At 38.7% G+C, this 144179-nt stretch overlaps 1 protein-coding gene across 2 annotated transcripts; it reads right to left on the reverse strand.

Moving 5' to 3' along the window:
- Positions 1-9203: 9203 nt before the first annotated feature.
- Positions 9204-98899, reverse strand: EIF2B3 (eukaryotic translation initiation factor 2B subunit gamma). Of its 2 annotated transcripts, none has more exons than XM_053693555.1 (12): positions 98849-98899; positions 96120-96274; positions 95456-95601; positions 93814-93973; positions 92794-92905; positions 81514-81603; positions 74935-75059; positions 52545-52735; positions 51530-51607; positions 38932-39080; positions 19765-19868; positions 9204-11199 (listed from the first exon to the last, which is right to left on the reverse strand). In XM_053693555.1, exons 2-12 carry the CDS (start codon positions 96271-96273, stop codon positions 11147-11149), a joined length of 1362 nt encoding a protein of 453 aa, XP_053549530.1. In that variant the 5' UTR covers position 96274; positions 98849-98899; the 3' UTR covers positions 9204-11146. The 2 variants fall into 2 exon arrangements, with proteins under 2 accessions (XP_053549530.1, XP_053549529.1); XM_053693554.1 differs by lacking the exon at positions 98849-98899 and adding an exon at positions 98586-98721.
- Positions 98900-144179: the final 45280 nt, after the last annotated feature.

The raw sequence follows: 144179 nt of genomic DNA on the forward strand, positions 1-144179 counted from the left end.
CTGCCCCCTCATATATAAATATGTCATTAGTACAGTGCACTAACTGCCCCCTCATATATAAATATGTCATTAGTACAGTGCACTAACTGCCCACTCATATATAAATATGTCATTAGTACAGTGCACTAACTGCCCCCTCATATATAAATATGTAATTAGTACAGTGCACTAACTGCCCCCTCATATATAAATATGTCATTAGTACAGTGCAATAACTGCCCCCTCATATATAAATATGTAATTAGTACAGTGCACTAACTGCCCCTCATATATAAATATGTAATTAGTACAGTGCACTAACTGCCCCCTCATATATAAATATGTAATTAGTACAGTGCACTAACTGCCCCCTCATATATAAATATGTAATTAGTACAGTGCACTAACTGCCCCCTCATATATAAATATGTAATTAGTACAGTGCACTAACTGCCCCCTCATATATAAATATGTAATTAGTACAGTGCACTAACTGCCCCCTCATATATAAATATGTCATTAGTACAGTGCACTAACTGCCCCATCATATATAAATATGTAATTAGTACAGTGCACTAACTGCCCCTCATATATAAATATGTAATTAGTACAGTGCACTAACTGCCCCCTCATATATAAATATGTAATTAGTACAGTGCACTAACTGCCCCCTCATATATAAATATGTAATTAGTACAGTGCAATAACTGCCCCCTCATATATAAATATGTCATTAGTACAGTGCACTAACTGCCCCATCATATATAAATATGTAATTAGTACAGTGCACTAACTGCCCCTCATATATAAATATGTAATTAGTACAGTGCACTAACTGCCCCCTCATATATAAATATGTAATTAGTACAGTGCACTAACTGCCCCCTCATATATATGTCATTAGTACAGTGCAATAACTGCCCCCTCATATATAAATATGTAATTGGAACAGCGCAAACAAAATGTTCTGAGAAGTGTTACCATTTAATTTACATCTGGCTTCTGATTGGCTTATCTCAGGATCCTGCTAGAATGTTTAATCGATTCTGGGAATAGAAATTTTCTTGGCTTTTCTGTTTTGTTTCTAAAGCAAATCAGGACTAGAGCTTACTACATACAATAGAGCACATTACACACAGGGTTATGGCTCGTGCCCTAGACTTCCCTAATGTATTGCTCAGGGACATCAAACAGTGCAATTCAACCATTTTAAAGGGACGTGTTAATCAGCATTTTTTATCCCTGATGCAACTGTAAGAGGAGACTGAATAACAGCATTATACGTATAGAACACAAGACACGTGCACACTCTTAAGACTACCTCAGTATGCTTTCATTGAAAGGAGCTTGATACCAAAAGAAAGATGTAAATGTGATGACAAAAGTAAATTTGAAAGTTTTATTTTTTCTTTACGTTGTGCACTTTATGTAAATCATTAAAAAACAATTCACTTAGATGTGCTGGAAAACAGGTGCCGCATGCCTGCCACGAAGCACTCCAGGCCACTGCCTACTTTGCATAGTGGATAATCTTTGCTGTGATCAAATTGTCTGATTTGTATATTATTTTTTTCTAGCAAATAAATGGACACAAAATGTAAATCGTTCTTTAATGAGACAGTCAACACCAGAATTTAGTTGTTTAAAGAGATAGCTAATCCCTTTATTACCCATTCTACAATTTAGCATAACGAGCACTGTTATATTAATATACTTTTTACCTCTGTGATTACCTTGTATCTAAGCATCTTCTGACCGCCCCCTGATCACATGACATTTTATTTATTATCTATTGATTTGCATTGTAGCCAATTAGTGCAGTGTCTGCCACAACCCACGGGTGTGCTCACAATGTTATCTATATGGTTTACCTGAACTAGCTCTCCCCTGTTGTGAAAAGCAAATACAAAAGCATGTGATTAGAGGTGGCCTTCAATGGCTTAGAAATTATCATATGAGCCTTTCTAGGTTTAGCTTTCAACTAAGAATACCAAGAGAACAAAGCAAAATTGGTGATAAAAGTAAATTGGAAAGTTGTTTAAAATTGCATGCCCTATTTGAAACATTTTGGACTTGACTGTCCCTTTAAAGTCATTGCTTCAAATTTTAATTTCCACTTTTGTGCCCGTTTAAATACTGTTTTTTTTGCAAATTCTCTTTTAACAAATGCCACCCCACCCAGTGTCATGTGATGTCACCACAAGGCAAGTGACAAATGTACTGAACATCGGGAGAGTGTGGCAGGTGGTGCACAATGTATGTCACATGCCAGACTTCAAAATACACATAGAAAGTGAGAAATATGGCAGCAACTCTTAAGTAGCATTAAAATGTCATTATTCCTAACATAATTTATTTTTCTAGCCAACTGTGCTAAATTTAGCAGCTACAAGGACTAAACTCTGAGAATCATGAAAATGTTGTGTTCTTTAAGTGACCTTAAACACTGAGATTATAAAATGTATAATGTATTTGCAGTAAAAACAAAACCTTTGCAATATACGTTATTTATTTTTCCCCTTTTCATGTAATTTAAGTCTAAAAGTTGTTCCCCCCCCCCATTCTGAGGATTGGAAGTGCACATGCCCGATTTCACTTGCATAACCATGCTACATATATCTTCCTAATTTGCCTCAGCAGGGTTGATATGATAAGGAATTACAAAATAGCGGAGATTTTGCTAACAAACAGTGGCTAGCTGTGTTAAGTCCAGAAACGATTACAGAGTGGCTTCTCCAAATAAGGCAAGTGCAGCAAACAAGATGTTAATTCATTCACAAATATTGGAAGACTGCAGAAAAATCTTGTGATTACATAATGTTGAGTGTTCCTTTAAAGCAGGGATGGGGAACCTTGGCCCTCCAGATGTTTCAGAACTACATTTCCCATGATGCTCAACTGGACTTCAGAGTGCCAAAATTGCATGTTCTATCTGAATCGCGAAATAATAAAATTGGGTTTCATATCCCTTTAAATGCACATAGGTGAATCACATCTTAGAATAGAAACATATTTTCAATACACATGTATTGGAAAAAATGCTTCTAGTAAAATATATCACTGTTTTCTCTGCACGCGCAGCATAGCTAGATATTCTCAGTGCAGCAGCATTTTATATAATGCAGCTGCTCAGAGCACCAGTGGGGCTTGTATCATATCAGCAATTAACAAATTGAGTCATTACCAGATGGTACAAGCGCCTTAGGCTCTTTGAACAAGTGCTGTGTTTGAAATGCTGGTGCACTGTGCATACTTAAATACACTTTTGAAACAGCTATAGCTTTTACTAGAAGCGTTTTTGCTAATACATTTATATTGCAAAAAATGCTTCTTCTCAAAACTGAAATCCATCCATTTAATTTTTTTTAATGGAATGTCCCTTTCAAACGTGTGTATGTGCCAATATATTAATAATCTGCTCTGCATCCTGCTGATATTATCACTGCTCAGTGAGCGCTAATGAATATATAGTGCTTATGACAACAATTGTGTATACAAAAGCAGTCAGGGATCAATTATGAGAGTTTATAGAGCTGGTTGCACATCCCATCGGCAAAAAAGGGTTAAACGACAAAGTCGTGCCACCCAGGATTAGTTCTAATAATGTATTACGTCCTTCCTTTGTCACTCTGATGAATGGCCCTTTAAGATTTTTTTTTTTAGGTCTTTTGTTAATGCATTTTTTTTTTTAATAGAAGAATAGAGAGGAGGGAGAGCGGAGGGGGAAGCAGGTGGCAAGACAGTCTATTTGGGCTGCCGACAATCTTTTATTAGTTCCAGCAGAGAAATGTGCCAGTAGGGGAATTTTCTTTAAAAAGTTACAAAATAATCCGGGCAATGTTTGCTAACAAGGAACAGATATAATCTTCTTACCAGCTAGCGCCCACCCCTTGCAAGCTCCGCTCATAGGTAGAACCACATCCTAAATACACATTATATGTAACAGCATCTGCGCGCCCTCGCAGGCAGCAGTGATTATTTATTGTCATTTACGTTTTCATGAGTATTGAAATAGACACACGGTACAACAACACTAAAAGTAACTGATATGTAAACTAAAGATAACCGATTCTAAGGTGGCTGCAACACATGCCTTCTAATAATTAATAAACAAGTAAACACAGATATTATGATGTTAAATAAAAAAGCAGCAAATCAGTATCAAAGCAACATGCAGAACCCCTATATAGATGGGGGGGGGAGATACGCAATTAGAAAAAAAAAGTTAATTTGAAACCAAAACTCTGTCCTTTTCACGATTCTGGGTCTTCCTATAATAAGTTGCTATTTTAAAGGGATATGAAACCCCAAGAAATTATTTTGTGATTCAGACAGAACATATTTATAAAAAGTTTCCAATTTACTTCTATTATCAAATTTGCTTTATTCCTGTTATATTAATTGTTGAACAGATACCTAGGTAGGCATCTGGTGCTCTACATGGCAGGAACTAGTGCTGCCACCCAGTGCTCTTGCAAATGGATAACATTCTAGCAAAACTGCTGCCATATAGTGCTCCAGAAATGGGCCGGCTCCTAAGCTTATGTCCCTGCTTTTCAACAAAAGATACCAGGAGAACAAAGACACATTGATAATAGAAGTAAATTAGAAAGTTGTTCTAGAGATTGTTCATAAAAAAACATTACCAAGTACAATGGTATTAAAATACTGAAACAGCAGATCTCTTATTCAATCTGTTCCTCCAGCAGTTTCCTATCCAAGGCAAATGTCCTGATGCTGAAATTTAACCAGGGACTGTCCTAACCCATACATTATAACACTGTGGCCCCACCCATCTCTTTTTTCTGTTGGTCATTATTGTTAAAACATATTTTTGCTCCCCCTTCCAGACAATCACTGCCAAAATAACTGCATGCTGTATCTGAATCGTTAAAATATATTTTTGACTTAATTGTCCCTTTAAAGGCACAATTCATCCAAAGTGATGGATAAGTGGTCACTACAATTGTGGGAGATCCAAGGTGGAAAAAGGCCAAAGCAAAAGATAAAGTTAATAATGTAAAACAAGTATTATATTCATTGCACGCATAAGACCCCTCATTAGACATAGATACATTTTATGGTGCGTTTTGCACTCCAGTATGTGCATTCTCGAGAAATGTGCAAAACAAGTCCAGCACCTGTGTGCCTTCTGCACAACCACCAAAAAGCAACTGTAATACATCAAAAAGGTAGCAGCACTCCCTTATTCAATCTCAATATCTTTATTAGGTTCAAAAATGTTCACAGAAAACACATTTCGGCCAATGGCCCTTAATCATGTTGTTGATGCATGATTAAGGGCTGTTGTGGAATAGTACCTTCTTTGAATGTTTTTTGGAATTAATAAAGATATGAAGCCTGAATAAGGGAGTGCTCCTACCTTTTTTTTATTTATTTCACAACAAATGTGTCAAGAAATTGATGCACACTATGGATTTGTTTTAATGGTAACAAATACATGATGAACTTTTTTCTGTTGCCTTGGGCTTTTTAGATGTTATGCAGTTCTAGTGAGCATTTATTCTCAGGTTGGATGGTGAATTAACATCAGCTTGGATCGGGACTGAAGGCAGCCAATGTGAAGGAGGCTTGAGGAATCTAAGACCAATACAGCAAAGGCCCACTCTGCCCATGACTTCTGTATTCATCAAATGTGCAATACTATGCAATATAATTGGCATTATTTGTACAAGTAGCACAGGCTTACACAGACCTACACACACACATCTCATAGATGACAGAAATTAGCCAAATGAAGCTTTTCCTGAACCTTACACAGAGGAAGGTATTGGAGAAGTGCTGGCAAAAACCTCCTTTGTCTTAAAGGGACAGTCTACTCCAGAATTTTCATTGTTTAAAAAGATAAATAATCCCTTTATTACCCATTCCCCAGTTTTGCATAACCAATACGGTTATATTAATATACTATTTTACCTCTGTGATTACATTGTATCTAAGCCTCTGCAGACTGACCACTTATTTCAGTTCTTTTGACAGGCTTGCATTATAGCTAATCAGTGCTGACTCCATGGGAGTGAGCTCAATGTTATCTATACAGCACACATGAAATAGAGCTGCCCAGCAGTAAAAATCTGTCAAAATGCACTGAGATAAGAGGCGGCCTTCAAGGGCTTAGAAATTAGCATATGAGCCTACATAGCTTTCAACAAAGAATACCAAGAAAACTGAGCAAATCTGATGATAAAAGTAAATTGGAAAGTTGTTTAGAATTGCATGTCCTATCTGAATCATGAAAGTTTAATTTTGACTAGACTGTCTCTTTAAAGGGACAATATATACTTTGTAATTACTATATAATAGTGAGCTTGTTGCAATTGTTTTTCAACAGTTAAACTCTACCCACTATTTACCTTATTTGGAGGAGCCAATCTGGGCTTGAGTCTGGAGACAAGGCCAGTCATGGTCATGATGCTATAAAAAAAATTGCTGTTACCAGTTAAATCAGTTTAGGGAATTATATGTAGCATGGTTAGCCTTGACAATTGAGCAGGATATTTTTTAAGTTCTGAGAATTAGAAAATCCATACTTTTCAGAGCTAAATTACACAAAATTATTAAGGTGTTTACTGTCTCTTTAAATTGTTTGTTTATCTGCTGCTTTCAAGAGGAGGCATTTTAATATGCATTATTTTTATTGTTTTAAATAGGTCTCTGTCCTAAAATATAAACATTTTTGTCCTTATGCTTTTCCAGCATATCACTTGCTTATAAGTCAAGAAGTTTCTATCACAGTTATGTGCTCCCTTTTACATAAAAAATACAAACTTTTATTCATAATGTATATAATGCATTTGTTGAGTTAAATGTCCCTTTTACAAAACATGTATATAATCATTTAATCTAGAGAATGATTTTACTAAATACATTTTCAGGAACTTCTGTTTGCCTTTTTCGCTGGTCAGTAGTTCTACCCTTTTTCTTTCAGACATCAGAGCAGTTTTTTGCAGGTAGCTGTAATTAGAACTAAATCAACAAGTGAATTATCATGCTCACACTTCACACAGCTGCACAGTCAAGAAATCTCTAAGATGGAAAAACAAGGGTGTGACCATCAGATGGACGGAAAGCTAGTGAGCCAGGAACCACATACACATTTCATACTGTAAGCAACAGCCAGGTATAATTATTATTTCAGATGATTTATAGGTAGGCAAGCAATGAGGATAACAAGATTGTAACAGCAGATCAGGGTGGTCATGTCAGTTCATAGACCACCAGCAAGACCTCCCATTGAGTAATGTGTACAGTGCTGGAGACCCTCTTGCCCTAGAAATGTAAATAGAGACAGTAAAACTAAATTTGTCCATGGTCTCCAGTAAGGGGGGGGGGGGGGACATAGACTCAGGCCAATTCTGGACCTTTGCTGCCTTATTAAATATGAAATGTAGAATTTTTTTCAGTAATTTGTGGAATTCTAGTGAATACTTTAAGTGTACTTTACTAGGTAAGCTTCCTTATTGTATCCTTTTAAATCTATAAAAGGAACATTATAGTGAGAAAATGTCATGTTCTGATTTGAAAGAGAATGCGATTTTAGCACTAGCGACCCTGCAACCCAAAAAAGGGGTTAAACACTGATACAGTACAGCTTGGGAGCCACAGAGAACTGCTGGTTCATAGCAGAAACTAGTGATAACATAATCAGCAGCGGTGGTCAGTGGTCACACACATAGTTAAAGTCCTGCTTTAGAATACAGCCTATGTACAAGTAGATCATAGTGACATAACTACCATCCTACAAGTCTAGGGATCCCTGTATTAATATACTTGTGTGATTTATATATAATCTGGATTGATCAGAACACATCTTATAACACACAGCAAGAATCATGGACAGACTAGATTAGTTGAGGGGTTCTGATCAGCAGTCAAGCTCCATGTTTTATCATTTGACCGATTCCTCTCCACTTCTCAGCGACAATGAACAAATAAACTGCCACAGGACGCTCATCCCATAGTTTTAATCTGGCACAGACCACCCACACTCACTGTATTACTCTACCTTACTTAAAAACACTGACAAATATTAACACAACTCACTGCTTCCTTGCCAGAGGGGATCCCAGATGTGTTATTGCAATAATGAAGATAAATAAGTGCATTTGCACCTTGGCGGATTTCTAAAGGTGCATGTCATAGGAGATCAATATACAAACATAGGAAATAAAACACACACACAATAAATGAACAATTAGGTTGCCCTCTGTCCTGTCTTTTTTCCCCTCCTGTTCCCTGCACCCTCCCAATTTGTAACTCGTTGGGTGGTCTCCCCCCCCCCCCACCTTTTCTTCCTCAAACACAATTAACCATTTAAACCTAACAGAAAGCACTGATTACATTGTGTCATCCCTTGGAGGAAGTGGGGGAGGAGGCAGATAGCGAGAGACAGAGGAGGGGGCCTGAGTGATAGAGATGAGAGAGGGTGTGAGAGAGGTGACAGGCAAACAAGAGAACAGAGCTTCCGTTTAACCAAAACAATAATGCAGCGAGAGGAAAAGTAAAAGATACGTTCAAAATTACCTGTCTCATCTGTTACTTCAAACTGCACGTTTTCTTAAGATTTGAGAAATTGGGGTATATTTATTAATGTGCGAGTGGACATGATACGAGCATACGCTCTCTGCATTTATCATTGCACCAGCAGTTCTTGTGAACTGCTGGCGCAATGCCGCCCCCTAGCAGGAGGTGTTAATCAACCCGATCATATTCGATCGGGTTGATTTCTGTCTGCGGCCTTAGAGCAGGCGCACAAGTTATGGCGCAGCGGTCTTCTGTTTCTGGCGAGCCGGGAGATAAATCGGCCCCATTGTTTCTCCTTTTCATGAAAGTATACTGAAGTAGGACCAAGATGGGCACCCGCCCAGGGCCCCACACTTTCAGGGGTGAGAGTATGAGAAGGTGCAATGTATATCCTGTATTTTGTTTGTGAAGAAGTGTTTATATATATACTGTTATTCTTATATATAGGTAACAGGGGTGGGCCATACAGGGTGCAGGGCATACAGGGGAAGGCGAAAAATAGCGCTGGGCTGTGGGGTCCCGCAAATTTGACCTACCCAGGGCCCCGCAAATGCTAAAGGTGCCCTTGCCCAAGAGCATGCATGTGTCTAAAGATTATATGGCAGCAATATGCCTACCTGAATATGCTCATATGGAAAGGAACTGTGTTTCAGCAGAGAAGACTGAGAGATAGAGGTAGATTTGATAACCAAAGGAAATAAAACTTTTATTTTTTTATTTCATGCTCTATGCAAATCATGGAAGTTTGATGTTGATGTTCACGCCCCTTTAAGAAATGTAGAATTCTTGCAGAATGCATCAGTGGAATCAGGGCAAGATCATTAATATTTTTGTCTTTAATATAATGGCAGCAAATCTATAAAACATATTCTTGCTTAAAGGGGCACTCAAGTCAAAATTAAACTTTCATGATTCAGATAGAGCAGCAATGTTAAACAACTTTCCAATTTACTTCCATTAACCAACTGTGCACAGTCTTTTTATATTTACACTTTTTGAGTCACCAGCTCCTACTGAGCATGTGCAAGAATTCACAGAATATACGTATATGCATTTGTGATTGGCTGATGGTTGTCACATGATACAGGAGTGGAAATAGACATACTACTCATCTGAAATTTAGACTAAGTGCTTACCATTGTCTTTTTAGTGTGCATTTGGTTATTATACAAATCTACAGGCCGAGAAGTATTGAATACAAGTTTATATTCTATGCGTTGTGTGTTTATCAAAAAAACAAGATCAAATCCTAAAAAACTATCAGCCAGGAATGGATTCTGCACAAATACATGATACCCAAATACTCTGTTCTCTCTAAAAGAAAATGCTTCTTTGGATTTTTTTTTCTTTCTTTAGTTGATCTTCTTGTGAATAAAACAGATTTTTCTATGGGAACTGTCCATATCAGCCAATGAGAAGAGTACAAGGACTTAGTTTTACACAAACATGCAATTTTGTTTAGTTTCACTTAAAGGGACAGGAATCCCACAATTTTTGTTTCATGATTCAGATAGCGCATGCAATTTTAAACAGCTTTCTAATTTACTTCTGTTACTAAATTTTCTTCGTTCTTTTGTATCATTTTGTTAAAAAGCAGCAGGGATGTAAACTCAGGAACATGCATGTGTCTGGAGCACTATATAGCAGCAGTAACAGAAAAAAAATGAGTAGCATGTCCATTCCAATATGAAAAATTAACATTTACCTGATGCTTATAGGATTTTAACATGCTTTTAAACATTTTTTTGTTGGTTCAATTTAAAATAAAGGATTTTTTTTTTAAATTTACTTCTGTTATCTAATTTGCTTAGTTCTCTTGGCATCCTTTATTGAAAAACACGCATTATTGGCTTACTGATGCGTTTACATAGCCCCCGGTAGTGCATTGCTGTTCCTTCAACAAAGGATACCAGGAAATTGAAGTAAAATTGATAATAGAAGTAAAGTTTCATGTAAATGAGTTAAGGATTTAAAGGGAAATATGTAAATCTAATCACAGAAGTATTTATGTTATATTTCTCTTATATTACACGATTTATCTAAACCATGAAAGTTTCTTTAAAGGGACACTGTACACTAGATTTTTCTTTGCATAAATGTTTCGTAGTTTATGTAACAATGTACAGTTTTGCTTATTTTTTAATAACATTGTGCTGATTTTCAGACTCCTGACCAAGCCCCCAAGTGTCAGATGTATACGTACGTTTACAGATTACTGCATCTCCTGTTTCTGCTGGATTTTTAGATTAGTATCTTTGCATATTCTTCTTTATAGTAGTGTCTATTACATGCAGTTATTGGAAGATTGGTGTATACTGTCCCTTACACGTCCCATCAAACTGTCACTAATCTCATAAACTGAGATCAGTTATATACCATTTTATTGCACAGTTATACTCTCTGCAGTCACACACAAAGTAATAACTAGTAATCAGTTACTTCCCTAAGGGTACAATGGATGTATATTGAAATACAATAAATAAAAATAGTTTGATTTCATTTATGCCCCCCCAGCAACACCTTTGTTTAATTCCTTTTACTGCCACATAGGCCTTTATTCATATATAAATAGGACAGGCAGCGTCTGGGGACACACGGTGTGCAAGCATCTACTCCAGTAATCTCAGATCTCCATCAGTTGCTCGGTCCCCATGATGATTTCGTTGACCCGTTTTGCTGTAGATAAAAGAGACTGCAAGTTACAACACCACTCAGAGGCCAGCACTAGGAGCACGTCATGTGACTTGCACAAGTATAGCGCTAGCAGAACAGCCTTAAAGTGTCAGTAAACCTCAAAAATAATGTTATATAATTCTGCACATTATATTAGCCTTATCTTTATAAAACCTAATATTCCCTTTGATTTTTTTTAAAAAATGACTGTTTTTCTGAGCGGGTTTGTTTTTATAACACAGCGCATCGGGCCAGCTGTCTAGTCACAGCCCGGCCCGACCGCGGGAATATTAGGTTTTAGAAAGATAAGGCTAATATAATGTTATATAATTCTGCACTATGTGCAGAATTATATAACATTATTTTTGAGGTTTACTGTCCCTTTAAGGACTCATAAAGAGAAGATTAAAAAAAAAGATCAAAAATTACTTTTTTTCCCTGTCTGTAAGTCACAATCTTCTCTGCCTGTGTCTGTTTTTTTTTTTGTGTGTTCTAAAATGCAAATAATAGTCTATATTTATTTAAAACAACAGAAATTGCCTATCTGATTACAGTACTGCATTATCTTTCTGATCTATGTATACAAAAGTATGATATAAAACTACCTTTATATATTGTATAAGCTGCATTATGACAAGTAAATATTGCCTAAATGACATAAGATATTGTTGTTTGCACTTTGTCCCATCCCCTCTACAAATTGCTCTATTTTACAGATGCAAATATTCCAAAATTCAGACTATTCTGAAAACATTTTCCGGTCCCAAGCAGTTTAGATAAAGGGTTTTCTACCTCTATTGATATTCTCTCTCTTTACATTTCTTTGATACCATTGAGCAATCTGACTCTATGGATGAGCTGTGCACAAACATGCATCAGTACAGTACTGTTATCAGAAAGGTAATATCTGTTGTTTTAAATAAATATAAACTATTATTTGCATTTTAGAACACAAAAACAAAATCAAAGACACAGACAGGCAGGGAAAAAGTCATTTTTGATCATTTTATTTTTTGAAAAAACAAATTATGCTTACTTGATCATTTTCTTTTCTTCTGACGGGAAGAGTCCACAGCTGCATTCATTACTTTTGGGAATACAGAACCTGGCCACCAGGAGGAGGCAAAGACACCCCAGCCAAAGGCTTAAATACCTCCCCCACTTCCCTCATCCCCCAGTCATTCTGCCAAGGGAACAAGGAACAGTAGGTGAAATATCAGGGTGAAAAAATGTTCCAGAAGAACAAAAAATTACAGCCGCCTCATAGATAAAAACACGGGCGGGAACTGTGGACTCCCATCAGAAGAAAAGAGAATTATCAGGTAAGCATAATTTATGTTTTTCTTCTTAAACGGGAAGAGTCCACAGCTGCATTCATTACTTTTGGGAAAACAATACCCAAGCTAGAGGACACTGAAAGCAAACAACGGGTGGGTACAAAAATGCGGCCCCTTCGAAAAGGCACCACAGCCTGAAATTACCCGACACCCTATAAAAATATAGACGACACGGGTGAAAACCAGAAGCCCAGGTAACTGCACAGTAGTTACACCGCCAGCAAAGCGAACTAGAGACCACTCAGTCCCAGAGTCTGTCGAGACCAAACAGCCTCCGAGGAGTCAGCCCCGCGGGTCACGACCAGTGTTCCCTCTAAGGCCAGTTTTGTGTGCGGCCCAGCAGTGAAACAGTTAATTAGCTAACCACACCCTGCAATTAGCAAACACTGCACAATGCAGATGGCAAGGTATGGTTCTCTTCTTAACTGTTTCACTGCTGGGCTGCACACAAAACTGTCCTTAGAGGGAACACTGGTCACGACTCCCATGAAGGTACCCAGCCATAAGCCAAGGACCGCTATCTGCCCCCAAAAAGGAGAACAGATTGCCAGGAAAAATCCAAAGGATCATTCCACATGGCTCAACAACATAGAACCACCCAAGGTTGTCTTACGATAGTAGCACCCAGGGAGACGAACTCCCTAGAAACACAAGGACCCAATAAATATAGAAGAGAAAGGAAGGGTCAACGAGGAGCAAAGCCCCCAAGTAGACCTCTGACCACTACTACAAACGGCATGCTACCGCGATTCAGGATAGGCATTGTGCACGGGTATGAGACCCCCTACACTGCTGTCTTCCCCAAAAAATGAGCACTTCTCCAGGAAAGAGGGCCCTCAGACCAACCCACATATATCAGAATCCAACATTTAGCACGAGTCCCATCAGGGTTCAAACCCTCAGCCTCCCGCGGCAGGAACGGTGCCAGACACTACATTGCATCTTCCTTTCCAGGATTATGAAAACGTAAGAAGGGAAAGACCGTTACAAGGCAGGAAAAACAAGGACCCACAGGTCACCCTATAAAACTGCTTTAGACAATGATATGTGTAGGACTTGCATTATGAAGAGTACATAGCCATAGCTAAATTTGAACTCTTGACCTTCAGCTTTCAGGAAACAAAGTTTACCCCTAAGCCATCGTGGGACACAATTAGATACTAAGGTAACTCCGAAGCAGGAGAACCCAACCCCCGCTCTAGAAGAGAATGGGTAAAACCACCCTACCATAGAGGCGAGAGCCCTCGGCCATATCGCCAACCCAGTTGAAAAACACCTGGAGTCTACAGGAACATCAAATGCGTCAGCAGACCAGTAGGGACCCGTCAGAAAGACCTAGAGCCTAAGACCGAACCGTCCACACCCATCTAGGGAGAGACATGGACCTAGGCCAGGGAGCTCGAAAAACAGAATCGATCAAAAAGATCTAACTTCCAGAGGAACCCTAAGCTGCCTCTTATGATTAGGAGCACACCATCTAAAGTCTGTAGACTTGGCGATCTAGCAACAGCCTCAAACCCAAGAGTCTGAAAGAGCTCCTGAACAGTTTAAGAATTCGGCACTCAGTGCACTTGGATCGCAAGGAAATCTTGTAGACAAGCGTTAACACGTGTTACACACACTAGCAAGGCAGCACCAATACCCGAAGATGAATGAGAACCCTAGACCTTGCTTGCCATCCCAAAGAGGTAGACGTAAGGCACCCTCCACGAAGCCCTAACAGAACATCGAGGATAAATGGTCAACTATCTGACCCCAGAAGGGCGACCGTCTGTAACCGACCTCGACTCTTCACTGATAAGCCCCAAGGCTAGAGTTGCACAAGGACACAAGGACGCAGAAACACGTCGAGACCGTGGTTAGACCAAGGGTAAAATATGGAAGAGTCAACAGTCAGAGATCCTTGTAGGATCGATCTTCCAAAAAGAAACCTCTATAACAGGGTAAAAGCTTGGGCCTCGCAGTTCCACACAGAAGACAGGGAACCCCTGCACACCACCTCTTAGAGTAACGAAACTTTGAGCAGAGGAAGGAGGACATGCCCGCACTTCCAAACCAGATGATCCACCCAAGGCGGGAAGGAAGGAGACCACCATAAGAAAATGTTTAATAGGCTAAAGAGTCAGCATCCGAAAGAACTTCGAGTGAAGCTGCAAATAGTTTGCCACTCCATACACCAGACCACATGGGTCACTCACATCTCCCAACTCCAAAGGAATGGAATTACGGTTCTGAGTCCCCAGGGAAGAACCATGATGATGTCTGCAAAAAACAGAACCGTATCCCAGGCAAGTAGCCCGAAACAGCCGACCATAGATCGGTACTTACAACCTTACAGTCAGAGGGGTTTTATTTAAACAGCAGGCCTTACACTTTGATAGGATCCAAGCCCGGAGTTCATAGCAATAGGCCAAGTGACATTCAGAATCCGACAGGATTAAATAAGCACCACAAGAGTGACATGAACCCAGGTAACAGTCGAAAAGCGTCTGACCAGCCTGCCTGGTATAAGGACACTCCAGAACTGCCCATGGTCCAAGAACATTTGACCAAAAGGATCGATAAATGAACTAGAAAACATAATTCTATTATTCAAAAGTGCGCAACTTGCAAAGAAGTGCCCACGCGACCACAAAATGCCAAGTATCGGTTCCAGAGAAGAACGCTCTCAAAAATGAGACATGAGCTTAAGAAAAAAACAAATTAAACACATCCATCCGGATTGAAAATAAAATGAAGGCAGCACCCATCGGGTGAACGCCCAAAGTGAATGAGAACGCCAACGGGACCAGCAGCCCAATTCACCCAAGCTCAGAACTGGAACGGAAACATAAAGAAAAAATAAAAACGGAGACGTTAAGGAGATTGGCTTCATCCCCAAACGTCATCCCAATTTGCCATCCAGCATCTAAGGCCTCGGATCCCTCGGCCCACTCGGACTGGGATCCTCCAACATTGCCAAAACATGTCTTAAAAGAAAATGAAGACGTGCCAGCCTATAACGGAAGGCAAATCCCTTGCTGGATCAACAAAGGACCCTGCCCCGAGGTTGGGGCCCCTGAAGTCTCAGAGGCCAGCGCTTCCCCAGAAGGCCGTACTGAATCAGGCGATTGCACGCCCGACGGCCATGGTTAGCAGAACACGGACAGTATCTTAGAAATATTTTACTTGGGAGATATAAATGAGTCAACGCCATAAAAATGGTCATGCGGAACCGTGCCGTAACCTCTGGAGGAAACAAGCCACCCTCTGGAGAAGGAGCAAAGGCCATAGGGACACCTGCTTGCGTAGATGAAAAAGGGTCTGGGGCATGCGCCTCATGGAAACCTCTGAGGCGGATGGCTCAACGCACTCTAATCTCCCTGATTCGGGAGAAGAGCGCACTCTACAACGGCAATCAGAACATAACTGATGGGCATTGATTACCCAGGCCATTTCATATTCATTACAAGATGCATTCTCCGTATCGGAGACATCCATGTCTAACATATCAGAATACTCCATAATTTTAGGATTACCAAAATGACAAAAACTAACTGGCACCCTTTTTACATCCCTAATGGCTGGAGCACTAACCACCTCCTGTGAACCAGACAACTCACAAGCCAGACTCTCTCTGTCGTACACAGTCAGCATACGGAAGTGAGAAACAACGTAACCGCACCTGTCACGAGGTGCACTGTGCCAGTCACCAAAAAGGGCGCGCAATCTCGAGAGATTGCGTCACCGAGAAAAGGCTATTATGTTCTGAAAGGCAGAGAGCATAGGTATTGCTACACATTAGCAGATAGAACCACATAACAAACATGATTAAAGTCCCCCCTGTCCAATAACCCCCTCAGGAGATATTAACCCATGATTCCTTATTAAGATAAAAGGAGTCCCACTGGGAGTCTATCTTCTTTCGTTATTACATTACATTCACATGTAGAAATAAAATGAAACTATCTTACCAGAATCTGCACCGTGGAACAGGAACATGGCCCTTCAAGTGTGACAGATAGTAGCCTCAATTCTGACATGGACTTGAGTGAATAAAGGTAGGCAGCGAAACTCGCCAACGCCAATTACCAAGGAGCTGTCATTATGAGTCGGAATGGGTTCGCAGGAAAACTCTCCCTGCATCTCCGGACTTTCATCCATGCTCTCACTGAGAAGCTGATAGGATTACTTAAAACTCCAGTCCCATTGCGAAGAGTACTACCCTCCATGAGAGACTCTCGGACGTCTGACACTTCTCTGCCAACCTCCTGTGACGAAAGGCAAAGAATGACTGGGGGATGAGGGAAGCGGGGGAGGTATTTAAGCCTTTGGCTGGGGTGTCTTTGCCTCCTCCTGGTGGCCAGGTTCTGTATTCCCAAAAGTAATGAATGCAGCTGTGGACTCTTCCCGTTTAAGAAGAAAATATTAATTAAAAGTTTGAATTTCACACACACATATCATATATATATATATATAAATATATATACACACACATATAAACACAGATATATATGCACACACACTCATTATATATATACAAATACACACACATAAACACATACATATATATATGCACACACACTTAATCAGCTAACAAGTACTCTGAGACTTTACAGTTTGCTCTGGGGATAGCTACCTGTAATAATTAGATGGGCACCCAGTTTACTCTGAAAGTGTTGCCAGGGACATAAAATATGTATCCAATCCACTTTGAGAGTGCAGCCCTCTTCCAGGATTATATACATACGTATTGTATGTATATCTATCTATCTTACTATCTATCCTTTTATCAGCATTTTGTGTTGCAGATAGGGCACAGCGCAGTGCAGCGTTGCATTTCACAGACATGCTTTAATTTAGAGGGGCATAGAAATTAGAAATTCACATCAACCCCTTCAGAACTGTGAATTTTAGAGAAACACTTGCCCAAGATACATGAGAATTTTTAGCATGTTTGCTATCACTTTATTCAAACAGAAATAAAGCCTTGTTGTTTTTTTTATTTACTAAACATTTTTTTAGTAGACAACCCAAAGGTATTGATCTAGGACCATTTCGATATTTGTCATGCCACCGTTTCACCGATCATATTAAAAAAAAAAAAAACTTTTTCATAAACTTTGGGTTTCTCACTGAAATTATTTACACACAACTACTGCAGTCAAAAGACAAATGGTTGTAAATGCTTCTCTGGGTTTCCCTTTGTTCAGAGTTAGCAGACATACATGACTTTTTGATAATTAGAAGGCTGCTAATTGCAGCTGAGCACCACACTTCTGAAATCAGTGAAGGGGTTAATTTTTTGGCTGCTAAGGGGAATAGTAAGATACTCTAGGTATTACCCTACCACCTTAGAAATTGTGTAAACTGGTTACTGTCAGCTGCCTGCCAGTAACCAGTTTACACAATTTCCTTTATTTATTTATTTATTTTATTAGTAAAAGAAAAAGTGTCTGTAGTGTAGTGACCCCCCTCGCCCTCCCCATCTCCCCCAGTCCAAGCGATCATGCTGCAAGGCCTCCTCTCCCCTTTAAAAATCCCCCTTCTACCATGTAGCAGATACCTCCCTACCTGTAAAATATTTTCTGCTGTGTAGCAGTTCTGCCCCTTCCTCCGACGATGGTGGGGTCGCCCCCCCGACACCCTCCTTCCCTCACACACGACCCACGGCACCACCACAAGCCTATGCGGACAGGGACTGAATGATCAATTCTCCCTTACCATATGAAGACAGATGCCATCTGCCGCTATCTGCAGTCTTGACTGTCAGAGCTGACAGTCGGGACCGCAGCATAAGGGAGAAGGTTGAATGTAGGTACTACATCAGCAGGGCACACTGACATAGTACCTATATCCATTTAGTTTAAGGGATTTTTTAACGTGATATAAAATACTTTTAAGAAGACATATTTAAAGTTTTTTAAAGACATCCTATAGAGCTTTCCAGCGCAAAACTGCACTCCACTTGTAATACCAGGGCACGCAAATGTGCGGTGGTATTTGAGGTCAAGCGCAATGCGAACACGATTGCATGGAAGAGTTGCACTCAATAGAGCGCACTTCCATAGGCTCCAATGTGCTGGGTTTTTTTCTAACACCCGACATCCGTCAACTTTAACCCTCTTTTAAAGAAGAAAAAGATTACAATATTTCTTTATCATCATACAAGAATGTGCTACACATAAGCAGCTTGCTGTGCTACACAGAACCAGCAAAGGTGCTTCCAATACATCATCTGTCACTCACAGTTTCATACCATTTCCCTCTGTTACACTCTCTTTTTTCAGTCTTTACTGGAGAATAATAATTGGTCACTGATAGTCTTGCCATATCTATATTCCTGACTCTCCCTGTGTAATTTTACAAATGGCATGACAGATCATGATATCACAAATTGTATGTTCCGTTGCCGCTACACCTGTATTAGCACATTGGCTGAACATGAGCCCAGTGAGATTACAGAGATGAGGCTCAGAGGTGGTCTTTCAATGCGGCTAGAAAAGCCGCCGGACTTCACACAAATCTTCAGACACAATAATACAAGGCTGTGTTTACATGATAGCTTACAATGACAAAGAACTTAGGTATAGCTGAGATGCAGTCATGCAGACACCTCTGGAACCGAGACAAAGGTAAGTTATCTATGGTTAGATCCTGTAACCTATCAAGTGTCAGAGCTCACCAACATTTGACACAAGCAGGGGGAGATCACCTGGGTGGTTTATGCATTTGTTTTACTTAGACAATTTAGTCAAATGTATTTCAGATTTGTATGTTGAAAAGAGGGAAACCCTGAAATGTCACATCTTAATAATAAATGTAAATATATTTATAAATACACACACATTTCTTTTTCATGGCATGTCCCTCTCCGCTAGTAAAGCAGTGGCAATTATCCTTATCAACTAGTGAGGATTAGTAGGGAATAGCCAAATGATACGGTAGTGTATTTTTAACTTAAATATTTAACATTTTTGAAGCATAAAAATATTTTCGACATGTGCAAACGCTCCTTTTTCATATGCATGATTGAAAATGATTCTATAATGTTATTTTTACATAGAGATTGCAATGTTAAATCTCATTTCTGAGAATTTCTAGATACTGCAAAAGCAGTTCCTGGCACCTTCCAGTAGTCCTGAGGTTTGTGGGTTGCATGGCTAGGTATGCTACCTGGTTGGTTCTGAAAAGGACACTAACTCTTGTCTGAGCTTTTGGTGTATTTTGCTTTATTTATTAGGACACTCACCTTTGCTGTTAATACGTAGGCCATGCCCCAATAAGCAGTCCTTGATTTCTGCCCCACTCTCTATTACAGCATTGTTACAGATCAGACTGCCCTGGAGGTTGCAGCTACAATGGAAAGGACAAGACAATAGAAAAATCATAAGGCACATAAATTGACTCTATAGAACATAAAAAAGAAAGCAAAATGTAACTTTTGTCTAATTAGTTAATAATATGGCCAAGACGTCAATAAACCATGCAGCTTCTTGTAAGTAAAAGATATATATGTGGCAGATTAACGTGTAGCTATATGTGTATATATGTATGTGTGTGTGTGTGTGTATATATATATATATATATATATATATATATATATATATATATATATATATAAAATCTGAGTTTTTTTATTATTTCTGTTTGTTATTTATCAGCTTAGAGAGTTCGTCAGTTTATTTTTAACACAGCTCAAGGTACATTCTACTTTTTTAAATCAGGTGAATAATCTTTTAGAAAAAAAAAAAATCCAAATCACAGAATAGATATTTTCCGGTTTCCACTACAGCGCGAGTACAATAAGATTATAGAAGAGGTTAAACCACCGGCTGACAGAGAAGGCTGCAACACATCTAAATAGAATATTGTACCTCTTGCTGGTAATCAAAGAGTTAAGTAAAATAAAAAATATCTCCAGTTCTGGAAATTGAACTTGTAAAAAAAAAAAGAAAGAAGAAGGATTGCAGATCACTGACACAAAAATTACTGCTTGATCTGACAGTAACGATGATAAATATGTAAGAAGGAAACATAAGGGTCATTCTGGTAGGAAAAATACTTTTAAATGTTACATGTAGGCAATAATTATCTTCCCTAAGAGCATTGTGGGCATTGTGAGGGTGTGGTGAGGACAGAGATCTTTTGGATATATGGGGGGGGCTCTGTGTATGTGTGTGTCCTTGCTGGAGGGGGGAGAGTGAAAGACCATGGAATAGGGAAAGAAAAGAGGAATTGTAAGCACAGTAAGATGCTGGGAGGAGAGGAAGGGGGAGAGAGAAGATTACACAGATCTACATGTTAAGACAGCCGGACCACCTAAAGAGAACAGAATGAAACACCTCTGGTATCAGCACGGGCCTGCCCCCCTTTGCCCCAAAGTACACACGTCGTGTAAACAAAGTAATCTCCCAGTGCACAAGGCACGGACCCCCAAGTGATCTGGGAGGTCAGAGAAAGCTGAGAATGGAATAGTGAAGAACAATAAAGGAACCGCAGGGTGGTAAAAAGTATCAGTAAATACATAATATCTGCATGAGCAGTGCACGTGTAACTGGTTATATAGATACATTCTACTGCACAGATCACCACTAATAAACAGTATCCGTATGTACATAATATCTACATGACCAGTGCACGTGTAACTGCTTATATAGATAAATACTACTGAACAGATCACTATTAATAAACACAGTATCAGTATATACATAATATCTACATGATCAGTGCACGTGTAACTGCTTATATAAATACTGTTTATTAATGATGATCTGTACAGTAGTATGTATCTATATAAACAGTTACACGTGCACTGGTCACGTAGATATTATGTATATACTGATACCGTTTATATGTTTATAAATAGTGATCTGTTCAGTAGTATGTATCTATATAAGCAGTTACACGTGCACTGGTCATGTAGATATTACGTATATACTGATACTGTTTACATGTTTATGAATAGTGATCTGTTTAGAAGTATGTATCTATATAAGCAGTTACACGTGCACTGATTATGTAGATATTGTGTACATACTGATACTGTTTATATTAATAGTGATCTGTGCAGTAGTATATATCTATATAAGCAGTTACACGTGCACTGATCATGTAGATATTATGTATATACTGATACTGTTTATTAATAGTGATCTGTGCAGTAGTATGTATCTATATAAGCAGTTACACGTGCACTGGTCATGTAGATATTATGTATATACTGATACTGTTTATAAATAGTGATCTGTGCAGTAGTATGTATCTATATAAGCAGTTACACGTGCACTGATCATGTAGATATTATGTGCATACTGATACTGTTTATTAATAGTGATCTGTGCAGTAGTATGTATCTATATAAGCAGTTACACGTGCACTGATCATGTAGATATTATGTACATACTGATACTGTGTTTATTAATAGTGATCTGTGCAGTAGTATGTATCTATATAAGCAGTTACACGTGCACTGATCATGTAGATATTATGTGCATACTGATACTGTGTTTATTAATAGTGATCTGTGCAGTAGTATGTATCTATATATGCAGTTACACGTGCACTGATCATGTAGATATTATGTATATACTGATACTGTTTATTAATAGTGATCTGTACAGTAGTATGTATCTATATAAGCAGTTACACGTGCACTGATCATGTAGATATTATGTATATACTGATACTGTTTATTAATAATAATCTGTGCAGTAGTATGTATCTATATAAGCAGTTACACGTGCACTGATCATGTAGATATTATGTATATACTGATACTGTTTATTAATAGTGATCTGTGCAGTAGTATGTATCTATATAAGCAGTTACACGTGCACTGATCATGTAGATATTATGTGCATACTGATACTGTTTATTAATAGTGATCTGTGCAGTAGTATGTATCTATATAACCAGTTACACGTGCACTGCTCATGCAGATATTATGTATTTACTGATACTGTGTTTATTAATAGTGATCTGTGCAGTAGTATGTATCTATATAAGCAGTTACACGTGCACTGATCATGTAGATATTATGTGCATACTGATACGGTTTATTAATGATGATCTGTGCATTAATATGTATCAGTATGTACATAATATCTACATAATCAGTGCACGTGTAACTGCTTATATAGATACATACTACTGAACAGATCACCACTAATAAACAGTATCAGTATGTACAAAATATTTACATGATCAGTGCACGTGTAACTGGTTATATAGATACATACTACTGCACAGATCACTATTAATAAACAGTATCAGTATGCACATAATATCTACATGACCAGTGCACGTGTAACTGCTTATATAGATAAATACTACTGCACAGATCACTATTAATAAACAGTATCAGTATATACATAATATCTACATGACCAGTGCACGTGTAACTGCTTATATAGATACATACTACTGCACAGATCACTATTAATAAACACAGTATCAGTATATACATAATATCTACATGATCAGTGCACGTGTAACTGCTTATATAGATACATACTACTGTACAGATCACTATTAATAAACACAGTATCAGTATATACATAATATCTACATGATCAGTGCACGTGTAACTGCTTATATAGATACATACTACTGTACAGATCACTATTAATAAACAGTATCAGTATATACATAATATCTACATGATCAGTGCACGTGTAACTGCTTATATAGATACATACTACTGCACAGATCACTATTAATAAACAGTATCAGTATGTACATAATATCTACATGATCAGTGCACGTGTAACTGCTTATATAGATACATACTACTGCACAGATCACTATTAATAAACAGTATCAGTATGTACATAATATCTACATGATCAGTGCACGTGTAACTGCTTATATAGATACATACTACTGCACAGATCACTATTAATAAACAGTATCAGTATATACATAATATCTACATGATCAGTGCACGTGTAACTGCTTATATAGATACATACTACTGCACAGATCACTATTAATAAACAGTATCAGTATGCACATAATATCTACATGATCAGTGCACGTGTAACTGCATATATAGATACATACTACTGTACAGATCACTATTTATAAACAGTATCAGTATGCACATAATATCTACATGATTAGTGCACGTGTAACTGCTTATATAGATACATACTACTGCACAGATCACTATTAATAAACAGCATCAGTATGCACATAATATCTACATGATCAGTGCACGTGTAACTGCTTATATAGATACATACTACTGCACAGATCACTATTAATAAACACAGTATCAGTATATACATAATATCTACATGATCAGTGCACGTGTAACTGCTTATATAGATACATACTACTGTACAGATCACTATTAATAAACAGCATCAGTATGCACATAATATCTACATGATCAGTGCACGTGTAACTGCTTATATAGATACATACTACTGCACAGATCACTATTAATAAACACAGTATCAGTATATACATAATATCTACATGATCAGTGCACGTGTAACTGCTTATATAGATACATACTACTGAACAGATCACTATTTATAAACATATAAACAGTATCAGTATGTACAAAATATCTACATGATCAGTGCACGTGTAACTGCTTATATAGATACATACTACTGCACAGATCACTATTAATAAACAGTATCAGTATATACATAATATCTACATGATCAGTGCACGTGTAACTGCTTATATAGATACATACTACTGTACAGATCACTATTAATAAACACAGTATCAGTATATACATAATATCTACATGATCAGTGCACGTGTAACTGCTTATATAGATACATACTACTGAACAGATCACTATTTATAAACATATAAACAGTATCAGTATGTACAAAATATCTACATGATCAGTGCACGTGTAACTGCTTATATAGATACATACTACTGCACAGATCACCACTAATAAACAGTATCCGTATGTACATAATATCTACATGATCAGTGCACGTGTAACTGCTTATATAGATACATACTACTGCACAGATCACTATTAATAAACAGTATCAGTATATACATAATATCTACATGATCAGTGCACGTGTAACTGCTTATATAGATACATACTACTGTACAGATCACTATTAATAAACACAGTATCAGTATATACATAATATCTACATGATCAGTGCACGTGTAACTGCTTATATAGATACATACTACTGTACAGATCACTATTAATAAACAGTATCAGTATATACATAATATCTACATGATCAGTGCACGTGTAACTGCTTATATAGATACATACTACTGCACAGATCACTATTAATAAACAGTATCAGTATATACATAATATCTACATGATCAGTGCACGTGTAACTGCTTATATAGATACATACTACTGCACAGATCACTATTAATAAACAGTATCAGTATATACATAATATCTACATGATCAGTGCACGTGTAACTGCTTATATAGATACATACTACTGAACAGATTACTATTTATAAACATATAAACAGTATCAGTATATACATAATATTTACATGACCAGTGCACGTGTAACTGCTTATATAGATACATACTACTGTACAGATCACTATTAATAAACAGTATCAGTATGCACATAATATCTACATGATCAGTGCACGTGTAACTGGTTATATAGATACATACTACTGCACAGATCACTATTAATAAACAGTATCAGTATGTACATAATATCTACATGATCAGTGCACGTGTAACTGCAAATATAGATACATACTACTGCACAGATCACTATTAATAAACAGTATCAGTATATACATAATATCTATATGATCAGTGCACGTGTAACTGCTTATATAGATATATACTACTGCACAGATCACTATTAATAAACACAGTATCAGTATATACATAATATCTACATGACCAGTGCACGTGTAACTGCTTATATAGATACATACTACTGCACAGATCACTATTAATAAACAGTATCAGTATATACATAATATCTACATGATCAGTGCGCGTGTAACTGCTTATATAGATACATACTACTGTACAGATCACTATTAATAAACACAGTATCAGTATGTACATAATATCTACATGATCAGTGCACGTGTAACTGCTTATATAGATACATACTACTGTACAGATCACTATTAATAAACAGTATCAGTATGCACATAATATCTATATGACCAGTGCACGTGTAACTGCTTATATAGATACATACTACTGTACAGATCACTATTAATAAACAGTATCAGTATGTACATAATATCTACATGATCAGTGCACGTGTTACTGCTTATATAGATACATACTACTGCACAGATCACTATTAATAAACAGTATCAGTATATACATAATATCTACATAATCAGTGCACGTGTAACTGCTTATATAGATACATACTACTGCACAGATCATTATTAATAAACACAGTATCAGTATATACATAATATCTACATGATCAGTGCACGTGTAACTGCTTATATAGATACATACTACTGCACAGATCACTATTAATAAACAGTATCAGTATATACATAATATCTACATGATCAGTGCACGTGTAACTGCTTATATAGATACATACTACTGTACAGATCACTATTAATAAACAGTATCAGTATATACATAATATCTACATGATCAGTGCACGTGTAACTGCTTATATAGATACATACTACTGTACAGATCACTATTAATAAACAGTATCAGTATATACATAATATCTACATGATCAGTGCACGTGTAACTGCTTATATAGATACATACTACTGCACAGATCACTATTAATAAACAGTATCAGTATATACATAATATCTACATGATCAGTGCACGTGTTACTGCTTATATAGATACATACTACTGAACAGATTACTATTTATAAACATATAAACAGTATCAGTATATACATAATATTTACATGACCAGTGCACGTGTAACTGCTTATATAGATACATACTACTGTACAGATCACTATTAATAAACAGTATCAGTATGTACATAATATCTACATGATCAGTGCACGTGTAACTGCAAATATAGATACATACTACTGCACAGATCACTATTAATAAACAGTATCAGTATGTACATAATATCTACATGACCAGTGCACGTGTAACTGCTTATATAGATACATACTACTGTACAGATCACTATTAATAAACAGTATCAGTATGCACATAATATCTACATGACCAGTGCACGTGTAACTGCTTATATAGATACATACTACTGCACAGATCACTATTAATAAACAGCATCAGTATATACATAATATCTACATGATCAGTGCACGTGTAACTGCTTATATAGATACATACTACTGTACAGATCACTATTAATAAACAGTATCAGTATGCACATAATATCTACATGACCAGTGCACGTGTAACTGCTTATATAGATACATACTACTGCACAGATCACTATTAATAAACAGCATCAGTATATACATAATATCTACATGATCAGTGCACGTGTAACTGCTTATATAGATACATACTACTGCACAGATCACTATTAATAAACACAGTATCAGTATGCACATAATATCTATATGACCAGTGCACGTGTAACTGCTTATATAGATACATACTACTGTACAGATCACTATTAATAAACAGTATCAGTATGTACATAATATCTACATGATCAGTGCACGTGTTACTGCTTATATAGATACATACTACTGCACAGATCACTATTAATAAACAGTATCAGTATATACATAATATCTACATAATCAGTGCACGTGTAACTGCTTATATAGATACATACTACTGCACAGATCATTATTAATAAACACAGTATCAGTATATACATAATATCTACATGACCAGTGCACGTGTAACTGCTTATATAGATACATACTACTGTACAGATCACTATTAATAAACAGTATCAGTATGCACATATCTACATGACCAGTGCACGTGTAACTGCTTATATAGATACATACTACTGTACAGATCACTATTAATAAACAGTATCAGTATGCACATAATATCTACATGATCAGTGCACGTGTAACTGCTTATATAGATACATACTACTGCACAGATCACCAATTATAAACAGCATCAGTATGCACATAATATCTACATGATCAGTGCACGTGTAACTGCTTATATAGATACATACTACTGCACAGATCACTATTAATAAACACAGTATCAGTATATACATAATATCTACATGACCAGTGCACGTGTAACTGCTTATATAGATACATACTACTGTACAGATCACTATTAATAAACAGTATCAGTATATACATAATATCTACATGATCAGTGCACGTGTAACTGCTTATATAGATACATACTACTGTACAGATCACTATTAATAAACAGTATCAGTATATACATAATATCTATATGATTAGTGCACGTGTAACTGCTTATAAAGATAAATACTACTGCACAGATCACTATTAATAAACACAGTATCAGTATATACATAATATCTACATGATCAGTGCACGTGTAACTGCTTATATAGATACATACTACTGCACAGATCACTATTAATAAACAGTATCAGTATGTACATAATATCTACATAATCAGTGCACGTGTAACTGCTTATATAGATACATACTACTGTACAGATCACCACTAATAAACAGCATCAGTATGCACATAATATCTACATGATCAGTGCACGTGTAACTGCTTATATAGATACATACTACTGTACAGATCACTATTAATAAACAGTATCAGTATATACATAATATCTACATGATCAGTGCACGTGTAACTGCTTATAAAGATAAATACTACTGCACAGATTATTATTAATAAACAGTATCAGTATATACATAATATCTACATGACCAGTGCACGTGTAACTGTTTATATAGATACATACTACTGTACAGATCACTATTAATAAACAGTATCAGTATGTACATAATATCTACATGACCAGTGCACGTGTAACTGCTTATATAGATACATACTACTGTACAGATCACTATTAATAAACAGTATCAGTATGCACATAATATCTACATGATCAGTGCACGTGTAACTGCTTATATAGATACATACTACTGTACAGATCACTATTAATAAACAGCATCAGTATGCACATAATATCTACATGATCAGTGCACGTGTAACTGCTTATATAGATACATACTACTGCACAGATCACTATTAATAAACAGTATCAGTATATACATAATATCTACATGATCAGTGCACGTGTAACTGCTTATATAGATACATACTACTGAACAGATCACTATTTATAAACATATAAACAGTATCAGTATGTACAAAATATTTACATGATCAGTGCACGTGTAACTGCTTATATAGATACATACTACTGCACAGATCACCACTAATAAACAGTATCCGTATGTACATAATATCTACATGATCAGTGCACGTGTAACTGCTTATATAGATACATACTACTGCACAGATCACTATTAATAAACAGTATCAGTATATACATAATATCTACATGATCAGTGCACGTGTAACTGCTTATATAGATACATACTACTGTACAGATCACTATTAATAAACACAGTATCAGTATATACATAATATCTACATGATCAGTGCACGTGTAACTGCTTATATAGATACATACTACTGTACAGATCACTATTAATAAACAGTATCAGTATATACATAATATCTACATGATCAGTGCACGTGTAACTGCTTATATAGATACATACTACTGCACAGATCACTATTAATAAACAGTATCAGTATATACATAATATCTACATGATCAGTGCACGTGTAACTGCTTATATAGATACATACTACTGAACAGATCACTATTTATAAACATATAAACAGTATCAGTATATACATAATATTTACATGACCAGTGCACGTGTAACTGCTTATATAGATACATACTACTGTACAGATCACTATTAATAAACAGTATCAGTATGCACATAATATCTACATGATCAGTGCACGTGTAACTGGTTATATAGATACATACTACTGCACAGATCACTATTAATAAACAGTATCAGTATGTACATAATATCTACATGATCAGTGCACGTGTAACTGCAAATATAGATACATACTACTGCACAGATCACTATTAATAAACAGTATCAGTATGCACATAATATCTACATGATCAGTGCACGTGTAACTGCTTATATAGATACATACTACTGCACAGATCACTAGTTATAAACAGTATCCGTATGTACATAATATCTACATGATCAGTGCACGTGTTACTGCTTATATAGATACATACTACTGCACAGATCACTATTAATAAACAGTATCAGTATATACATAATATCTACATAATCAGTGCACGTGTAACTGCTTATATAGATACATACTACTGCACAGATCATTATTAATAAACACAGTATCAGTATATACATAATATCTACATGACCAGTGCACGTGTAACTGCTTATATAGATACATACTACTGTACAGATCACTATTAATAAACAGTATCAGTATGCACATATCTACATGACCAGTGCACGTGTAACTGCTTATATAGATACATACTACTGCACAGATCACTATTAATAAACAGTATCAGTATATACATAATATCTACATGATCAGTGCACGTGTAACTGCTTATATAGATACATACTACTGTACAGATCACTATTAATAAACAGTATCAGTATATACATAATATCTATATGATTAGTGCACGTGTAACTGCTTATATAGATACATACTACTGTACAGATCACTATTAATAAACAGTATCAGTATATACATAATATCTACATGATCAGTGCACGTGTAACTGCTTATATAGATACATACTACTGTACAGATCACTATTAATAAACAGTATCAGTATATACATAATATCTATATGATTAGTGCACGTGTAACTGCTTATATAGATACATACTACTGTACAGATCACTATTAATAAACAGTATCAGTATATACATAATATCTACATGATCAGTGCACGTGTAACTGCTTATATAGATACATACTACTGTACAGATCACTATTAATAAACAGTATCAGTATATACATAATATCTACATGATCAGTGCACGTGTAACTGCTTATATAGATATATACTACTGCACAGATCACTATTAATATAAACAGTATCAGTATGTACACAATATCTACATGATCAGTGCACGTGTAACTGCTTATATAGATACATACTACTGTACAGATCACTATTAATAAACAGTATCAGTATATACATAATATCTACATGATCAGTGCACGTGTAACTGCTTATATAGATATATACTACTGCACAGATCACTATTAATAAACAGTATCAGTATATACATAATATCTGCATGATCAGTGCACGTGTAACTGCTTATATAGATACATACTACTGCACAGATCACTATTAATATAAACAGTATCCGTATGTACACAATATCTACATGATCAGTGCACGTGTAACTGCTTATATAGATACATACTACTGTACAGATCACTATTAATAAACAGTATCAGTATATACATAATATCTACATGATCAGTGCACGTGTAACTGCTTATATAGATACATACTACTGTACAGATCACTATTAATAAACAGTATCAGTATATACATAATATCTACATGATCAGTGCACGTGTAACTGCTTATATAGATATATACTACTGCACAGATCACTATTAATAAACAGTATCAGTATATACATAATATCTACATGATCAGTGCACGTGTAACTGCTTATATAGATATATACTACTGCACAGATCACTATTAATAAACACAGTATCAGTATATACATAATATCTACATGACCAGTGCACGTGTAACTGCTTATATAGATACATACTACTGTACAGATCACTATTAATAAACAGTATCAGTATATACATAATATCTACATGATCAGTGCACGTGTAACTGCTTATATAGATACATACTACTGCACAGATCACTATTAATAAACAGTATCAGTATATACATAATATCTACATGATCAGTGCACGTGTAACTGCTTATATAGATACATACTACTGCACAGATCACTATTAATAAACAGTATCAGTATATACATAATATCTACATGATCAGTGCACGTGTAACTGCTTATATAGATACATACTACTGTACAGATCACTATTAATAAACAGTATCAGTATATACATAATATCTACATGATCAGTGCACGTGTAACTGCTTATATAGATATATACTACTGCACAGATCACTATTAATAAACAGTATCAGTATATACATAATATCTACATGATCAGTGCACGTGTAACTGCTTATATAGATATATACTACTGCACAGATCACTATTAATAAACACAGTATCAGTATATACATAATATCTACATGACCAGTGCACGTGTAACTGCTTATATAGATACATACTACTGTACAGATCACTATTAATAAACAGTATCAGTATATACATAATATCTACATGATCAGTGCACGTGTAACTGCTTATATAGATACATACTACTGCACAGATCACTATTAATAAACAGTATCAGTATATACATAATATCTACATGATCAGTGCACGTGTAACTGCTTATATAGATACATACTACTGCACAGATCACTATTAATAAACAGTATCAGTATATACATAATATCTACATGATCAGTGCACGTGTAACTGGTTATATAGATACATACTACTGCACAGATCACTATTAATAAACAGTATCAGTATGCACATAATATCTACATGATCAGTGCACGTGTAACTGCTTATATAGATACATACTACTGCACAGATCACTATTAATAAACACAGTATCAGTATGTACATAATATCTACATGATCAGTGCACGTGTAACTGCTTATATAGATACATACTACTGTACAGATCACTATTAATAAACACAGTATCAGTATATACATAATATCTACATGATCAGTGCACGTGTAACTGCTTATATAGATACATACTACTGCACAGATCAGTATTAATAAACAGTATCAGTATATACATAATATCTACATGATCAGTGCACGTGTAACTGCTTATAAAGATAAATACTACTGCACAGATCACTATTAATAAACACAGTATCAGTATATACATAATATCTACATGACCAGTGCACGTGTAACTGCTTATAAAGATACATACTACTGCACAGATCACTATTAATAAACAGTATCAGTATGCACATAATATCTACATGATCAGTGCATGTGTAACTGCTTATATAGATATATACTACTGCACAGATCACTATTAATAAACACAGTATCAGTATGTACATAATATCTACATGATCAGTGCACGTGTAACTGCTTATATAGATACATACTACTGTACAGATCACTATTAATAAACACAGTATCAGTATATACATAATATCTACATGATCAGTGCACGTGTAACTGCTTATATAGATACATACTACTGTACAGATCACTATTAATAAACAGTATCAGTATATACATAATATCTACATGATCAGTGCACGTGTAACTGCTTATATAGATACATACTACTGTACAGATCACTATTAATAAACACAGTATCAGTATATACATAATATCTACATGATCAGTGCACGTGTAACTGCTTATATAGATACATACTACTGTACAGATCACTATTAATAAACAGTATCAGTATATACATAATATCTACATGATCAGTGCACGTGTAACTGCTTATATAGATACATACTACTGCACAGATCACTATTAATAAACACAGTATCAGTATATACATAATATCTACATGATCAGTGCACGTGTAACTGCTTATATAGATACATACTACTGTACAGATCACTATTAATAAACAGTATCAGTATATACATAAAATCTATATGACCAGTGCACGTGTAACTGCTTATAAAGATACATACTACTGTACAGATCACTATTAATAAACAGTATCAGTATATACATAATATCTACATGACCAGTGCACGTGTAACTGCTTATAAAGATAAATACTACTGCACAGATCACTATTAATTAATTAACACAGTACAGAAGAGACAAATACACATACTGAAGACCTTTACTATAAGGTATTGCATGCAAGGTGTTACATACAGAAGTGGCTATTTATGTGCATATAACACCGTAATTAAAGGGAGTGGTGCTGTTGCATTTGTACTGTATGGAGGATGAGCAGAAGGAACTTGCACACTACAGGAAGAAATCTGACAGCCGAGTGCTGTGCTCACTATTCTGCTAATTCTGCTGCACGTTCATCATACATAAAGATTGTGGCTGATGTTAATAGCCCTATATATCATATACAGTGACAACAGCTCTCCAAAAAATGATTTACAGAAAATAAATGAAATGAGCGCTGGATGCACAGACAGAAAACATAAAATACAGGAATGACAGAAGGACAAATAAGCAGATCCCATCACAAGCCAAAAATAAATCTAAAGATCAAACACAGAGGGGTTCAAATGGTCAAATGAGGAAACAAGCAACTTCTTATTGCGGATAATAAACATGTTAGCTGTATTTAAATAAAATGTTTTATGGATCCATTTATTTGCTGTAGCTGTGTAGAAGGACTTATAAATTATAACTGCCATAGAGTGAAAGGGTTACGTTTGGTAACTGCTGTGATTTGCATGGAGCGGAGAATTCTGTCATCCCACATCTAAAAGGGAGACACTGTGCCACCTGGTGGTGGGAGATGATACTTTCTGAGTAGCTTGGGAGACATATACATGACCCACAACCATTCATAGACAGTAGCCAGTTATCAGCACCTGCATATTCAGAAGCAGAAAACAACCCCAATGAACATGCATAGAGCTTTAAAGGTGAAAAGGCAGAGTGCCCAAAACACTCTCTGAAGACATATAATAATAATAAAAAGGTACAGATGCAGATAGCAGCACTCTAACACCTGGAGAAGCCAAGCACACCCCAAACAAGTAAAGGATAAGAGAAGTGGAGATCTCTCCCATGTGCTCCTCCCTCTAGCACAGATGTGCTCTCTCCCTTCTACTCTACATGCAGAGAAAGAGTGCTCCCCCATGCAGAGAATCAGAGCGCTCCCCAAACCAAAAGACACATAGGAAGAGTACTCTCCCCCTGAGTATTTAGACATAGACTAGTGCTCCCCAACCCAAAATACACAGAAGAAGAGTACTCTCCCCCTGAGTATAAAGACATAGACTAGTGCTCCCCAACCCAAAATACACAGAAGAAGAGTACTCTACCCCTGAGTATAGAGACATAGACTAGTGCTCCCCAACCCAAAATCCACAGAAGAAGAGTACTCTCACCCAGAGTATAGAGACATAGACTAGTGCTCCTCAACCCAAAATACACAGAAGAAGAGTACTCTCCCCCTGAGTATAGAGACATAGACTAGTGCTCCCCAACCCAAAATATACAGAAGAAGAGTACTCTCACCCAGAGTATAGAGATGTAGACTAGTGCTCCCCAACCCAAAATACACAGAAGAAGAGTACTCTCACCCAGAGTATAGAGACATAGACTAGTGCTCCCCAACCCAAAATACACAGAAGAAGAGTACTCTCACCCTGAGTATAGAGACATAGACTAGTGCTCCCCAACCCAAAATACACAGAAGAAGAGTACTCTCACCCAGAGTATAGAGACATAGACTAGTGCTCCTCAACCCAAAATACACAGAAGAAGAGTACTCTCATCCAGAGTATAGAGACATAGACTAGTACTCCCCAACCCAAAATACACAGAAGAAGAGTACTCTCACCCAGAGTATAGAGATGTAGACTAGTGCTCCCCAACCCAAATACATAGAAGAAGAGTACTCTCACCCCAAGTATAGAGATGTAAACTAGTGCTCCCCAACACAAAATACACAGAAGAAGAGTACTTTCACCCAGAGTATAGAGACATAGACTAGTGCTCCCCAACCCAAAATACACAGAAGAAGAGTACTCTCACCCAGAGTATAGAGACATAGACTAGTGCTCCCCAACTCAAAAGATACAGAAAGAGTACTCTCCCCCAGTATAGAAACGTAGACTGCTCCACAACCTAACATACACAGAAAGAGTACTCTCCCCCCAGAATAGAGAAGTAGAGTGCTCCCCAATCCAAAAGATACAGAAAGAGTACTCTCCCCCCAGTAAAGAGACGTAGACTTGTGCTCCCCAACCCATAAGTAGAGTGCTCCCCAACCCAAAAGATACAGAAGAAGAGTACTCTCCCCCAGTATAGAGAAGTAGAGTGCTCCGCAAACCAAAAGAGACAAAAGAAGAGTACTCTCCCCCCAGTATAGAGAAGTACAGTGCTCCCCAACCCAAACAAGACAGAAGAAGAGTACTCCCCCCAGTATAGAGAAGTTGAGTGTTCACTAACCCAAAAGAGACAGAAGAAGAGTACTCTCCCCCCAGTATTGAAAAGTAGAGTGCTCCCCAAACCAAAAAAGAGACAGTAGAAGAGTACTCCCCCCCCCTCAGTATAGAGAAGTAGAGTGCTCCCCATACCAAACAAGACAGAAAAAAGTACTCCCCACCCAGTATAGAGAAGTTGAGTGCTCCCCAACTAAAAAGAGAGAGAAGAAGAGTACTATCCCCCTATTATAGAGAAGTAGAGTGCTCCCCAACCCAAAAGAGACAGAGGAAGAGTACTCTCACCCAAGTATAGAGAAGAAGAGTGCTCCCCAACCCAGAAGAGACAGAAGAAGTGGAGATCTCTCCCATGTGCTCCTCCCTCTAGCACAGATGTGCTCTCTCCCTTCTACTCTATATGCAGAGAAAGAGTGCTCCCCCCATGCAGAGAATCAGAGAGCTCCCCAACCCAAAAGACACAGAAGAGTATTCTCCCCCCGAGTATAGAGACGTAGACCAGTGCTCCCCAACAAAAAAGATACAGAAAGAGTACATTCTCCCCAGTATAGAAAAGTAGAGTGCTCCCCAACCTAACATACACAGAAAGAGTATGCTCCCCACAGAATAGAGAAGTAGAGTGCTCCCCAACCCAAAAGCTACAGAAAGAGTACTCTCACCCCAGTATAGAGGTAGACTTGTGCTCCCCAACCCAAAAGAGACAGAAGAAGAGTAGTCCCCCCACAGTATTGAGAAGTGGAGTGCTCCCCAACCCAAAAGATACAGAAGAGTACTCCCCTTCCAGTATAGAGAAGTAGAGTGCCCCCAACCCAAAAGAGACAGTAGAGTACTCTCCCCCCAGTATAGAGAAGTAGAGTGCTCCACAAACCAAAAGAGACAGAAGAAGAGTACTCTCCCCCAGTATAGAGAAGTACAGTGCTCCCCAAACCAAAAGAGACAGAAGAAGAGTACTCTTCCTCCCGTATAGAGAAGTACAGTTCTCCCCAACCCAAACAAGACAGAAGAGTACCCCCCAGTATAGAGAAGTTGAGTGCTCCCCAACCCAAAAGAGACAGAAGAAGAGTACTCTCCCCCCCAGTATTGAGAAGTAGAGTGCTCCCCAACCCAAAAGAGACAGAAGAAGAGTACTCACCCCCAGAATAGAGAAGTAGAGTGCTCCCCAACCCAAAAGACAAAGAAGAGTACCCCCCCAGTATAGAGAAGTAGAGTGCTCCCCAACCCAAAAGAGACAGAAGAAGAGTACTCTCCCCCCAGTATAGTGGGGGGACAGTACTCTTCATCTGTGTCTTTTGGATTGGGTAGCACTAGTCTACTTTGCTATACTGGGGGAAGAGTACTCTCCCCCCAGTATAGCAAAGTAGACTAGTGCTACCCAATCCAAAAGACACAGATGAAGAGTACTGTCCCCCCACTATACTGGGGGGAGAGTACTCTTCTTCTGTCTCTTTTGGGTTGGGGAGCACTCTACTTCTCTACTGGGGGAGAGTACTCATCGTCTGTCTCTTTTGGGTTGGGGAGCACTCTACTTATGGGTTGGGGAGCACAAGTCTACGTCTCTTTACTGGGGGGAGAGTACTCTTTCTGTATCTTTTGGATTGGGGAGCACTCTACTTCTCTATTCTGGGGGGAGAGTACTCTTTCTGTGTATGTTAGGTTGTGGAGCAGTCTACGTTTCTATACTGGGGGAGAGTACTCTTTCTGTATCTTTTGAGTTGGGGAGCACTAGTCTATGTCTCTATAGTACAGTGCTCCACCAACCCAAAAGAGACAGAAAAGTACTCCCCCTCCCCAGTATTGAGAAGTAGAGTGCTCCCCAAACCAAAAGAGAAAGAAGATGAGTACTCTCCCCCAGTAGAGAAGTAGAGTGCTCCCCAACCCAAAAGAGACAGAAGAAGAGTACTCTCCCCCCAGTATAGAGAAGTAGAGTGCTCCCCAACTCAGAATAGACAGAAGAGTACTCTCCCCCCAGAATAGAGAAGCAGAGTGCTCCCCAACCCAGAATAGACAAAAGCGTACTCTCCCCCCAGTATAGAGAAGTAGAGTGCTCCCCAACCAAAAGACAAAGAAGAGTACCCCCCCCGTATAGAGAAGTAGAGTGCTCCCCAACCCAAGACACAGAAGAGTACTCCCTCCCCCCAGTATAGAGAAGTAGAGTGCTCCCCAACCCAAAAGAGACAGAAGAAGAGTACTCTACCCCCAGTATAGATAGTAAACTAGTGCTCACCAACCCAAAAGACACAGATGAAGAGTACTCTTCCCCCTAGTATAGAGAATTAGAGAGCTCCCTAACCCAAAAGACACAGAAGAGTACTCTCCCCCCCAGTATAGAGAAGTACAGTGCTCCCCAACCCAAAAGAGACAGAAGAAGAGTACTCTCCCCCCCCCCAGTGTAGAAAAGTAGACTAGTGCTCCCCAACCCAAAAGACACAGAAGAGACAAAGGAAGAGTACTCTCCCCCCAGTGTAGAGAAGTATACTAGTGCTCCCCAACCCAAAAGACACAGAAGAGTACGTATGTTACATGCATATATATATATGTTACATGCATGTATGTATTTATGTATGTCTATATATATTACATGCGTGTATATATGTATTTATGTACCTGTATAAAAAAGTGAGGTTGAAACCTACAATGAAAGCAGACGTTAAGAGCCTACTCTGTAGAGTTAACCAGTCAGATTTGGGTCACAGCAATTTTGCTCACGCATATGTTAGAGACTTAATACTGCCACAATTTCATGTAAAAAACGATACCACCGGCACAACATGTTATACTTCAGAGGGTGTTAAAGTAGGGTTGTTGGTAACAGCTACAGGGTTAAACTCTTGCATTCCTGAGATAGCTAAATATCTACGCATTACAGTACTCTATGTCATCCAAATAGTTAACATGACATATTTACATATATATTAGTGGTGCAAAGAGCGGGGGGTTATAGGCCATGGCTTTACCATCATAAACCTACATTCATTGTGGTAATGCTGCAGCAGTATTAGAGATGCTATGGATGATAAACTCATACACGAAAACACAAAAACTGCTCTTGTCTAACGCTATGTTCCTATTCTTTGTAAAGGCCAAATACCTAACCCAAAGCACAAGTCTATTGACTAATAATCTAGACACAAGCTCCCCCCCTGAATACAGTATCAGGGTACCTACCCCTCGTGCACAGTAACGCCATTCATGATGATGCAATTTGTAATCTTGACTCTGTCTTTGATGCAGCAGCTGGATCCCAACAAGGAATGTTTAACAGAAGTCTTCTCTCCAACCTGCGTCCCTTGTCCAATCATACTGTCTGGACCCACCTAGACCAAAATAAGTTAGTGTTACCTATTATCATTAAAGGGACAGTCTACCTGAAAATGTTTATTGTTTAAAACAATAGATAATCCCTTTATTACCCATTCCCCAGTTTTGCATAACCAACACCGTTATATTAATATTCTTTTTACCTCTGTGATTACCTTGTATCTAAGCCTCTGCAGATTGCCCCCTTATTTCAGTTTTTTTGACAGACTTGCATTTTAGCCAATCAGTGCTGAGTGCTAGGTATTTCCACAGGAGTGAGCACAGTGTTATTTATATGGCACACATGAACTAACGCTGTCTAGCTGTAAAAAGCTGTGAAAATGCACTGAGATAAGAGGCAGTCTTCAACGGCTTAGAAATCAGTTTATAAGCCTACCTAGGTTTAGCTTTCAGCAAAGAATACCAAGAGAACAAAGCAAATTTGCATGTCCTATCTGAATCATGAAAAACAGAATTTATGTTTACCTGATAAATTTCTTTCTCCAACGGTGTGTCCGGTCCACGGCGTCATCCTTACTTGTGGGATATTCTCCTCCCCAACAGGAAATGGCAAAGAGCCCAGCAAAGCTGGTCACATGATCCCTCCTAGGCTCCGCCTACCCCAGTCATTCGACCGACGTTAAGGAGGAATAATAGCATAGGAGAAACCATATGGTACCGTGGTGACTGTAGTTAAAGAAAATAAATTATCAGACCTGATTAAAAAACCAGGGCGGGCCGTGGACCGGACACACCGTTGGAGAAAGAAATTTATCAGGTAAACATAAATTCTGTTTTCTCCAACATAGGTGTGTCCGGTCCACGGCGTCATCCTTACTTGTGGGAACCAATACCAAAGCTTTAGGACACGGATGAAGGGAGGGAGCAAATCAGGTCACCTAAATGGAAGGCACCACGGCTTGCAAAACCTTTCTCCCAAAAATAGCCTCAGAAGAAGCAAAAGTATCAAACTTGTAAAATTTGGTAAAAGTGTGCAGTGAAGACCAAGTCGCTGCCCTACATATCTGATCAACAGAAGCCTCGTTCTTGAAGGCCCATGTGGAAGCCACAGCCCTAGTGGAATGAGCTGTGATTCTTTCGGGAGGCTGCCGTCCGGCAGTCTCGTAAGCCAATCTGATGATGCTTTTAATCCAAAAAGAGAGAGAGGTAGAAGTTGCTTTTTGACCTCTCCTTTTACCTGAATAAACAACAAACAAGGAAGATGTTTGTCTAAAATCCTTTGTAGCATCTAAATAGAATTTTAGAGCGCGAACAACATCCAAATTGTGCAACAAGCGTTCCTTCTTTGAAACTGGTTTCGGACACAGAGAAGGTACGATAATCTCCTGGTTAATGTTTTTGTTAGAAACAACTTTTGGAAGAAAACCAGGTTTAGTACGTAAAACCACCTTATCTGCATGGAACACCAGATAAGGAGGAGAACACTGCAGAGCAGATAATTCTGAAACTCTTCTAGCAGAAGAAATTGCAACTAAAAACAAAACTTTCCAAGATAATAACTTAATATCAACGGAATGTAAGGGTTCAAACGGAACCCCCTGAAGAACTGAAAGAACTAAATTGAGACTCCAAGGAGGAGTCAAAGGTTTGTAAACAGGCTTGATTCTAACCAGAGCCTGAACAAAGGCTTGAACATCTGGCACAGCTGCCAGTTTTTTGTGAAGTAACACCGACAAGGCAGAAATCTGTCCCTTCAGGGAACTTGCCGATAATCCTTTTTCCAATCCTTCTTGAAGGAAGGATAGAATCCTAGGAATCTTAACCTTGTCCCAAGGGAATCCTTTAGATTCACACCAACAGATATATTTTTTCCAAATTTTGTGGTAAATCTTTCTAGTTACAGGCTTTCTGGCCTGAACAAGAGTATCGATAACAGAATCTGAGAAACCTCGCTTCGATAAAATCAAGCGTTCAATCTCCAAGCAGTCAGCTGGAGTGAAACCAGATTCGGATGTTCGAACGGACCCTGAACAAGAAGGTCTCGTCTCAAAGGTAGCTTCCAAGGTGGAGCCGATGACATATTCACCAGATCTGCATACCAAGTCCTGCGTGGCCACGCAGGAGCTATCAAGATCACCGACGCCCTCTCCTGATTGATCCTGGCTACCAGCCTGGGGATGAGAGGAAACGGCGGGAACACATAAGCTAGTTTGAAGGTCCAAGGTGCTACTAGTGCATCCACTAGAGCCGCCTTGGGATCCCTGGATCTGGACCCGTAGCAAGGAACTTTGAAGTTCTGACGAGAGGCCATCAGATCCATGTCTGGAATGCCCCATCGTTGAGTGACTTGGGCAAAGATTTCCGGATGGAGTTCCCACTCCCCCGGATGCAATGTCTGACGACTCAGAAAATCCGCTTCCCAATTTTCCACTCCCGGGATGTGGATAGCAGACAGGTGGCAGGAGTGAGACTCCGCCCATAGAATAATCTTGGTCACTTCTTCCATCGCTAGGGAACTCCTTGTTCCCCCCTGATGGTTGATGTACGCAACAGTCGTCATGTTGTCTGATTGAAACCGTATGAACTTGGTCCTCGCTAGCTGAGGCCAAGCCTTGAGAGCATTGAATATCGCTCTCAGTTCCAGAATATTTATCGGTAGAAGAGATTCTTCCCGAGACCAAAGACCCTGAGCTTTCAGGGATCCCCAGACCGCGCCCCAGCCCATCAGACTGGCGTCGGTCGTGACAATGACCCACTCTGGTCTGCGGAATGTCATCCCTCGTGACAGGTTGTCCAGGGACAGCCACCAACGGAGTGAGTCTCTGGTCCTCTGATTTACTTGTATCTTTGGAGACAAGTCTGTATAGTCCCCATTCCACTGACTGAGCATGCACAGTTGTAATGGTCTTAGATGAATGCGCGCAAAAGGAACTATGTCCATTGCCGCTACCATCAACCCGATCACTTCCATGCACTGAGCTACGGAAGGAAGAGGAACGGAATGAAGTATTCGACAAGAGTCCAGAAGTTTTGTCTTTCTGGCCTCTGTTAGAAAAATCCTCATTTCTGAGGAGTCTATAATTGTTCCCAAGAAGGGAACCCTTGTTGACGGGGATAGAGAACTCTTTTCCACGTTCACTTTCCAGCCGTGCGATCTGAGAAAGGCCAGGACGATGTCCGTGTGAGCCTTTGCTCGAGGGAGGGACGACGCTTGAATCAGAATGTCGTCCAGGTAAGGTACTACTGCAATGCCCCTTGGTCTTAGCACCGCTAGAAGGGACCCTAGTACCTTTGTGAAAATCCTTGGAGCAGTGGCTAATCCGAAAGGAAGCGCCACGAACTGGTAATGTTTGTCCAGGAATGCAAACCTTAGGAACCGATGATGTTCCTTGTGGATAGGAATATGTAGATACGCATCCTTTAAATCCACCGTGGTCATGAATTGACCTTCCTGGATGGAAGGAAGGATAGTTCGAATGGTTTCCATCTTGAACGATGGGACCTTGAGAAATTTGTTTAAGATCTTGAGATCTAGGATTGGTCTGAACGTTCCCTCTTTTTTGGGAACTATGAACAGATTGGAGTAGAACCCCATCCCTTGTTCTCTCAATGGAACAGGATGAATCACTCCCATTTTTAACAGGTCTTCTACACAATGTAAGAACGCCTGTCTTTTTATGTGGTCTGAAGACAACTGAGACCTGTGGAACCTCCCCCTTGGGGGAAGTCCCTTGAATTCCAGAAGATAACCCTGGGAGACTATTTCTAGCGCCCAAGGATCCAGAACATCTCTTGCCCAAGCCTGAGCGAAGAGAGAGAGTCTGCCCCCCACCAGATCCGGTCCCGGATCGGGGGCCGATATTTCATGCTGTCTTGGTAGCAGTGGCAGGTTTCTTGGCCTGCTTTCCCTTGTTCCAGCCTTGCATTGGTCTCCAAGCTGGCTTGGCCTGAGAAGTATTACCCTCTTGCTTAGAGGACGTAGCACCTTGGGCTGGTCCGTTTTTACGAAAGGGACGAAAATTAGGTCTATTTTTTGCCTTGAAAGGCCGATCCTGAGGAAGGGCATGGCCCTTACCCCCAGTGATATCAGAGATAATCTCTTTCAAGTCAGGACCAAACAGCGTTTTCCCCTTGAAAGGAATGTTTAGTAGCTTGTTCTTGGAAGACGCATCAGCCGACCAAGATTTCAACCAAAGCGCTCTGCGCGCCACAATAGCAAACCCAGAATTCTTAGCCGCTAACTTAGCCAATTGCAAAGAGGCGTCTAGAGTGAAAGAATTAGCCAATTTGAGAGCATTGACTCTGTCCATAATCTCCTCATAAGGAGGAGAGTCACTATCGAGCACCTTAATCAGTTCATCAAACCAGAAATATGCGGCTGTAGTGACAGGGACAATGCATGAAATGGGTTGTAGAAGGTAACCCTGCTGAACAAACATCTTTTTAAGCAAACCTTCTAATTTTTTATCCATAGGATCTTTGAAAGCACAACTATCCTCTATGGGAATAGTGGTGCGTTTGTTTAAAGTAGAAACCGCTCCCTCGACCTTGGGGACTGACTGCCATAAGTCCTTTCTGGGGTCGACCATAGGAAACAATTTTTTAAATATGGGGGGAGGGACGAAAGGAATACCGGGCCTTTCCCATTCTTTATTAACAATGTCCGCCACCCGCTTGGGTATAGGAAAAGCTTCTGGGAGCCCCGGCACCTCTAGGAACTTGTCCATTTTACATAGTTTCTCTGGGATGACCAAATTTTCACAATCATCCAGAGTGGATAATACCTCCTTAAGCAAAATGCGGAGATGTTCCAATTTAAATTTAAAAGTAATCACATCAGATTCAGCCTGCTGAGAAATGTTCCCTAAATCAGTAATTTCTCCCTCAGACAAAACCTCCCTGGCCCCCTCAGATTGGGTTAGGGGCCCTTCAGAGATATTAATATCAGCGTCGTCATGCTCTTCAGTAACTAAAACAGAGCATCCACGCTTACGCTGACAAGGGTTCATTTTGGCTAAAATGTTTTTGACAGAATTATCCATTACAGCCGTTAATTGTTGCATAGTAAGGAGTATTGGCGCGCTAGATGTACTAGGGGCCTCCTGAGTGGGCAAGACTCGTGTAGACGAAGGAGGGAATGATGCAGAACCATGCTTACTCCCCTCACTTGAGGAATCATCTTGGGCATCATTGTCATTATCACATAAATCACATTTATTTAAATGAATAGGAATTCTGGCTTCCCCACATTCAGAACACAGTCTATCTGGTAGTTCAGACATGTTAAACAGGCATAAACTTGATAAGAAAGTACAAAAAACGTTTTGAAATAAAACCGTTACTGTCACTTTAAATTTTAAACTGAACACACTTTATTACTGCAATTGCGAAAAAACATGAAGGAATTGTTCAAAATTCACCAAACTTTCACCACAGTGTCTTAAAGCCTTGAAAATATTGCACACCAATTTTGGAAGCTTTAACCCTTAAAATAACGGAACCGGAGCCGTTTTAAGCTTTAACCCCTTTACAGTCCCTGGTATCTGCTTTGCTGAGACCCAACCAAACCCAAAGGGGAATACGATACCAAATGACGCCTTCAGAAGTCTTTTATAAGTATCAGAGCTCCTCTCACATGCGACTGCATGCCATGCCTCTCAAAAACAAGTGCGCAACACCGGCGCGAAAATGAGACTCTGCCTATGCTTTGGGAAAGCCCCTAAAGAATAAGGTGTCTAAAACAGTGCCTGCCGATATTATTATATCAAAATACCCAGAATAAATGATTCCTCAAGGCTAAATAAGTGTTAATATCAATCGATTTAGCCCAAAAAAAAAAAGGTCTACAGTCTAAATAAGCCCTTGTGAAGCCCTTATTTACAATCGTAATAAACATGGCTTACCGGATCCCATAGGGAAAATGACAGCTTCCAGCATTACATCGTCTTGTTAGAATGTGTCATACCTCAAGCAGCAAAGGACTGCAAACTGTTCCCCCAACTGAAGTTAATTGCTCTCAACAGTCCTGTGTGGAACAGCCATGGATTTTAGTTACGGTTGCTAAAATCATTTTCCTCATACAAACAGAATTCTTCATCTCTTTTCTGTTTCTGAGTAAATAGTACGTACCAGCACTATTTGAAAATAACAAACTCTTGATTGAATAATGAAAAACTACAGTTAAACACTAAAAAACTCTAAGCCATCTCCGTGGAGATGTTGCCTGTACAACGGCAAAGAGAATGACTGGGGTAGGCGGAGCCTAGGAGGGATCATGTGACCAGCTTTGCTGGGCTCTTTGCCATTTCCTGTTGGGGAGGAGAATATCCCACAAGTAAGGATGACGCCGTGGACCGGACACACCTATGTTGGAGAAAGTTTAATTTTGACTTAACTGTCCCTTTAAACTTCAGAAGCTTCTCAATAATTCCACCAAAGCAATTAGCTGAGAGCATCTACATAAAACACAGCGTTAAAAAGAAACCTAAAAGTGAAATGAGGAAATGATAAGTAAGTGTACATACATATGCAGTGGAACACTTATAAGATCACGTATACACACAAACAACTACACATCCATATGTGACCTTTGTGTAATTGGCAATCTTTTTATTTCCTTCGCCACACATCCCCCATATCCTTCTGCAGTAAGGCCTCACTATATATGCAGTTAACAAATGAATAATAGGAGCGCCTACAGGCTAAAGGGTGATGTTAGGCTATTCACATAAGTAAAAATAAATACATTTATTGTAACAAATAAAAACACACAAAAAATATAACTTCACAAGGTCCCACATATTTTCCGTTTTCTTTTTTTCTATTTTTATTCTTAAAGTGAAGGTCAATTTTGATGAATTAGTGGCCGGTTTTTAATAATCCTATTAAAAACAAGGGCACTTTAGTTCATCAAAACTGTAATTTCACTGTTTTCTTCAAAAACTTACCTTTTAATCCTGGCAGCCGCTCCAGCACTTCCTCTGCCCGTCGCAAGCCGTCTTCGCGGGTCCAAAATGACGAATCCGTCTTCCTCCAATCACGGCGTTGCATCAGGCCAAGATTCCCCCGGGGGGGGAGGGGGAGCCGTGATTGGAGGAAGCAGGATTCGTCATTTCTGATGTCTGCAGAGGCTTCTGACAGCCGGGGGAATCGCTGGAGCGGCTGCCAGGATTAAAAGGTAAATTTATGAAGAAAACAGTGAAATGTCAATTTTGATGAATTAAAGTGCCCTTGTTTTTAATAGGATTATTAAAAACTGGGCACTAATTCATCAAAATTGACCTTCACTTTAATTTTATTTTCATTATTTTTATATAGTGCACAATACATATAGACTAATTTTTTCTACTTTGGATTAACGCTTTTGGATATCACATCTGAGGATCATCTTTAGGGTTCAACTAAAGACATTTGGACTATACACCTTCCTGTAATCTACTACTGAGATTTGCTTTAACTAATCATTTATTTAATGATACGGATGTTTTTATTTGCTACAATAAATGTAATTATTTATACTTATGTGAGCAGTATTTGTCCGTTTAAATGATCTATTTGCTTTTCATAAATTAAAATGTATATATATATAAATTTAAAGCAATTGAGAACAAAATATCAAAATATAATTCTAAAAGAATATTTCTACAAACCAGGAGTGTCCAAACATTTAAAATTAAAGGGACATGAGACCCAAATGTTTTCTTTCATGACTTAGACAGAGCATACAATTTTAAACAACTTTCCAGTTTACTTCTATTATCAAATTTGCTTCATTCTTTTGGTATCATCAAGGAGCAGCAATGCACTACTGGTTTCTAACTGAATACATGGGTGAGCCAATGTCAGTTGGTATATAAATGCAGCCACCAATCAGCAGCAAGAACCTAGGTTCTTTGCTGCTCCTAAGCTTACTTAGATAGACCTTTCAGCAAAGGATAACAAGAGAATGAAGCAAATTAAATAGTATAAGTAAATTGGAAAGTTGTTTAAAATTGTATTCTCTATCTGAAACATCAATGTCTAATTATGACTTTACTGTCCCTTTAAGTCGAGAGTTGACCATTTTATTATGGGATATATATATATAACCAAACTCCAAACAAGTAATTCCTTAGCAAGTTTAGAGTTATAGCACAGCATTTGGGTGCACACAAACTTTCTGTTAGTTTCAATATCAAGTTAAAGCCCTAAAACTTAAGATTTGATTTTCAAAAAAAAAAAGTTTAGGGGACACTAAAGCCAAAGTTAAAGGGACACTGTACCCACATTTTTTCTTTTGTGATTCAGGTAGAGCATGCAATTTTAAGCAACTTTCTAATTTACTCCTATTTTCAAATGCTCTTTATTCTCTTGGTATCTTTATTTGAAATGCAAGAATGTAAGTTTAGATGCCGGCCCATTTTTGGTTAACAACCTAGGTTGTCCTTGCTGATTGGTGGATAAATGCATCCACCAATCAAAAACTGCTGTCCAGAGTTCTGAACCTAGAAAAAAGCTTAGATGCCTTCTTTTTCATATAAAGATAGCAAGAGAACGAAGAAAAATTGATAATAGGAGTAAATTAGAAAGTTGCTTAAAATTGCAAGCTCTATCTGAATCACAAAAGAAAAATTTTGGGTACAGTGTCCCTTTAAACTTTTTTAGGATTCCGATAGAGCAGCAATTTTAAGAGACTTTCCCATTTACTTCCATTCACCTAGATTATGAATTTTGCGCTAAACAGGGTGTGAAACAAATCGCGTTATTTTACTCTCCATAGCGCTGCCATTACGAGTTTCTGAAAAGCCTCCTTGTGCGTGCGATATGGTGGCATTAAGCACCATACCGCACAAAAGCCAAGGGCTGAGAATACGTGCTCGTGCACGCTTTCTCGCATAGACATCAATGGGTAGAGAGTGTTAGAAAAAAACCTAACGCTTGAAGTGCGAAATGGCGATCGCCGTAACGCAACTCCATTGATGTCTATGGGGGGGAAAAAAGTTACGTTTAAACACCCTAACATAAACCCCAAGTCTAAACACCCCTAATCTGCTGCCCCAGACATCGCTAACACTGACATAAAGTTATTAACCCCTAATCTACCGCTCTCGACATCGCCAACACCTAAATAAAGTTATTAACTCCTATTATGCTGCTCCCCGACATTGCTGCCCTTATAATAAAGCTATTAACCCCTATTTCCCCGCACTCCAACATCGCCGCCACTATAAAAAAGCTATTAACCCCTATTCCGCCGCTCCTTGACATCGCCACCTCTAAATAAAGTTATTAACCCCTAAAACTCTGGCCCCCCACATTTCCACCACTAAATAAACCTATTAACCCATAACCCCTGGCCCCCCACATCGCAAAACACTGAATTAAACTATTAACCCCTAAACCTAACACCACCTAACTTTAAATTACAATATAACTATATTTAAATAAATAAAAACTTACCTGTGAAATATAAATAAACCTAACATTAAACTATAAATTAATCTAACATAACTAATCTAATAAAATAAAATACTACCAATTAAAATATCTAAATTACAAATTTAAAAAACCTAACACTAAGAAAAACATTTTAAAAATCTAAATAACAACAACAAATATACAAATCCTACGAAAAATGTAACAAATCTAAGTTTACCAAAAATAATTAACACTAAAATCACAAAAATAAAAAACACTAAGATTAAAAAAATAAACGAAATTATCAAAAATAAAAACAATTACACATAATCTAATAGCCATATAAAAATAAAAAAGCCCCCCCCCCCCAAAATAAAAACACCCCCCCCTGGTTTCTCAACAGCCGGGCCGTGGCCCAGTACCGGGCCGTGATAGCCCTGCTGGTGGGCCCTGACCTGTCATGCCCCCACTGCACACTCTTACCCCACTGCACACAAGGGGCAGACTGAGACCAATCAAGGCCCCAGGAAAACTGTCTCACACTGACCCAAATGTATTCAAATGTATGCAAATGAACATGGTAGCCTCCCTGCCCTAACCCCAACAGGCCCATCAACCTCCAGAGCCAGGACCCCCAACATTAAGGGCTAAAGAAAGGGCCCCCAACCTTCAGGGCCAGACCTCACACTCCATGTCCCTCACAGTGACAGACCCTCGGCAGGACCCCCACACTCCAGGGCCCCCACTAAACCCACATTGAACTGCTTAGTTACTGATAGGGCAAATCCCTGCTGCTTACTATATATATATATATATATATATATACTGTATATATATATATATATATATATATATATATATATATATATAAAACTACCGGGCCCTGGACATGTCCAGCTAACATTTACCGGGCCTTGAGGTCACTTTGGTTGAGAACCACCTAGCCTACAATAAACTGCCAATAGCCCTTAAAAGGGCCTTTTGCAGAGCATTGCTCTAAAGAAATCAGTTCTTTTACCTGTAAAAAATACAAAGTCTCCCCAACAGTAAAACCCACCACCCAACCAACCCCTCAAAATAAAAAAACCTAACAATAAAAAAAACCTAAGCTACCACTAAAGGGGCATTTGTATGGACATTTAGCTCTTTTGCATTGCCCTGAAAGGGGCATTTAGCTCTTTTTCAAACCCCAAAAGCCATAATCTAAAAAAGAAAAACCCACCAAAAAAAACCCAACTAACACCACAGACAATCTATTCACAGTTTCTGAAGTCCGGACATCCATCTCCATCCAGGCGGCAAGGTCTTCATCCAGGCGGTGAGGTCTTCATCCATCCCGGGGGTGTCTTCTATCTTCATCCCGGCGGCACGGATCGGAGCCATCCTGGAAGCTGATCCCATCCTGCGACGAGCGTCCTCTTCATACGGTCGCCGCCGTACACTGAAGTTAAATGCAAGATATCCGTTTCAAAATGGCGTCCCTTGCATTCCTATTGGTTGATTTGATTCTTCAAATTCAAATCAGCCAATAGGATGAGAGCTACTGAAATCCTATTGGCTGTTCAAAACAGCCAATAGGATGAGAGCTACTGAAATCCTATTGGCTGATTTGAATATTTAAAATATTTTATATTTACTGTATTTAGAATAGTAAGGTTAGGTTAATTTATAGTTTAATGTTAGGTTTATATTTATTTCACAGATAAGTTTTTATTTATTTAAATTGAGTTATATTGTAAATTAAATTTAAAGTTGGGGGTGTTAGGTTTACGGGTTAATAGTTTAATTTAGTGTTTTGCAATGTGGGAGGCCAGAGGTTTAGGGGTTAATAACTTAATTTAGTGGCAGCGATCATGGGGAGCGGCGGAATAGGGGTTAATAGCTTTATTATAGTGGCAGCGATGATGGGGAGCGGCAGAATAGGGGTTAATACATTTATTATAGTGGTGACGATGTCGGAGAGCGGCGGTTTAGGGGTTAATATATTTAAATAGTGTTGGCGATGTGGGTGGGCAGCAGATATGGGGTTAATATATTTATTTAATAGTCGCGATGTGGGTGGGAGGCAGATTAGAGATTAATAGGTTTAATTTAGTGTTTGCGATGGGGGAGGGCAACGGTTTAGGGATTAATAGGTAGTTTATGGGTGTTAGTGTACTTTGTAACAGTTTAGTTATGAGTTTTGTGAAACATTTGTGTTACACAAAATCCATAACTACTGCTCTCAGATGGCGGTATGGATCGTGTCGGTATAAGCTGTAACGCAAGCATTTTAGCCTCACCGCATACCTGTAATACCGGCGCTATGGAAATCCCACGCAAAAACGTCATTTTTTTGAGTGCAGGATTGATGTTGCGTTACAGGCTAAAATGCCTGCAGTATAGCTATACCGACACGACTCGTAATATGCTTTCCTGGCCATTACGCTGAAATTGACATTTTTTCAGCGTTAAGAGCCGCAACGCAAAACTCGTTATCTAGGTGATTATCAATAGCTTAAAGGGACACTAAACCCAAATTTTTCTTTTGTGATTCAGATAGAGCATGCAATTTTAAGCAACTTTCTAATTTACTCCTATTACCAACTTTTCTTCATTCTCTTGGTATCTTTATTTGAAAAACAAGAATGTAAGTTTAGATGCCGGACCATTTTTGGTGAACAACCTGGGTTGTTCTTGCTGATTGGTGGATAAATTCACCAACCAATAAAGAAATGCTGTCCATGTTGCTGACAGGTTACCTGTCTCCACCTTGCAACCCTCACACACACGAAGAGAGACAGGAAATATGTTGTGTGTGCATTGGCTGGCATTCTCACCAGCACCAGCAGAAAGGGCTGTGCATCGCTTCCCAGATGCGGTCCCTTCTTAAGCTAAGACAAGTGCTTGTCTTATTTAGGATGTCAGCGGCTGGCTGCCTGTGAATTTATCATGGGCACTAAGGAGCCTAAAATTTACCGGTGGAGGGCCTTACACCGGCAGTAGGTTTCCGAACCCTGTTTTAAAGGGACAGTCAAATAAATTAAAGCAGGTAATGTTTGCATTACAATGTCCTTTAAAAACATAGCAGACAAGGAGTTCATCTCTCGCATGTCTCTAGCCTGCTCACCATCAGTTTGTCTGTAATCACTGCCGAAGAGTGAACACGAGGATCTTCACTGCACACATCACACAGCAATCGTGGGGCCTGGCAAGATAAAGAAGAAATAAGGGCACAGTGAGCAAGATTCAGTAACAAACTCTTTATATGTAATTCTATGCAGCTAGTTCACTTGCTGTAACTTTCTGATGTTTAGAGAATCAGTAACTTAGAATAACATACAAATTAGTGAGCCTGATGAGATAAGAGACTGTTTATCCCACTGAGGAGGTGATGAGCGAAACAGATGGGGTAATGTGCTATCGTACCCTTTATATAGTCTTTAAATGTTCTGCACTAGAACGAGTGAGTATCCCTAATATGTATCACTGCCTTACAAATTGTATCAAAGCCCCATTCTCTTACGCCCACGTGTATTTTCTAGGCAAATAACAAACTAGAATGTGTTTTAGCTTCATTTATACACAGGAATGAGGTACTCTATATCATGAGCTATTGGAACACTTTGTAAGTCCTATAGTAAGTTTACATTTCCATCACAGATACAATTGGTGGACCATCATAGACACAGGTTAAATGTTTTTACAACCAAATTCTCTGTCTACATAATTTCACTGCCCATTTATTTTCTTTAATAGGACATTAAACACTAAATGCATTTCACGCACCTCCCCCTAATATGGGTGCTGCCATTTTGAAACCTAGGTTACACTGCAGGTATCTGAAGGAGAGTTACTGCACACGTGCAAACACATCAGCACTGGAATGTAATGAGATAGATTTCAACATGGCGGCACATGTGACTATAGGGCGGAAGAGAATAACCTCAATACTATGCTAATAAAATCTATTTAGGGTTTAATATAATTCTAAGCCATAAACTAAATGAGCTGTGTTTTTTTTTTAAAGTTTATAAAATTCAGTTTATTAGCATAAAAGTAAAAAACGAAAACTACAAACTGCACAAAAATAAAATTAATTTAAAGTGCAGGATTTCCTGGGGAAGAATGATCTAGAGATTCACCTGTCTATTGGCCTCAATATATGTAGCTAAACTGTTCACTCGGTAGCACAGTTTTTCTTCAGCCACGTGCACATAACAGCGCAGTCTGTTCCCATGATACGGTTCTAACATGTCACCCCGATGGTCATTCCAGCACGACATATTCAGTGCAGTGTCTAGTAACGGGTCTTCCTTTATAAAGCTGTGGATATCTGTAATATACAACAGAACAAAGCTGAAACATTAAAGGGACATGAAACACAAAGTTTTTTTCAATTTTAAACAACTTCCAATTTACTTCTATTATCAAATTTTCTACGTTCTCTTGGTATATTTTGTTGAAAATCAGGGACATAAGCTCAGGAGCGTGCACTTCTGGAGCACAATATGGCAGCAATTTTGCAAGAATATTATTCTTTTCCAAGAGCACTATATAGCAGCACTATTCCCTGCCTTGTAGTGCTCCAAACAACTACCTAGGTATCTCTAGAACAAACAAGATAATAGATAATATAAGTATATTGGAAACATTTTTAAACATTGTATTCTCTGTATGAATCACAAAGGATTTTTGGGGGATTTCATATCCCTTTAAGCATACAGAATACTATGTATCAAATGGCAATTTGCAAATCGCTAAACTATTATATATGTGGCAAGTAGAAGGAGACTAAAACATGTACTTTCCTGTAACAGAACAGAAGTAAATTGGAAAAGTGTTAAAAAATATCAATGAAATATTTTTTTTTTTTTGCGTTTCATGTGCCTTTAAGGACCTACATCTCACAGAAATGTACCACACATACAATGTGATGAAATTGAATACAGATGTATTTAGGATCTTGCTGAAGCCAATCAAATGTTTCAGTCACCTAATGATTGCAGGATCCAACACCTGCATTATATCCAGCTAAACCATAAATACATTTGCAATCCGGTTCAAAGCTAGCATTTTTTTTTAAAGGGATGTGAAACCCAAAATGTTTCTTTCATGAATCAAATAGAGCCTGCAATTTTAAACAACTTTCTAACTTAATTCTAGTACCAATTTTTTTCCGTTCTCTTAGTATCTTTTGTCGAAAATCAGGGACATATGCTTAGGAGCCGGCCTATTTCTGGAGCACTATATGGCAATAGTTTTGCTAGAATGTTATCCATATGCAAGAGAACTAGAGGGCAGCACTAGTTCCTGCTATGTAATGCTCCAGATGCCTACCTAGGTATCTCTTCAACACAGAATATCACGGGAATTAAGCACATTTCATAATAGAAGTAAATTGGAAACTTTTCTAAAATGGTTTGCTCTGTCTGAGTCACAAAAGGACATTTCTCGGTTTCATATCCCTTTAAGTAGCATACAGTACACAAGCTACCACCTTATACCTTATTCAGCAAGTGTTACACACTTTATAAAATACAGAGCTACGAACAAGAGCAGTAATGGCGTTTTACAAAAACAGCAGAATCAGCAACTCACAAAGAGTCATTAAAATGGATGAGTGACACTAAGTGTGCTTAAAACATTCTATTATCTATATGAAGAGCAGTATTTAAATACACAGAAAAAAAGCTTCTTTGCCTACATAAAATATGAAACAAAAGCTTTTTACCAGATTACATGTGTAGTGGTTTTTAACGTTCCCGCGCTAACGCCGCTATAAGCAAGCTTTTGGTGCGTGTCTAGTAGCCCTCGTATTACAAGTGGAAAGTAAAAAGGTCACTTGTGCGCTAACCAGATGTGCTCAAAAAGCCAAACTTAGAATATTGCGAACGCATTAATGTATTCGCCATGAAAGTAAGAGGATTAAAAAAGTGGAAAAACCCAAACACCCTACTCGCACATAAACCCGATCGCATATTCTTAAGTGCGCTAACCCAACATGAAAATATTAATATTTCACATTACAATGATCTTCACATAGTAGAATACATTGTATTTATTCATAAAAACATATTTCAACATATATCTGATGATCTATATATATATATATATATATATATATATATATATATATATATATATATATATATATATATATATATATATATATTTATAAATATGGATATATACAGATAAATATAGGAATATATATTTATTAATACATAGAACATATTCTGCTATGAGCAAAACATTGAACTGTGACATATTTAAAGCAAATGCACAACATAACACTTTATTAAATATGAAAACTGCATTAATATGATCTTTCATGTTTTCATTTTGTTAACTGCCAAGGGCTGCAATGCACATATATATGTATATATATATATATATATATATATATATATATATATATATATATATATGTCTATATATGTGTATTCATGTGTTTATATAGGTCTGTAAATACATATAGACACATATAAATACATATGTACTAGGGCTGGGCGATTTTGGACCCAAAAAATTGCGATCGCGATTTTCTTATAAATTAATATAACACCTTAATTTTTCAATTAAAAAAACACAATTTATGATTACCTGATAAATTTATTTCTTTTGTGGTGTATCCAGTCCACGGATCATCCATTACTTGTTGGATAATCTCATTCCCAACAGGAAGTTGCAAGAGGACACCCACAGCAGAGCTGTTATATAGTTCCTCCCCTAACTGCCATATCCAGTCATTCGTCCGAAAACACGCAGAGAAAGGAGAAACCATAGGGTGCAGTGGTGACTGTAGTTTAAATGAAAAAAATACCTGCCTTAAAATGACAGGGCGAGCCGTGGACTGGATACACCACAAGAGAAATAAATTTATCAGGTAAGCATAAATTGTGTTTTCTCTTGTAAGGTGTATCCAGTCCACGGATCATCCATTACTTGTGGGATACCAATACCAAAGCTAAAGTACACGGATGAAGGGAGGGACAAGGCAGGTACCACTGCCTGTAAAACCTTTCTCCCAAAAATAGCCTCCGAAGAAGCAAAAGTATCAAATTTGTAGAATTTTGAAAAAGTATGAAGCGAAGACCAAGTCGCCGCCTTGCAAATCTGTTCAACAGAAGCCTCATTTTTAAAGGCCCAAGTGGAAGCCACAGCTCTAGTAGAATGAGCTGTAATCCTTTCAGGAGGCTGCTGGCCAACAGTCTCATAGGATAAGCGGATTATGCTTCTTAGCCAAAAAGAAAGAAAGAGAGGTTGCCGAAGCCTTTTGACCTCTCCTCTGTCCAGAGTAGACAACAAACAAAGTAGATGTTTGACAAAAATCTTTAGTAGCTTGTAAGTAAATCTTTAAAGCACGAACCACGTCCAGATTGTGTAATAGACGTTCCTTCTTTGAAGAAGGATTAGGACACAAGAATGGAACAACAATCTCTTGATTGATATTCTTGTTAGATACCACCTTAGGTAAAAACCCAGGTTTGGTACGCAGGACTACCTTATCCGTATGGAAGATCAGATAAGGAGAATCACATTGTAAAGCAGATAACTCGGAGACTCTACGAGCCAAGGAAATAGCTACCAAAAACAGAACTTTCCAAGATAAAAGTTTGATATCTATGGAATGAAGAGGTTCTAACGGAACTCCTTGAAGAACCTTAAGAACCAAATTTAAGCTCCATGGGGGAGCAACAGCTTTAAACACAGGCTTGATTCTAACCAAAGCCTGACAAAATGCCTGAACGTCTGGAACATCTGCCAGACGCTTGTGCAAAAGAATAGACAGAGCAGAAATCTGTCCCTTTAAGGAACTAGCTGACAATCCTTTTTCCAAACCATCTTGGAGAAAAGATAATATCCTGGGAATCCTAACCCTTGGATTCACACCAATAAAGATATGTACGCCATATTTTATGGTAAATTTTCCTGGTGACTGGCTTTCGTGCCTGTATTAAGGTATCAATGACTGACTCTGAGAAGCCAAGCTTTGATAAAATCAAGCGTTCAATCTCCAGGCAGTCAGTCTCAGAGAAATTAGATTTGGATGGTTGAATGGACCCTAAAGTAGAAGGTCCTGTCTCAGAGGCAGAGTCCATGGTGGAAAGGATGACATGTCCACCAGATCTGCATACCAGGTCCTGCGTGGCCACGCAGGCGCTATCAAAATCACCGATGCTCTCTCCTGCTTGACCTTGGCAATCAGTCGAGGGAGCAGAGGAAACGGTGGAAACACATAAGCCAGGTTGAAAGACCAGGGCGCTGCTAGAGCATCTATTAGCGTCGCCTTGGGATCCCTGGACCTGGATCCGTAACAAGGAAGCTTGGCGTTCTAGCGAGACGCCATGAGATCCAGTTCTGGTTTGCCCCAATGATGAATCAATTGTGCAAACACCTCCGGATGGAGTTCCCACTCTCCCGGATGAAAAGTCTGACGACTTAAAAAATCCGCCTCCCAGTTCTCTACACCTGGGATATGGATAGCTGATAGGTGGCAAGAGTGAGTCTCTGCCCAGCGAATTATCTTTGAGACTTCTAACATCGCTAGGGAACTTCTTGTTCCCCCTTGATGGTTGATGTAAGCCACAGTCGTGATGTTGTCCGACTGAAATCTGATGTACCTCAGAGTTGCTAACTGAGGCCAAGCCTGAAGAGCATTGAATATCGCTCTTCCAGAATATTTATTGGAAGGAGTGTCTCCTCCTGAGTCCACGATCCCTGAGCCTTCAGGGAGTTCCAGACTGCACCCCAACCTAGAAGGCTGGCATCTGTTGTTACAATTGTCCAATCTGGCCTGCGAAAGGTCATACCTTTGGACAGATGGACCCGAGATAGCCACCAGAGAAGAGAATCCCTGGTCTCTTGATCCAGATTTAGTAGAGGGGACAAATCTGTGTAATCCCCGTTCCACTGACTGAGCATGCATAGTTGCAGCGGTCTGAGATGTAGGCGTGCAAACGGCACTATGTCCATTGCCGCTACCATTAAGCCGATTATTTCCATGCACTGAGCCACCGAAGGGCGCGGAATGGAATGAAGAACACGGCAGGAATTTAGAAGCTTTGATAACCTGGACTCCGTCAGGTAAATTTTCATTTCTACAGAATCTATCAGAGTCCCTAGGAAGGAAACTCTTGTGAGTGGGGATAGAGAACTCTTTTCCTCGTTCACTTTCCACCCATGCGATCTCAGAAATGCCAGTACTATGTCCGTATGAGACTTGGCAATTTGGAATCCTGTATCAGGATGTCGTCTAAATAAGGGGCCACTGCTATGCCCCGCGGCCTTAGGACCGCCAGAAGCGACCCTAGAACCTTCGTAAAGATTCTTGGGGCTGTAGCTAATCCAAAGGGAAGAGCTACAAACTGGTAATGCCTGTCTAGAAAGGCAAACCTCAAAAACCGATGATGATCTTTGTTATCGGAATGTGAAGATAAGCATCCTTTAAATCCACTGTAGTCATATATTGACCCTCCTGGATCATAGGTAGGATGGTACGAATAGTTTCCATCTTGAATGATGGAACTCTGAGGAATTTGTTTAAGAGCTTTAGATCCAAAATTGGTCTGAAGGTTCCCTCTTTTTTGGGAACCACAAACAGATTTGAGTAAAAACCCTGTCCCTGTTCCTCCTTTGGAACTGGATGGATCACTCCCATAACTAGGAGGTCTCGTACACAGTGTAAGAATGCCTCTCTCTTTATCTGGTTTGCAGATAATTGTGAAAGGTGAAATCTCCCTTTTGGGGGGGAAGCTTTGAAGTCCAGAAGATATCCCTGGGATATAATTTCCAACACCCAGGGATCCTGGACATCTCTTGCCCACGCCTGGGCGAAGAGCGAAAGTCTGCCCCCTACTAGATCCGTTACCGGATAGGGGGCCGTTCCTTCATGCTGTCTTAGAGGCAGCAGCAGGCTTTTTGGCCTGCTTACCTTTGTCCCAGGTCTGGTTTGGTCTCCAGACCGTCTTGGACTGAGCAAAAGTTCCCTCTTGTTTGCATTAGAGGAAGTTGATGCCGCACTTGCCTTGAAGTTTCGAAAGGCACGAAAATTAGACTGTTTGGCCCTTGATTTGGACCTGTCCTGAGGAAGGGCATGACCTTTTCCTCCAGTGATATCAGCAATAATCTCCTTCAAACCAGGCCCGAATAGGGTCTGCCCCTTGAAGGGAATGTTAAGCAGCTTAGATTTTGAACTCACGTCAGCTGACCATGATTTAAACCATAGCGCCCTGCGCGCCTGTATAGCAAAGCCAGAATTCTTAGCCATTAGTTTAGTCAAATGAACAATGGCATCAGAAAACAAAGGAATTGGCTAGCTTAAGTGCTCTAAGCTTGCCAAGTATGTCATCCAATGGAGTCGCTACCTGTAAAGCCTCTTCCAGAGACTCAAACCAGAACGCTGCAGCAGCAGTGACAGGAGCAATGCATGCAAGGGGCTGTAGGATAAAACCTTATTGAATAAACATTTTCTTAAGGTAACCTTCTAATTTTTTTATCCATTGGATCTAAAAAAGCACAACTGTCCTCGACAGGGATAGTAGTACGCTTTGCTAAAGTAGAAACTGCTCCCTCAACCTTAGGAACTGTCTGTCATAAGTCCCGTGTGGAGGCGTCTATTGGAAACATTTTTCTAAAAATAGGAGGGGAAGAGAACATCACACCTGGTCTATCCCATTCCTTATTAATAATTTCTGTAAACCTTTTAGGTATTGGAAAAACATCAGTACACACCGGCACTGCATAGTATTTATCCAGTCTACACAATTTCTCTGGCACTGCAATTGTATCACAGTCATTCAGAGCAGCTAAAACCTCCCTGAGAAACACGCAGAGGTGTTCAAGCTTAAATTTAAATATAGAAATATGAGAATCAGGTTGCATCATCTTTCCTGAGTCAGAAACATTACCCACAGACTGAAGCTCTCCTTCCTCAGCTTCTGCATAATGTGAGGCAGTAACAGACATGGTTCTTAAAGCGTCAGTATGCTCTGCATTTCGTCTAACCCCAGAGCTATCTCGCTTACCTCTAAATTCAGGTAGTCTGGCTAATACCGCTGACAGTGTATTATCCATGACTGCCGCCATGTCTTGTAAAGTAATCGCTATGGGCGCCCTAGATGTACTTGGCGCCATTTGAGCGTGAGTCCCTTGAGCGGGAGTCAAAGGATCTGACACGTGGGGAGAGTTAGTCGGCATAACTTCCCCCTCGTCAGATTCCTCTGGTGATCATTTTTTTTTAAAGACAGAATATGATCTTTATTGCTTAAAGTGAAATCAGTACATTTGGTACACATTCTAAGAGGGGGTTCCACCATGGCTTTTAAACATAATGAACAAGGAGTTTCCTCTATGTCAGACATGTTTGTACAGACTAGCAATGAGACTAGCAAGCTTGGAAAACACTTTAAATCAAGTTAACAAGCAAATATAAAAAATGGTACTGTGCCTTTAAGAGAAACAAATTTTGTCAAAATTTGAAAAACAGTGAAAAAAGGCAGTAAATCAAACAAAATTTTTACAGTGTATGTAATAAGTTAACAGAGCATTGCACCCACTTGCAAATGAATGATTAACCCCTTCATTCAAAAAACGGATCAAAAAAACAATATAGACGTTTTTTAACAGACACAACAAACTGCCACAGCCTGCTGTGGCCCTACCTTCCCCAATAAACGACTTTGGAAAGCCTTTGAGCCCTTTAGAGATGTCCTATAGCATACAGGGGACTCCTGAGGGAAGCTGGATGTCACAGTTTGTAATTTTAACTGCAACAACGGTAACTTTTATACTACAACAGTGGAAAGCCTCAGGAAACTGTTTCTAGGCAAAATTTAAGCCAGCCATGTGGAAAAAACTAGGCCCCAATAAAGTTTTATCACCAAAGCATATATAAAAACGATTAAACATGCCAGCAAACGTTTTATATTGCAATTTTATAAGGGTATTACCCCTGAGAGTAAGCATGATACCAGTTGCTATTAACTCACTGTATTCAGGCTTAACTTACATTAATCCGGTATCAGCAGCATTTTCTAGCATTTTCCATTTCTAGAAAAAATTGTAACTGCACATACCTCATAGCAGAGTAACCTGCACGCCATTCTTCCGCTGAAGTTACCTCTCTCCACAGACATATGTGAGAACAGCAATGAATCTTAGTTACAACCTGCTAAGATCATAGAAAACTCGGGCAGATTCTTCTTCTATTTACTGCCTGGGATAAAATAGTACAACTCCGGTACCATTTTATATAACAAACTTTTGATTGAAGATAAAAAACTAACTATATTTCACCACTCTCTCTTACTACCTCCATGCGTGTTGAGAGTTGCAAGAGAATGACTGGATATGGCAGTTAGGGGAGGAGCTATATAACAACTCTGCTGTGGGTGTCCTCTTGCAACTTCCTGTTGGGAATGAGAATAGCCCACAAGTAATGGATGATCCGTGGACTGGATACACCTTACAAGAGAAACTTATTTAAAGGGACCGTCAAGTCCCAAAACATTTTTCATGATTTAAATAGGGCATGTAATTTTAAACAACTTCCCAATTTACTTTTATCACCAATTTTGCTTTGTTCTCTTGGTGTTCTTAGTTAAAAGCTAAACCTAGGTGGTTCATATGCTAATTTCTTAGACCTTGAAGACTGCCTCTAATCTGAATGAATTTTGACCACTAGAGGGCATTAGTTCATGTGTTTCATATAGATAACATTGAGCTCATGCATGTGAAGTGACCTAGGAGTGAGCATTGATTGGCTAAATTGCAAGTCTGTCAAAATAACTGAAATAAGGGCCAGTTTGCAGAGGCATAGATACAAGGTAATCACAGAGAGAAAACGTGTATTATGATTACAGTGTTGGTTATGCAAAATTGGGGAATGGGTAATAAAGGGATTTTCTTTCATTTTAAACAACATAAATTCTGGTGTTGACTGTCCCTTTAACACTACAGAATCTTAATGTACATGTTTCTCAATGTCCAATACACTGTTGGAGCATAAAAATACAAACCACAAAATAGTTCAAATAAAATTAGCTGCCTGCGCTGGTTACATAGTAGCCACTAGCCAGTTCTTAGGTCTTCGGACACAACATTGTCATGTTTTCTTGGGCAGTCATTCTAACTGTGGTATGATTAACATATGAACTTGCCATACATCAGAAACAAATATATCTTTCAAAAACAAAGCCTCTTCTTTAAAAGAAAGTCTTGATGACGGGTTTAAAAACATTTCATAACGTGCACCATGGAAAATAGATCAGACAGGAGAGTAAAAGTGCACTTGCACTTCCCTGTCTGAGCTATTTTCCGTGGGGCTAAAAATCACATACTCTTGCATTTTTTAAATTCGATGCGATTAATCGTGCAGCCCTAATATGTACACACATATATATATATATATATATATATATATATATATATATATATATATATATATATATATATATACACTGTGTGCAGAATTATTAGGCAAATGAGTATTTTGACCACATCATCCTCTTTATGCATGTTGTCTTACTCCAAGCTGTATAGGCTCGAAAGCCTACTACCAATTAAGCATATTAGGTGATGTGCTTCTCTGTAATGAGAAGGGGTGTGGTCTAATGACATCAACACCCTATATCAGGTGTGCATAATTATTAGGCAACTTCCTTTCCTTTGGCAAAATGGGTCAAAAGAAGGACTTGACAGGCTCAGAAAAGTAAAAAATAGTGAGATATCTTGCAGAGGGATGCAGCACTCTTAAAATTGCAAAGCTTCTGAAGCGTGATCATCGAACAATCAAGCATTTCATTCAAAATAGTCAACAGGGTCGCAAGAAGCGTGTGGAAAAACCAAGGCGCAAAATAACTGCCCATGAACTGAGAAAAGTCAAGCGTGCAGCTGCCAAGATGCCACTTGCCACCAGTTTGGCCATATTTCAGAGCTGCAACATCACTGGAGTGCCCAAAAGCACAAGGTGTGCAATACTCAGAGACATGGCCAAGGTAAGAAAGGCTGAAAGACGACCACCACTGAACAAGACACACAAGCTGAAACGTCAAGACTGGGCCAAGAAATATCTCAAGACTGATTTTTCTAAGGTTTTATGGACTGATGAAATGAGAGTGAGTCTTGATGGGCCAGATAGATGGGCCCGTGGCTGGATTGGTAAAGGGCAGAGAGCTCACACACCAGCAAGGTGGAGGTGGAGTACTGGTTTGGGCTGGTATCATCAAAGATGAGCTTGTGGGGCCTTTTCGGGTTGAGGATGGAGTCAAGCTCAACTCCCAGTCCTACTGCCAGTTTCTGGAAGACACCTTCTTCAAGCAGTGGTACAGGAAGAAGTCTGCATCCTTCAAGAAAAACATGATTTTCATGCAGGACAATGCTCCATCCCACGCGTCCAAGTACTCCACAGCGTGGCTGGCAAGAAAGGGTATAAAAGAAGAAAATCTAATGACATGGCCTCCTTGTTCACCTGATCTGAACCCCATTGAGAACCTGTGGTCCATCATCAAATGTGAGATTTACAAGGAGGGAAAACAGTACACCTCTCTGAACAGTGTCTGGGAGGCTGTGGTTGCTGCTGCATGCAATGTTGATGGTGAACAGATCAAAACACTGACAGAATCCATGGATGGCAGGCTTTTGAGTGTCCTTGCAAAGAAAGGTGGCTATATTGGTCACTGATTTGTTTTTGTTTTGTTTTTGAATGTCAGAAATGTATATTTGTGAATGTTGAGATGTTATATTGGTTTCACTGGTAAAAATAAATAATTGAAATGGGTATATATTTGTTTTTTGTTAAGTTGCCTAATAATTATGCACAGTAATAGTCACCTGCACACACAGATATCCCCCTAAAATAGCTATAACTAAAAACAAACTAAAAACTACTTCCAAAACTATTCAGCTTTGATATTAATGAGTTTTTTGGGTTCATTGAGAACATGGTTGTTGTTCAATAATAAAATTAATCCTCAAAAATACAACTTGCCTAATAATTCTGCACTCCCTGTATATATGTATACATAAAGTATTATAAACAAAGCACTCACTGGTCTTATCAAGTGATACAAACTTTTAATTTATTCCATAGTGACGTTACGGGGTGTTCAACCCTTCAAGTTTGTGTCACTTGATAAGACCAGTGAGTGCTTTGTTTATAATACTTTGTGGAATCCTTATAGCACCATGGCAATTGACTGATCTGTTTGTGAGAGCGCACCTACTCTCATGATCTATACACATTATATATATATATATATATATATATATATATATATATATATATATATATATATATATATATATATATATATATATATATATATATACACTGTATATATATATCAAGTAGCAAGGATGTGCACTCTCCCGTTCATAGCATCTGCCAGGGTGCTAGAAAAACATAATTTATGCTTACCTGATAAATTCCTTTCTTCTGTAGTGTGATCAGTCCACGGGTCATCATTACTTCTGGGATATTACTCCTCCCCAACAGGAAGTGCAAGAGGATTCACCCAGCAGAGCTGCATATAGCTCCTCCCCTCTACCTCACTCCCAGTCATTCGACCAAGGACCAACGAGAAAGGAGAAGCCAAGGGTGTAGTGGTGACTGGAGTATAACTTAAAAAATATTTACCTGCCTTAAAAAACAGGGCGGGCCGTGGACTGATCACACTACAGAAGAAAGGAATTTATCAGGTAAGCATAAATTATGTTTTCTTCTGTTAAGTGTGATCAGTCCACGGGTCATCATTACTTCTGGGATACCAATACCAAAGCAAAAGTACACGGATGACGGGAGGGATAGGCAGGCTCTTTATACAGAAGGAACCACTGCCTGAAGAACCTTTCTCCCAAAAATAGCCTCCGAGGAAGCAAAAGTGTCAAATTTGTAAAATTTGGAAAAAGTATGAAGCGAAGACCAAGTTGCAGCCTTGCAAATCTGCTCAACAGAGGCCTCATTCTTGAAGGCCCAAGTGGAAGCCACAGCTCTAGTAGAATGAGCTGTAATTCTTTCAGGAGGCTGCTGTCCAGCAGTCTCATAAGCTAAACGAATTATGCTACGAAGCCAAAAAGAAAGAGAGGTAGCAGAAGCCTTTTGACCTCTCCTCTGACCAGAGTAAACGACAAACAGAGAAGACGTTTGTCGAAATTCCTTAGTTGCCTGTAAGTAAAATTTTAGAGCACGGACTACGTCCAGGTTGTGCAGTAGACGTTCCTTCTTCGAAGAAGGATTTGGACACAAAGAAGGAACAACAATCTCTTGATTGATATTCCTGTTAGTGACTACCTTAGGTAAGAACCCAGGTTTAGTACGCAGAACTACCTTATCCGAATGAAAAATCAAATAAGGAGAATCACAATGTAAGGCTGATAATTCAGAGACTCTTCGAGCCGAGGAAATAGCCATTAAAAATAGAACTTTCCAAGATAACAACTTTATATCAATGGAATGAAGGGGTTCAAACGGAACGCCCTGTAGAACATTAAGAACAAGGTTTAAACTCCATGGTGGAGCAACAGTTTTAAACACAGGCTTAATCCTGGCCAAAGCCTGACAAAAAGCCTGGATGTCAGGAACTTCTGACAGACGTTTGTGTAACAGAATGGACAGAGCTGAGATCTGTCCCTTTAATGAACTAGCAGATAAACCCTTTTCTAAACCTTCTTGTAGAAAAGACAATATCCTAGGAATCCTAACCTTACTCCAAGAGTAACCTTTGGATTCACACCAATATAGGTATTTACGCCATATCTTATGGTAAATCCTTCTGGTAACAGGCTTCCTAGCCTGTATTAAGGTATCAATAACTGACTCAGAAAACCCACGTCTTGATAAAATCAAGCGTTCAATTTCCAAGCAGTCAGCTTCAGAGAAGTTAGATTTTGATGTTTGAAAGGACCCTGTATCAGAAGGTCCTGTTTCAGAGGTAGAGACCAAGGTGGACAGGATGACATGTCCACTAGGTCTGCATACCAAGTCCTGCGTGGCCATGCAGGTGCTATTAGAATCACTGATGCTCTCTCCTGTTTGATTCTGGCAATCAATCGAGGAAGCATCGGGAAGGGTGGAAACACGTAAGCCATCCTGAAATCCCAAGGTGCTGTCAGAGCATCTATCAGGACTGCTCCTGGATCCCTGGATCTGGACCCGTAACAAGGAAGCTTGGCGTTCTGTCGAGACGCCATGAGATCTATCTCTGGTTTGCCCCAACGTCGAAGTATTTGGGCAAAGACCTCCGGATGAAGTTCCCACTCCCCCGGATGAAAAGTCTGACGACTTAAGAAATCCGCCTCCCAGTTCTCCACTCCCGGGATGTGGATTGCTGACAGGTGGCAAGAGTGAGACTCTGCCCAGCGAATTATCTTTGATACTTCCATCATTGCTAGGGAGCTTCTTGTCCCTCCCTGATGGTTGATGTAAGCTACAGTCGTGATGTTGTCCGACTGAAACCTGATGAACCCCGAGTTGTCAACTGGGGCCAAGCCAGGAGTGCATTGAGAACTGCTCTCAATTCCAGAATGTTTATTGGCAGGAGACTCTCCTCCTGACTCCATTGTCCCTGAGCCTTCAGAGAATTCCAGACGGCACCCCAACCTAGAAGGCTGGCGTCTGTTGTTACAATTGTCCAGTCTGGTCTGCTGAATGGCATCCCCCTGGACAGATGTGGCCGAGAAAGCCACCATAGAAGAGAATTTCTGGTCTCTTGATCCAGATTCAGAGAAGGGGACAAGTCTGAGTAATCCCCATTCCACTGACTTAGCATGCACAGTTGCAGTGGTCTGAGGTGTAAGCGTGCAAAGGGTACTATGTCCATTGCCGCTACCATTAAGCCGATTACCTCCATGCATTGAGCCACTGACGGGTGTTGAATGGAATGAAGGGTGCGGCAAGCACTTTGAAGTCTTGTTAACCTGTCCTCTGTCAGGTAAATCTTCATTTCTACAGAATCTATAAGAGTCCCCAGGAAGGGAACTCTTGTGAGTGGAACGAGTGAACTTTTCTTTTCGTTCACCTTCCATCCATGTGACCTTAGAAATGCCAGTACTAACTCTGTATGAAACTTGGCAGTTTGAAAGCTTGAAGCTTGTATCAGAATATCGTCTAGGTATGGAGCTACCGAGATTCCCCGCGGTCTTAGTACCGCCAGAAGAGCACCCAGAACCTTTGTGAAGATTCTTGGAGCTGTAGCCAATCCGAATGGAAGAGCCACAAACTGGTAATGCCTGTCTAGGAAGGCAAACCTTAGGTACCAGTAATGATCTTTGTGAATCGGTATGTGAAGGTAAGCATCTTTTAAATCTACAGTGGTCATGTACTGACCCTCTTTGATCATAGGTAAAATTGTCCGAATAGTCTCCATCTTGAACGATGGAACTCTTAGGAATTTGTTTAGGATCTTTAAGTCCAGAATTGGTCTGAAAGTTCCCTCTTTTTTGGGAACCACAAACAGATTTGAGTAAAACCCTTGTCCCTGTTCCGACCGTGGAACTGGATGGATTACTCCCATTAACAAGAGCTCTTGTACGCAGCGTAGAAACGCCTCTTTCTTTGTCTGGATTGTTGAAAACCTTGACAGATGAAATCTCTCTCTTGGAGGAGAGTATTTGAAGTCCAGAAGGTATCCCTGAGATATTATCTCTAGCGCCCAGGGATCCTGGACATCTCTTGCCCAAGCCTGGGCGAAGAGAGAAAGTCTGCCCCCCACTAGATCCGATCCCGGATCGGGGGCCCTCAATTCATGCTGTTTTAGGGGCAGCAGCAGGTTTCCTGGCCTGCTTGCCCTTGTTCCAAGACTGGTTAGGTCTCCAGTTTTGTCTGTAGCGAGCAACAGATCCTTCTTGCTTTGGGGCAGAGGAAGTTGATGCTGCTCCTGCTTTGAAATTCCGAAAGGAACGAAAATTAGACTGTTTGGCCTTAGGTTTGGCCCTGTCTTGAGGCAGGGCGTGGCCTTTACCTCCTGTAATGTCAGCGATAATTTCTTTCAACCCGGGCCCGAATAAGGTCTGCCCTTTGAAAGGTATGTTAAGTAATTTAGATTTAGAAGTAACATCAGCTGACCAGGATTTTAGCCACAGCGCCCTGCGTGCCTGAATGGCGAATCCTGAATTCTTAGCCGTAAGTTTAGTTAAATGTACTACGGCCTCCGAAATGAATGCATTAGCTAGTTTAAGAACTCTAAGCCTGTCCGTAATGTCGTCCAGAGTAGCTGAACTAATGTTCTCTTCCAGAGACTCAATCCAGAATGCCGCTGCAGCCGTGACCGGCGCAATGCATGCAAGGGGTTGCAATATAAAACCTTGTTGAACAAACATTTTCTTAAGGTAACCCTCTAATTTTTTATCCATTGGATCTGAAAAAGCACAGCTATCCTCCACCGGGATAGTGGTACGCTTAGCTAAAGTAGAAACTGCTCCCTCCACCTTAGGGACCGTTTGCCATAAGTCCCGTGTGGTGGCGTCTATTGGAAACATTTTTCTAAATATCGGAGGGGGTGAGAACGGCACACCGGGTCTATCCCACTCCTTAGTAACAATTTCAGTAAGTCTCTTAGGTATAGGAAAAACATCAGTACTCGCCGGTACCGCAAAATATTTATCCAACCTACACATTTTCTCTGGTATTGCAACTGTGTTACAATCATTCAGAGCCGCTAACACCTCCCCTAGTAATACACGGAGGTTTTCCAGCTTAAATTTAAAATTTGAAATATCTGAATCCAGTCTATTTGGATCAGAGCCGTCACCCACAGAATGAAGTTCTCCGTCCTCATGTTCTGCCACCTGTGACGCAGTGTCTGACATGGCCCTAATATTATCAGCGCACTCTGTTCTCACCCCAGAGTGATCACGCTTGCCTCTTAGTTCTGGTAATTTAGCCAAAACTTCAGTCATAACAGTGGCCATATCCTGTAAAGTTATCTGTAATGGCCGCCCAGCTGTACTGGGCGCCACCATATCGCGCACCTCCCGAGCGGGAGATGCAGGTACTGACACGTGAGGCGAGTTAGTCGGCATAACTCTCCCCTCGTTGTTTGGTGAAATTTGTTCTATTTGTACAGATTGACTTTTATTTAAAGTAGCATCAATACAGTTAGTACATAAATTTCTATTGGGCTCCACTTTGGCATTGCAACAAATGACACAGGTATCTTCCTCTGAATCAGACATGTTTAACACACTAGCAAATAAACTTGCAACTTGGAATACAATTCTATTAGAATATTATTAAAAACGTACTGTGCCTTTAAGAAGCACAGAAAATTTATGACAGTTGAAAATTAATAAATTGAAACAGTTATAGCCTCAATCCTTGTAAACAACACAACTTTAGCAAAGGTTTGATCCCATTAGCAGAAGACAACTAATTCTGAAAGCAGAAAAAAAATTACAGAATAAACGTTTTTTTATCTCAGTCAACTATAATCTCACAGCTCTGCTGAGAGAAATTACCTCCCTCAAAACAAGTTTTGAAGACCCCTGAGTTCTGTAGAGATGAACCGGATCATGCAGGAAATACAATGAGCTGCTGACTGAAATTTCTGATGCGTAGCAAAAGCGCCAAAAAACAGCCCCTCCCCCTCACACACAGCAGTGAGAGAGAACAGAAACTGTCAGAAAAAAGATCAAGCAACTGCCAAGTGGAAAAATAGTGCCCAAACATTTATTCACTCAGTACCTCAGCAATGAAAACGATTTTACATTCCAGCAAAAACGTTAAACATAATTTCTTAGTTATTAAAAAGTTTTATGTACTTCTTACAGTGTAATTCCAGTGAAGTACCATTCCCCAGAATACTGAAGTGTAAAGTATACATACATGACATTATATCGGTATGGCAGGATTTTCTCATCAATTCCATTGTCAGAAAATAAAAGCTGCTACATACCTCTATGCAGATTCATCTGCCCGCTGTCCCCTGATCTGAAGTTTACCTCTCCTCAGATGGCCGAGAAACAGCAATATGATCTTAACTACTCCGGCTAAAATCATAGTAAAACTCTGGTAGATTCTTCTTCAAACTCTGCCAGAGAGGTAATAACACACTCCGGTGCTATTTTAAAATAACAAACTCTTGATTGAAGATATAAAACTAAGTATAATCACCATAGTCCTCTCACACATCCTATCTAGTCGTTGGGTGCAAGAGAATGACTGGGAGTGACGTAGAGGGGAGGAGCTATATGCAGCTCTGCTGGGTGAATCCTCTTGCACTTCCTGTTGGGGAGGAGTAATATCCCAGAAGTAATGATGACCAGTGGACTGATCACACTTAACAGAAGAAATATTCATATCAACAAGAAAAACTTGCACTCACTGGTATTTTCAACCCAATTTTACTGTGACAGTGTAACGTTTCGGGGATAATATCCCCTTCCTCAGACCATATATATATATATTACACATACACACACATTTAGACATGTATATATATGTATCTCTATGTTAAAGCCCTATGCCTACCTTTTTTTTCCTAACACCTGAAACTTCATATCTTTGAGCCCTTTCAACTTTTTTTGTGCAATATTTTGTTAAAATTTTTTATTAGATAGTGTTATTATGAGTGTAACTGTACTGTGTAATGTATATTTATTATATAGTGTTATTATGTGTGTAACTGTACTGTGTAATGTATATTTATTAGATAGTGTTATTATGTGTGTAACTGTACTGTGTAATGTATATTTATTAGATGGTGTTATTATGTGTGTAACTGTACTGTGTAATGTACATTTATTAGATGGTGTTATTATGTGTGTAACTGTACTGTGTAATGTATATTTATTATATAGTGTTATTATGAGTGTAACTGTACTGTGTAATGTATATTTATTATATAGTGTTATTATGTGTGTAACTGTACTGTGTAATGTATATTTATTAGATAGTGTTATTATGTGTGTAACTGTACTGTGTAATGTATATTTATTAGATAGTGTTATTATGAGTGTAACTGTACTGTGTAATGTATATTTATTATATAGTGTTATTATGAGTGTAACTGTACTGTGTAATGTATATTTATTATATAGTGTTATTATGAGTGTAACTGTACTGTGTAATGTATATGTATTATATAGTGTTATTATGTGTGTAACTGTACTGTGTCATGTATATTTATTATATAGTGTTATTATGAGTGTAACTGTACTGTGTAATGTATATTTATTATATAGTGTTATTATACGTGTAACTGTACTGTGTAATGTATATTTATTAGATAGTGTTATTATGAGTGTAACTGTACTGTGTAATGTATATTTATTATATAGTGTTATTATGTGTGTAACTGTACTGTGTCATGTATATTTATTAGATAGTGTTATTATGAGTGTAACTGTACTGTGTAATGTATATTTATTATATAGTGTTATTATGAGTGTAACTGTACTGTGTAATGTATATTTATTATATAGTGTTATTATGAGTGTAACTGTACTGTGTAATGTATATTTATTATATAGTGTTATTATGTGTGTAACTGTACTGTGTAATGTATATTTATTAGATAGTGTTATTATGTGTGTAACTGTACTGTGTAATGTATATTTATTATATAGTGTTATTATGAGTGTAACTGTACTGTGTAATGTATATTTATTATATAGTGTTATTATGAGTGTAACTGTACTGTGTAATGTATATTTATTATATAGTGTTATTATGTGTGTAACTGTACTGTGTAATGTATATTTATTATATAGTGTTATTATGTGTGTAACTGTACTGTGTAATGTATATATATTAGATAGTGTTATTATGTGTGTAACTGTACTGTGTAATGTATATTTATTATATAGTGTTATTATGTGTGTAACTGTACTGTGTAATGTATATTTATTAGACAGTGTTATTATGTGTGTAATTGTACTGTGTAATGTATATTTATTAGATAGTGTTATTATGAGTGTAACTGTACTGTGTAATGTCTATTAGATAGTGTTATTATGAGTGTAACTGTACTGTGTAATGTATATTTATTAGATAGTGTTATTATGAGTGTAACTGTACTGTGTAATGTATATTTATTAGATAGTGTTATTAGGTGTGTAACTGTACTGTGTAATGTATATTTATTAGATAGTGTTATTATTAGTGTAACTGTACTGTGTAATGTATATTTATTAGACAGTGTTATTATGAGTGTAACTGTACTGTGTAATGTATATTTATTAGATAGTGTTATTATGTGTGTAACTGTACTGTGTAATGTATTTTTATTAGATAGTGTTATGTGTGTAACTGTACTGTGTAATGTATATTTATTAGATAGTGTTATTATGTGTGTAACTGTACTGTGTAATGTATATTTATTAGATAGTGTTATTATGTGTGTAACTGTACTGTGTAATGTATTTTTATTAGATAGTGTTATTATGTGTGTAACTGTACTGTGTAATGTATTTTTATTAGATAGTGTTATTATGAGTGTAACTGTACTTTTACATGTATTTTTTTATGTGTTTTGTGACTTTTTTGTTTAGCAAAACAGAACAGAACTCAGAGGACGCGCTATCCTGAAGAGCGATAACTTCAAATGCGCTCAAGCGATCGTGTTTACTTTCAACTTGTAATACAAGCGCTACATCCGACGCGCCACTCGTAATCTGACCCACAATGTTTAATTACTCATGATTAATACATTTTTATTATTTATTTCACCTGCTTTTTTTTTGTAAATTATCTCTGAAAGTTGTAGTGTTTCAACTCTCCCCATAGAGGCCGGAGTGCATTCCATGGAATACAGAATGCTGACATTCCTGCATATTGAATAGTGATTGGAGATATCGAGAGGGGCTTATTTATATTTGTCCCTAATTGGCAACAGCTAAGAATGCAACATAAACAACATTCCAGAGTCATGTCAAGAGGAGTCTCTGGGGCCTGCACAATAATGAACATTTTCTTTTTGTATACAGATATTTTGTAATACTGTGAATACTTTTCATGCATAAATAAATATAAAAATATTTTTATGTCCGTTTAAATTAAATCTAATACAGCAGTAACCACAGTTTACTTCCTGTGAATGCTGATTAGCTGTTAGGGAGGGGCCACTATTGTTCATTGGCTGACGGTACTGCCTGCTACGCACATCAGCCAGTGAGTATACAGCTTTTATGCAGGGTTTCTTCAAGCACATTTTTACATGTTGCTCTTTCATATGGATGATAGAAAATGTTAGGGTACAAAGTCCCTGTAGAGGAATATATATGTGAAGTACGGCCTCATATAGGTCACATTGTACTGTTAATCAACCCACAGAAAAAGTGTTACAATCAGCTTGTGTTTGTGGGAGTGAATTAACCCCTTACCAACCGAGGATGTGTCAGGCACGTCCTATAAAAAGTGTCAGTTAAGGACCAAGGACGTGCCTGACATGTCCTCTGGGGTTTCAAGCGCTGGAAACGATCGGGATCGCTTCCAGGCGCTTTCAGGGTATTGCAGCGATGCCTTAATATTGAGGAATCGTGCAATACCCTTTTTAAGAACACAGATGCAGAGAGAGCAAACTGGGTACTGGCAGTTGCCAGTACCCACGATGGCAGCAAATAGGTAGAGGGGGAGGGTTAGAGAGGTGCTTGGGGGGGGATCCAACACTGCAGCATATGTACAATAAAAAAATAAATAAAGCCTTTTATTTTAGTACTAGCAGACTTTCTGCCAGTACTTAAGATGGCGGTGACAATTGTGAGGTGGGGGAGGGAAGAGAGCCGTTTGAGGGGGGTCAGGGAGGGATCAAGGGGTGGGATGTGTCAGGTGGGAGGCTGATCTCTACACTAAAGCTAAAATTAACCCTATAAGTTACCTAATTAATCCCTTAACTGCTGGACATAATACAAGTGTGGGACACAGTGGCGTTTAGCGGCCTTCTAATTACCAAAAAGCAATTCCAAAGCCATATATGTCTGTTATTTCTCAATAAAGGGGATCCCAGAGAAACATTTACAACCATTTGTGCCATAATTGCACAAGCTGTTTGTAAATAATTTCAGTGAGAAACCTATAGTTAGTGAAAAAGTTAACGCTTTTTTTATTTGATTGCATTTGGCGGTGAAATGGTGGCATGAAATATACCAAAATGGGCCTAGATCAATACTTTGGGTTGTCTACTACACTACAGCTAAAGTTAACCCTAGAAGCTCCCTACAATCTACCTAATTAACTCCTTCACTGCTGGTCAAAATACAAATGTGGTGTGCAGCGGCATTTAGGGGCCTTCTAATTACCAAAAAGTAATGCCAAAGCCATAAATTGCTGCTATATCTGAACAAAGGGGATCCCAGAGAAGCATTTATAACCATTGGTGCCATAATTTGTAAAGCAAAGTTTGTGAAAAAGTTTACTTTTTTTTTTATTTGATCGCATTTAGCGGTGAAATGGTGGCATGAAATATACCAAAATGGGCCTAGATCAATACCTTGGGATGTCTACTAAAAAAAAAGATATACATGTGAAGGGTTATTCAGGGATTCCTGACAGATATCAGTGTTCCAATGTAACTATCGCTAATTTTTTTTAAAAAAATGGTTTGGAAATAGCAAAGTGCTACTTGTATTTATTGTTCTATAACTTGCAAAAAAAGCAAAGAACGTGTAAACATTGGCTATTTCTAAACTCAGGACAAAATGTAGAAACTATTTGGCATGGGTGTTTTTTGGTGGTTGTAGATATGTAACAGATTTTGGGGATCAAAGTTAGAAAAAATTAGTTTTTTTCCATTTTTTCATCATAATTTATAAAAAAATTTATAATAAATTAGAAGATATGATGAAAATAATGTTATCTTTAGAAAGTACATTTAATCGCAAAAACAATGGTATATAATATGTGTGGGTACAGTAAATGAGTAAGAGGAAAATTACAGCTAAACATAAACACCACAGAAATGAAAAATAGCCCTGGTCCTTAAAGGTAATTTTTTTTAAAAATGGTCCGGTCACTAAGGGGTTAAAGGGACATGAAACCAAAAAAATTTCTTTCATGATTCAGAAAGAGCATGCAATTTTAAACAACTTTCCAATTTACTTCTATTATTTAATTTGCTTCCTAAGCTCAGGAGCAGCAAAGAACCTAGGTTCTAGCTGCTGATTGGTGGCTGCATATATATATATATATATATATATATATACCGATTGTCATTGGCTCACCCATGTGTTTCGTTAGAAACCAGTAATGCATTGCTGCTCCTTCAACAAAGGATACCAAGGGAATGAAGCAAATTTGATAATAGACGTAAACTGGAAAGTTGTTAAAAAACTGTATTTTCTACCTAAATCATGAAAAAAATGGGTTTCAAGTTATTCAAGTTTGGTAGGGAAATGAGTGAAAAAAATTCATAAAACATAGGATCCATATTTTATGTGAGAAAAAATAAATCAAGGGCTTCCGACTCTGCCGAAAAAGATGGGGGTCTCTGAGGAAGCCTGTGAGGGCCGCCTGTTGCCCACTCTAGAACACACAATATGAAAGGAGAAAACATACCAGAAACAGCTTGTGACAAAGCAGTACGGGGACCATTTCCTCACCTTTGGGATTGGTTTCCTTGTTCCCGTCATGCTCGTGCTCCTGATCCTGTCTGGATGACACAGCTGCTGAGAATTGTTTGCGCACCAGGTACGGCACCAGCTCTCTACGAATGGATGAGAAGGACCTGCAGGGAGAAGCTGAATTCCATTAATCAAATGACACTTATCACATTGAATGATAAATCACACTCACCTAGATTACGAGTTTTGCATTGTTGCATGGTACACTCACTATTGATCGAATATATGATCAATCTTGTTCATTCTTCTTAAATGTGCACACAAATTTTCACTTTATACATTATATAGCCATTTACGTACAATGACATAATAAATAATATCTCCCTTCCGTTAAATCACCAGCCCTCAGTGACGTCATATACCTTTTGCCGTCTTTCGTCCAATCATCTATCCTGTCGCCAGACAGGCTTCCTTCAATGCAACTGGATTTGTGCATGCACATTAATGTGCAATTCGAGCAATTCTAACATCGAGCGAGCAAACCCTCTGACGTGTAGAGAGGGTGGAGACCAGATCAACACAGACAATATTCAGTGAAACATCTAAGGGGGCGGAGCGAGGCGGAGAGATGCGGCGCAACAAGGTTTTGATAATGTATTAAAATTTACATTAAAATACATTAAAAAAATAATGAATTGATAATGCGGTTTAATACTTATATAAACTAATCTAAATATGTAATTTGCAAATAATGGAGTTTACCATCACGTTAACGCTGAAAAAAATTCAATTTCAGCGGTAATGGCCAGGAACGGATATTACGGGTCGTGTCCGTATTGCCATACTGCAAGCATTTTAGCCTGTAAAGCAATGTCAACCCCGCACTCAAAAAAATGACGTTTTTGCATGGGATTTCCATAGCGCCAGTATTACAGGTTGTGCGTTCAGGCTAAAATGCATGCATTACAGCTTATACCGACACGATACAGATACATACCGCCATCTGAGAGCAGTAGTTATGGATTTTGTGTAACAAAAATGTTTCACAAAACTCATAACTAAACTGTTACAAAGTACACTAACACCCATAAACTACCTATTAACCCCTAAACCGCCGGCCTCCCGCATCGCAAACACTATATTAAACCTATTAACCCCTAATCTGCCGTCCACCCACATCGCGACTATTAAATACATGTATTAACCCCTAATCTGCCACCCACCCACATCGCAACAACACTAAATTAAAGTATTAACCCCTAAACCTAACACCCCCCTAACTTTAAATTAAAATGACTCTAAAATAAATAAATAAAAACTTACCTGTGAAATAAACATAAACCTAACATTAAACTATAAATTAAAATAACATAACTATTCTAATAAATAAAAAAAACTACCAATTAAAATATATAAAATTCAAATGTTAAAAAACTAACACGACGAAAAAAATTTAAAAATCTAAATTACAACTAAAAAAAAAACAAATCTTACGAAAAATTTAAAAAATCTAAGTTTACCAAAAATAATTAACAATAAAATCACGAAAAATAAAAAAACACTAAAATTACAAAAAAATAAACAAAATTATCAAAAATAAAAACAAATTACACCTAATCTAATAGCCCTATAAAAATCCCCCCCCAAAATAAAACACCCCCTAGCCTACAATAAACTACCAATAGCCCTTAAAACGGCTTTTTGTAGGGCATTGCCCTAAAGAAATCAACTCTTTTACCTGTAACAAAAAAACAAAGTCTTTAAAGGGCATTTAGCTCTTTTTCAAAGCCCAAAGCCAAAAACAAAAACACCCAAAAAATGAAGAAAAAAAAACCTAACACTAACCCCAGAAGATCTACTCACGGTTTCTGAAGTACGGACATCCATCTCCACCCAGACGGCCAGGTCTTCATCCATCACGGGGGCGTCTTCTATCTTCATCCCGGCGGCGTGGAGCAGAGCCATCCTGGAAGCAGAAGACATCTTACGCGGAGCATCCTCTTCATACGGTTGCCGCTGTACACTGAAGTTGAATGCAAGGTAGACGTTTCAAAATGGCGTACCTTGCATTCCTATTGGCTGATTTGATTCTTCAAATTCAAATCAGCCAATAGGATGAGAGCTTCTGAAATCCTATTGGCTGTTCAAAACAGCTAATAGGATGAGACCTACTGAAATCCTATTGGCTCTTCAAATCAGGATTTTTTTTTAGAGTTAGGCTTTTTATTTTAGGGGTTGGTTGGGTGTGGGGTTTACTGTTGGGGGGGACTTTGTATTTTTTTTCCAGGTAAAAGAGATGATTTCTTTAGGGCAATGCCCTACAAAAGGCCCTTTTTAAGGGCTAATGGTTAGTTTATTGTAGGCTAGTGGGTGTTTTTATTTTGTTTTTGTTTTTTATTTTTTATAGGGATTAGATTTATTTTCATAATTTATTAGATTAAGTGTAATTGTTTTTATTTTTGATAATTTTGTTTATTTTTTGTAATCTTAGTGTTTTTTATTTTTCGTGATTTTAGTGTTAATTATTTTTGGTAAACTTAGATTTAAATTTTTCGTAGGATTTGTTTTTTTTTAGTTATAATTTAGATTTTTTTTGTTTTCTTGATGTTAGATTTTTTAAATTTGTAATTTAGATATTTAAATTGGTAGTATTTTTTATTTTATTAGAAAAGTAAGGTTAGGTTAATTTATAGTTTAATGTTAGGTTTATTTTTATTTCACAGGTAAGTTTTTATTTATTTAAATAGAGTTATATTGTAATTTTAATTTAAAATTAAGGAAGTGTTAGGTTTAGGGGTTGTTTAATTTAGTGTTTTGCGATGTGGGGAGCCTGCGGTTTAGGGGTTAATAGGTTTATTTAGTGGCAGGGGATGTGGGGGGCAGCGGATTAGGGGTTAATAGGTTTATATAGTGGCAGAGATGTGGGAGGTCGAAGGTTTAGGGGTTAATAACTTTATTTAGTAGTGGCAATGTCAGAGAGCTGTTAGAGAGCGGCGGAATAGGGGTTAATAACTTTATTATAGTGGAGGCGATGTTGGGGTGCAGGGGAATAGGGGTTAATAACTTTATTATAGTGGCAGTGATATCGGGGAGAGGCGGAATAGGGGTTAATAACTTTATTTAGGTGTCTGCGATGTTGGGGCGGCAGATTAGGGGTTAATAACTTTATTTAGGTGTAAGCAATGTTGGGGTGGTGGATTAGGGATGTTTAGACTTGGGGTTTATATTAGGTTTAAATGTAACTTTTTTCCCCCATAGACATCAATGGGGTTGATTTTTCATTCTACACTCTCTCCCCATTTATGTCTATGGGGCAAAGCGTGCATGAGCACGTCAAATCAGCCCTTGGATTTTGTGCGGTATGGAGCTTAAAGCAACCATATTGCACACACAAGGAGGCTCTTCAGTAAGTCGGAATGGCAGCACTATGAATGGTGAAATAACGCAAATTTTGTTCTGTTCCTTTCGCACCCTGCTTAGCGCAAAACTCGTAAAATCTAGGTGACTGTGTAGTAATTTTACACTGCAATACAATACTAACATAGATCATACATCCAGATGTGAAATCAGACCTTAGCTCCAGCTAACAATAAAATAATATAAAACACCTTTATGCATCTAAAAAAAACTTATTAAATTAATTTTCTGTACTAACCCCTAACAATGTTGCCAAGTTATTCCTATTTTGATAAATATACTATATTTAGGAAAGATTCTAGATCACTCAGAGTAAAGTTATGCTCCCTTCTCCAAATAACTCCGGGTATTGTTTGAAGCAGGATGATCTTGTACCAGAAGCTGTATTTATTTAATATTTTATTTTAGGGTAGACAGATACACAGATACATGTCATTAAAAAGTATAAAGGGATATGAAACCTAAAAAATGTATTTTGTGATTCAGTCAAAGCATACAATTTTTTTTTTTTTTTCCAATTTACTTTTAATTAGGGATAGACCGATGTTTCGGCGCGGCCAATTATTAGGGCTGGTATTTGGAATTTCTGAATTAATCGGTATCTGCCAGAAACTTACCGATATTACCGATATGGACCAAATCAAAAGAAATTTAACTCTGTGTACTTCAGGGAAACTATGTAGTTTTAAGTGACACAAATCATCTATAGCACATACTGTATAAGCTGGACATAGCATAGCATCTAATAAATAGCACTGAGTCCAAGCCCAGGTGTTCCTGGGAGCTCAGTTACCAACTACCATACCCCCAATGACAGGCATGTAGATGGACTTGCATAAATAAACATATATGATTTGTGAAATGGAAAATGCGATTTTTAAGTGGCACTAAAAACGACATAGTTTCCCTGAAGTACACAGAGCTAAATTACTTTTGATTTGCTCATAGGGGTCAGCAATACATAAAATCAATCTGCTTGCTAATTGCTTTCACAAATAGAACATTATTTGTTGCATTCTGATAAATTTTACACATTTGCAAAACAGTTCACTAAAGCTGCTATATTTGACATTTTTTTAATTTAAATATTTTATTTTCCCTTTTCATGGACATAGATTTTTTTTTTTTTTTAAATTATAGTTCAGGCACATAAATTAAATATCCACAACAACAAACCTTGAGTAGAAAGCTATGCAGTATAGGAGACTAGTATCATTATTCTCTAGCAGTGGATAACAATGCTCTGACCAATAGGTGGCGCTGTTACACGTATAAAACTGCCCATAAGTGGCATAATAAAGAAACTTATAGTCCACTCTTCAGTACCAGGGAAGGTATTTGCATTACAGTAAATATATGAGCATATTAAAAATTAAAGCAAATAAATAAATCTAGCACTGATATTCCAGCATGTCCTTTCTTTCCGTCAAGTGGCAGTATATATATATATATATATATATATATATATATATATAGCAAAACAGGAAACAGCACTCTCTGGACTTAAGTAAAAAACAAGTAGTTTATTCAGTAGTTAGTGTTACTGAATAAACTACTTGTTTTTTTACTTAAGTCCAGAGAGTGCTGTTTCCTGTTTTGCTACATTTCAACTACTCTAGCACCCTGGCCCTTGGAGAACTCTTTGTGAGAGTGCAACTGACTCTTTTTGCTTATATATATATATATATATATATATATATATATATATATATATATATATATATATATATATATATATATATATATATATATATATATATATATATATATATATATATATATATATATATATATATATATATATATATATATATAAATATTTATTTTACTTTTAAACCCTTATCTGTAAAGTGTACCAAGTGAGCATGTTTTTAGTGAAGTGGCAGCAATATATGAAAAAACAGAAGCCGTTTAACAGGAGAACCTGCTGAAATGTTATGTTTTCTTCACTATAATGTTTTCTACTTAACTGGGAGTATTAAAGAAATCGTGTAGTGTCTAGCTTTGCAGTAGTGACTTAAAGGGACATTGAACCCAAATTTTTTCTTTCATAATTCAGATAGAGCATGACATTTTAAGCAACTTTCTAATTTACTCCTATTATCAATTTTTCTTTGTTCTCTTGCTATCTTTATTTTTAAAGAAGGAATGTAAATCTTAGCAGCCAGCCCATTTTAGGTTCAGCCCCATGGATAGCGTTTGCTTATTGGAAAGTTACATTTACCCACCAATAAGCAAGCATAACCCAGGTTCTCAATCAAAAATGGCCCGGCTCCTATGCATCACATTCCTGTTTTTTTAAATAAAGATAGCAAGAGAACGAATACAATTTGATAATAGGAATAAATTAGAAAGTTGCTTAAAATTGCATGCTCTATCTAAATGATGAAAGAAAAATGTTGGGTTTAGTATCCCTTTTAAATTTATTTTATATCAGTGTGCAGTATAAAAGGGATTTATGCCATTTTTCTATCTTTTGGGAAACCATTTAATAGGTTAATTTTCAAGGACTTTATTTTTCCCAGTTGTTTACTTTTAATGATTAAAATTTTAATAAGCATGTTCAGTTTATACCAGATTTGTGTAGAAATTGTGTTGATTTTCATTTTAAATGTGCAGAATATTGTCCCCTGTTATCAGTTAACGGCCTGAAAGGCGGTCAATAATCGGTATCAGCCCTGAAAAAGCGATATCGGTCTATCCTTACTTTTGATCAAATTTGCTTTGTTTTCATAATATTCTTTATTAAAGAGATACCTAGGTAGGTGCCTGGAGCACTAGTGCTCTAGCAAATGGATAACATTCTTGCAAAACTGCTGAAATATACTGCTCCAGACACGTGCATGCTCCTTATCATACGTCCCTGCTTTTAAGCAAAAGATACCAAGAGAACAAAGAATATTTGATACTTGAAGTAATTTAGAAAGTTGCTGAAAATTGCTTGTTCAATCTGAATCATGAAAGAAAAATGTGGGGTTTCATGTCCCGTTAATATTAGGTCCTACTGGCATGAGGCAAAGCAAAGGCATAAAACCATGGCATGAACAGGCAAATAAAAACTACAGATGTTATTTTAACATCGTCCTCCCATTTGTGGCAGAACAATCTATTTTCTTTCTAAGATACAAGATCCATTTCTGGTGGTAACATGAAGATAATAAAGACCAAGAAGAGTCAATAAAAAAGCCAATGGCTACCTACTCATTCATAGTTAGGAAATCCACGACGTATTTCCTCAGGCAGTACAGATGTGCATCTACCATACCCATCTTTATGTGTATTCGTGGATACCTGCAGGGCAGAAAAAAAGGTCCCAATTATGTGATCAAATCGCAGCAGGATAAGACATGCATCAGTAACCGCAATTACACACCCCTGTGATTATAGAACTGTAAAGGAACAAATATTATGTGTTCTCTGGATTGCAAGGAAGGTCAGATAATCACTTATATTTAATAGGAGGAAGATTTATTAAGAGAGAGACCATTTGATTAAAACATCAGTGTTCTCCACAAAAAGTTTTTGCCGGCCGGGTGGCATTAAGAAGCAGCTGGGTGAGGTCAGTGTAATACATTGCACTTTTGTAACATTTTCTGTTGTTTATAAAAGTTACTTAAAGGAAAAGTTAACTATAATGTACCACTACGCATCCTCTTAAAAAACTTTGAAATTTAGTTACTTTCAATCATCATTTTTTTACATCTTAACTATTAAGCTTAAACATCTACCTTTTAAACCGACAGCTTCTCACACCGTAACTCAGCCTGGCTATTAAAAAAATTCATGTTTTCAAATGACGAATATCTTTCTAAAACGTTTTGACTGGTCTCCCATTGGCATCCCAACTGACTCGCTCTATGCCCACAATTCAAAATACGCATGCGTGTCTCACGGAAGTCTCGACCTGTATAGATGTGAAACACGCATGTGAATTCTCTCCGTGATCTACATACACAAAAATGAATCTACTGATTCAGTATGTATCACTGCGGCAAAGTTTTTCTCTACGCATGCGCAATTAAATGAAGCTTCAGAAGAACGCGCATGGAGGTACATGTAAGAGCGGTCCCACCCATAAAAGCAGGAAATGAGCGGGTGGGCAGTGGAAGGACTTATAAGGGTATGGGATTTACAATATAAATATCTGAATGAATTTAAAAAAATAAAGTTAGCGAATGAGTTAATCTATATAAGGTTAGTGAATTTCATCAATATTGAAGAGAAAATGTTACTTTCACTTTAAAGGGCTATGTGTTGTCCTTCGGCTACTGTCAGCTGCATGTTAGGAAAAAAACAACAGCCAATCAGCTTCATCAGTGCTGATGTCACACTTTGCTTTATGGTGATCTCATGAGATTTTACTATAATGACATGACTGTGCCTGCACATGTCAGAAGCATGCTCCCCTGCAAGTCCTGGGACTAGTATCCTGATAGGTTGCTTAAAGCCCCTTTACAATGGAATGTGGCTACTGAGGAAAATTTAAGGTAAAATATCTTCTTTTTTTATATAGAGATGTTCAGATGATATTTTATCCTAAGTTTTTTTTACAGATGTGCTACATAACTTTAAAGTAATTTAACATTTGGGTATCATGTCTCTTTAAGCTATCCAAAGCACAAATTACATTATTTAATTTATTTAAATAAGATCTTTATTAAAACTCTTTTTTTACTGTGATGTTAAAAAAGGTTTGACAGACTTGTCTATGATGTAAGGCAGTGTTTTTCAACCAGTGTGCCGCAGCAGACTGACAACAGTGCGGGGGTGTCCCTCTTTCAAATTTTGAAATATTGGGAGGTATGTGACAGGCTCATCAGGCATTATTTACAACCATGACATTGACATTCATTCACAGACAACCATTATGATTGTTTGTGAATGACAATGTGTGATTTTGTAAAATTTTGGGATGGTGGTGTGCCACAGGATTTTTTAATGCAAAAAAGTGTGCCACGGCAAAAAAAAAGGTTGCAAATCACTGATGTAAGGAATGGTGATTATTGGGCTTTACTTGCTAAACCAACACTGCAGTTTCTTTACAAATACAATGTCACAAAGGTAGACACGGCCTCGGTTCGTATCTGATAATCTCTGGGTACATGTCATTTGTTAATGTGTTTCCTAATTTTAAAGCCTGGAACAGCAAAAAAACAGCCTGTTCCTGTGCATCTACAGTATAGTGAAGCTCAAATCCTGCACACTGTATGTCGTCATGGAGAAACACATGGGTTTTGTGTTTTAGTTGCATATACACCAGTGTTCCTCAATACCAGGCCCTTGAAGCAAAAATACCCCCTGCCCCATAAGGTTGTACCGCAAAGAGGGTACATGCTCCAAATGAATGACTGAAAGAAGACAGGTCTCATGTGCAGGTAATCCGTTTGCACAACTTGTTTTCTACCAATCATCATGGCAGTGCACAGCCACTTTGCAAGCTGGAGTGGGCTATATGTCCTGTGATTGGTTGTACTGCCTGGTCTCTCGTTCATACAGAGGGATAGACTGGTGTGTGCTACCACGGACAACTATGGGGTTATAAAATGAAATACGCTATCTTTACTAACAAGTTTATTAATACTGGGGCTACATTGTCTCAGATGATTGTAAACTAAATAAACCTTTAGGGCCTGCAGTTTATCTGCTTAGAATGCATTATTATACACACTGTGATTGCTTACAGTGTGTGTAAAATATATAATAAATAATATACAATTGGGTTTCATGCCCCTAATTAAATAAAATAATCATTTAAAAACTGAATTTTAGTTTACTCATATTCTTATTGTATTATGTTACATTTTGTATGAAGATCTGGAATCATTTAGTTTAATGCTTTTGCAAAAATTCATTGCTACGTGCACAAATAATACATTGAAAACATTTTATTTAAGATTATTAATAAGGATTGTTGTGATATTTTATCAGATCATTGGATAACTATACAGGTACAAACCCCTTTATCCAAACTGATTGGGAACAGAACAGGCTTGTATTTAGCATATATTGTATTTGCATCTGTAAAATGAGACAGTATGGAGAGGGGATGGGACCAAGTGTAAACATATTATTATTATTCTTTATTTGTAAAGCGCCAACAGATTTCGCAGCACTGCCCATGGGAACAAGGATAAAAGTACAACGGAGAAACAATACAAGACAATTTAGGCAATATGTATACATCAAAACACAGCTTATACATGCAACCTAAAGGTAGTTTTCTATCATGTTAAATACTTGTGTATACACAGCACCATCAGAAAGATAGTACAGTACTATAATCAGAAAAGTAATAGAAATGTTTTAAATAAATATAGTCTATGTGCATTTTAGAACACAAGAATCAAACCAGACACAGGAGATTTTTACTTACTGGTGGGGAAAATGGTAGTATTTAATAATTTTATTTTAATATATTAATGAAAAAGACATGATTTTAGAATAAATTCCAGAATTGGGAATTTGTACAAGTATTTTGGTTGCTAAGTTTTTGTTTTATATTGTTTACAGAAAAGGGGTTAGTGTCGTACTGGTCCCATAGAGAATGTTCCTTAAAGGGACATAATACTCATATGCTAAATCACTTGAAACTGATGCAGTATAACTGTAAAAAGCTGACAGGAAAATATCACCTGAGCATCTCTATGTAAAAAAGGAAGATATTTTACCTCACAATCTCCTCGGCTCAGCAGAGTAAGTTCTGTGTAAAAAGTTATACTCAGCTTCTCCCAGCTGCAGGTAAACAAATTTAAAAAAAATGAAGAAATGAACAGCAGCCAATCAGCATCAGCAGTGCTGAGGTCATGAACTCTTTTACTGTGATCTCATGAGATTTCATAGTAAACTTCCTTAAACTGAATAGGGAAATAAGATGAGTGTTCACCGAGACAAACATACTGATTTGCTGCTTAGAAGTCCTTTACAATGGGATGTGGCTACTGATGAATTTTTGAGGTAAAATATCTTTCTTTTTTACATAGAGATGTTCAGGTGATATTTTCTAGTCAGCTTTTTACAGCTATGCTGCATCACTTTCAAGTGTTTCAACATTTGGGTATCATGGCCCTTTAAAGGGACATTATACACTCATTTTTTCTTTGCATAAATGTTTTGTAGATGATCTATTTATAAAGCCCATAAACTTGTTTTTTTATATATAAATGTATAGTTTTGCTTATTTTTAAATAACATTGCTCTGATTTTCAGACTCCTAACCAAGCCCCAAAGTTTTATGAGAATACTGTCAGCTACCTTCTCCAGCTTGCTCCTGTTTGTGTAAAGGGTCTTTTCATATGCAAAAGAAGGGAGAGGGGGGGAGTGTCTTATTTCCCACTTGCAGTGGGCTTTCCAGCTACCTTTTCAACAGAGCTAAACTGAAAGCTTCTAAGTAAGTTTTTAAACAGTTTTATACTGGATTTTTATAGCAGTATCTGTGCATCTTATTCTTTATAGTAGTGTCTTTTACATGCAGTTATATGAAAATGAGTGTATACTGTCCCTTTAAGTAGACTGTGATTCTTTTTAAGGGATTAACAAAATCAAGGTTTTGTATTTAAAAGCTTTCAAGAACTCACTGGTCTCTTCTTAAAATGTAGATATTGGTCTTGAAAGCTTATGGAATACACAACCTTGATTTTGTTAGTCCATTAAAAGGAATCACAATCTAATAAAGAAATATTGTCTGCATGGACACAAGAGGTAGATTATATTTGGGGACCTCAAAACTAAAGGATAATTTATTATATAAATAATACTAACAAATAATAAAGTATTAATTAATTCAGTAGATGTAACGAGTGCCATTTGCAGCCCATTTTCTTACAGAAATTAAAGGGCCATGATACCCAAATGTTGAAACACTTAAAAGTGATGCAGCATAGCTGTAAAAAGCTGACTAGAGAATATCACCTGAACATCTCTATGAAAAAAAGAAAGATATTTTACCTCAAAAATTCCTCAGTAGCCACATCCCATTGTAAAGGACTTCTAACCAACAAATCAGTATGTCTGTCCCGGGACAGCTAAGGGTGCGAGCTTACGTGCACACTCATCTTATTTCCCTATTCAGTTTAAGGAAGTTTACTATGAAATCTCATGAGAGTTAAGTGAAATCTCCTGAGATCACAGTAAAAGAGTTCATGACCTCAGCACTGTTGATGCTGATTGGCTGCTGTTCATTTCTTCATTATTATTTTTTACCAGCAGCTGAGCAACAGCTAAAGTATATTTTTTTACACAGAACTTACTCTGCTGAGCTGAGGAAATTGTGAGGTAAAATATCTTCTTTTTTTACATAGAGATGCTCAGGTGATATTTTCCTGTAAGCTTTTTACAGTTATACTGCATCAGTTTCAAGTGATTTAGCATATGAGTATTATGTCCCTTTAAAAAGACCTCACTTAAAGGGACACTGAACCCAATTTTTTTTCTTTCATGGTTCAGATAGAGCATGCAATTTTAAGCATCTTTCTAATTTACTCCTATTATCAATTTTTCTTCGTTCTCTTGTTATCTTTATTTGAAAAAGAAGGCATCTAAGCTAAGAAGCCAGACAATTTTTGGTTCAGACCCTGGACAGCACTTGTTTATTGGTGGCTCCACCAATCAGCAAGAACAATCCAGGCTGTTCACCAAAAATGGGCCGGCTTCTAAACTTACATTCTTGCTTTTCAAATAAAAAAAAAACAAGAGAATGAAGAAAACTTGATAATAGGAGTAAATTTGAAAGTTGCTTAAAATTGCATGCTCTATCTGAATCACACACAAAATTGGTTCAGTGTCCCTTTAACATTTGTACTTCTTGTATGTTTATTGTATTTGGGAGATTATGACTAGATTTTACATTGTTTGTCTTGGCAAAACATATCAACGTGCGTTATAGTTTAGATGAGATTGGGGAAAACCTAGATTGCACCTGGATATATTTTGCCAAGACAATTAATTAAAAGAAAACATTTTAATAGTTTGTTAAACTCAGAATTTATGTTATCCTTAGACATTAAATTAAGATAGAAGCAAATGAACAGATGGAATTGTTAGTTTAGTAAATCTGATTCACATGCACTCTCACAAATGTTTATTTGCTTAAATCTACTGTGTAAATAATATATGTTAACCCCTTAACGACTGAGGACGTGCAGGGTACGTCCTCAGAAAAAAGGCAGTTAATGCCTGAGAACGTACCCTGCACGTCCTCAGTGTGGAAAGCAGCTGGAAGCGATCCTGCTCGCTTCCAGCTGCTTTCCGGTTATTGCAGTGATGCCTCGATATGGAGGCATCCTGCAATAACGTTTGTAAGCCATCCGGTGCAGAGAGAGCCACTCTGTGGCCCTCTCTGCACCGGAGATCGGTGGCTACCGGCGTTGGTGGGTGGGAGCCGGACCGGGAGGCGGGTGGCGGCCATCGATGGCCATGTGGATCTGAAGGGGGGCGGGATCGTGGGCGGGGGTGGCTGGGGGCGCGCACGGGCGCGCGCGCGTGCACGGGAGGGTGGGGGCGGGCGCGTGCACGGGGAGGGAGCGGGTGGGAACCGCTACACTGCAGAAAATGGGGAAATAAAAAATATATTCAAAATAAAATATATACAATGAGCAAGGTGGTGGGGGTTTGTTTGTGGGGGGTGGGGGGTTGGGGGAAGCTACACTACAGAAAAAAACAAAAAAAACCAAAAAAAAGCACTTTTTATTGTAAACTGGGTACTGGCAGACAGCTGCCAGTACCCAAGATGGCCCCCAATAAGGCAGAGGGGAGGGTTAGAGAGCGGTTTTGGGGGGGATCAGGGAGGTTGGGGGCTAAGGGGGGGATCCTACACAGTAGCATATGTAAATATGCTAAAAAAAAAATTCATTTTTTTTTAAAAACTCTTTTATTTTAGTACTGGCAGACTTTCTGCCAGTACTTAAGATGGCGGGGACAATTGTGGGGTGGGGGAGGGAAGGGAGCTGTTTGGGAGGGATCAGGGGGTGGGATGTGTCAGATGGGAGGCTGATCTCTACACTAAAGCTAAAATTAACCCTGCAAGCTCACTACAAACTCCCTAATTAACCCTTTCACTGCTAGCCATAATACACGTGTGAGGCGCAACAGGATTTAGTGGCCTTCTAATTACCAGAAAGCAACGCCAAAGTCATATATGTCTGCTATTTCTGAACAAAGGGGATCCCAGACAAGCATTTACAACCATTTGTGCCATAATTGCACAAGCTGTTTGTAAATGATTTCAGTGAGAAACCTAAAATTGTGAAAAATTTTACGTTTTTTTTAATTTGATCGCATTTGGCGGTGAAATGGTGGCATGAAATATACCAAAATGTGCCTAGATCAATACTTGGGGTTGTCTACTACACTACACTAAAGCTAAAATTAACCCTACAAGCTCCCTAAAAGCTCCCTAATTAACCCCTTAACTGCTGGGCATGATACACTTGTGGTGCGCAGTGGCATTTAGCGGCCTTCTAATTACCAAAAAGCAACGCCAAAGCCATATATGTGTGCTATTTCTGAACAAAGGGGATCCCAGAGAAGAATTTACAACCATTTATGCCATAATTGCACAAGCTGTTTGTAAATGATTTCAGTGAGAAACCTAAAGTTTGTGAAAAAATTCGTGAAAAAGTGAACAATTTTTTGTATTTGATCGCATTTGGCGGTGAAATGGTGGTATGAAATATACCAAAATTGGCCTAGATCAATACTTTGGGATGTCTACTAAAAAAAAATATATACATGTCAAGGGATATTCAGGGATTCCTGAAAGATATCAGTGTTCTAATGTAACTAGCGCTAATTTTGGAAAAAAATGGTTTGGAAATAGCAAAGTGCTACTTGTATTTATGGCCCTATAACTTGCAAAAAAAGCAAAGAACATGTAAACATTGGGTATTTCTAAACTCAGGACAAAATTTAGAAACTATTTAGCATGGGTGTTTTTTGGTGGTTTTAGATATGTAACAGATTTTGGGGGTCAAAGTTAGAAAAAGTGTGTTTTTTTCCATTTTTTCCTCATATTTTATAATTTTTTTTATAGTAAATTATAAGATATGATGAAAATAATGGTATCTTTAGAAAGTCCATTTAATGGCGAGAAAAACGGTATATAATATGTGTGGGTACAGTAAATGAGTAAGAAGAAAATTACAGCTAAACACAAACACTGCAAAAATGTAAAAATAGCCTTGGTCCCAAACGGACAGAAAATGGAAAAGTGCTCTGGTCACTAAGGGGTTAAAGTAAAGTACAACCAATGTATTTGTATTTCTTGCTAATAGAAATGTTCCAGTCTGCTGCCAATATAAAGCTCAGAGAGTTTAAAAGAACGGACATTTTAAAGCCTTGTTTGAATTCAGTGTATGAACATAAAAAAATTAATTCATACTAATTAAAAAAACAAACAATTTTTGCTGTCGAGAAAACGTGATCCCTGTTGTATCGCTTATGTAATTGTTGTACACCTGGAACAGACTCATGATCGTTAGAGGTGAGCACTCACATCTGCTCTCACACACCAATGCAAGATGGTAAATGCGCACACAACATAAGACATTAGGCAGACGTACAAAATGCAGACTAGAACCTGTAACCGTAGCAGCAGTTTTTTACAAATAATGTTCTTTTTTTCTTTCATTAAATGGACACTAAAATATAAAGTTTATCTAAAAGAATAAGCAGTGGTTTCCTGCATTTTTAAAAACAACTCCCCTTTTTGCACATTCATCTGTAAAACTTAAAAATGATTAAAAGTGTTTTTAAGACTTTTATATTCATTCACCAACCGATAATATCATAATTATTTAAATCCACACTTACTACCTACCTAGTGCGGAATGTATTAATATGTTATTTTCTATACTATTAGACATTATTATAGGGTGGATACATGATGCAGTCTATATTCCAGCATTTGTTTTTCTAGATTTAAGGTCCAAGGGGCATTAAAATTAGTTCTGCAAGTAGCCTTGAAGAGTGGGTGGTTTTCTACACATGTTTCCATGATGGGATGATGGGCTAACATACAGAAATATACAAAGGATCTGAGAGATTGACCTGGACTCACCCAATGATGGACAGGGGTCATGGGTCAATTAGTTCAAAGGTCACAGGTCAGAGATATCCATGCAGGTGTTTGTTCCTTCCTAGCCTGAAGCCTGTGACTCGGGTTTCAGAGGTCAAGAAGAATGTGTCTTTACCTAACATATATCATAAAATCGCATCTTGGGGCACAATGCATCACTTTACAGTAAGATGTGAGCCCCGTCACATGACCGATGAATGAAATTACTGTTGTAATAGATACAAATATTATATATCTAATCAAAGTATATTAATAAAGATTAAAGTCATTTTTATATATGCACAGTATATATAAGCAATAAAAAAGGTATGCATATGCAATAAAATGTTTTAAAGTATATTTTTTTAAATGTCACTTTATTAATGAATTGCAAAAATACTTGAAAACCCTGGTGATTAGGTTTATGGTATCTCCCAATAAGGGTTAGCTGTAAATTACTATCCACTGCTGTACGCAACCACTGTCTCATATGTAGCTGTTTTTTACAGTTTGCAGCATTTTAAAGGAAACCAGTTATGCAGTTTGCTTTTTGGCCTCACTAGGGAGAGTGAGAGAAGCAACATTTTTACACAAAACCAGGAGATTTATAATGCACCGTTAAAAAATAATGTAACATGAAATGAATGAGCCTTTCAGACACTTAGATTGTAAGTTTTCCTTGAGTGCTGATTCCTAAAAATCTTTCTGCGTGTTTTGAACACCCATTTCTTGTTCACGTGCATTGTAAGTATAGCACTTTAAAATTCTACATCACATTAAACATAAATAATAATAATTTAATATGGGATAAAGCTTAACACTGAAGTAAACAATCTCAAAGACACAGTAAACAGTTTGAGATGTTAATATAAAATGCTTAAAGTGATGGTAAATCCTAGCGTTTTTGAAACACTAGGATTTACAAGTGCAACAAATAAAGGGGACTTTCAGTCATGAGGTATAAAATTATTATTATTTGCCTGCAGTGTATGCCGCGTAACGCTATTTTTTCCATGAGGTGACGTTTACATTTCTTAGCCAATAGCCGTGCAGCCCAGTTAGCATTCTGCTGTATAGCTAGCACGCTATTGGCTAAGATAACCTCACTGATAAAATAGCATTCTGCTGTGGGCGGCCTCAGACGCTTAGCGCGGCATACCCTGCAGGCAAATAAAGGAACTTACTGCATGAAGTATTTTATTCTTCATGACTAAAAGTCCCCTTTATTTGTCACTTTACCATCACTATTGTATATAGTAAAACAACTTTGCAATATACTTCCATTATTTCTTGTAATTTAAAGGGACATTATACACACATTTTTTCTTTGCATAAATGGTTTGTAGATGATCTATTTATAAAACCCATAAAGTTTTTTGTTTTTTTTAAATGTATAATTTTGCTTATTTTTAAATAACATTGCTCTGATTTTCAGACTCCTAACCAAGCCCCAAAGTTTTATGAGAATACCGTCAGCTACCTTCTCCAGCTTGCTCCTGTTTGTGTAAAGGGTCTTTTCATATGCAAAAGAAGGGGGAGGGGGGAGTGTCTTATTTGCCACTTGCAGTGGGCTTTCCAGCTGCCTTTTCAACAGAGCTAAACTGAGAGCTTCTAAGTAAGTTTTTAAAACCATTTTATACTGGATTTTTATATCAGTATCTGTGCATATTATTCTTTATAGTAGTGTCTATTACATGCAGTTATATGAAAATGAGTGTATACTGTCCCTTTAAGTCAAAATTGTGGATTTTCCAGTCCTGAACGCTGAAAAACAGGTTTCACAGGTCTAACCTGGTCCTATATATGTCCCCGATTTTTATCTTATATTTTACAATAAAGCAAAACAATTGAGATTTTGTAAACAAAATGACAGTGGCAAGCCCTAATTGTCCAGATTGGCTCCTAAACTAAAGGCAAGTAGTGGGTGGAGTTAGTTGTCTGCAAACAAGGTGTTAACTTTTCTAATATCCTTCAGACTCTGCTAATATGTTGTTCTATTGGAAACTGCAGAAAAATGTAATTGCAAAGTATTTACTGTCCCTTTAATGTCAGTATCACAAATACAATTCTAGAACTTACAAAGCAGCAAGAAGAATGTTATTAACATTTAAAGTTGCACAAGTACCACCCTGTATAGCTTCATGTGTATAAAATCTCACCACCTAGTGAATGTTCACATACGCCCACCCGTAAAGATGCAAGTCTCCCATAAATGTTAGGATCTGGATGATTCATCACCTCTCATGCCCCCCGGAGCAGCACACCTGACAATAAAAGCCTGAGCTGTTAAAGTCAGAAGTTTCGGGGGGGGGGGGGGGGTTTGCAGGGATTGGAAAGGGACACTAAACTGCACAAGAATGTGACGAGACAGATAAATGATCAGAATCCACCAGTTAGGGACCTAATCATATGTGATGAGCTACTAAACCCACCTCTGTAAGATGCACTTCTTCAAATCCAGACCATCGTCCAGATCTTCCTCATTAGACAGTAAAAGGAGACGGGTCGCTGTGCCGTCTACCCCAATAAAATCACGCTCTTCCACTGGGTGCCAGCAACAACAAAATGGAATTAATAATAGGAAGGAGGAATAAAAACAGAGAGAGTTAAATGAAACTAAGCCAAAAGCATTTGCAACAGTAAAAAATGTTAGTGGAAACAGAGACCATTTTAAATGGGAAGAAATAAATTCAACGTACATGAAACCCATGACTCAATTTACTTATCAATTTACTTAGATCTTGTGATCTTATTCATTGAAGAGATACCTAGGTAGGTAGCATGTCTGGAGAACTATATGGCAGCTGTGATAGTGCTTAAGACACGTGCACACTCCTGAGTCTATCTACCTGCTTTACAATATAGGACACCAAGAAACAAAGCAAATTTGGAAGTTTTGTGTTTTTTTTTTTTTTGTTTGTTATCTTTTCCTTGAAGAAACAACACATGGGCACAGATAAAGAGCAGAGTCCACTAAAAATCTCTCTAACTTTACCAGTCCCTATGCTATTCTATGTAGTCGATTCCCTAGGTGAAGAGATGAGTGAGCTTTAGTGAATCAGCTCCAGAGAATAGCATAGAGAGGTGAAGATTGTAAGACTGAAAATGGCTTTTGGTGAATTTTAGCCAGTGAAAGGAGTTACAAATCTAGCTTGTTGAAGAGTAAACCTAGGTAGGTTTGAGAGCATGCAAGCGTCTTAAGCTTAGCACTTAGAGTGCTAAAGACACGTGCAAAGCAAATTTGATAACAAAAAGTAAATTGGAATTTATTTTTTAAATCACATGCTCTGTCTGAATCATGAAGATTTTGTTTTGACTGTCCCTTTAATAAACCACTGTACGTATATATGGGAAATGTATTGCTGGTATTAATATACATGGATTTTCCTATAAAAGTTGGCATAAGAATTTTATTTCTATAACATCACTGGATTGCAGGTGCTAATCCTAACCTGTCTTCTGCTTCCCTTTTTGTCCTGGAATATGTTCTGTAGTCTCTGATGCTTTCTTCATTAGCATAGACAGGGTGGCATTGTGAGCTCGAAACAAATCCACAACCTCATGCAGGTCCACTTCAGTGATGAGATCACAACTTAGCACCAAGACATCACTCTGTATGGAACAAGTTGGGAGACACAAGTCAGTACATCTTGTTCAGATTACCCTTATGATGCTCAAGGTGACAAAACACAAATTCTGCACCCAGTATACAGCACAAACAAAGGTTAAAGTGATTGTAAAGTTCAATGAATTACTGCCTAGTATCTACAAATAATCTTAAAAACAAGGGCACTTTAAATCATTAAATGTTACAATGACGCTTCTTTTTAAAAATATTTACCATTGTAAATGGTAAACTTACCGCCGATCCTCCGCCCGCATCTCCTACTGTATTTAGCATATTGATGACAAATCCGGCTTTCTCCATAGGTTGTGTGACCACTTTGGAGTCCTGCTTGTGGGGCACGCAATGATTGAAAGAAACCGGATTCGTCAGCGATATGCTAAATACAGCAGGAGATGCGGGCAGAGGATCGGCAGTATGTTTACCATAACGCAATGGTAAATATTTTAAAAAAAGAAGTGTCATTGTAAAGTTTAATAAATTAACCCTTTCGTTACCGATTTCATTCGTCTACATCGGAACAACGTGATCGTAAGATCTCAATGATGGGATCGGGTCAGGGGGGCGAGCCTAAAACGCTAGAGACGCCCACCAGGTCCCGATCCTATTCTGGAAGCGCCATTGGCTTCAGTACACGGTGTTAAAGCCCAGCACAGTTAGGATGGCATGGAACGTCCTAACATCGGGAAAAGGTTAAAGTTCCCCTGATTTTAAGATTATTTTTAGATACTGGGCAGCAATTCATTAAACTTTATAATCACTTTAAGTTCATCCACCCCTCATTACTGATACACATCCTGACATCACGTATTACTACTTTGTGGTTTATCTCCACTTAATTTTAAATTTAAAGGGACAGTTAAGATAAGAAACAAATTTGCAGGAATAGAATTGCTGCGAATAATAGAATATAATCCTTTAAATATATCACGTCAAATACATTAAAAATTCAAATTTCTATATACTTTTTTTTACCTTTCTAAACTATCCCCAAAAGGTACCTATATCCGCTTCTCTTTTTTTTTTATTTTTATATATTATCATCAGCAAGCAGGAACTTGAATTTAACCAAGTTCCACAAACAATGTTTTCCTCCCCGTTCACGGAGCTGCTGAACATGCACAGTAGCTTCCCTTCAAACAGTCCCGGGACACAGGCTGAGGCCCCACTGTTTATAAGGTGTGTGTATAAACACCGCTCAATACAGCCTCAATCTGGGCTCTAGCAGAAAGGGGGAACTACAATACCCATACTGCCGTGGGATGCAGACTCACAGGCAGAACAAGTCGCAAATACAACGGTCAAGAAAAATTGGAGTCACACACCAGTCTAACTGGCTTATAGTTGATAACAAATGACAACTTTATTATTCAATTTAAAAACTAATCTACACAAGCAGTTATCCAAAAGTCATAGCTAACTATATAAAATGCAGCCATAGTTTTTAGTGATCAAATGAAAGAATATACCTTGATCTTCTGGTAAATGTGGCGCAAAGAGTCCGCCGTCCCCATTTCTGTTGCTTTGTCCTCAGGCAGACAAACAAAATCCAATTTCATTTTGGTGTCTGGATCAAACTGTTTTTGCACCTCTTTAGTTGTCACAACTATCACCTCTTTAAAAACAACCCAGTAGAATGAGGTTAGAGATAAAGCGGGAATTTGTCACAAACAGTAGACCAGTGTTTCTGAACTCCAGTCTTCAAGTACCCCAAACAGGCCAGATTGTTATGATATACTAGAGTACAGGTGAAAAAATCAGCTGATCAGTAACCATGGCTACTAACCTCACCCATCAGCTGATTATTTTAATAGTTTGGATATCATGAAAATCTGGTATGTTCCGGGTACTTGAGATTGGAGTTGAGAAACACCTAGAGTAGACAATAGTTAGACGGACAAGGGAATTGTAATAAGGTTGTGAGTATATTTGATATTATTGCACAATAGAAAAAACTTAAACAACACAAATTTTAGCAATAAACAGGAAGCATCATATTTACACAGTTTGGACCAAACAAAAATAAAATCAATAAATGACAAAACTGATGTCAAGATAAAACATTGGTCACAAAAGAAATGTAGAAAATCAGGAGGAGAAATAAAAAAGGTCCATCATCAATGTGTTATTTACCCTCAAAGCCAGCTCGTTCCAGCATGTTCAGTGGATACCACAAGAGGGGTCTATTGCCGACAGGGAGCAGAGGTTTTGGGATGCTGGAGGTAAGGTCCATCATGCGTGATCCCCCTCCCACCGCCATAACTACTGCCTGCAGTTCCATAGCCATTCTGCAAAGAATATATATAAGAAAAACTTTTAAATATACTTTCATTATTTATTTTGTCCCCTTCTCCTGCAAATCCATTCTGAAATTGGGAGCATTTCAGTTCCTATTAGAAATGGAAGTGCAGAACACCATTATATTCCACACAGCCATTGGCTGCACACTCTAGTGACCTATTTATAATTGTCCCTAATTGGCCACAACAGAGAAGGAAACCTAAGTTACAACATGGCAGCTCCCATTGTTTTATAGACACTAAAGCTTAACACTTATTTTGTCACTATTTAAACAGCTAATGAAGCTTTAAAAAATACATCTACATCTTATTCTCAGACTAATCTTTTCTTTGGATGCATCATTATATCTAGCATTTATTTAGTGTTTAATGTCCCCTTTAACCCATAAACCATTAAACTGCTATATTATTATTATTTTTTTTTAATGAAATTAATTAAAAATATTGTCTTCAAAATCGATCGACCTGAGCAAGAGGAACAAACTATCCAAAATGTTCTGATACACAAAGGGTTGGAAGGTATCATCATGTGTTTCTTTAGTCTGATTTACAAAACAGAACAAAACTTTTTGAAACCTCTAAGAAGGGAAGGAGAACCATGGCCCTCCAGATGTTTCAGAACTACATTTCCCATGATGCTCAACTGGACTTCAGAGTGCCTAGGCATCATGGGTAATGTAGTTCTGAAACATCAGGAGTGCCAAGGTTTCCCAACCCTGGTCTAAGATGATACAACACTTTGATTATCAAGTCAACAATAGCTAAGGCTGAGATGTACATTAGTCATTTAGTCTTTATCTGCAATAAAAAAAGTTGTTGGGCTTATTTTTTTTAATTGTGTGCCCCTCTTCAATATTGGTGGATATTGGGAAAGATATTCTGGTTTGGGTACATTTCCTGTAAAAATGTGACTTGTATTAAATAAAATTAATCTAATAGAATTTTCCTTTTGGGATGAGAATGGAAGATTTAATATGTAATAATGAATACAGAAAACATTCATCAAAATGGCTAATTTTAATATATTCTTCAGACCAGTACCTTAATAAAAGTGTTTTGCCTCCCAAACTACTGTGTAATGTAAGCAATATACATAATGCTCAGAGAGAGTATAACAATTCCCTTTAGGTTACCCTTTGATTAAAAAAAAGAAAAAAAGAGTGGGATCTATCAGCAGCTGCAGTGCATGTTATTTGTCTGTGTTCTGTCACTGCAAAAGCCATATCAGCACCCAGGCTGTCATTGAAGTAAGCCTGCCAGTTCCAGCCTGTGACTGCACATAGCATGCACCCAATAAGCCTATCATTATATGCAGCTGGCCTACACCCAACCTGTCACCATATGTTGTGTGCAACCTGCCTGGGCCATGTATGTCAACAAATGCTGCATGTCTGCACCCAGGCTGTCACTGTATTTGGCATCTTGGCACCCAGCCTGACATTGTATTTGTTTTCTCAGCATAAAGCTTGTCACTAATGTCACTATATGCTTGTGTGCAACCTGCCTGTGCCAAGCATATCACCATGTGCTGTTTGTGTCCAGCCTGTTACCTTATAAAACTTGCTTTAGCCAAGCCTGTCATTATTACATGCTGCTTATCTGTGTACAGCCTGTCACCACATATGTGTCCTGCCTACAGCCAGCCTTTTAACACACGTAGCCTGCCTGCAGCTCGTATGTCACCACAAGCAGCCTGCACTCAGCCTGTCATTGTAGGCTGCTTCTCAGCACCCTGCATGTCACTGTATGTGGCCAACCTGCCTCATACTATTAGTATATGCAGCTTGCCTGTACCCAATTTGTCAGTGTATGTTGAACCCTCTAACAGGCTACCCTATATCCATCTTGTCTCTGTAAACACACCATAGAGAAAACACCACTTAATTGTATGTGGCCTGTCTATTACAAGCCTATCATCTGGCTTCCTGTGTTTAGCATGACACAGTATGAAGCCTGGTTGTGCCACCTATCAACAACACCTTCCTCCATCACTCAAGCTGTAACATATGGAGTTAAAAAGCACTTAGCACTATATGAGGCATTTGTCACAGAATAACCTGCATGAACAAGTCCAGCCAGTTACTTTATTGGGCTTGTGCAGTTTTCCCTGTATATGGCCTGGCACTGCCCACCTACCAATGTAAAAAACTAGCTTGTTCCCAGACTGTCACTAAATGAGGCTTTGCTTCACCATCCCCAGGTTATAACACATATGTGTTCACACGTGTCCCCAGTGTACAGTTAGCAACTGCACGGTTAACATTTTAAACAATGGGCTCTGGTAGATAGAACTTCGTACCTAAGACATTTTTTCACTGCTGGGAACTGTAGTTCACCATCTAGAAGCCATTACACATGTTAAAACCACCACAAACTACAACTCCCAGTATTCAATCCGCTAGTGTGATATTACGCCGCAGTCCTCTCTAATGTACAAGCCGTTAAATAATTAACATTGTAACCACAACAGACACTATAAATACATTTTATTGAGCTCGGCACAGGGCACAGCCTCTCTCACGGGAGACTGCAGCCGTGCGCGCGTGAGATAATAATAACTACCTGTCAAGGTGCGATCACAAGCAACTTCAGCCTGAGCACTTCCGGTACAGGTTACGGATCTACAAAAGGGACAAACATCCTGCGCAAGTCTGACTGCGAACACGTGGTTTCCATGTGTATAGATGCTATATTCTGACGAGGGGTCGTTATAGAAACATACAATCGTTCTTGCTCATTATTTTATACGCCTGCACTGCAAGTTCAAATTATTGCACTGATTCTAGCACATCTCTAAGGTTTACTTGGTATCCTTTGTTAAACTCTATGTTTATAACAATGTTAACATAGTTGCAAACACTGCTGCCATAGAATGCTAGGTACATGTAAGTTAGGATTACCAACTGTCCTTCAAAAAAATTATAGGCAGCCAGCAGGTAAGGGGTGGTGTTTATATTTTATATGCACGGGTATACATCACTCATACAGCAGATAAGTGTCGGAGCCCTACTGTAAAGTGAAAACTCCCTTAAAGTAAAACAAGGCAATTTTAGCTTTCTTTAATACTAGCACAGTACAGTATTTAATTAGTATTCAATACAATCCGGACAGTACCTGTAAAATAGTGACAATTACTGTAGCAATGCTGTAAACAGATCGCTCAATGCAAAAAATGGTACCGGTTGCCTTTCTTGCAATCTCACGATGAGTACAGTACTGTTTCAAAATCCTGGGAGGTTGAACTTCAGCTCCATATTAGCGCTTACAGAAAGGGAAGCACTCTACCAGGAACAAAACAACAGCTCAGTGGTTTGTTATATGGCAAGTTACCACCTAGAAGCAGCCTCTTCGAGCCCATTTGTGCTTTTCACAGGGGAGAACTTTGCTGAAGTATATCAGTCTGATGCCATCTAGTATGTTCAGTTCAGCCCCAAAATATCAGGCAAACCCATCTGATCATAGAACATAGCAACCCGAGACAATCTTTTCAGCCTTCCATGCGCCTCTTTCGTGAGGTGCAGCCATATTCTTCTAAGCACATTGGGCAAGGAGTCCACTTTTGGTTTCCCCATCACCCTTGGGGAAACTTCCCCAAGGTGATAATTCAGTTGCATACAGAAAGAGAAGCGCTCTTCCAGGAACGCTGTATTAGTGAATCGCTGTAAAACGAGGTTTACCTGAATATATGTATATATATATATATATATATATATATATATATATATATATATATATAGCAATGTGACATAATAGACTATTGTACATATGTGTCTATATATATATATATATATATATATATATATACAGTACTGTGCAAAATTAGCAATGTGACATAATAGACTATTGTACATATGTATATATATATATATATATATATATATATATATATATATATATATACAGTACTGTGCAAAATTCTTAGGCCACCATTAGAATTGTTTTAGCAAAGTTTTAATGATATCCATATTTATTTTTCAGTCTCTTTATTAAGATAAAACAGAAAATACAGAAAATATGTACACAAAATATATATTAAAAACACAATTTTCAGAACAAAATGGTTTCTTCAGGAAAAAGTAAATATTTAGTGTGATCTCCCTTGGCACTAAGCACATCTTGAACTCTTTTGGAGAGACTGTTCTGAAGTTTTTTGAAGAAATTTTCTGGCATATTATACCAGGCTTCTTTCGTCACTTTCCGGCATTCTTCTTTAGATATAGGTTGTCTTTTATTTATTTCTCTGTCCAGGTGATCCCATACTGCCTCTATAATATTCAGGTCTGGACTCTGTGGAGGCCAGTCCATGACTGTCAGTGTTTTTTCAGCTGTTTTTCTCTCCAGATATGATTTCACTTCATTAGCTGTGTTTTTGGGATCACTATCATGCTGAAAAATAAAACCAGTTGCTTTCTAGAAACAATGGCATAATGAATTAAAATGTCACTCTCGGCCGCTGGGAAGCTCCAGCTGTCCTCTCTGTGTGCTTGATTGACAGGTAGTCTGAGCCGCCATTTCCTGATGATGTCACTACCAGGCTTTTTATTCCGGGCTTCCTGTTTCTTCAGTGCCCGTTTGTTTGTTACTCTTTGTGGCTCCTGTGAGGACTTCGCTGTGGAAACTAACTGCCAAACTCTGCAAAGACTGACTATCCTGGGTTAACCCTCTAACTTCCTGATAACCTGTTGCCGAACATTGCAAGTACTATTTATTCTGTGAATCTCTCAATCTGCTTCTTTACCTGTTGCCAAAACTCTGCAAATACTGTTTATTCAGTGTAAACCTTCAAACTGCTTGAAATCCTGTTGCCAAACATTGCAAAGACTGTTTATTCTGTGAAACTCTCAAACTGCATGTTTAACTGTTGCTAAAACTCTGCAAATACTGGTAATTCAGTGTAAACCTTCAAACTGCTTGATATCCTGTTGCCAAACATTGCAAAGACTGTCTATTCTGTGAAACTCTCAAACTGCATGACAACCTGTTGCCAATCCCTGCAAGTACTGATTAATCTGTATTAACCTTCAAACTACCTGTTATCCTGTTTTCTAACTCTGCATGTACTGACTATTCAGTATAAACCTACAAACTGCCTAATAACCTGTTGCCAAACTCTTCAAGGACTGACTACACAGTGTTAACCCTCAAACTGCCTGATAACAAGTTACCTACTCCTGCATTCTTAACTGTTTCTTGTTTACCCTTCCTCTGTCTGAGTATGTGACTATCCCTGCTCTCCTGATTCTGTGGAAGACTTTTCCTGAAACCAGTTCGTTACTCAGAAGTCTATTTGGCTGATATCTTGAATTACTTTGGACTCAGGCTAACCCTGCTCCATATCGTGAGTACATTGTTTTTTAGAGGTTGTCGTGGGGTAACGTCCTGGATTAAACTCAGAGTGCAAGGGTGTTGTTTAAGTTCGCCCTAGCATTTGGGTCATCTTCTGGACTTTTCCTAACCTGACAGTACAAACGGGCCATAATATGGACCCTGATGAGTTATCCAGGGCTGTGGCTCTACAAGGACAACTTCTGGGAAATCATTCTGCTCATTTGCAATCTTTGGATTCCAAGCTTGACCAGATTACTGCTCTGCTACATAACCTCTCCGCTCCTTCTCTAGCTACTGTGACTCCTACTGCAGCTGCTACTAGCTCCAATGCTGTCTTTAACCCACCTCAACCTGTTGGACAGTATATACCACAAATCCCACTTCCAGATAAATATGACGGTAATCCTGAAGAATGCCGTGGATTCCTTAATCAATGTCGTTTACACTTCAGAAACAATCCTGAAGTTTTTTCCAATTCTACTTCCAAGATCACCTTTATTATTTCCCTCATGAAGGGTAAGGCTCTAGCCTGGGTGTCTCCTCTTTTAGAGAAGAATGATTCTTTACTACAGGATGTGGAATTATTTGTGTCCATTTTTTCTTCTGTTTTTGACAAGCCTGGGAGGTCTGCAGCTGCAGAGGCAGGATTGTTGTATCTGAGACAGGGATCCCTTTCGGTAGCTCAATATGCTATTGAATTCAGGACTTTAGCCGCAGAAATTGATTGGAACCATGGAGCCTTACAGGCAGCCTTTCGCAAGGGACTTTGCGAACGCCTTAAGGATGAATTCATTGGAGGGTCTTATCAATTTGTGTATTACTCTTGACGCCCAGCATTCTAAATATCTTCAGGAGAGAGATAGGAATCGGAGATCCTTTGTTAAATCTTCTTTTCGTCCTCCTATTCGAACCTCAAGTCTGTCTCATAATAATTCCCAATCTCCTGAGTCTGTGGAACCCATGGAAGTAGGAGCTATTAAATTGTCAGAAGCTGAACGCCATAGAAGGCGTACTTTTGGATTATGTCTGTATTGTGGTACCAAAGGACATTTACTGAAGGACTGTCCTATCCGGCCAGTAAAAGCCAAGACTTAACTTTTGATAGAGGGACAGAGTTAAGCCAGAATCCTATGTCTTCCCTCAATTCTAAACTTTTTGTTCCTGTAACTATCTCTTTTGGAGACACCAAGTTTCGAGCTCAAGCCCTCATTGACTCTGGAGCTGCTGGAGTTTTCATTGATTCAAACTTTGCTGACTCTCTCAGGATTCCTTTTCAAGCCAAGAAACAGTTAATTAAGGTAACCACTGTTAGTGGACAGCCTTTAGGTTCTGGTATCATACAAAATTCTACCATTCCTCTTCTTTTGTCTGTGGGCATACTCCATTCTGAAGTTATTCTTTTTGACGTCATCACTTCTCCCCACATACCGTTGATTCTGGGGTTACCTTGGTTGCAGCTTCATGATCCAGTCTTCTCATGGTCTAAAGGAGAACTTATTTCCTGGGGAACTACCTGTTTCAAACATTGCCTGCAAAATCCCTCAAAACCATCTGGTCCTGTCGTAGCTATGGTGAAAGTTCCTGATTCATTGCCTAATTACTATCATGCCTTTAGTGATGTGTTTTCTAAGAAGGAGGCTGAGACATTACCTCCACACCGGATATTTGACTGTCCTATCGAATTGTTTTCAGGGGCTCCTCTACCTAAGAGAAGGACCTATCCCCTCTCTCGTCAAGAAAATGTCTCTCTTGAGGAATACATAAAGGACAACTTAGCCAGAGGATTTATTCGTCCTTCCTCATCCCCTGTGGGTGCGGGTTTTTTCTTCATTGGGAAAAAAGATGGAGGTCTCCGTCCCTGTATCGATTATCGGGCCTTGAATCAGATTACTGTCAAAAACAGCTATCCTCTGCCGCTCATTCCTTTTTTTTTTCTTTTTTTTTTTAGCTGACAATCAATTTATTAACTAGATGAACTTTTAAACAATTTAAAAAAGCACATTGTAACCCCAAAAACCATTTACTACCTATTCCTGTGACTTTCATAATCCTCTTTTTATCTCACATGGTAGATATTAACCATAGTACTGTGAATCCAACAAATTGATTAATGCTAATATAAAGTCCTTTGGAGTTCTGAAGGAATACCCCTTTTCCCATTGGCAATTTGGTTGTCCATCTCTGATGTAGAATTTAAGGTTGTAAAATCTGTACTGTGCACTTCCAATTCTTAGAATTGGAAAGCCCACAATGTTTGAAGAAAGAGAGCAAAAACTGTTTAATGTGACTGTAAGGTAGCTGTGTTATTATACAGGCCTAGATAGACCCGCATACAGGATATTCTTTTATATATTATGTCTTATATCAATGTACAGTTGCAGAAATTTGAAAAACCATTGACTACACTTTGACCCTTGACCCTTAGTGCCTAATTTTTTTTTTTATTTTTTTTTTAAACTTTTATTTATAGCAAAGAAGACATATTACAATAATCAAATATAAAATAGTGCATCACAGTGAACAAATTCTTCCATATAAAATTTAAGGAATAACATTCAGTGTCAAGGTAAGGGTCGAAAATCCCCCTTACATTAATATATGACATAATAAAAAACTATACAGAAAATAGAAAACACACCAAAATTAGCCATATATATACCGGTTCCAGATAATCTACTACACTTGTGACTTATTTGAACTCGTTCTTCTCCTTTACTTGTTTTTTAAAATGAATATCGCTCCCAAACATACAAACAAACAAATGAATGACACAAAACAAAAACCGAAACCTAGACCAAAACCAAAGCAAAACAAAACACACAAAAAAAAAAAGTACCCAACTCTCTCATCTCCCCGCCCCTCCCAATCACCTCACCCGGCGTCCGTCAACCATTCTCCAGGGAAGTGGCCTGCTAGAATGTTTACCATGACATATTCAGCATCCCTGAAAGGTTTAATCAGTTTTTTTTGGAGTACAAGGGGAAGAGATCTCACAAATGTTTCCCATTTTCTAAAGAATGCAGGCAGATATTTATCTTGTGGATAGGGAATATTAAATTGCTCAGTTATAAAATGATTGATCATAGCCCTTTTAAATTGTGTCATTGTGGGCGCGGAAGAAGCTTTCCAAAATGTAAAAATAAGATTACGAGCCGTTAGGATTATAGTGTTTATCAAACTATAATTCTTGGTTATTCCCTGAAATTTCACCAAAAAGAAAATCTCCATTGGAGATAATTTATGATCCAATTTCAGGACTACTGTCATCCAATAGGATATTTTCTTCCAGTATTGGCATATTTTGGGGCAGCTCCATATACAATGAAATAGATCTGCACCTGATGACGAACATCTAGAGCAAAGAACCCGTGATTTGTACCATTTGGAGAGGGCAGCAGGAGTGATATATCTGTTAAGACCAATTTTTATCTGTGACTCCAGGAGGTTGGAACCCAACTTTGCTGAATTATTTTAAAGCTCCAAGTAATAGTCTGTTCGTTTATATCTGGGAAGTATGTGCCCCACATTGTGACCATGTCACTCACCTGCGTCTTTGACGCTTTCTGATTTATGAGAAGATATAATGGGGAAATTGTATAGATTCCTGCCGCATACAAGGAAATCTTAGCCTGTAGCTCACCCCGGGACCAGTTATTCCCGTATTTTGAGCGCAACTCTTGAAGATAATGCCTAACTTGAAGATAAGCGTAGAATTCGCGTGGATGTAAGTCGAATTGCGTTGCAATATCTTCAAACAATAATGGGTATCCATCTGAGTCCTGTAATTGGCTCATATTTTTAAGACCCTTTAACGCCCAGACTTTAAATATCTGGTTAGTACGACCTGGCCCAAACTCGGGATTACCACATATAGTTAAATATTGCGAGATGTGAGGGGAGCAGTCATTTTCCACACATAACCTCTGCCAGGCCACTATAACGTTCTTAAATGTAGTCAAATAAAATATATTAGAAGGAAGAGAAGTAAGAGGACAATGTAAAAGCGCCTTCAAGCTAAATGGGGCCACAATTTGATTTTCCCAAATAATTGAGGAAATTTGGTCTTTCCCAGTTAACCAGTCTAAAGCAAATCTGGCTATAATGACCAGATTATACGTTTGAATGTTAGGGAGAGCAAGGCCTGCTGAAAGCTTGGAATTCATAAGTCTCTGGGGCGCAATGCGTGGTCTCTTTCCGTTCCATAAAAATTGGGAACATGCCCTGTTATACATAATAATATCTTTTTTATGTAAAAAACACGGGATGTTCTGAAATATGTAGAGAAGTTTTGGGAAGAGGACTGATTTAATTAAAGTCACGCGAGCCGTTAGTGATATAGGCAACGAGGTCCACTCCTCTAATTTTCTTTTACAGTAATCCAAGCCAGGCCTATAATTTATTTTGTACCACTCTTCTGGGTTTCTGGATAAACAGAGACCAAGATAGTTAATCCGGGAAACCTCAAGAAAAGGATGATTACAATAATAGGGGGGTTTTCTATATAGCCACATTAATTCTGATTTTGAGATGTTTATCTTAAATCCAGAAATCTCCCCGAATTCTTGAGTAATCACTTGAAAAATAGGTAGAGTAACCTTAAGATTGGAGAGGAATATTAAAAGATCATCCGCATATAGAAGCAACACTAGCTTTTCATCTGCCAATAAGATCCCATCCAATTCCTGTCTTAGTCGAATGGCAAGAGGTTCTACGCTCAGATTAAATAGGAAAGGGGAAAGAGGGCATCCTTGTCTGGTCCCTCTAAATAGATCAAACCGACGAGTAGATGCATTATTTATGATGACCGCCGAGGAAGGAGTAATATAGATTAGCCGAATGTAATTAGTAAAATATTTCGGGAATCCGAACCGATCTAGAGCAGAGAACAAATGGTCCCAGCCAACGCGGTCAAACGCTTTCTCCGCGTCGATCGTTAAAATAGCCATATCTTCAGTTTCAAGTGCCCTAAAAGAGTTATACCTATTCCAAAAAGATTCAATCAGGATTAGTCATTTCCTCGTATTTCTCACGGGGTTCCGGCCCGACATAAAACCGGATTAATTCTCATGGATTAAATCACCCATGTATGGTTTCAGTCGAGAGGCTATTATAGCTGTGAGCAGCTTGTAATCGGTGTTAAGGACAGAGATCGGTCTATAGGAGCTAGGCAGTTCAGGGTCTTTGCCCTTTTTTAGGATTAACGAAATATTCGCAGTTGTAAAGGAGGGAGAGCAATTAGTGTTTTCTGAAAAGTAAAAGTTAAACAACTTCTTCAATATTGGGGTCACCTGTATCTGTAAAATCCTATAATACTCGATAGGAAGGGCATCGGGTCCGGCCGCTTTATTGGCCTTTGCGTTCTTAATTGCCAATGTGATTTCCTCCTCAGTGATACTAGAATTAATCACATCTCTGGCCTCAGAGGATAATCTTGGCATCTTAATCTTTTCCCAAAATGCCGATTTCTTAACGGGGTTAATGGGATCTCTTTTGTATAGATCTTGAAAAAAATCAAAGAATACTCTTTCAATGTCAGAATGTTTGGTATATCTCGTATCTCCCTGCTTAATAGCAGATATTGGATGTCTGGGAGAAGATTTAGCTAGTCTGGCCAAGAATTTCGCCGATCTACCTGTAAACCCCCCGTATATTGTTTTCATTCTCAGTTCTTCCTGAACACTGTTCTGTTTGAGATGTGTGTCACGGAGAGTTTTTGCAGCCACATATGCATCCCAACCTTCTTTAGTGTGATTTATAATATAAGCTCTAAATGCATTTTTAACCTGGTTAGCAAGTTGTCTAGTTGCCAGGCTCCATTTTTTTTTCAAATGTAGGGAATAGGATTTAATCTCCCCTCGTAGAACGGCCTTAGAAGCCTCCCAGAACACTTCAATTTTATCTATATAGTTATGATTATTATTATAGTATTCATCCCATTTTGAACGTAATTGGTTCTGAAATTTGACATTATTACTCAGATACTTAGGGAAATAAATATGGTTCTTACCCCGATATCCATAATTCATATCACATCTCAACACGATCACAGCGTGATCGGAGATGACAATATCCTCAATTTTAGAAACCCAGTTCCAGCTTAGCAAGGATTCAGAAATTAGAAAATAATCAATCCTGGAAAAGGACTGCTGGACCTGAGATAAACACGTATACTCTCGGGCATCCGGGTTTTGGACTCGCCATATATCCACCAGCCCCAAATGAGAGCATAATTTCTGAAAAGTCAGAGATTTCCTGCCCCTATTTTTTAAAGCCTTTTTATTTGAACTATCCAAAAAGGGATCTGCTGTCAGGTTTAGGTCTCCCCCGATAATTAAATTCAACCCAATATACCTATGTAGTTTAACTGAAAGGGCTGACCAGAATTTATGATCAGTTTGGTTAGGACCGTATATATATTGCACAATATGTACTTCATATGTTTAATTTCCATTTCCACAATTAAAAATCTGCCCTCAGGATCGGCTTCGATGTTAATTATCTGATATTCCAATTTCCGATTTACTAAAATGGCCACCCCCTCTTCCTAGATGTAAAAGGAGCCGCCAAAACTTCACCGACCCATTTAGATTTTAATTTAGGGATTTCAAGAGCGTTAAGGTGTAATTCCTGTAAAAAAACTATATCAGGGTTAAATTTACCCAGGTATTTTATTATGGTTTTCCTTTTAATTGGGGAGTTAATACCACCAATATTCCAAGACAATAGGTTGAAATTAATACCTTATGAATCTATTTGTCTTTGGAACCCATAGATAAATACGCAAATAAACCCAATACATGTTCATTCTCAGGCGGTCAGAGAAGCGGGTCAGAAAGAGAGGGCGATAATCCCCTGAAGGGGGAGAGGGGGAAAGGGACGAGAGAGATGGCGAGAGAAGAGAGAGAAAAAAAAAAACAACAACCACGCACACACCCCATTTATACCGTTCCATCCACCAATTCTCTTCAAGAAGTACAAAAAAAACATATTGACTCATATTTATCACAAATGGCATCACTGTATCTAAATAGCAATAGACAGGCTTTAGAATCCTAGAACCCCTATCTAATAGTAGGAGATGCATACTAAGGTACCCCAGCTTCTCTACAGAAGGATTCCGCCTCCATAACATTATTCAGTGTATGTGTAGTGCCATCCTTCGATACCACTAACTTTGCAGGGTACAGAAGCTTAATATTGTAGTTTTCCTTCTGAAGTCTACCATAAAAGAAAGACATATCCCTTCTCTTTGCCAAAGTTTCAGAAGAAAAATCCTGAAACATCAACAACTTATGTTGGCCTAAAGAGAGAGGATTACATTTCCTATAATGTCTGAGATACAGCAACTTATCCTGGAAATTCACAAATTTAAAAATCACAGGTCTGGGTCTCTGGATCTCATTATGCTCACGGCGCTGACCTATCCTATGCACTCTTTCAATCTGAAAAGGCGTAGCAGGAGCTGGAATCTGCAGGGCCTGTGGTAATGTAGAGGAGACAAAGGTCATTAGATCTTGAAATTCAGGGATTTCGGGGAGCCCAATCACTTTTAAGTTATTACGCCTTGAGCGATCCTCAAGGTCCTCGATCTTAGCTTGTAAAGAAGTGATAGTTTTACCATAAATATCTATAAATGGATCTAATATATTAAACCTATCTTCCAGGTCCGAGATTCTATTCTCAATTTCATCTATTCTAGATGAAAATTGTCTAACTTCTGTGGTGAGATTAGATATCTCGTTCCTGATCTCCTGTTTGATCATATCAAATTGGGGTGTCAGAATTTTGGCTACTTCGGCTGCAAATTCTGCCGTATTATTAGAGGGGGATTGAAGGATCCTTTATCTTGAGGGGAGACTATGCTAGAATCCAGATTCCTGCTACTCCCTTTTTTTTCTTTTGACTTAGGAGGCATATTGGAAGGAGAACCCTTCTGATGCAAATACCTGTCCATGGACCAGGCGTATCCCTTGTTAAACTACAATGGGACAGCGATTACCAAGAGAGAAAAAAAAAAAAGAAAAATTTATTCCTTAAAGTGCTTGTGCTTAAATTGTTCAATTTGTTTTCCCTAAAAAGGAGAAGAGCAATGTGTGAAAAAAAAAAAAAAAAAACTTATATTATTCTATCAGGTAGACCTTATTCCATACGTTCTTTGTTCATTAGTTCTAGCTACAACGTATTTTCTGAGTGCAGCAATATGATCTATAAAATCCCTAAAAAGTTTTTATCCACTTAGGAAAGAAATCCCAAACAGACACTTCAGAAAATCTTAAAGAGAATTCACCAGTGCTTGTGCTTCTGAGAAATGGAGAGAGAATTTTCCCTATTTCTCTTTCTGTCGCGATCGCTGCTGCTGATCGCTTCCTCTGGCTCAGCGCAGTAGCGCTTTCATTGGTTGCTTAGCAACCCTGTTCCTGTCGGCCTTCCGATGACGTCAGGAGGCCTTCTTATTCCGGCGTCTCCTCTCATCGGTGCCTGTTTGTTTTACTCGTGGGCTCTGTGAGTACAAATTTATCTTTGGATTTTCTGAATCTGTGCCTGCTTATCCTGAACCCTTATCCCTACCTGCCTGATATCGTTGCTGGACTCTGCTTACCAGACTACTCTATTGGTTAACCCCTACCTGCCTGATAAAACGTTGCTGGACACTGCTTACCTGACTACTCTATTGGTTAACCCCTACTTGCCTGATAAAACTTTGCTGGACACTGCTTACCTGACTACTCTATTGGTTAACCCCTACCTGCCTGATAACACGTTGCTGGACACTGCTTACCTGACTACTCTATTGGTTAACCCCTACCTGCCTGATAACACGTTGCTGGACACTGCTTACCTGACTACTCTATTGGTTAACCCCTACCTGCCTGATAACACGTTGCTGGACACTGCTTACCTGACTACTCTATTGGTTAACCCCTACCTGCCTGATAACACGTTGCTGGACATTGCTTACCTGACTACTCTATTGGTTAACCCATACCTGCCTGATAATACATTGCTGGACATTGCTTACCTGACTACTCTATTGGTTAACCCCTATCTGCCTGATTACATGTTGCTGGACATTGCTTGCCTGACTATTCTTTTGGTTAACCCTTACCTGCCTGATTACACTTTGCTGGACATTGCTTGCCTGATTACTCTATTGGTTAACCCCTTCTACACGAAGTTTCTTCTCCTGACCCTGCTGTGTCATCTTCCAGTCTATTACTGTGAGTATATCAAACTACAGCTGTTGCAGGGTCAGGTTCTGGTATATACTCACTGTGCTAGGGTGTTATTTACCTCATTCTAGCATTTGGGTCTAACTCTGGACTTTACCTATCCTGACATTACAAACAGGCCATATAATGGACCCTGGTGAGTTATCCAGAGCTGTGGCTCTACAGGGACAGCTTCTTGGAACCCACTCTGCACACCTGCAATCCCTGGATTCTAAATTGGATCAAATAACTGCTCTTTTGCATAACCTTTCACCTCCTTCTCAAGTCTCGGCAACACCTGTTGTTCCTGCAGCCAGCTCTAACTCTGCGTTTAATCCGCCACGACCTGCAGAACAATTTATTCCTAGAATTCCACTACCGGATAAATATGACGGCAATCCTGAAGACTGTCAAGGATTTCTTAATCAGTGCCGCCTTCACTTCAGAAATAATCCTCAGATGTTTGTTTCCTCTTCCTCCAAGATCACCTTTTTAATTTCTCTTATGAAGGGTAAAGCCCTGGCTTGGGTTTCTCCACTGTTGGAAAAAGATGATCCTTTGCTCCAGGATATTGATACTTTTGTATCTATATTTTCTTCTGTGTTTGATAAACCTGGTAGATCAGCGGCGGCTGAAGCAGGACTTTTAGATTTAAGACAAGGATCTCTTTCCGTAGCACAATACGCTATAGAATTCCGGACTTTAGCTGCTGAAACTATGTGGAATCATGGGGCACTACGTGCAGCATTTCGTAAAGGTCTTTGTGATCGTTTGAAAGATGAACTGGTTTATAGGGATCTTCCCGATTCTCTTGAAGATCTTATCAACCTATGTATTAAGCTTGATGCCCGCTACTCTGAGCGTCTCCATGAACGTGACCGTAACAGAAGATCCTTTATCAGACCTTCCTATCGTCCTATGCCTCATTCTCCAAAACTTCCTACTCCAAATGCTTCTATCTCTGAGTCAAGTGAACCCATGGAGGTTGGTGCTATTAAATTATCCGAAGCTGAACGTCTCAGGAGGCGTTATCTGGGACTATGTCTTTACTGCGGTATTAAGGGGCATATGTTAAAAGATTGTCCAACTCGTCCAGTAAAAGCCAGGGCTTAACTCCAGGAAGAGGGGCTGAGTTAAGCCAAAGTTCTTTTTCTTCCCTCAATCCCAAGCTGTTTGTTCCGGTTACTATCTGCTTTGGCAACACCAAATTTCAGGCTCAAGCACTCATCGACTCTGGAGCTGCAGGAATATTTATGGATTCAGAGTTTGTCAATGCTTTTTGTATTCCTTTGCTTTCCAAGAGCCAATTAATTAAAGTCACTACTGTCAGTGGTCAACCCTTAGGTTCTGGTTTCATTCGATATTCTACCATCCCTCTACTCATGTCTGTAGGAGTACTTCATTCCGAAACCATTTGTTTTGACATCATCTCTTCCCCACAGTTTCCTCTCATTTTGGGACTTCCATGGCTTCAACTACATGATCCAGTTTTTTCCTGGTCTAAAGGAGAGCTTGTTGCTTGGGGATCTTCTTGTTTCACACAGTGTCTACGGAATGCTCCCAAGACTTCTAGTACTGTTGTGGCAGTTTTGGACGTTCCTGATTCTTTGCCTGAACAATATCACTCTTTTTGTGATGTCTTTTCCAAAAAAGATGCTGAAGTATTACCTCCTCACCGCACCTTTGATTGTCCCATTGACTTATTACCAGGAGCACCTCTACCGAAGGGTAAAACTTACCCACTTTCTCGTCAAGAAAATGTTTCACTTGAGGAATATATCAAGGATAATTTGGCTCGAGGTTTTATCCGCCCTTCTTCTTCTCCAGTAGGGGCAGGTTTCTTCTTTGTGGAAAAGAAAGATGGAGGTCTTCGTCCTTGCATTGATTATCGGGCTCTTAATCAAATTACAATCAAGAATTATTATCCACTTCCTCTCATTCCCGAATTATTTGATCGTCTCCAGGGTGCTTCCATCTTTACCAAATTGGATCTTCGTGGAGCATATAATCTGGTCAGAATCCGTAAAGGGGACGAGTGGAAAACTGCCTTCAACACTAGGTTTGGACACTACGAATATTTAGTTATGCCTTTTGGGTTATGCAATGCCCCTGCAGTTTTCCAGCATTTCGTTAATGAAATATTCAGAGACTATCTTAATCAATTCGTTATTATCTATCTTGATGATATTCAGATTTATTCCCGGACTGTACAGGATCACATTTATCATGTTACATTAGTACTCCAGAGATTACGTGATAATTTTCTCTTTGCCAAGCTTGAAAAGTGTTCTTTCCATCAAGAATCTATTCCTTTCTTGGGTTACATTATTTCTCCTTCTGGATTCAAGATGGATTCTGACAAACTGTCGGCTATCCTAGACTGGCCTAGACCTACTTCCTTGAAATCTCTTCAAAGATTCCTGGGATTTGCCAATTACTATCGTAAGTTCATAAAGGACTTTAATAACATCACGGCACCCCTTACTGCTCTTACTAGAAAGGGTCAGGATTGCAAGCATTGGTCTGATCTAGCTTTACAGGCATTCGAATCTCTAAAGTCTGCATTTACTTCGGCTCCCATTCTTTGCCATCCTGATCCTACTCTTCAATTCATTCTTGAACTGGATGCTTCTCTGATTGCTGCTGGGGCAGTACTATCTCAACGAAATCCTATTTCTAGCAAGATTCTTCCTGTGGGATTTTTCTCCAAGAAGTTCAATACTTCCGAACTGAATTATGACGTTGGAAACAAAGAACTGTTAGCTATTAAAATGGCTTTGGAAGAATGGAGACATCTGCTTGAAGGCACTGTTCAACCATTTCTTATACTCACAGACCATAAAAATCTTCTGTATCTTCATACTGCCAAACGCCTCAACTCACGTCAAGCCCGATGGGCTCTGTTCTTCTCCAGATTTAATTTTGTGCTCTCTTATATTCCTGGCTCTAAGAATACGAAAGCAGACGCTTTATCTAGACAATTTCTGGCTTCTGATTCTACATTTCTGGATTCTGAACCCATTCTTCGCCCTGCTAAAGTTCTGGCTCAGTTATCTTCGTTTCCTTTACAAGCGTTACAATCTGCTCAAACTTCTGTTCCTTCTTATTATAACATACCTCCTGGGATCTTATTTGTACCTACTGAATTCCGCCTAAAACTCCTTCGTTGGGCTCATGATAATGTTCTGTCTGGACATCCAGGAATACGTAATACTATGTGGAGACTCAAACAACATGTCTGGTGGCCTTCCATGGGCAAAGATGTCAAGGATTATGTTGCAGCTTGTAATTCCTGTACCTCCAACAAACAATCTTCATCATTACCTCTTGGGCTCTTACAACCTCTGCCTGTTCCGTACTATCCCTGGTCTCATGTGTCCATGGTCTTTATTACAGATCTTCCTAATTCTGCCGGAAACAAGACCATATGGGTTGTGGTAGACAGGTTTTCCAAAGCAGCTCACTTTGTTCCTTTAACTGGATTACCATCGGCCCAGAAACTCGCTGATTTGTTTATTCTCCATATCACCAGATTACATGGTTTTCCTTTGGACATCGTTTCTGATCGAGGAGTTCAATTTGTCTCAAGATTTTGGAAATCTCTGTGCAAACAGTTTGGAGTTACCATATCTCTTTCTACTGCACATCATCCTCAGTCCAACGGTCAAACCGAGCGGGGAAATCAATCTCTTGAGTCCTATCTCAGGCACTATGTTAATCATCAGCACTCCAATTGGTCTCAACTTCTTCCTTTAGCAGAACTTGCTTACAATTCCCGCTTCAACTCTTCTTTACAGACTTCTCCTTTCAAGGCAGCCTATGGATTCGAACCTAGAACTTTTCCTATGTCTTCGGGAGGTTCTGGAGTTCCTGGAGCAGATCGTACAGTGAGAAGTCTTTGTAAACACTGGAAGAAGATTTGGGAAATCCTTCTTCTCTCTACTTACAAGTACAAACGATTTGCTGATCGCAGACGCCGGAAGGCGCCCTCTTTTCGGGCTGGAGACAAGGTTTGGATTTCCACCAGATTCATCCGACTCAAACAACCCTGTGCTAAACTGGGTCCCAAATACATCGGACCATTCAGGATTGTTTCCAAGGTATGTTCTACTGCCTACAGGGTGGCTTTACCAGACAACTTGAAGATTCACCCTGTCTTTCACGTATCTCTCCTTAAACCAGCAGTCTCTAACCGGTTTTCCACCAAAAGTAGAGTTCCCTCTCCGTTCCTTGTGGATGGTACTTCAGAATTTGAGATCAGTCAAATTCTTGATTCCAGATTAAGGGGTAACCGTCTGTACTATTTGGTCCATTGGAAGGGATATCCCATCACTGAACGTTCTTGGGAACCTGCTTCTCATGTCCGTGCCTCTGCTTTGATCAAACAATTCCACGCCCAGAATCCTTCAAAGCCTGTTCGTGTTTCCCGGAGGGGTCCTTGAGGTGGGGGCACTGTCGCGATCGCTGCTGCTGATCGCTTCCTCTGGCTCAGCGCGGTAGCGCTTTCATTGGTTGCTTAGCAACCCTGTTCCTGTCGGCCTTCCGATGACGTCAGGAGGCCTTCTTATTCCGGCGTCTCCTCTCATCGGTGCCTGTTTGTTTTACTCTTGGGCTCTGTGAGTACAAATTTATCTTTGGATTTTCTGAATCTGTGCCTGCTTATCCTGAACCCTTATCCCTACCTGCCTGATATCGTTGCTGGACTCTGCTTACCAGACTACTCTATTGGTTAACCCCTACTTGCCTGATAAAACGTTGCTGGACACTGCTTACCTGACTACTTTATTGGTTAACCCCTACCTGCCTGATAACACGTTGCTGGACACTGCTTACCTGACTACTCTATTTGTTAACCCCTACCTGCCTGATAACACGTTGCTGGACACTGCTTACCTGACTACTCTATTGGTTAACCCCTACCTGCCTGATAACACGTTGCTGGACACTGCTTACCTGACTACTCTATTGGTTAACCCCTACCTGCCTGATAACACGTTGCTGGACATTGCTTACCTGACTACTCTATTGGTTAACCCATACCTGCCTGATAATACGTTGCTGGACATTGCTTACCTGACTACTCTATTGGTTAACCCCTATCTGCCTGATTACATGTTGCTGGACATTGCTTGCCTGACTATTCTTTTGGTTAACCCTTACCTGCCTGATTACACGTTGCTGGACATTGCTTGCCTGATTACTCTATTGGTTAACCCCTTCTACACGAAGTTTCTTCTCCTGACCCTGCTGTGTCATCTTCCAGTCTATTACTGTGAGTATATCAAACTACAGCTGTCGCAGGGTCAGGTCCTGGTATATACTCACTGTGCTAGGGTGTTATTTACCTCATTCTAGCATTTGGGTCTAACTCTGGACTTTACCTATCCTGACACTTTCCCTTCCTTTCCCACTTCCTTCTCTGTAGAGAAAGTGTTAACTATAGTGCTTGTGGTAAATTTACTAGCAAGTGACTTACTATAAATGTGATAACCTTTTTTTTTTTTTTTTTAAATATGAGAACCTACAATACCCCTAAACAGAGTATCATTTAAAGGTATGTAGGTGCTATTATTAATATGTGACTCTAATTCCTAAACGTCCCGTATAAACCAAGTATGTAGTGAGTGCTTTTAAACAAGCTTGTGTTTCTATTATATGTAGTGGGCCTAGTTTAATTAGCCTAAGAGACAAGAAAAACAGTACGAAGTTTAGAGAAAAAAAAAAGAAAAATGACGTATTATAATGCAGAAAACTATTAACAAGGCTAATAAACCCTTGGGATTGGCTATCAGTTCCTAAGTTAAATTAAAGTTCTAACCTGATATATCAACCCAATGGCAACCAGAGTATTTTTATACAGGATGTAAGTGAGTTACCTACCTAATGTGTATGGCCCTAATGTTTGTATGCCAATATCATAACAAATCAGGAAAAAAAAAAAAACCAGCTGCCTTTACAGAGAGACTTGTGTAACTAAGAGTAACAATAACTATAAGGGATTTTAGATCACAATAGAACAGATTTGGGTTTCTTTTCCTGCAACCGATATATTAACATGTGATCTGTATCTAATCCTATATGCAGATATCATATCTAATATTCGGCAATAGTAAAAAAGGGCAACCCAGAAAAGAGGAGAGAACAAATACAGGGAGCAAAACAAAGAAAACAAATCAACCACAATAATAATTATAATAACATATGCAGCTTAGTAACACTGTGACCAAAAAATGACAGTAACTTGACAAAAAATAATTGGAGGAAGAAAAGTAGAAACACTAATATCCTTCTTATTGACACAATGGCCCCCCACTTCAATCGAACACAGTATCAAGTTTCACTTATTGCAGAATCACCCAGATAACTTTTCATGCTAAGGGAGTCTGGCCAAATACTGAAAAAAACATATTATTAAGCACAGCCATTAGTGTATAATATGTAAAGTACATATTGAGTCCTGCCACAACGCCTGAGTGTGCCGGTCAGCCATGCACTATAACCAGATTATCTTTAGAAGGCAGAGAGTGCACCGGCCCAGATCATCAAATTCCGTGCATAAGTTCCAGATAATGTATGTATGTGTGCTCCACACACAGAAGCGGGCAGCTGCCCCTTACCAGCCTTGGGGTTACAGATTTTAGCTGGACCTGTATTTCACAGTAGCAGAGTCTTGCCTAGTTCGAATGTTTGAAACAGGGCATTTATATAGCATAAGGGAAAATAGTACCTCAGATCCAGATGCCCATGCTTACAGAGCTACTGCAGAGATGATGCCAGGCCTAGAACTTCCGCCTTCCTTGCGGGGTATCGGCACTGCAGTGTGACGCAATGGAGGATCCAAAGGAGGCAACGTTTCTGGAAGGAGACTACGGTGGCCCAACGGGAGCATCAACTGGAATGTCTAGCAACCCAGCAAAGAGCTCTCCACGTCAGCCAAGCTGCAGGCAATCACAAACTCCAAAAGCGGAGCAGAGCCCACAGTGCACTACACACCCTCCGTCACAACCAGGGGACTCGGGTGTCACAGCAAACGAAAAGCCCAACCAGGTGGGCTGGCATGACTCTCCTCTGGCACGGGTGTAACCAGGCACCCAGGAACAGTAGCAAAACCGGCTCCGGCAGGCCAGCAACGGAACTCCGGACAATCTTCAGCCAGATAGCAGGTAATCCTTAATTCGTCCAGTGGGGAGAAAGCCAAGAGCCTTCGGTTAGGGAGCAGGTTTAGATAGTAGAACACCTGAAGGCTCCTAGAAATTGGTGTGCACCAGCCACCGTGCACAAATAGGCTGTAGGTATAAACTTCCAACGCCGGATCGTAATCCAGGAACCCAAGCCTAATTCAGGCCAAGGGAAATAGCGTAGGTTGGTGATGTCTTAGGCCTCACATAGGGGCGCAGAGCTTCAGATACACCTGCAGATATCTGCAGCTACCTGTTGAGCCCGCCTCCAACTGGAAGTCTACTTCTGAGTGCCTAATTTTCTAAAGCTCACTCCTTTGGTGAGATTATCTAAGAAGTCTGCCGCTCATTCCTGAGTTATTTGATCGTCTTCAAGGTGCTTCTATTTTTTCCAAGTTAGATCTCCCTGGGGCCTACAATTTGGTCAGAATTCGTAAAGGAGACGAATGGAAGACGGCATTTAACACTAGATTTGGTCACTACGAGTATCTAGTAATGCCATTCGGATTGTGCAATGCACCAGCAGTATTTCAGCACTTTGTTAACAAAATCTTCAGAGACTATCTAAATCAATTTGTTATCATTTATCTCAACGACATTCTGATCTATTCCAAAACATTACAGGAACATGTACATCATGTAAGACTGGTACTTCAGAGGTTACAAGACAATTCCCTGTTCGCTAAATTGGAGAAATGCTCTTTTCATCAGAGTTCCATTCCCTTTTTGGGTTATGTCATTTCAGAATCAGGTTTTGAGATGGATCCTGCTAAACTTTCGGCTATCAAGGACTGGCCCAGACCAACTACTCTCAAATCCCTGCAGAGGTTTCTTGGCTTTGCCAATTACTATAGAAAGTTTATTAAGAACTTTGCTGACATCACGTCTCCGCTCACTTCTCTTACTAAGAAAGGGCAAAATTATAAGAACTGGTCCACTTCGGCAGTACAGGCTTTTGAAACGCTAAAATCAGCATTTTCTTCAGCACCTCTTCTCAGTCATCCAATTCCTGATCTCCAGTTTATTTTGGAGGTTGACGCTTCTTCTATAGCAGCTGGAGCTGTTCTCTCCCAACGTGATCCGACTACCAGCAAGATACATCCTGTGGCGTTCTTTTCGAAAAGATTCAATCTTGCCGAGTTAAATTATGATGTGGGCAATAAGGATCTTTTGGCTATAAAATTAGCTTTGGAGGAATGGAGGCATTGGTTAGAGGGTACCAGTCAACCCTTTTTTCATTCTGACAGATCATAAGAATCTTTTATACCTCCATACAGCTACTCGTCTCAATCGTCGTCAGGCTCGGTGGGCCTTGTTCTTTTCCAGGTTTAATTTTGTACTTTCCTATGTTCCTGGTTCAAAAAATTCCAAGGCAGATGCTTTATCTAGGCAGTTCCAATCTTCTGAGCCTTCTCCTTTGGATTCTGAACCTATACTACGTCCAGTCAAAGTTTTGGCTCAAGTATCCTCTTTTCCAGTACAGGCTTTACATGCTGCTCAAGTCCGGGTACCATCTTCTTGCAAACTACCTTCTGGTATCCTGTATGTACCCAAAGGATTACGTCTTAAGCTTCTACGTTGGCTCACGACAACATTTCAGCAGGTCATCCTGGAGTAACCAATACTTTGTGGAAACTGAAGCAGCATGTTTGGTGGTCCACTATGAGGAGGGATGTTAAAGGGACATTATACACTCATTTTTTCTTTGCATAAATGTTTTGTAGATGATCTATTTATATAGCCCATAAAGTTTTTTTTTTTTAAATAAATGCATAGTTTTGCTTATTTTTAAATAACATTTCTCTGATTTTCAGACTCCTAACCAAGCCCCAAAGTTTTATGTGATTACTGTCAGCTACCTTCTCCAGCTTGCTCCTGTTTGTGTAAAGGGTCTTTTCATATGCAAAAGAAGGGGGAGGGGGGGAGTGTCTTATTTGCCACTTGCAGTGGGCTTTCCAGCTACCTTTTCAGCAGAGCTAAACTGACAGCTTCTAAGTAAGTTTTTAAACAGTTTTATACTGGATTTTTATATCAGTATCTGTGCATCTTATTCTTTATAGTAGTGTATATTACATGCAGTTATATGAAAATGAGTGTATACTGTCCCTTTAAGGATTATATTGCTGCTTGTGGTTCTTGTGCTTCGAACAAACAATCTTCTCATCGACCGTTTGGTCTATTACACCCTCTTCCTATTCCTCATTACCCTTGGTCTCACTTATCCATGGACTTCGTTACAGATCTTCCTGTTTCTGCTGGAAATACGACCATTTGGGTAGTGGTGGATCGATTCTCCAAGTCTGCTCACTTCATACCTCTTCCAGGCTTGCCTTCAGCTCAAAGACTTTCTGAACTCTTTGTTCTACATATATCTCGTTTACATGGTTTTCCCACTGACATAGTCTCAGATCGCGGAGTTCAATTTGTTTCCAAGTTTTGGAGGTCTTTTTGTAAGCACTTCGGAATCAACATATCTCTTTCTACTGCACATCATCCTAAATCCAACGGACAGATTGAGCGTGTAAATCAAGCCTTAGAATCTTTTCTTAGACATTATGTAGACCATCACCACTCTAACTGGTCTCAGTTATTGCCTTTGGCGGAATTAGCTCACAACTCACGCTATAACGCCTCATTACAGACCTCTCCCTTTAAGGCAGCTTATGGTTTTGAACCTAGAACCTTTCCTATGATTACCAGTTCTTCTGAAGTCCCTGGAGCAGATCGTATTGTGAAAAATCTCAGTAACCACTGGCAACTCATTCATCAAAATCTACTTTCCTCTTCCTTAAGACACAAGAGATATGCTGATCGCAGAAGGTGTAAGGCTCCTTTACTTCGTACTGGAGACAGAGTATTTTTATCCACCAGATTCATACGTCTAAAACAACCTTGTACTGAGTTGGGTCCTAAGTACATTGGACCTTTTAGAATTGTTTCCAAAGTTTGTTCTTCTGCATACCGCCTGGCTTTACCCAAGACTCTCAAGATCCATCCAGTGTTTCATGTCTCCTTACTCAAGCCAGTCATTTACAACCGGTACTCTATCAAGAGTAAACCACCTCCTCCACTTTCCGTAGAGGGAACTTCTGAGTTTGAAGTCAGCCAGATTTTGGATTCCAAGCTACGGGGCAATCTGCTGTACTACCTGGTCCATTGGAAAGGCTATCCTATATCTAAACGATCTTGGGAACCAGCCTCTCATGTTCATGCTCCTACTCTTGTCAAGTCTTTTCACAAGAAATACCCTGCCAGGCCCGGTCGGGTCCCCCAGAGGGGTCCTTGAGGAGGGGGCACTGTCACGCTCGGCCGCTGGGAAGCTCCAGCTGTCCTCTCTGTGTGCTTGATCGACAGGTAGTCTGAGCCGCCCCTTCCTGAGGATGTCACTACCAGGCTTTTTATTCCGGGCTTCCTGTTTCTTCAGTGCCCGTTTGTTTGTTACTCTTTGTGGCTCCTGTGAGGACTTCGCTGTGGAAACTCTCTAACTGTCAAACTCTGCAAAGACTGACTATCCTGGGTTAACCCTCTAACTTCCTGATAACCTGTTGCCGAACATTGCAAGTACTATTTATTCTGTGAATCTCTCAATCTGCTTGTTTACCTGTTGCCAAAACTCTGCAAATACTGTTAATTCAGTGTAAACCTTCAAACTGCTTGATATCCTGTTGCCAAACATTGCAAAGACTGTCTATTCTGTGAAACTCTCAAAACTCTCAAACCTGTTGCCAATCCCTGCTACTGATTAATCTGTATTAATCCTCAAACTACCTGTTATCCAACTCTGCATGTACTGACTATTCAGTATAAACCTACAAACTGCCTGATAACCTGTTTCCAAACTTTTCAAGGACTGACTACACAGTATTAACCCTCAAACTGCCTGATAAGAGGTTACCTACTCCTGCATTATTAACTGTTTCTTGTTTACCCTTCCACTGTCTGAGTATAAGTGACTATCCCTGCTCTCCTGATTCTGTGGAAGACTTTTCCTGAAACCAGTTCCTTACTCAGAAGTCTATTTGGCTGATATCTTGAATTACTTTGGACTCAGGCTAACCCTGCTCCATACCGTGAGTACATTGTTTTTTAGAGGTTGTCGTGGGGTCATGTCCTGGATTAAACTCAGAGTGCAAGGGTGTTGTTTAAGTTCGCCCTAGCATTTGGGTCTTCTTCTGGACTTTTCCTAACCTGACATAAAACCTGTCTGTACTTTTCAGCATACATGATCCCATCAATTTGGACACTATCGCCAACATCACTGGAAGAATTGCAGCCTCAAACCAGGACAGACCCTCCACCATGTTTTAAGGACTCAGTCTTCAATCTCTCTCCAATTCTTCTTCTCACATATTGTCGACGATTGGACCCCAAATTTGGATTTGTCACTCTATAATATTTCCAACTGATCTTTATTCCAATCTTTGTGAGCTTTAGCATATCTTAGCCTTTTCACCCTGTTCCCCTTCCGAAAAAAAGTGGTTTCTTGGCTGCTACCCTTCCACAAAGACCATTCCTAATCAAGCTTTTTCGGAATGTAGAAGGGTCAACTTGGCATCCCGATGAAGGTCCTTCCTGAACTTCTTCCGGTCTCTCAAAAAAGAAACTCTGAGAAACTTCTGATCAGATTTTAAAAGTTTTCTTGGCCTTCCGGTTCTTTTTTGTCCTTGACCTCTCCTGATTCTTCAAATTTACTTATAACAGCTTTAATGCCAAATCTTGAGTTTTCAGTTTGTTTACTAATTTCCCTTTGAGAGTGGTCTTCCTAATGCAAAAGTATGATTTTATGTCTGTCAAATTCTGTGATCTTTGACATTTTAAATGGAATGATGTGATTGAAAGTTGGTCTTATTAGCAAAATTCTAATGAATTAAACTCATACCACATGTGTAATGCTCATGGAATATTTCCCTATCAGACCAAACTTGGCCAGTATTCTTTTTATCCCGGTGTCAAGTGAAAGGATAAGGAAATAACCCAGGGCAAGAGAACAGATAAGTAAATGAGGTAAACAGTACTCACAGTATAGAGGGCAATCCTTCACGGCACTACAGGGGATAACTGGAGAGTAGACAGGTAAGCAGGGTTCGGCAACAATGAGGCAATCCACAGTAACAGCAGTTCAGGGGTTAAACAGAAGAGTGATCAGAGACAGGCAGAGTTCAGCAACAATAAGGCAATCCAGCAGTTCAGGGTTAAATAGCAGAGTGGTCAGAGACAGGCAGAGTTCAACAACAATAAGACAATCAAGCAGTTCAGGGGATAAACAGCGGAGAGTGGTCAGTGGAAGGCAAAGGTCAACACCAGGCAGACAGTCCAATTCTTCACAGTACCAAGGGTTTAAGCAGAGAGTAATCAGAGACAAGCCGAGTTCAGCAGCAGAAAGACAATCCAGAAGTTCAAGGGTTAAACAGGAACGAGGTCAGAGGCAAGCAGAGTTCAGCAGCATTAAGGCAATCAAATATACAGTAGAATAAACAGCACCCAGGAATACAAAGTACAACCTATACTTGGGCAATGTACAGGAAGTGAGTTGAGACATAGGGCCAGGTTCGTGCCAGCAGACGATAAGCGGCATCAGAGGAAGGAGACGGCGTGCGGCGATGACATCACCGCAACCATGGCAACGGCCATGGAAGGAGAACGCTGAGCCGTTGCTGAGAAGGAGCGGCGTGACACAGCCCCCTTCTTAATGGGTACCTCAGGGACCCAAAGTTGGCTTGGAGGGATAAGTAGCATGAAACCTGGAGACCAAAGATGGAGCATAAACATCATGGGCTGGAATCCAGGAACGATCCGCCATGGAGTAACCCTTCCAGTGCACTAGGTATTGTAGTTGCCTGCGCCTGAATCTGGAGTCCAGGATTTTAGCTACCTCATACTCAGGTTCTCCATGAATTAATAGCGAAAGAGGAGGAGGTCTGAGTCGAGTGTATCTGTGATGTAAGGCTTGAGCAGTGATATGTGGAAGACTGGGTGTATGCGCAGGGTTCTGGGCAAAGCCACTTTGTAGGCAAAAGGAGAATGTAATTTGAGGACCTTGTAAGGACCGATATACCTAGGTCCTAACTTATGACAGGGTTGACGCAAATGAACATGTCCAGACATGTTCACCTACTGAAAAGGCACAAACAATAGCTCAATGATGATCAATAAACTTCTTGTATCTGGAGACAGCTGAATGTAACTGAGAGCGAATACGTTGCCAATAGGTAGTGAGTTCAGTAAAGTGATGTTCTGCTGTAGGAACTCCTGTAGACTGTGGGGAAAATGGAAAGATACAAGGTTGATATCCTGCTGCAGCTTGAAAAGGCAAACATAGTAAAGAAGAGTGTCATTGAGTGCTTTTTCCAACTCGGCTAGGGGCAACAATTCAGACCAATTGGTATGTAGAGAATTGGCATAGGCTCTGAGTTAGGCTTCAAGATCCTGATTGGTTCTCTCTGTTAGCCCATTAGTTTGAGGATGGTAGCCAGAAGACAAAGAAACAGTGGTTCCAATCAACTTGCAAAAAGCCCTCCAAAAAGTAGAGATGAATTGAGGACCCCTGTCAGAAACGATATTAACAGGAATACCATGAAGTCGAACCACATGTAAAAGAAAAAGAGTCGATAATTCTTGAGCAGACGGTAGCTTGGTTAATGGTATTAAATGAGCAAGTCTAGAAAAAACGATCCACCACAACCCAGATAACTGTATAATGGTCAGAAGGTGTGAGATCCACAACAATGTCCATGGCTATGTGTGTCCAAGATTTTTTTGGAATGGACAATGGTTGCAATAAACCATGAGGCAAGGATCGGGGAGTCTTATTAGCAGCACAAATCAGACAGGCCTTTACATACTCCTGAGAGTCAGACTTCATGGTAGGCCACCAAACATGTTGGGAAAGAGGTTTAAAGGTTCTTGTCAAGCCGGGATGTCTGATAGTTTGTTATCATGAGCCCAGGATAGCACAGGAGTGCATAGAACAGGAGGTACAAAAAGTATCTCAGGTGCCCCAGGGGCTTCCGGAGGTTTTCTTGACTGAGCATGTTACAGTCTTTTAAGAAGAGAGGTGTTAGACTGGGCAACCACACAAGAGGGAGGGATGATGTGTTCGGTAGGAACTTCCGAGGAATCGCTAGATTGTGGAAACTGACAGGAAAGTGCATCAGCCTTCTTGTTTTTCGTACCAGAAAGATAAGAGATTCTGAAGTTAAATTGAGAAAAGAATAAGGCCCACCTGGCCTGTCGAGGATTGAGTCGATGAGCAGTCTCTAAGTACGTCAGGTTCTTATGATCCATGAGAATGTGGATGGGATTGGCAGTACCCTCTAGCCAGTAACGCCATTCAGTAAGGGCCATCTTTATGGCTAGGAGTTCACGATTTCCCACATAATAATTCCTCTCTGCAGGAGAAAATCGTTTATAGAAAAAGGCTGCTGGATGCATTTTGGAGGTTGAAGGGTCTCTTTGGGTTAAGACTGCACCAGCTCCCATTTCAGAGGCATCAACCTCTAAGGTAAATTGAAGATCAGGGTCAGGATGTCGTAATACAGGAGCAGTATAAAAGGCTTTTTACAGATGAGAAAAAGCTTCCACAGCTACTGGAGGCCAATTTCTCAAACTAGATCTTCGTGGAAAATACAATTTAATTCTTATCTTCCCGGGACATGAGTGGAAGACTGCCTTCAACACAAGATCGGGCATTACGAGTATTTAGTAATGCCTTATAGCCTGTGCAACACCCCTGCTGTCTTTCAAGCTTTCGTTATTGATGTCTTCCGTGACCTCCTTAATAGCACTGTCATCGTCTATTTGGATGACATCCTCATATTCTCCACCACGCTGGAGAAGCAGCATGAGCATGTAAAGCAGGTACTCCTTTGTCTTAGAAACAGAGATTCTTGGGGTTTTCTAACTACTATTGCAAGTTTATAAAGAACTTCTCCAGAATCGTCGCTCCACTCACTGATCTGACTAAACGAAACAGAGACTGCAGAAATTGCTGGCTGCCCCAGAATCAACAAAGGCCTGTGTGTGAACAAAGTTCTGGAGAAAGGTAAGAGTAATAGGTACCAGGAGCCGAGAAGAGTGAGGGGAATTAGTAGTAGCCATGCTTAGAGGTACCCCACTTTTATCCTCTAAGCGTTGGCTTTTCCCGGCAGTATATCATAATTCTTAAGTTGGTGTGAATTAGAACCACAATAGAAGCACAGCCTTAACCTCCTTCTCTGTCTTTCAGATTCAGAGGACTTTAGGGAAGAGAGATCCATGGGTTCATCCTCAGAGGCAACTGGAGGGGTAGAGGACAGTCTAGTGGGTGGACGGGTAGGAGGACGAGAAGGCAGGACTCTGCGAGTTCTCTCTCTCTCTCAGCTTGTCGCTCCTGAAAGCGAGAATCCAGACTGATGCAAAGCTCTATAAATTTATCCAGGGTAGATGAAACATCACGACAAGTGAGCTCATCCTTCATGCGTTCATGTAGACCCCTCCGGAAGGCCGCCCTAAGAGCACTGCAATCCCAACTTGTCTCATGTGCCAAGGTGTGAAACTCAATGGCATATTGTGCCACAGATCTATTAATTATTCTGGCGGAGATCCAAGAGAGAGAATTCTGCAGCACAAGTGCAACCAGGGGTCCCAAACATGGAAGAAAGTGCAGAAATGAAGTTATCAGTATCGTTCAGGAGTTGAGCACTTTGTTCCAATAGGGGAGAGACCCAGAAATAATAAAGGTGACTTTTGACTGATGGGACTGAAAGGTATGAGGATCATTGCGGAAATGCAGTCAGTTCATGGGTTAAACAGGAGTGAGGTCAGAGGCAAGCAGAGTTCAACAGCATGAAGGCAATCAAATATACAGTAGAATAAACAGCACCCAGCAATACAAAGTACAACCTATACTTGGGCAACGTATAGGAAGTGAGGTGAGACTTTTATAGGGCCAGCTTTGCGCCAGCAGACCGATGAGCGGCATCAGAGGAAGGAGACTGCGTGCGGCGATGACATCATCGCCACAACTATGGCAACGGCCATGGAAGGAGAACGCCAAACCGTTGCTGAGATGGAGTGGCGTGACAACATGTGTATGTAATGCTCAAACATGTCTTGCACAAACTTGGTGTAATAGATATTTTTCACAGCAGTTATTTTGACATGAAATAGTAGGACAAATACAGGTGTTAGCAATGAATTAATTAGAGTTCAATTCAATTTAGATTTATTAGAGCCAGGTTCCTGCTACTGCTCAAGTGTAAGGGGTGGTCACACTAAATACTTGCCACTTTAGCCTATAGAAGCTGTTTTTTCTGATTTTAATACTGCATACAAATATCCTGTATTTTCTGGTTGTATTCTAATAAAGAGACTGAGAAATAATTATATGGTCATTATACCATTACTAAAACAATAAATCTAATGGTGGTCTAAGGTGTTTGCACCGTACTGTATATATATATATATATATATATATATATATATATATATATATATATATATATAGAGAGAGAGAGAGAGAGAGAGAGAGAGAGTTTTAAATATACATGCATACAGTGTGTATGTATATATATTTATAAAAGCCATGTGACATTGTAGGCTGTATGTATGTGTATATATATATATATATAGATAGATAGATAGATAGATAGATAGATAGATAGATAGATAGATAGATGTATATAGATAGATGTATATAGATAGATAATATATTTATTTATTTTCTGAGGCTGATAAATTATATTATTGCTTTCTAAGTTATTGTTACTAATGCATGTAACACACACACACACATACCTCATGGTAAGGTGAACTGTCACTGAATCTGATATGTTTCCAAAATCTCACATTGACAGACTGCAAATTTACACTCAGTCACAGCCCACAGCAGTTTGCTTATTAAAGTCACTCAGCCTCTGACAGATTTTGTTTTACTTGCTGTCTGAATACACACAGCATGTGTGCCGCCCTGTCTCCAGCAGACATCACTGTTAGATGCATGATCACAGGATGTGTGTGTCATAGACTGCGCTGCTTCTCTGGCCCCAATCTACCTTAGACTCAAAGCCAGGCGGCTCAACCAATTAGTGTGACCAGGGTACTGGTAGTGAGTCAGTGGGTCACACATGCAGCGAATGGGTGGGTAAAACACGGGCACAGCAGAACCATATTGAAAGTTAAAGGGACACTCTATTCAAAATTAAACTTTAATGATTCAAATAAAGCATGCAAATGTAAACAACTTTACAATTTACTTCAGTAATAAAATGTGCACAGTCTGTTTATATTTACATGTTTTGAGTCATCAGCTCCTACTGAGCATGTGCAAGAATTCATAGAATATATGTATATACGCAATTGTGATTGGCTGATGGCTGTCACATGATACAGGGGGAGTGGAATAGACATAACTGAAATTTGCCAGAAAACAAAAATCTACTACTCATTTGAAGTTCAGACTAAGTGCTATTGCATTGTCTTTTTATCATGCATTTATTGTTTGTGCAAATCTACTGTATTTAGTGGTCTTTAAGGGCTCAAGAAAAAATACGGACATTTAAATATTTGAATTAAACAGTTATTACCGTGCAGCAAACTAAAATACTGAACTGTACGGTCAAATACTGGACATATGGCAACCCTATGCACACTCCTAAGCTGCTATTAGCATACCTAGGTTTACTCTTGGACACATGTATATTTAATTTTAACTTAAAGGGACAGTCTAGTCAAAATTAAACTTTCATGATTCAAAAAGGGACATGCAATTTTAAACAACTTTCCAATTTACTTTTATCATCAAATGTGCTTGTTTTGTTGGTATTCATTTTTGAAAGCTAAACCTAGGTAGGCTCAAACCGATTTCTAAACAGTTGAAACCCGCCTCTTATCTCGGAGCATTTTGACAGTTGTTCAGTGTTAGACAGTGCTTCTTCATGTGTGTCATGTTGATTACATTGCGCTCACTCCCGTGGAGTTATTTAGGAGTCAGCTCTGATTGGTTAAACTGCATGTCTGTCAAAAGCACTGAGATAAGGGGGCAGCCTGTAGAGGCTTAGATACAAGGTAATCACAGAGGTAACAAGTATATTAATATAATCGTGTTGGTTATGCAAAACTGGGGAATTGAAAATAAAGGGATTATCTATCTTTTTAAACAATAAAAATTCTGGAGCAGACTTTCCCTTTAACTCTCCCTTTAAGTGACTGTTATCCCATGGAAACTAGAGAGGGCTACAACAACAAATTGGTTTGGAATTTAACCCATTCATGACAGGGTCATAATGTCTACATCGGAACAACGTTCTCATGTAGACAAATTGAAATCTCGCGATCGTGCACGTGATTGCAAGATTTCAATTATGCGATCGGGTCAGAGGGGCGTCCCTATAACACTAGGCACGCCCTCCAGGCCACAATCACATCCAGGAAGCGCCAATGGCTTCAGGACAGCCAAACGGCTATGATGTTGTATTCCGTCCTAACGGCACTAAAGCCGAGCGCCGTTTGGATGGAGTAGAACGCTATAATGGCGCTAAAAAGTTAAGGAGTAACTGGAATTTGCCGCCCCTACCCACTGTCAATGGTGTCCACAATATTAATGATGCAGACAACATTATTTCCATCTCTACCACAAGTATCCGTATTTCTGTGGTAGCTGAAATATTAGTAACAGAAAAGTCACAATTCAGTGTTTAAAGATAGAGCATGTGATTTTAAACAACTTTCCAATTTACATATCTTATGAAAATTGCTTTGTTTTCTTGGTATCCTTTGTTGAATAGTAAATCTAGGCAGATGAATGCTTAGGAGTGTGCACATGTCTTTAGTAGTCTATGGCAGCAGTGTTGTCAGCTATGTTACATTGTTGCAAATACTGCTGCCAAACGGTTAAATACACGTGCACTGCCCTGAGCTCACCTGGGATTATTGTTTAGCAAAGAATAGCAAGAGAAGTAAGCAAAATGTATAATATAAATGAATAATAGAAGTCTCTACTCCATTGCTATCCCCTTGAACCCCCTTAGCATGTAAGCCTAAGAGTCCAGCTGTTTGTAGATCATCTTCTTTAGAGCTGACTACAACAGTGCGACTCTTGGCAGAGCCCTCTGCCCATCTGATCCCTATAAATGTTTCCTTGTATTCCGCTTATGTTTATAGCGCTGCGGAATCTGTTGGCGCTCTACAAATAACCGATAATAATAATTGGAAAGTTGCTTAACCTCTTAACAACCAGTGCTGTACCCTGTACGACGCTGGTTGTTATGCCCTTAAGTACCCTGTACATCGTTGCAGTCCTGGGCTCCTCTCTGCCGCAATCTCGCTAAAAATAGTGAGATTGTGCTATTTCTGCATGCCCCACGAATGGGGCACTACAAAAATAGATTTGCAGAGTTACTGATGCAGAGAGGGCCACTCTGTGGCCCTCTCTGCATGGGACAGCGGTGGGGCCGATCTCTGGTGGGTGGGAGGGTAAGGAAAAGGGATCTGGGAGGGGGAGGGAGGTAGGGTATTGAGGGGGGCAGCTACACTACAGAAAAAAATGGGTATTTTAAATGTTTTAATTTTTTTTGCCTAATTTGCAGCAAACTGGGTACTGTCAGTCAGCTGCCAGTGCCTAAGATGGTGGCAAATAATTAGAGGGGGAGGGTTAGAGAGCTGTTTGAAACCTGCAGAAAATATATAATAATAAAAAAAACAACTTATTTTTATACTGGAACTGTGGCAGACTTTCTGCCAGTACTTAACATGGGGGTGACCATTGTGGGGTGGGAGAGGAAAGAGAGCTGTTTGAGAGGGATTAGGGGGGGATCAGGGGGTGGGATGTGTCAGGTGGGAGGCTGATCTCTACACTAAAGCTAAAATTAACCATACAAGCTACCTTATTAACACCTTCACTGCTGGGAATAATACAAGTGTGGTGCGCAGCGGCATTTAGCAGCCTTCTAATTACCAAAAAGCAATGCCAAAGCCATATATGTCTGCTGTTTCTGAACAAAGGGGATCCCAGAGAAGCATTTACAACCATGTGTGCCATGATTGCACAAGCTGTTTGTAAATAATTTCAGTGAAAAACCTAAAATCGTGAAAAAAAAATTTTTTTTATTTGATCGTATTTGGTGGTGAAATGCTGGCATGAAATATACCAAAATGTGCCTAGATCAATACTTTGGGTTAAACAAACAAACAGTCCCCGCAGCTCCTGCACACATACACAGCCTACCAGTGGCCAGATAGAAAAGCCGAGAGCAAGTGCTCTTTCATGAATTCACCATTTTAAAGAACAACCGTCTTACTTGTTATCACTCCAAGGCAATTAACGAACGCTACCCCACTACACTCGTGCCCTTCCTGAGTGTTACATTTATGTTCTGTATGCAGTCGCATTATAATCAATAAAGTGTTGAGGATTGGATCCGGTGCTCTTTTGTGGATTTTTGTTGACAATACTTTGGGTTGTCTAAAAAAAAAATACATAGCTTTGATAGGTAAATATAAAAAAGGTTCTATTTTAAATTTAAATGTAGTGATACTGTAGAGAAACTGTGCATTCATATCAATAACCAACATAGCAAGTGTATTTGGTTGGGAACTGTGTTAAATGGGCTTGCTGCATCATAGCCTTTTCCTGTAATCATCTGAAAAACCTGCTAAGCCTTGCTTTTTGTACTTTTGCTAACGCAATCTCATGCATTAACCACTTACTGCTTGGCATCTACGTTTTTGTGATCTGCACTCGTTTCTGGACTTATTATGTGGTGCACCACTTTACTATTCTTGCTTTGGCTGCATATTGGGGGACCCCATTATTATGTATGAATGTGTGTGTATGGATGATTTTATTATTGTATGCATATATCATGTGTAATTCATTTTTTTCCTTTTCTTTTTTTGATATCATATAAAGCATTTTTTCACTCAAACTACTGGTTCTGTCCTTATATGTGACCTCACCCGGGTTAGCCCCCCCATATTCAAAATTTTAACAAATTATCATTCCATTTGTTAGATCTTTGTTAGATCAGGTTAGATCAACTGTTTTTTTCGTTAGATCTACTCTAAAATATGAAATAATAACAATCTTTTTCAGGGGGGGCTAACCCGTAGCCAGCCCCCCCTCAACAAAAATTTGGACAAAATGTTATTGATTATGATAGCTCCACGTTAGATCAGGTTTGATCAGCCAAAAGTTTTGTTAGATCTAGTCTAATTACTGAGATATTGCATTTTTAATGAGGGGGGGCTAGCCCCCCCTCAACTGAAATCTGGACCAAATTTTATTAATTTTGATAGATATACGTTAGATCAGGTTAGATCAACTGTTTTTTTCGTTAGATCTATCACGCAAGCGGCGGTATTCACAATCCTAGTTTGTGTGCGGGGGAGGGGTGATCCCCGGGTTAGCCCCCCCTCAACTGAAATCTGGACCAAATTTGATTGATTTTGATAGATATACATTAGATCAGGTTAGATCAACTGTTTTTTTTCGTTAGATCTATCACGCAAGCGGCGGTATTAACAATCCTATTTTGTGTGCGGGGGAGGGGTGATCCCCGGGTTAGCCCCCCCTCAACTGAAATCTGGACCAAATTTTATTGATTTTGATAGATATACGTTAGATCAGATTAGATCAACTGTTTTTTTCGTTAGATCTATCACGCAAGCGGCAGTATTCACAATCCTAGTTTGTGTGCGGGGGAGGGGTGATCCCCGGGTTAGCCCCCCCTCAACTGAAATCTGGACCAAATTTGATTGATTTTGATAGATATATACGTTAGATCAGGTTAGATCAACTGTTTTTTCGTTAGATCTATCACGCAAGCGGCGGTATTCACAATCCTAGTTTGTGTGCGGGGGAGGGGTGATCCCCGGGTTAGCCCCCCTCAACTGAAATCTGGACCAAATTTGATTGATTTTGATAGATATACGTTAGATCAGGTTAGATCAACTGTTTTTTTCGTTAGATCTATCACGCAAGCGGCGTTATTAACAATCCTATTTTGTGTGCGGGGGAGGGGTGATCCCTGGGTTAGCCCCCCCCCCCCTCAACTGAAATCTGGACCAAATTGTATTGAATTTGATAGATATACGTTAGATCAGGTTAGATCAACTGTTTTTTTTGTTAGATCTATAATGCAAGAGGCGGTATTCGGTAGCATGCAGAAGCGCATGTCCATGCACAGACCAGTCAGTGCTTTTGCACGCACTGTGTCTATTTGGCCTGTGAGGGACGTTATTATAACCCTGCACAAGACCAAGAGACATCCAGCAGTGACAAACTACGCCCCCCACATACCACCAGGGTGTAGGAAGCAGGGAATGGAAGATTATTCTACACTTTATTGGATTATTTTATAGTATACATTTGTCCTATAACAGAAGAAATACATTCTTTAGTATTGTGTTCTATAAAATTACAAGTAACGCATCTTCTATTATCACATTTAATATTGCTGATTTTATTATAATAAGTATTAACTCTTGATGTAAGAGATATGGAAGTTAATACTGTATGATATTAACCCTCCTTCATCTCCATGGATCACACTGGTGAACCTCTCCCAGGTATGGAACAAAGAAGAAGACTTGTTGAAGATGCTATGCAACACATTTCTTATGATAGGGTGACCAGACGTCCCCGATTTTAGGGAACAGTCCCCGGATTGTGGAGACTGTCCCTGGAAAAATGATGTCCCAGAAATGTCCCCGGCTCCTGTTGAGCTGTCCCCAGGCAGCGCGCAGGTCAGGAGGGAAGAGCTTGTGCATGTGTGTATATATGCTTGTGTGTGAATGTGTGTATATTTATGCTTGTGTGTGTGTGTGTGCATGTGTGTATATGTATGTTTGTATGTGCATGTGTGTATATTTATGCTTGTGTGTGTATATATATATATATATATATATATGTGTGTATGTGTGTGTGTATATGTATGCTTGTGTATGTGTGTGTGTATATATGTATGCTTGGGTGTATATGTATGCTTGTGTGTATGTGTATATATGTATGCATGTGTGTATATGTATGCTTGTGTGTGTATATGTATGCTTGTGTATATATGTATGCGCGTGTGTGTATATATATGCTTGTGTATGTGTATATACGTATGCTTGTGTGTGTGCGTGCATGTGTGTATATATATATATGTATACTTGTGTATGTGTGTGTATATGTATGCTTGTATGTGTGTATATGTATGCTTGTATGTGTGTGTGTATGTGCATGTGTGTATATTTATACTTGTGTGTGTGTGTGTTTATGTATGCTTGTATGTATGTGAGTATGTGTGTATATATGCATGCTTGTATGTGTGTATATGTATGTTTGTATGTGCATGTGTGTATATATATATTTGTATGTGCATGTGTGTATATATATATATATATATTTGTATGTGCATGTGTGTATATGTATGCTTGTGTGTGTATATATATGTGTGTGTATATGTATATGTATGCTTGTGTGTGTGTATATATGTATGCTTGTGTGTATGTGTATATATGTATGCTTGTGTGTATATGTATGCTTGTGTGTATATGTATGCTTGTGTGTGTATATATATGTGTGTGTATATGTATATGTATGCTTGTGTGTGTGTATATATGTATGCTTGTGTGTATGTGTATATATGTATGCTTGTGTGTATATGTATGCTTGTGTGTATATGTATGCTTGTGTGTGTATATATATATGTGTGTATATGTATATGTATGCTTGTGTGTGTGTATATATGTATGCTTGTGTGTATGTGTATATATGTATGCTTGTGTGTATATGTATGCTTGTGTGTATATGTATGCTTGTGTGTATGTGTATATATGTATGCTTGTGTGTATATGTATGCTTGTGTGTATATGTATGCTTGTGTGTGTATATGTATGCTTGTGTGTATATATATGCTTGTGTGTGTGTATGTGTATATATGTATGCTTGTGTGTGTATGTGTATATATGTATGCTTGTGTGTATATATATGCTTGTGTGTGTATGTGTATATATGTATGCTTGTGTGCGTGCGTGCATGTGTGTATATATGTATACTTGTGTGTGTGTGTGTGTGTGTGTGTATATGTATGCTTGTATGTGTGTATATGTATGCTTGTATGTGTGTGTGTATGTGCATGTGTGTATATTTATACTTGTGTGTGTTTATGTATGCTTGTATGTGTGTATATGTATGATTGTATGTATGTGTGTATGTATGATTGTATGTGTGTATATGTATATGTATGTGTGTCACAGCCTTAAGTGGGTATATGTGTGATGTGTGTGCATATGAGTGTGTGTATGTGTGATGTGCTTGCATATGAGTGTGTATGTGTGATGTGCTTGCATATGAGTGTGTGTATGTGTGATGTGCTTGCATATGAGTGTGTGTATGTGTGATGTGCATGCATATGAGTGAGTGTATCTGTGATATGCTTGCATATGAGTGAGTGTATGTGTGATGTGCTTGCATATGAGTGTGTGTATGTGTGATGTGCTTGCATATGAGTGTGTGTATGTGTGATGTGCGTGCATATGAGTGTGTGTATGTGTGATGTGCTTGCATATGAGTGTGTGTATGTGTGATGTGCTTGCATATGAGTGTGTGTATGTGTGATGTGCTTGCATATGAGTGTGTGTATATGTGATGTGCTTGCATATGAGTGTAAGTGTGTGTATGTGTGATGTGCTTGCATATGAGTGTGTGTATGTGTGATGTGCTTGCATATGAGTGTGTGTATGTGTGATGTGCGTGCATATGAGTGTGTGTATGTGTGATGTGCTTGCAAATGAGTGTGTTTGGAAGTGGGTGTATGTGTAATCTGCTTACATATGAGTGTAAGTGTGTATGTGTGATCTGCTTACATATGAGTGTCTGTATGTGTGATGTGCGTGCATATGAGTGTGTGTATGTGTGATGTGCTTGCATATGAGTGTGTGTATGTGTGATGTGCGTGCATATGAGTGTGTGTATGTGTGATGTGCTTGCAAATGAGTGTGTTTGGAAGTGGGTGTATGTGTAATCTGCTTACATATGAGTGTAAGTGTGTGATCTGCTTACATATGAGTGTCTGTATGTGTGATGTGCGTGCATATGAGTGTGTGTATGTGTGATGTGCGTGCATATGAGTGTGTGTATGTGTGATGTGCTTGCATATGAGTGTGTGTATGTGTGATGTGCGTGCATATGAGTGTGTGTATGTGTGATGTGCTTGCATATGAGTGTAAGTGGGTGTATGTGTGATGTGCGTGCATATGAGTGTGTGTATGTGTGATGTGCTTGCATATGAGTGTAAGTGGGTGTATGTGTGATGTGCGTGCATATGAGTGTGTGTATGTGTGATGTGCTTGCATATGAGTGTGTGTATGTGTGATGTGCGTGCATATGAGTGTGTGTATGTGTGATGTGCTTGCATATGAGTGTCTGTATGTGGGGTCTGCGTTCATACAAGTGTATTTCTGTACAGGGAGTGCAGAATTATTAGGCAAGTTGTATTTTTGAGGATTAATTTTATTATTGAACAACAACCATGTTCTCAATGAACCCAAAAAACTCATTAATATCAAAGCTGAATATTTTTGGAAGTAGTTTTTAGTTTTAGCTATTTTAGGGGGATATCTGTGTGTGCAGGTGACTATTACTGTGCATAATTATTAGGCAACTTAACAAAAAACAAATATATACCCATTTCAATTATTTATTTTTACCAGTGAAACCAATATAACATCTCAACATTCACAAATATACATTTCTGACATTCAAAAACAAAACAAAAACAAATCAGTGACCAATATAGCCACCTTTCTTTGCAAGGACACTCAAAAGCCTGCCATCCATGGATTCTGTCAGTGTTTTGATCTGTTCACCATCAACATTGCGTGCAGCAGCAACCACAGCCTCCCAGACACTGTTCAGAGAGGTGTACTGTTTTCCCTCATTGTAAATCTCACATTTGATGATGGACCACAGGTTCTCAATGGGGTTCAGATAGGGTTGCCACCTTTTGCCCCAAAAAATCCTGGACACTTTTTAAGTGGGCGTGGTGAGGGCGTGGCTTGGGGGTGTGGCTTTGAGGCGTGGCTTGTCGCGGCCTCAAATTCATTATGAAATTCATTTTATTTATATATATATATATATATATATATATATATATATATATATATATATATATATATATATTATATTAATTTATATATTAATTATATTAGTTGTTTAATTCCTGCAGAAAATAAATTGTTTAATTCATGGGTGATGTAATTTTGTAAGCTAGGATCTCTCTAGGTTTTGTAAAAAAAAATGTTTTTATTTATCTTTATTGAAGATTACAGAATATAACAAATAAAATATTATGAATTCCCAATTATTTAGAACAGGTACAAAGTTACATTCAGATACATGTAGGTGTATTTGTGAATATACAACATTTATACTGTCTGCCATTGACATACTCTTCTCTTGCCAAAAATGATTGGCTGCTACTTACATATGCTGCCCCTTAATGTTTCTGCATGTTGAGGAGGGTGTGTAACTTTATAGCATGTCAAACTCACTGGTTGTATTTCAACCAGATCTACAATCAAACATCGTCAATTATCCTCTGTGCTAAGTGTCAACACACTCATTACACATACAAAACGCCGCTGTAACTATGAATCTCAGAACAGTTTACTGCCCGTGGTACATAACATTCTAGAACGGAACAAGTTGCTAGACACGTAACCAAGATCACGTACTGCTTACCAACGTTCCTTCTAGCGCGTCCCTCCGGTTCCCAGTACCCTAAACCTCCGCTGTATGCAGCAAGCACAATAGACGTTTACACAGGTAGTGCTACTGTAACCAAGGAAACAACTCACTCAGCGCAGTGACGGATGGACGTCTAAGTAACCCTCCTCTTGCTCCCTCCCACATACAGTTGAGTAGTATTACTCCAGGCAGCAGCAGGCTCCTCCAGGCTCCGTCTCTCCTCCCGCCGGGCTAAAAGCTCCCTTGGCCAGCTAATTTGTTTTTCATCTGCGCTCACTGCTGTGCCCGCCCCAGGGGAGCTCTTAGCCCGGGGCATTTGACTGTAGTTCCGGGACACGGGACATACAGTCCCAGACCGGGACTGTCCCGGTGAAACCGGGGCAGGTGGCAACCCTAGGTTCAGATCAGGTGAACAAGGAGGCCATGTCATTAGATTTTCTTCTTTTATACCCTTTCTTGCCAGCCACGCTGTGGAGTACTTGGACGCGTGTGATGGAGCATTGTCCTGCATGAAAATCATGTTTTTCTTGAAGGATGCAGACTTCTTCCTGTACCACTGCTTGAAGAAGGTGTCTTCCAGAAACTGGCAGTAGGACTGGGAGTTGAGCTTGACTCCATCCTCAACCCGAAAAGGCCCCACAAGCTCATCTTTGATGATAGCAGCCCAAACCAGTAGTCCACCTCCACCTTGCTGGCGTCTGAGTCGGACTGGAGCTCTCTGCCCTTTACCAATCCAGCCACGGGCCCATCCATCTGGCCCATCAAGACTCACTCTCATTTCATCAGTCCATAAAACCTTAGAAAAATCAGTCTTGAGATATTTCTTGGCCCAGTCTTGACGTTTCAGCTTGTGTGTCTTGTTCAGTGGTGGTCGTCTTTCAGCCTTTCTTACCTTGGCCATGTCTCTGAGTATTGCACACCTTGTGCTTTTGGGCACTCCAGTGATGTTGCAGCTCTGAAATATGGCCAAACTGGTGGCAAGTGGCATCTTGGCAGCTGCACGCTTGACTTTTCTCAGTTCATGGGCAGTTATTTTGCGCCTTGGTTTTTCCACACGCTTCTTGCGACCCTGTTGACTATTTTGAATGAAATTGATTGTTCGATGATCACGCTTCAGAAGCTTTGCAATTTTAAGAGTGCTGCATCCCTCTGCAAGATATCTCACTATTTTTGACTTTTCTGAGCCTGTCAAGTCCTTCTTTTGACCCATTTTGCCAAAGGAAAGGAAGTTGCCTAATAATTATGCACACCTGATATAGGGTGTTGATGTCATTAGACCACACCCCTTCTCATTAAAGAGATGCACATCACCAAATATGCTTAATTGGTAGTAGGCTTTCGAGCCTATACAGCTTGGAGTAAGACAACATGCATAAAGAGGATGATGTGGTCAAAATACCCATTTGCCTAATAATTCTGCACTAACCTGTAGTGCTGGATGTAACACATTGGGGTATATTTACAATCCCTGCAGGTGGCCATGTTTTAAAGCAAGGTAAAATGTAATTTTGTACAAGAGGATTATTGCGCAATGCCATCCCCTGCTGTGGTGCAAACAGTTGCACTATAGCACAGCATTTCAATCATCCTGGACAAGCAAGTGTTAAAGGGACAGTCAAGTCCCAAAAAAAACTTTTATGTTTCAAATAGGGCATGCAATTTTAAACAACTTTCCAATTTACTTTTATCACCAATTTTGCTTTGTTCTCTTGGTATTCTTAGTTAAAAGCAAAACCTAGGAACGCTCATATGATAATTTTTAAGCCCTTAAAGGCCGCCTCTTATCCCATGCTTTTTTATTTGCTTTTCACAACAGGGGAGAGCTAGTTCATGTGAGCCATATAAATAACATTGTGATCACGCCCGTGGCTTGTGGCAGACACTGCACTAATTGGCTAAAATGAAAGTCAACACATAATAAATAAAATGTCATGTGATCAGGGGGCTGTTAGAAGATGCTTAGAAACAAGGTTATCACAGAGGTAAAAAGTATATTAATAGAACTGAGATAAGGAGCAGTCTGCAGAGGCTTAGATACAATCTAATCACAGAGGTAAAAAGTATATTAATATAACTGAGATAAGGGGGCAGTCTGCAGAGGCTTAGATACAAGGTAATCACAGAGGTAAAAAGTATATTAATATAACTGAGATAAGGAGCAGTCTGCAGAGGCTTAGATACAAGGTAATCACAGAGGTAAAAAGTACATTAATATAACATTGTTGGTTGTGCAAAACGGCGGAATGGGTAATAAAGGGATTATCTATCTTTTTAAACAACAAAAATTGTGGTGTTGACAAGAAATTGGGATGGCTGCTTTGCCTTAAAATGCTTGGGCCTATTTTTGGTCCCACCCCGACCCTGTCTATCACTTTGTCACACACCCCCCCTTCACCCTGCCACACTCACCTGATCACATTAACCCACTAATCCTGTCACACTCACCTTCTCTCGCACTGTCACACTCACCCCCCAACCCTGTCACACTCCCCAGCACACAAACAAGGATTGTTAATACCGCCACTTGCGTAAAAGATCTAACAAAAAAACATTTGATCTAACCTGATCTAACGTATATCTATCAAAATCAATAAAATTTAGTCTGGATTTCAGTTGAAGGGGGGGGGCTAGCCCAGTGATTACCCCTCCCCCTCACACAAACTAGAATTGTGAATACCGCCGCTTGCGTGATAGATCTAACGAAAAAAACAGTTGATCTAACGTATATCTATCAAAATCAATCAAATTTGGTCCAGATTTCAGTTGAGGGGGGGCTAACTCGGGGATCACCCCTCCCCCGCACACAAACTAGGATTGTGAATACCGCTGCTTGCGTGATAGATCTAACGAAAAAAAACAGTTGATCTAACCTGATCTAACGTATATCTATCAAAATCAATCAAATTTGGTCCAGATTTCAGTTGAGGAGGGGCTAACCCGGGGATCACCCCTCCCCCGCACACAAACAAGGATTGTTAATACCGCCGCTTACGTGATAGATCTAACGAAAAAAACTGTTGATCTAACCTGATCTAACGTATATCTATCAAATTCAATAAAATTTGGTCCGGATTTCAGTTGAGGGGGGGGGCTAGCCCAGTGTTCACCCCTCCCCCGCACCCAAACTAGGATTGTGAACACCGCTGCTTGCGTGATAGATCTAACGAAAAAAACAGTTGATCTAACGTATATCTATCAAAATCAATCAAATTTGGTCCAGATTTCAGTTGAGGGGGGGGCTAACTCGGGGATCACCCCTCCCCCGCACACAAACTAGGATTGTGAATACCGCTGCTTGCGTGATAGATCTAACGAAAAAAACAGTTGATCTAACCTGATCTAACGTATATCTATCAAAATCAATCAAATTTGGTCCAGATTTCAGTTGAGGAGGGGCTAACCCGGGGATCACCCCTCCCCCGCACACAAACAAGGATTGTTAATACCGCCGCTTACGTGATAGATCTAACGAAAAAAACATTTGATCTAACCTGATCTAACGTATATCTATCAAAATCAATCAAATTTGGTCCAGATTTCAGTTGAGGGGGGGCTAACCCGGGGATCACCCCTCCCCCGCACACAAACTAGGATTGTGAATACCGCCGCTTGCGTGATAGATCTAACGAAAAAAAACTGTTGATTTAACCTGATCTAACGTATATCTATCAAAATCAGTCAAATTTGGTCCAGATTTCAGTTGAGGGGGGGCTAACCCGGGGATCACCCCTCCCCCGCACACAAACTAGGATTGTGAATACCGCCGCTTGCGTGATAGATCTAACGAAAAAAACTGTTGATCTAACCTGATCTAATGTATATCTATCAAAATCAATAAAATTTGGTCCAGATTTCAGTTGAGGGGGGGCTAACCCGGGGATCACCCCTCCCCCGCACACAAAATAGGATTGTTAATTCCGCCGCTTACATGATAGATCTAACGAAAAAAACAGTTGATCTAATCTGATCTAACGTATATCTATCAAAATCAATAACATTTGGTCCAGATTTCAGTTGAGGGGGGGCTAACCCGGGGATCACCCCTCCCCCGCACACAAACTAGGATTGTGAATACCGCCGCTTGCGTGATAGATCTAACAAAAAAAACAGTTGATCTAACCTGATCTAACGTATATCTATCAAAATCAATAAAATTTGGTCCAGATTTCAGTTGAGGGGGGGCTAACCTGGGGATCACCCCTCCCCCGCACACAAAATAGGATTGTGAATACCGCAGCTTTTGTGATAGATCTAACGAAAAAAACAGTTGATCTAACCTGATCTAACGTATATCTATCAAAATCAATAAAATTTGGTCTAGATTTCAGTTGTGGGGGGCTAACACGGGGATCACCCCTCCCCCGCACACAAACTAGGATTGTTAATACCGCCGCTTGCATGATAGTTCTAACGAAAAAAACAGTTGATCTAACCTGATCTAACGTATATCTATCAAAATCAATCAAATTTGGTCCAGATTTCAGTTGAGGGGGGGGCTAATCCGGGGATCGCCCCTCCCCCGCACACAAACTAGGATTGTGAATACCGCCGCTTGCGTGATAGATCTAACGAAAAAAACAGTTGATCTAACCTGATCTAATGTATATCTATCAAAATCAATAAAATTTGGTCCAGATTTCAGTTGAGGGGGGGCTAGCCCCCCCTCATTAAAAATGCAATATCTCATTAATTAGACTAGATCTAACAAAACTTTTGGCTGATCAAACCTGATCTAACGTGGAGCTATCATAATCAATAACATTTTGTCCAAATTTTTGTTGAGGGGGGGCTGGCTACGGGTTAGCCCCCCCTGAAAAAGATTGTTAATATTTCATATTTTAGAGTAGATCTAACGAAAAAAAACAGTTGATCTAACCTGATCTAACAAAGATCTAACAAATGGAATGATAATTTGTTAAAATTTTGAATATGGGGGGGCTAACCCGGGTGAGGTTATATGTGCTATTATCCTAGACTTTGAGATTACACGTGTGTGTAGTCTTCTTCCTCTTTAATGTTTATGATTAAATTGTTTTCTAGGTTGCACTATAAGTATATCTATATATTTTAGAGGTGAGCATTACTAAACTGTTTTTTGTGTTTGGTTCCAAGTTACACCCTTGATAAGAGAGTTTTGTAGCTCTGTACAACACAACTACAGACAGCTGTGTTCTCATTATGGGGGCTTCTCAGTGTACTGGAATGTGATAAATGTATTGATGAAAGCAGGAGTTGGAAATTGTTTCAGACAAGTAGATGTTCACATAAGGACAGCATTTCTCAGATGTCTGTTTTAATTTCTTAAAAATAATGCTCTCTGAAGATAAAGCATTTTAATATAACTCTATAAATGAACATATATTAATGTAATATATTTAATATAACTATAAATGAACATTATATTAATGTAATATATTTAATATAACTCTATAAATGAACATATATTAATGTAATATATTTAATATAACTCTATAAATGAACATATATTAATGTAATATATTTAATATAACTCTATAAATGAACATATAGTAATGTAATATATTTAATATAACTCTATAAATGAACATATAGTAATGTAATATATTTAATATAACTCTATAAATGAACATATAGTAATGTAATATATTTAATATAACTCTATAAATGAACATATAGTAATGTAATATATTTAATATAACTCTATAAATGAACATTATATTAATGTAATATATTTAATATAACTCTATAAATGAACATATATTAATGTAATATATTTAATATAACTATATAAATGAACATATATTAATGTAATATATTTAATATAACTCTATAAATGAACATATATTAATGTAATATATTTAATATAACTCTATAAATGAACATTATATTAATGTAATATATTTAATATAACTCTATAAATGAACATTATATTAATGTAATATATTTAATATAACTCTATAAATGAACATTATATTAATGTAATATATTTAATATAACTATATAAATGAACATATATGAATGTAATATATTTAATATAACTCTATAAATGAACATTATATTAATGTAATATATTTAATATAACTCTATAAATGAACATATATTAAAACTAATATATTTAATATAACTCTATAAATGAACATTATATTAATGTAATATATTTACTATAATTCTATAAATGAACATATATTAATGTAATATATTTACTATAACTATAAATGAACATTATATTAATGTAATATATTTAATATAACTATATAAATGAACATATAGTAATGTAATATATTTAATATAACTCTATAAATGAACATTATATTAATGTAATATATTTAATATAACTATATAAATGAACATATATTAATGTAATATATTTAAAATAACTCTATAAATGAACATTATATTAATGTAATATATTTAATATAACTCTATAAATGAACATTATATTAATGTAATATATGTAATATAACTCCAGCTTGTTCTTTTAAATGGAAAGT

This window comes from Bombina bombina, chromosome 10 (genome assembly GCF_027579735.1).
Source record: "Bombina bombina isolate aBomBom1 chromosome 10, aBomBom1.pri, whole genome shotgun sequence".
Classification (NCBI taxonomy): domain Eukaryota; kingdom Metazoa; phylum Chordata; class Amphibia; order Anura; family Bombinatoridae; genus Bombina; species Bombina bombina.

Coding starts and splice junctions, on each gene's coding strand:
- EIF2B3 (XM_053693555.1), bottom strand. CDS start 96,273: ATGGCTATGGAACTGCAGGCAGTAGTTATGGCGGTGGGAGGGGGATCA. Junction 19,869..38,931: donor GGCGTTACTGTGCACGAGGG/GTAGGTACCCTG, acceptor TTTCCATTGTAG/CTGCAACCTCCAGGGCAGTC. Junction 11,200..19,764: donor CCTACGTATTAACAGCAAAG/GTGAGTGTCCTA, acceptor TTTTATCTACAG/CAAAACGGGTCAACGAAATC.